Raw genomic sequence first — 126,502 nt, forward strand, 5'->3', positions numbered from 1 at the left:
TGACCGACCTAACCAAACTATGACAAAAACACTGAACAAAATCTTCTCCGATATGATGACGTTACTATACATGTACTCACTAGAGACAAAATACAGATCACATGGTTTTAATTTCATTAGAATATTCATATACATGTACTACAAAATGCTACAACAGGTGTTTGTTGTCTCGTGTTTCCTTGTTTCTATGTTTGATATTCTATTTCTGTAAAAATTCATTGGCTGGTGGTAATTTTCCTGAAGAAATCGCTTTCCGATAAATAATACACTTATTACATTCCAGGATCCGTCGCCAATTGATATAATGTCAGGGATATTCAGATCCGGAAAGTTATTAACTGGAAGTGTTTTATTTTCAAAGTTGGTTGCTGACTTTGAGTCATCTTCAAAAAAGCATTTGTTAAATAACTTATCTGGTGAAAACAATTTGCATAATATCAAAATCTCGTCCAGATCTGAATCGGTCAAAACTGAGCGCTGGTCTAATTCCGACACCTTTTGTCCGATAATATAATTGTTTGCCATTAAACATTTAAGCACACAGTTTAGATAACATAACAATCGTTTATTAAGTTGAGCTGGAAGTAAATTATATTCTTCACTCAGAATCTCTGTAAAATCTAATCTGCTCATAATCCCATGTATTTTTTGTTGGAACACATGTTCAGTATATTAGTCAATCTTTCAGTCAAGGTAATAACGACAAAGTCCCTCAAGAAATCCGTTCAAAACACTAAAATGAAACACAGGTTATGATGTTCCGTTTACAGTCCTCGAGTTTGACACAGAGTATACAAATGTCACACATATATTTAGCCTTTTGGATTACCTATATTCGATAAATTTATGTTGTGCCCTAAGGCCATAATTAATAGATCTTTATTAATTTGTTTGTTACTGATTTCTTAGTTATTGGTTAGAAAATTGATTTGTTCTAAGTTTGGAATATTTCCATAAAACGCGTGGTATCGTTAAAAGCAGAATTGTTTAATTAATTTGATAAGAATGAAATCAATGTCCTGCTTTAAATGGTCTTCTATATGAAGATATGTTGCTTTTTAAGAATTCGTATTTGAGTTTTTACACGAACAATCCTAAGATTCGAAAAAAAACGGACTATGTGTGTTTGGATAATCTAAAATATTAGTAGTCATATCTACAATTATCGATTCTATAAACACATACAATCGATCATCGAGTCAATAGTTAAAAAGTAGTTGCGCGATTTAAAATGATATTTAACGGCATGATGTCCATATCTTGTCAAACTTGTTTTCCAATGTTTCCCTTTTTTTTTCTGCCAAGGACTGGTCTACATGTTTTTTTTTTTATTGTATCCCACTTGTTTCTCATAAAGTTTACATGTGCTCCAGAACATAACTCTCGTTTCTTAAATGATTGTCTTCATAATTTCCAGTGTATTCCTTCTGTTTCTCATATTACGGTCTACATGTGTTCTTTTGTATCTTTTTTCTCTCTCAATAACTATTTACATGTGATCCAGTGTATCAATTTTGTTTCCCAAATGATTGTATACCTGTACTAATAGTGTGCCTCTTTGTTTTTTCAAATGATTTTCTACATGAGTTCCAGTTTATCCCTTTTAATTCTTAATGACTCTACACGTTTTCGGATATATTCCTTTTGTTTCTTAAATGACGCGTGTACCTATGTACCTCTTAAGTTTCTCAATTTGCTGTCTTCATAAGTCCTGTGTTTCTTTTATGTTTATCTTAAACTGTCATAATGTGTGTTCAGTCAACTTCAGTGTATTCCTTTTGATTCTATAATGACTGTCTTCATGTGTTCCAATGTATCACTTGTGTTTCGCATATAACTGTCGACATATGTTCTTTTGTCTTCCTTTTGTTTCTTAAATCTACGTGTGTTCCAGTGTATTTTGTTCTTCTCTCAAATGAGTCTTCATATGTTGTTTTGTAACCCGTTTGTTTCTCAAATGACTTTCTACATGAGTTTCGTAAAACCAAAACAAATAATGTTCAGATGCACTACCCAAATTGACGGAAATTTTAAGACTTCAAAGAAGTGTCAAAATATAGGAAATTAGAATATGGAAAAAAACACTAAACATTTCATTGATTGTCTTGTCCTAACTAAGGCAATCTCTTAATAGCAATTTTGAAACAAAAGGGTAAAAAAACCCGGTACATTATAAAATCAAAAACCAACATAAATACATACTATACAGTTGATCTTATTTCTATGGCTCTTGAAGTAAGGAAAATTGCACAACATGCGACAAGCTTTAAAATTATTCGAAAACAATTATGAAATTGTACACGTTATGATTATATAAAGTATTATCACTATAACAGTTACATATTCAAAACAAGTCGATGAATAGTCATGAATCTTCAATTGGATTGTCTGTATCATATCATTGAGCGAAGAAACAGAATACATAAACTGTGTTAACTACAATAATCAGAATGGAATGGAACGTCATCACATTGGAATTATAAAATACTACAGAAGCAGGCATTTATATCATCGTTTTTTTGCCTACTTTTAGATGTATCATTTTTACTCCTACACATGCTTATAGCCTCAGAAATTTGTCGTATTCTAGTTTTGTAAAAACTCAATGGAGCATAATAATTATCTTGGAGGAACTGATGTTTGAAACACATAATGTTATAAACAGACCTCTGGTCTACTCCAATCTGTACAAAATCTGGAATCTTTATTTCGTTAGAAAGTTCATGTTTATGGTAAAATTCATTTATCAATACTCCGCATTTTTCATCATTTTCAAAAAAGCACCTGTTCGCTAATCGGTCTGGCGATAGGGCTATTGCTAAAATAATCAGTTTGTCAATGTCCTGTGATGAAAGTTTGATATGATGTTCATAGTCTATTAAGTCTTCGATACTATCAGCATCTCTTATGTCCAACACTCTATATACACAATGTAGATAAAACATAAGACGTGCTCCAAGATGATTTGGTAGCGGCTCAAATACTCCCGAATACTCTTGATTGAAAAGCCAGGTTGGATGCTGCTGCAACCAGGAATGATTCAACATTGACATTTGCCTTTCTCCATTTGACATAACAGAACCTGCTCGCCCATTTTTGTTCATTGCGATGTATCGTATGCAATTTGTCTTTAGCTAAACAATGTCGGTATGCTTATTTCCTTTTAATTTTCTTCCGAAACTTGTTTTATCAAACTTTTGATACCGACGTTTGCTATTATTTTTTCACCACGGTAAATTTGAAGATCAATCAACTTTTAGTATTGAAAACTTTAATTCTCCATATGATTGATAATATAATACTCAATAGATATTCCAGTTTTTGAAGCAAATTTTAAGCAACATATTTAGTTGACTATAGCAATCTGCATGTGGCTCTGTAATTATTCCATACATCTACTTTCATTTTGTTTATAATTTCAATTGGAATTAATTCTTCAAGTTAACAATGAGGACAGATTATAATAATATTTATAATAGTTATATATTGTATTCAATATTTAGACAAATCTCCTAAGGGACATCTTATAATTGTTTGTTGGTGGTAATCTGTATACATTGTTAATTCAAATGTCACAGAGGGATCAATTAGCGAATATGTTTCATTAGAATTTACCGTAAAACTATGATCTTATAATGACATTAAATACAATTTTTTTTGCTCTTATATTTGAAATATATCATCCGTGATAGTGACGAGTAAGTATTCCCTAAAATTAAGTTACAGTTACGATTTTATTAATTAAGATCTTCAACTTTTTGACAACAGTATTTTTTTTTACTATTTGTCTTTTTTTTTCAGAAAAAGTTCCTCACATTGATAATAATTAAATGAGAAAGTTTGAGCAACGGAATGAGGGCCAGAAGTTCCAAACCACCATAATTTAGTACTTCCTCACCATACCATAAATAATAATCTAAATGCGCCGCACAGCAACATTGACTAGATACGCTCGAGACCACCAATAACTATGAAAGACATAAAACATTTGGGGGCCTCGGTGACCGAGTGGTCTAAGTAGTTACTACTGTAATCACTAGCCAGTAACACTGGGTTGTGAGTTCGATCCCCGCTCATGCGGGTGCACTCGACTCCAATCTTAATTGACTAGGATTGTCAGTTTTCCTATCGAAGGTCGGTGGTTTTCTCTGGGCATTCCGGCTTCCTCCACCAAAACAAACTGGCCACTACGAAATAGCCCAAATGCGGTGCTTAAAAGTGGCGTTAAAACACCAAAATCAAAAAATCAAAAATCATAAAACTTTTGCGAGATTGAAAATATAGATAACCAGAACAGGACAGCTTAAACAATTACAGTGATACTTTTTATTGATGTCTTTCCCGCGGTTTTGAATCCTGACACAGATCTGCTTTTTCTCAATCGATTTATGACATTTGAACACCGGTATACAACTGTTGCCTTTATTTACAGATGTGAATTATGATAACTAATGTCTCTTCAGGGATGCTCGAGGCCAAACTATAATTAAACAGTTTTCTATATAGTGTTTTGTCAATATGTTGTCAACTGCATAAAAATATGCAGTTTTATTCTCTATTTGTATTACCCGACTATTTTGTTTTAGTTCAGGAATTCATGCCATGCAATTCAAAATCGGTATTGATATTGACACAGATTGACTTGAACCTAGATTGTATGACAAACGTTTTGATTTGAACTTCGAATTGGTGTTTTTTTCAGGGTTTTTTTAGCAGTAAAACACCTTCTGTCCCATAGTATGGCGTTTCTCAATTTATACTTTACGATCATATTCATCTATCCGGGTTGAAAAAAAATCAGTGTGTGTTCCTTCCACAAAAACTGTACTAACGAGATCTAAAGAACTTATATCAACACAATATTATTTTTACGGTGTCCATCACGAATTTGCTGTCCGATACGATTTTTCTGCGTTTCAATTTGTTATATTTTTTGCGGGTTTAAATCTTTAGAAACCAGAATAATTGTCTCCATTGTGTCATATTTCCGAATGAAACATTTTAACTGAGTTTAGAATTTTCAAGGCGATTAGTACATGTACAACAAGAGAAGTGTTATGACCCTGTCGACGCACACGGTCTTATTTCATCTGGAGTTCATGTGATGTTCATTGCTTTTTTTGTTTCCTTGATCTGTATTTTCTTAATCTATTTATGAGATATGAAGATCAGTAATTTAATGTAGTCTTAATCTATACAAGTATACTTGTACAATTTTAGCTCCCCTTTACACTGCCTTCGTCGCTGGCAGCATGATACATGAGCGTACAGATATTAATATAATAGGTTTCCAGAAACCTTAATATCCTAATTTGTTATTTGGACACATAACAAAAGCGAATGGAAGAAAACATTATTATGTCATTTGTCTGTCTACTATATTTAGATTGTGATAGCCGAATATGACAAATGGTTTACTAAATATGTGTTTTATGATAAATGAAACTAGTTCTATTGATAAATCTATATTAATGAAATAACGTTTTTATTCATGTATTCATTTATTTTTATCGACAATATTTATTCCATCTAATGATTTGCAAAAAATCTCCTTCTGCATCCAACTATATGAACGTACACACGTTGTCCCAAAAGAATCGTATATGTTAGTGAGATTGATCTTTCCTACCAATCATTGTTGTATTTGTATTTGGATGTTGGAATTCCTTTCCCGACATATCTGTAAAATTTGTACATTCCTTGATTGCAGAATCTGGCACCTGAAATAATGATAAGCATCAATTTAATTTAATATGTATAACTTGAAACAGAATCCTCTTCCCTTTATTTGCAGTAAAAGGCACAAACCACTAGTATTCAACACCTCCAAAAAATTATCATTAAAGTAAAACACACAAAAATCTTCAAAGTTTCGCTTACCACTAGAGTTAATTTTCTAATGCATATAGAATACTAACAGTTTGATTGGCTTGCTTGCTTTGCTCGATTTATTTGTGTTAATGTTTACTCAAAAATGGCAATTATGATTGACATCTGCAAACAATTATAAGTCATCGGAGTTAAACCTGTATATATCATATTTCAAATTGATTGGCCATTATCAAACAATCAAATTAACCTTTACTAGGGTACAGGTTTAACTTCCGTCTACTTATATTGTTTGTAGATGTTATTTTTAATCACTTTTACGTTTTGTGTATGTTTTCTCAATACTCCCGAATGAAATAGTTCAAGCTACGATCGGTTTTTTGATGCATGTCAATTTTGTAAAAAGATCTGTCTTTAAGGCTACATTGAGTCAAAATGATTAAACCTACCTTCTGTATGGGGGTATATTGAGCATGATGATGTTTCATGACGGATTCATTAGAGGCTTTGTTGTAACACATCAGGAATCCAATCCTTCTCATCTTACTACGATTCGGACTGCTGTAGTGTAGTGTATTGGAATGGAGAAACAAAACATCACCTGTCAAGAAAATGAAAGATGTTTCTAAGTATTAAAGCTATTATCGAAACAAGTAAATCTGCCTCATAAATTGATCTTATCTATTATACTGACACAGGTAAAAAACCAAAACCTAAACATCTATGACTATCGTAATTTCTTTTTTTCAAATTGTCCTTTATTCAGAAGTATAAAAATAATAAAATCACAAAAATACCGAACTCATAGGAAAATCCGTTGTCAAATGGAAAAATCCAAAGCTCAACCACATCAAACAAATGGACAATAACTGACATAGTCCTAACTTGATACAGGCATTTTCTTACAGTTAAATTCTATTATATTGAAAACGATGTGTGAACAAAACAAATATACATATAAATACATTTTTCTACATTGGCTAGAGGTATAGGGGGGGTTGAGATCTGATCAACATGTTTAACCCCACCGCATTGTTTGCGCCTGTCTCAAGTCAGGAGCCTCTGGCCTTTGTTACTTTTGATAACTTTGTTAGTCTTGTATTATTTTAATTTTAGGTTTTTTGTGTACAATTTGGAAATTAGTATGGCGTTCATTATCACTGAACTAGTATATATTTGTTTAGGGGCCAGCTGAAGGACGCCTCCAGGTGCGGGAATTTATCGCTACATTGAAGACCTGTTGGTGACCTTCTGCTGTGTTTTTTTCTATGGTCGGGTTGTTGTCTCTTTGACACATTCTCCATTTTCATTCTCAATTTTATATAAATAGGTAAAGATGTCAAAAATGGGCATTGTGTTAAAAAATTATCATCTTACGCACTATAAAACAAACGAATACTGTGGAATCATTAATATTCGTTGGAGTCAAATAGTCGTGGGTTTCGTGGATACAGATTAACCACGAATTTGAATGTTCAACAAATAACATATTTTCAATAGGCTTTGTACAGAGAGATTAGCAAAACTACGAAATCAAGTATCCACGAATATGCAAGTTTTCGTCTATCCACGAAAATTGATACCCACGAAAATAAATGAATCCACAGTATGTAAACACACATTTACCATGGAACAATAACACAATGACGGGATATATAAGTACAGAGACACGTCATATGTAGCAAAGAAATGCAAAAGGCATACAGACAAAGCATATTAGCAAAAATGTAGAAAAAGAATGCAAAAAATTTCATAGAACAATAACACTCTGTCCCAGTCTACTGAAATGACACATACCAACGAATACGTTACGCGCATGAATGTTCATTCTTTCCGGACCTCATAAACAGGGCACACAAAACTGCTACAACATGGTTATTAGGAGCACGAATTAAAACCATATCACGGTTATACGGTAAGGATCAATTATTAACTGATTGACCGATATATAAATTCAATGTGTTTGTGTCTTAATGGTGTGTATGAGTCTAAACTCACTAACGCTATGCTTTTGCGGTCTAAAACCTTTCAATACCAAACATTAGCTGATCTGTAAATTTACCAGTAATGCCCTATTCATGAGGTTGAAATATACACCTTATTGCTATTTGTCTGCCATTCATTTGGACATCACAAAGGATCCCGTATTGTTTTTTTACGTCACAATGAAAAATGTATGAACCACAAAGGAAAAATGATTATTGTATGACGCTAGTTGATCAAGTGTCGCAGAGGTCTTATTTGCGATAGGGTGTATAGACCGATGCTTTCCATGTCGCGCATCCTGTTTCATCCATTTTGTGTTGCATATGATTTCCTGGATTTTGTTTTTTTAACTTGATTTTGTATCTTCTGAATTTATGAGATTTGAACAACGGTTTACTACTGTTCAATCTAGTTTTGTTAGGAGAAACAAGAGCAGAAAAATACAGGCTAATAATTGAGTAAGCCAAGTGCGCTGGAATAAAAAAGGTTAAAAGTAAGAATTGGAATGAAGAGATACTAATATCATAAAACTATCGGTTCAAATGAATTTGATTATTCTGAAGTGTAGGATTACCTTTCTCCATCTCAGCTTTGACATGAGGGCATCTCTCTTTAATAGATTCTAGACGTGACAGTTCGGCAACTTGATTTTGTCCATCATCAACGTGGTGATCTAACCGTCCACATTTATTGGATCCTGCTAAAACCTGTATCACATAAATATGGTATAGTATGAATAGTATTAGACTGATTTAATGCTATAAAGCCCTTATCACAAAGGATGAATAGTTAGTAAGTTAATTGACTAGATGTTAAAACCTGTATTCCAAAATAATGAATAGTATGTTAACTGACTGAATGGTTAAATATAAAACAAATAAAAGTATGCAATATGATTATAGTCTAAACCCTATAAAAAGACTAGTATGTAAAAACTTACTGGTTGAAAACAAAACCGACAAAAAGTTGAAGATTAAGTAAACTGTCTTGATGACATTAATACTCACAGACTCTTTTACTATGGGTGCTTTTTGTTGTGCAATTCTTGAATCACATCTTACTTACAATTTATTCAAAGTGTATAGAATAAAGGCAAAAGTAGAATACAGCTGTTCGAAATTCATAAATCGATAGAGAAAAAACAAATCCCGGTTACAAACTAAAACTGAGGAATACGCATCAATTTTAAGAGAACTACGACACAACAGAAATACAACATTAGAAGACTTTCAGATTCAACTAGTGGGTATTCGGTATTCCAGTATTTATGAATTAGGAAATTAAACAAATAAATTTTCGTTTTCCTTGCTGGCTATTTTCTTTATTTTCAGTGATTCAACTCACAAAGATATACCATAACAAACCTCCAGACATCCGTTTTCTATTGTGCTGGAATCAACTGCAACCCAAACAGTCAGCAAGTCAGGGAAAAGGTTACCGTAATGATACCAATAGCTTTAAAATATCAAATGCATTAAACATATTTATTGTTACAAATAAACAAAGCTCATTATAAATATAATGAGAATAGGTATCTCTTCAAAATGAGAAATCAAACGACCTTTCTTTAATTACAAGTAATCAATAATATTTTCTACCTACGCTTGTTCGTTGTTCTGTACATATTATACTTCAGGAAAATGTAAATGAATAGCCATATTAGATTTTGTTAAAAATGAACAGCTGATATTCCCCTTTTCGGCTAAGTTAATGCAAGTTTAAATAGACAAGATAGTTAACGAATAAAGAGATATATGTAATAATTTACTGTACTCGTAATGGATATGATATTAAGAATACAATATTCAAAAAAGACAATAATTGCGAAAATAGTCACCCGTAATCCTGATGCCAATATATAGGACCAGACACTTCAGGTTCCTTCATAATTAACTTGGCATGGTAGTGATACACTTCACCATCAAGCAACTAAACATAAGTAACAAAACAAACGATTAAATAGCGAAAAGTAGCAAAAATGCCATACATAACGGAAAATAAAAATGATACCGAAATCCGAGGAAAATTCAAATTAGAAAATTCCTTATCAAATGGCAACTTAAAAATCTCAAACGACTTGATGGAAATTATGATAAAAGTTGATATACCCTCCCCCTCCAGAAAAAGATTAATGGTTTTGATATCAAACTGTTTTAAGGAAAGACTTTAAAATGTTTTAGTCAGAATATATTGTTTATGTAATATTTTGAGTCTTGTTGTTATTGTTAAAAGGTATCATAAAAAAATAAACGTGCATATTCAAGGGGAGATTTAACAGATGTCTCATAATTTTGGGGGCGTTATCTATGATGAGTTTATTTAAATAACTAAGCACTGACCTTTTCACAACTGCTCACTATCTTCTCTGATCGAGATACAATTCCAGTGACGTCAGTACCAGGATGTCTCCAAACAACTCGTATTATCTTATTATCTTTATCTTCTAGCTACAATAATATGATGTTTCTCTGTTATCTATCATCAAAGATGACATAAAAATAAAAGATGAATAAAAAATGAAATTGAACAATAATGGATTTTGATATGTTAATGTTCACGATACATCAATCAAAGGAGTAGGTTCAGTAAGACCCCTTTTTGGCCCCAAAATATAGCAGTTTTACAAAATTGTGAAAATGTAATCTTTTAGCTATTTATTGGAAAGTAGAATGCTTCTGTTTTTGACAATACAATGCACATATATCGGGTACTAACATTATTAAGTCATGCTAAATTACTGAAATCTTCACAATTTTAGCATTTTAGTTAAATTTTAGACGGTTTCCGTATTAAATGAAAGTGGCCGCATTCGTGTTCATTCATAATATTGAAATGCAAGTTGTATTTGATGATAATACATAACATATATAAAGGTTGAGGATGAACACGGATGCGACCCCTTTCATTTTTGACAAAAAAACATCTGAAAAGTGACGATTTTTTGCCTATTTGATAGATTTTTCATATTTAAGCCTGAATTGGAGCGTTTTTAATGACTTAATCAGTTGAAATCTTTCACATAAACTAATTGAATCAATTGAAATAGACACTTAAGTGTTTAAAAAGTGTTCAAAATATTTCGTTAGATGAACCTGAAATTTGAGGCCAAAATAGGCCCTTACCGGACCCTACTCCTTTATATTGGACACCATATATATATATATATATATATATACACTCATATACTCTCAAATACATTATCTCAGCTTTTTTTTATAAGGAAACTTAAGTTCTAACTCCCATCTGGCATAATTGACGTTTGCTGTATTTGACTTTAATTTTTATGTTCTTTTTGGTTATACAGTTTCTCGTTTTCGGTTCTTCAACATCATTGGCTGTCAAAATATTCGGCTTTGAATATCCCCGATGGAAGTAAATCCGGAATATTGCTTCTGACTCATTGAATTAATAAAGTTTATTTTCATTTTTATTCAATTCAATTTTTAAAGCATTTATTACTACATTCTATAAAAAAACGCATGGCAGTGCTGATTTAATTCATGTTACTTGCATGTATGTAGATATAAGACAACAATCATTTATGTAGACATCGTACCGAGTATTTGTTCTCCATAAACTTCTCTCCGGTCACACATTTCTCTATTTTGTTAATCTCCTCTTTGTCAAGCATATTCCTATCAAAATATAGATTTGTTATTAAAATAAGGCAGGGAATTGAAATTTATCTCTCCAATGTGTATCAAAATTACTCTCGTAGTAAACATCAGACCATATATGATCATAACAAGGGTTAATCATACAGAAAGTTTACCAATAGATATAGGAAGATGTGGTGTGAGTGCCAATGAGACAACTCTCCATACAAATAACAATTTAAAAAGTAAACCATTATAGGTTAAAGTACGGCCTTCAACACGGAGCCTTGGCTCACACCGAACAACAAGCTATAAAGGGCCCCAAAATTACTAGTGTAAAACCATTCAAACGGGAAAACCAACGGTCTAATCTATATAAACAAAACGAGAAACGAGAAACACGTATATATTACATAAACAAACGACAACTACTGTACATCAGATTCCTGACTTAGGACAGGTGCAAACAATGTCTGTTTATATACCAACAGGACAAATATGGATGTGAAGTTAAATACAGAAATTTTAATATCACCAACTTCAAAAGTAGATAGCGCAACTGAACGATTAAATAAAATGGTCCCAAATTTGGAATCTGTTTTCAAAAGACTAAAGCCTATCGCCATATGCTAGAATTCAATCATAAGAAGGCGTGATTATTTATGAATTAAATCTTAAAAATTAATTTCTATATCATCTATTTCAGTAACATAAATCTCGTCAGATTAACAAAAACCACATTTCTCCCTCTTTCAAGAACAACTGACCCGGTTTTGCTTTATTTGATCTCTTGCTTTTTGAAGCAGAGAAGGGATTTATATTGATTGACATCCAATGTGTTCGTCTGTCCGTTCGTCCTTCAACCCCTTATTTATTTTGTTATGGACTTTGAAACGGGCATAGGTATCTTTATGTGACAATTCTCTGAACTCCCTCTGCCTTTTCTTATATTATCCTTGGCTCCCAGAGCAGTTATCGTCGAGGTGTTCTGATCTAAATTAACATAGAAAAAATTCAAGCTCATCGACTTTGATTTGCTGACTATCATAAAAATCAAAATCATGATCGGTATGAAAAGTCAATAATACAAAGGCAGGTAAAAAAGTGTTATCTGATTATACTAACCGTATGATAAGATACCCATTTTCATGGTAGTCATTGTACATTTGATCTGTAAGGGTAAACGGCTCGCTAAATCTGTAATCTAAAAGAAATATTCAAAAGTCCAGCAAATTAACATTGATAAAGTAAATGCCTGCGTTGAGAAATTATTATGAAGCTTACGTTCTTATCCCACATGCGAGTTGATCGTAGACACATTTTTCTATCATTTTAGAATCCTTGTGGTCATATAGCTCTTCAAATTGTTTCGGTACTTGCACATTTTTGGCTCTGAGAGTTCGTTTTGATGGTAAAAATAGATAAGCGCGTTGGATGCATCTATCTTTAAAGTGTTATATTCATTTTCAAACGTAATATAAAGTGTATACGAATGTGAATATAAATGGATTATCTGACAACAGGATAACCACTAACTTTACTGATAGTTTTCAGCTGGATTCTTCCCTGTTTATCGATGAGGTTCGGGTTGTTCATGCTCAAGTTTTCTACATTGTCTTTTTACAGAACGTCGTTTTTTACATGACGTGTTCAACTTGTCTATGGATTGTATGTGTGAATATCCCTTTGGTATGCTAGCATCCTGCACCTCATTTACAACTACGCATCGATTGCATTGCGGTGGACAATTTGTCGCATAGGAGAGCACTCCCCCATTATCATAAAATGCATGAAACTATGGAGATCTAATAGAATACTGGCGCGGACGTTGCCCAGTTTAGAAAGGTCTGAAACAAACGTGTAAAATAGCAGGTGTCATTTTTTTTCACCAGACAAGACAAATACCTCGAATAGGAAGGACACAGTCAAATTATATTACTTATGACAATAGCAACAATCATTCACCCGGCCATGTGTAGTACATCATTGTGGACTTAAATGACTTTCAACACTGTCGATTTTCTAAAAATAAAACCCAAAACTGAAAACCAGAAACCCAACTTACTAGCATTTTTAGTAAAAATAAAAGGATATTAAAACCTACTTCATGTACTATACAATATAAAATAAAATTGTATAACCCAAGTTTATGAAAGAAGGGCAACAACTGCACTCCTTTCATGTACGTTTCATTCTTATTAACTTCATACAGATAATGCATGTGTTTTTTATCTAGCAAGTGGAACTGGTCTTTTTTCTGTGTATATAAAAAACATTAAAGTTGACAAGTTCATTCCAATTTTATAGATTCATACCTGAACCAATATTCATCTTGCACTCTTCAGATACCTGTAAAAAATCGACTTTTTTAACAGTTAAATTTCAATATGATATACGAAGATGTGATATGATGGCCAACGATAAAACTTTCAATCAGTGATCAAAATAAAGTAACAGTTAGTGGCAATATGTCGAGTCTATTGCTTTAGCTCTCACTACGTAAAATATTCATTTTCTTGTAGACTTTAACATTAAGCAGTCTTAAATCAATTGTTCATCAGTTTATGTGTACTCAATCATATGTATCTAGATCTTTAGAATTATAAACAGTGGCTTGTCGAAATATCCTATTGTAATATTTATTTGTGTATTTTACTGTACTGAATGTTCTTGCATTTATTTGTACTGTAATTCTGTCCTGTAATGTTGTACTTTTAGTGTTATATTTAACATTGCCATAAAGGCACGAGGTTTGACTAGCAGCACAATTAGGCTCAACCCACCATTTTTATTAAAATGTCCTGTACCATGTCAGGAAAATAGCAGTTGTTATCTTATAGTTCGTTACTGTGTGTGTTGCATTGTCGTTTGGGTTTTATTTGTTACACTTCAGTGTTTCTGCTGTTTAGTTGTTTTCCTCTTATAGTTGATGTGTTTACCTCAGTTTTTAGTTAGTAACCCGGATTTGTTTTCTCGCAATCGATTTATGACTTTCTAACAGCGATATACTACCGTTGCCTTTATTTAGCTACTTGAAATGACAAATCAATGATACCATGAAAATACATATATTACCTTGTATGCTAAATGAATGTTGTTCTTAGACTAAAGTTTTTTTGGTAAATATCATCTAAAGTTGAACAGAGGGGAGAACAAACAAAGTGGGCTTCCAAACACTATAATTCGTTGAAAATATACAACCATTCAGGCAACAACAAAAAACAACGAGGGGAAACAAGAGAGAGAGGAATAAGATACCATATGGATATTCAAACTCATAAGTCAAAAATAAACTAACAACACCATTGTTAAAAAAGTAAAATACGAAAAGACAAACAACACTACACAGAACACAACATAAGAAAATAAAGAGTGAGCAAAAAGAATCCATCAAAAAACTCGGAGGTCTCGTGTGTTCCGGTAGGGTAAGTGAGAAACACCAAAAACTAAAACTGAAAATTAGGCACCACTTGAATCGCACAAACATCACTATATACAAGATACTGTAATTCTAACATTGACAGATATTGATTCATCAGTTACAGCTACATTCAAATGTACACGATGACAAATGAACCTTTGTTATTTCTGTAACTTGATAGTTCTACTGTCAATTAAGTACAGGTGTAAAGTAAAAGTGTGGAGTGGTTTAGCTAGCTATAAACCAGGTTTAATCAATCATTTCTACATAATAAAATGTCTTTACCAAGTCGGGAATATGACAGTTGCTTTCAATTCGTTTGGTTTGTTTGAGCTTTTGATTTAAGCCTTTGATTGGGGACATTCCGGTGGTTTTTTTTCTTCGGAGCTCGGTATTTTTGTTTATTTTACTTTTATATAGAATGAAACTATCGAAACAATAACAGTTTCGAAATGTTTTCATTCTAATGATAGAATAGTATGATACATTTTCCAGTCCCTGTACGGAGAAGGGTTGTTACAATGGTAAGTTAAAAAAATCAAAATAATCACTTTTATTTAACGATGCAAGTTGAGATAACAGTATCTGCGGTATAACTTATTCCCAGTTTAATGTCTAAGATGTGATCAAAATAACAATCAAACTGTTTCTTCTTAAAAAGCAGCTCATTATGAGGTCTGTCACATTGGAAACATGGGAGGAGTCCGATAGGAATACCGACGGTCTGTTAAACATGTTAAAGATACACCCCTAAAACAATTAACACGAAATCATTTTTATGATGTCAGTTGTTTATATCAGAATGCTAGAAAACAGAGTAAGATTTTGTCCCTCCATAAAAAAAATCCCAGATATGTGTATATGTACATTTTCCTCTCGCGTTTATAAAACACTCCAAAAAAATGCAAATTAGACTCATTTTTTATTTCTCTTAGAGATAAGAATAAAAAGTATTTGTAAACAAGGTTGAGGAGCCAATTAAAGTATCATTTTTTAATATTCTTACTGAAGGAGAAGGACTTGTTTTGATAGCGTTGGAGCATATTACTTTTGTACTATCACTGGTTAGTGAAAAATACCGCGGACATTGATACTTTATTATAATTATAACTGTACAGCTTTGCACTTATTCAGTACATATATTAGGTGAAATACATTAGACAATACTATTATATCAAAAAAAACAGAGGACTTATGAACTTGTATTTATTTTCACTGCTCATCCGATGTTTAAAGACGGACTGCTCCTACCCTTCATTGATATACATGTAAGCTACTAGTTATAAAGAGAGAATTATCTTAAACGTACTAACCTAAATTGTGGTCAACAATGTTCGTCGTTTTACTCCTCCAGATAATTATTTATCTCAAATCTATTTTTAGCATCAAATTAACATATTATACATAATTCAAATGACGCTCTATGAAATAATCTACACTGCGACAACATTACTAACATTTAGCGAAAAGGCAAATGTCGACAAATACTTTTTATTCTTATCGCCAGACGTAAATTCACAAAAATACTGAACTCTGAGGAAATTTCAAAACGGAATATGGCAAAATCAAATGATAAAGCACAGCAAAAGAATGGATAACAACTGTCATATTCCTGACTTGGTACAGGCATTTTCAAATGTATATAATATTGTGGATTGAACCTGAGTGTATATAGCGCTAAACCTCCCATGTGTATGACGGTCGCACCAAATTCCATTATACTTACAACGATGCTTGAACAAAACAGACAAAATAGGTAAAATTGTCAACATAAATAATTTAGATCACACTATATTCACGCTTTCAAACATGCCTATTATGGTTCTTTCAATTGTTTCTTAATAGAAAATGGTATCGTACGAACAGTTGTAGTAAATAAAAGCAACAGTAGTATACCGCTGTTCGAAACTCATAAATCGATAGGAAAAAAACAAATTCGTTGTTTTTATAAATAATGATACCGAATCTCCTTACTGCTTCTATGAATTTCTTTTAATGTTATTTAGGTGAGAACTTTTGAAAGAGCAATTGCGTTCACAATTTAAAACAAAACAAGTAATGTATCATGGCTATATCATTTAAAAAGCACGAAGAAGCAAATAAACAACATTCAAATTTTGATGGCATCTTTGATGCTTTTGTATGTCTATGAGACATTGAGAGCCATCTAATCTCGCACGTAAAACCCCCCATGGGCATTTTGAAATGGTGACAGGTAGGTAAGTTCATCTGACCACAATCTTTACATATCCTCCAACTAGGTATCATTCGAGTAATGTTCAATTTAATACAAAGTCATGTATGCGGTTGACGACTGAGGTTGTGTTCAGACCGTAAAAAGCGAAGGCTCAATGATATATATGGCTCCTTAAGTGTTCGTTATATTGCTTTGACTTCAATTGAGGCATTTTTTGGAATGTCTGTTTGAAATCGCTAATAGATCGCAACAATTGAGAACTTCTTTATGGTAACATCAATAATAAACGTTGATGAATGGTACATATGTGAGTAGCATTTACAGTGATTGTCGCCACACAAGAGCGGCTCTCTCAAGATGAAATACTGGGTTTAGACACTTCAGTTCGTACCCGCAAAGTCCTCAGATTATACTATTTGGTTACCTTAAGTTATCCTTCAGTGATTATGTTCTAATTTTTTTTTAAAGTTCTGAAATTTCTTCAACTGATTTCACATGATACAAATACTAACACATACGTTATTCTTAACAAACATGTAAATGAGTGGGAAATAGTAAGTCTTTTCTTTTTTGGTCCCGTTTTAAACAAACAACTTACGTCAAGTGAAACTCTCCACTTTCTGAAATCTTTTCAAAAAAGTCAATATAGCTATTACTTATTATACTTCTTTTCAATTTGTTTTCAAGTTGAATGTCGTATGTTAAGGGTTGGGTGTTTTGTTGTTTTTGTGTTGGAACATTATGTCATCTATAATTTTAATTTAGAAAATCGGGTTTTCGATTGCAGATGTCTTGTTTTTCTCTTATCTACACATAATAATCTTTTCATAAGAACAGTTTGGTACCCATTGTCGTTTCGTCAATTTGTAAATTGGAAAAAGAGGAAGTTGTTGTTTTCCAGAATCAACGTGAGTTTTTTTAACCATGCAGGCAAATGATAAACTTCAACTGAGAATCCCAAATTTCTGCCATATGTGGTACAGGATCTTCTTTATAAATACCTTTCCGCTGAACCTGTTATCGCCCCTTGTTTAATTGTATTTGAGATGCCCATACTTTGTGTTTTGTAGACCATTTTGCCAAGGTATTGAACGTCTGTCTTCTGATTGTGAGTTTGAATACTCACTTAAATTGGTGTCTTAATTCCGCCTCTTTTTCTCTACATGCATTAAAATACCATCTGGACCCGGAAGTTCATCTCTTGGTTAAATATTCGTGCAGAGGTGGTTTACATTAAGATGAAGAGACAAGAGTCGTGTTGTCCTCCAGTACTTAGTAATGTTAGTATAGTGTCTTTGATATCATCTTAAAATGTGACTGATCGAGGTAAACTTTGTTGTTAATCAACGTATGTATACGTTGAAGACACCAATCCTGGCTTTTACTCACTTGGAGAGAGAGACACCTATTGGCGGTGTTGGAGGGCAGCCTTGAAGCTCTCAACTGTATCTGCGAATACAATACGGTCTTCCAGTTGGTTCCAGTGTAGTATGCTCTTGACAAAGAAAGAGTTCTTATACGGATCGGTGTTGCTAGGAATAGTTTCAAGTGCCTTAGAATTGTTCTTCACTGAATTTGTCACTTAATTGGCACTTACAAAATTGTCAAATGTTTTAGGTTTGAATTTTCTCTAAGGTTTACTTTTAACAAGAAAATCGTCGGCATTAATAGCTGGGACCAACCCCTCAACCACTTTGTACAGAAATACCAGCCGTTGACTTGTTCTTCTCGTTTGTAGGTTGTCTAGTTCTAACTCGTCTAGCATTTTGGTGACCGACCCCTCTTCTCTAGACCTATAGTCGCCTGTTATGAATCTAGCTGCTCTGCGTTGTATTCTTTCCAATTGATTTATATCATGTTGTGTATATGGGTCCCATATTATGGCACCATATTCCATAGTTGATCGTATTAATGATATATATGCGGTCTTTTTGCAATCTTTCGGGCAGAAGCGTAGATTTCTTCTTAGAAAGCCGAGTGTCGAATTGGCTTTCTTGGCTACATTTGAGATATGCGTGGTCCATTTTAGGTCTTCAAATTGATGTTGCGTCTGGGAGGGTCGATTATGTGTAGTAACAAACACTATAAATGCTGAACACAGATGTATCATTCTCAGACTAGATCGAGTACTGCCACCCAATCTTATTTGCCGTTATCATATTGTGTTATAATTATGTTTTATGATTTTATTGATAATCCAAGCCATACTTGAAGTGTGATCAGCATCTACAAGTATCGGATTTTTTTTAAAGCGACATCTTTTATTTTGAAAGTTGGATAGTATAAAAAAAGAAGATGTGGTATGATTGCCAATGAGACAACTATCCACAAAAGACCAAAATGACACAGACATTAACAACTATAGGTCACCGTACGGCCTTCAACAATGAGCAAAGCCCATACCGCATAGTCAGCTATAAAAAGCCCCGATAAGACAATGTAAAACAATTCAAACGAGAAAACTAACGGCCTTATTTATGTAAAAAAATGAACGAAAAACAAATATGTAACACATAAACAAACGACAACCACTGAATGTAGGCTAGGTTTATTTTTAGAATTTAGGAACATTTACTTTATACTTTGTTACACAGATCTTTTGTGATTATTAATCCTTTCCCGGTATTTACCCTTATGTCGTTTTTACAGATACAAATAAAAGAAACTTACCAGCAACTGCGTTCGGTGTAACTGTAAAATGTTCTCTGGTGTACTTTACAATGAATATTGATTTGTTTACTGTTGAAATGTGTTACTTATTATCATAACGTAGGTGAAGGTCAGTACTTTCGTTTTAAAGATAACCAGCTGACTCGAAGCTATATGTATGATTCATTTGACAGTGACTTTTACTGAAAAGACGGTTAATAAAAGATTGAATTGTGTTTGAAATAATTCATCAATTTACAAGTGTTTATTGATGTTCATATTGAAGACTCATTGAATACTATAAAAGTACATGTTTGTTGTATGATCTTGTATATGTTAATATATATTAGAGGGTAGATAATGTAGGCCTAAAGGTTAGCCAAATCAATACAGAATTAAGAAATTTGAATATAAGATAATGAGGAATAGAGAAATTTGAATATTAGATAATAATAAATACAGATTTTTTTTATATAGTGATAACGTCTAGAGAATAATAGGTTGATAAAGGGGCATTAATAGCTGTCAAATAATTCATGTTAAACTATTTGACTCATATTTGATTTATAGCATACTGAAGCGTATATCTAAGTTAAATTATAGTTAATCTAAATTAAACATTTACAAAACATGGGGTCGATAATAGTGGAGCGGCGGAGAGGACAATTTTAGAAATTTAAATTACCGAAATACCTCATGGGATTTTAAAGCTCAATGGAAAGCTGAGTTGATAAATCAAACAAAATGTGCAGTCATGTTAAATTTCCTTTTAGTTTTCAAGGATTCGACATGTCACTGATTTTTCTTTAAATGAATTCCAACTATCTCAATACAAGTCTGAAGATACCTTTTAATATAATATAGTTATTATAGTGATATATTACTCAATAGGTGCAACGGTACGGTGTTGCAGAACCAATTCGAAAATTGTGACATGACCGTTTTGGTATCTATGATGAGTTTATTTTCATACCAAATGAAAGGTCGAAAAAATTATAGCAAATTAAAATAAAGTTACCAAATATTACTTCAAGCACTATTGTCATGTCATCTGTGTCATCAGCTATGTCGGCAGATTCTGCCTGGACATTGTTAATTACAACTACATAAAGTTTGACAAAAACATAAATCAGTGCAAAGAAGAGCCTGCTCCTTTCAAACACATGCTGCTTGGCATGCTTTTCCCCCTTACACGAACACATAAGATCTTGTAGAAAGTCTGATGCCATTTGTCCCTCAAAGAAAACTGGCTCTAACTTTTCATCAACGCAGTTTCCAACCAAAAGCACATAGGGAGCCATTATTTGGGTTGGCTAAATTTGTCAAAATGGAATAGGTTGTTCGGTACAATTACTAAACAATGCATGTGGCAGGACGGATCCCTTTCTGCATATCATTCAACGAATTACCCACAACATATCTTGAGTCTGGCCAATTGGATCTTTTCCAGTGTTTAAAAGTTCAAGTGCATTTTGACGTAGCGGCGGTTCGCTTCTTATTTTTGATTTTGTAAAGGGTGAGCACTGCATCAGCGAGGATACTTTTTCGTCATAGAGTAATGATCTGTCCTGTTTCCGTTCAAATCGTTGAAGTATTATTAGGCGGCTTTACTGTTGTGCCTTTAAAATACACCTATACTACACGTGCAAATAATGCTAGGTGAGAAACGATGAATTTTCAGTATTATTTTCAACAATTTTCAGATGCATTGTGCTTTACATATAGGACTATTTGGAAATGCCCTTATAGTGTATGAAGTTGAAGAATAACTCTATTTACCAATTTCTTTCACAAATTTTTTTTAGAACGGGTTTGTTATGAAATTTGTCTACCGAATCAGCAGTGGGGTATTCGATGCAAATTGGGTAACGTCAGTTAAGCCATTCTTTTACGTCATTTGTGCCACTTTTGATATTTACGACAAAAATGTTTCTAAAGCTGAATAATCGATAGACAATTTAGGACCTTAAAATTCCATGAGGTAATTAGATAATTTAAAATCGTTAACTAAGCGACTTTTTCAACAAGAATCTCGTACATACATTTAAGTCTAGACGCCATCTAATTAATCATCGAAGCAATCTCCGAAGAATGTCGACGGTCGTATAACCCGATATAAAAATAATATTGATATGAACAGATAGCGAACTCGTGCAAGTGGATTTGTCTAGGTCTGTTTGGTTTCCTATTATAGGTTTAAAATTAATGTTCACCATCGTTTTTAGCTGTATATGAATGAGTTTTGTGGATTGAAACAGCAAATCAAGTGGTTTCCCCCTGTTTCACTTTCGATGTTGACCTTTTTTCCCTTATATTAACCGAACACGCTTATTTCATACGTTACCCATCTCCAGTTATGGGATTGAAATGTAGGTCACATGAATACGTATTCAATGAGGTCGAAGTATTCACTTGCAAGTAAATATTAATTCATCTGCAGTGATGTTTCTTAGCTTATTTTAACAAAATAGAAGCAAACTGGCTTCTAAAAGCCCATTTTTATTTCACTATTTCACTTTTATTAACCGGATTTTTGTGACCAAAATGTCGGTTATTGATTTGGGGATGTACGGCGGGCAGTCGGTCGGGCGGTCGGTCGGGCGGGCGGCAACCAAATGTTGTCCGTGCATTTACTCATGAACCGTTCAACCAAAGCTTCCCAATTTTAATATGTTGTTACTGATGACAAAATGGAGGTCAAGTTCAAGAATGACGATTTTGACTTTTACCGTTCAGGAGTTATGGTTCTTGAAAGATTGAAAAATGGCGTTTCCAGTCATGTCCGTGCATTTACTCATGAACTGTTCAATCAAAGCTTTTCAAATTTTAATATGTTGTTACTAATGACAAAATAGAGGTCAAGTTCAATAATGTCGATTTTGACTTTTACCGTTCATGCAGGAGTTATGGTTCTTGAAAGATCAAAAAATGGTGTTTCCATTAATTTCATGATGTTGCATTAACTCATGAACCATTCAACCTAAGCTCTTTCAAATTTTAATATGTTGATACTGATGACAAAATGGAGGTCAAATTTGATATTGACGATTTTCACTTTCACCGTTCATCAGTTATGGTTCTTGTGATATTGCCAGGACACAAATAAATGTTAATTAATCCGGTTTGCTGTCGTTGTGACAGCCTCTTGTTCATGATTGAATAATTACATTAGATGTATGTTTCATTATAATATTTTATTCTGATTGGCTAACTGCACATCACGTGTTATTCCGTAAGCAGTTGTAATGCTGAATAATAGGATGAAAAATTTTGTCCTGCATTTTTTTTTTAGCTGTAATCTCTGTCCTGCATTTTTATTTTTCACTCTGTTCGGTCCTGTTTTTTTTTTTAGTTTATCCTGACTTTTTATTACCTAAATTGTAGTCCTGACCTTTTTTTTTTTGCAAGTGTCTCATCCTGCCTTTTTTTTTTACTCAAAACTCCTGTCCTGCCTATTTTTTCAAATTTCATGCTAGTCCCCCCCCCCCCATAAAAATCAAATGGTAGCTCCCTAATAGTGACCTTAAATTATTTGAAGAGTCTCCATCCCAATCCAGGCCCTCATATCATACAGAGAAAAGATAAACTGCGAGTATTATACATGTATTAACATGCATAATAAGCTTATCAGCACTGTTTTTGATAACTTAGGTCTACATGACATTTTCTATCACGTACATTTCTGTCTTCACATTTGACACTCCGGTCGCCATTGAATGCTTTTGTTTATGTGGTGAATGTACATATATGCAATAGGCAAATAAAAAAATGCCTAAATCGAAATCGCGATTGGAGAAAAATAACTACATGTCCAGTTTACTATGTCTCCATAAAATAAAGTTAACAATTGAAAATAAGTCGATTCTTTTAAAACTTTGTGTTTGAATTGTACCTATTCTTATGAATATTTCAAAAACATAAATATATTTTTGTATCACGATTACAACATGCAGGTGAAAATTCCAGATTAAATTACTTATTCAAAGCAGCTAGGAAGGGTTTGACAACATGTTCTTCGTTATGCAACAGTATTCCTACAACACATACATATGCAGGAGAGACACATTTAGGGTTTGGGTTCTACAAATATGATAAATGCATATTCCTTTTGTAAGTCACAATGTTGCCTAATTTCCAAAACCTAAGTTATCATCACAGAATAAATTCATATAGTATTATGAGAAGACTTCATACACTTCATTTACTTGTGTCACGGCTCATCCCTCTCGCTTATATTTATTGATTGATGGGTGCATAACGTCTAGCAGAATATTTTGCATGCATGTTCGGACGATCCCGTTTGCTCAATGTTTAGCAAATGAAATACAACTTTGATTATTGGTTCCATATTTTATAAAATTATTGACCCGCAACTATATGGAGTATATATCTTGAAGTGGGTGCAATGGTCTATTTTTTTGGTAGATTGTTACTGCTATAACTCGTTCCCTTAAAGAGGAAACAAGTTCCCTTAAAGATGCAATTACTGCAATTTTACCAACTATATAAAATAAGAGGTGACAAGATTGACAATGAGACTATCAACAGAAGTGGAATTCAAGATTTAGCGGCTAAATGTTTCAGTACGACATTCAACAATGTTATGTATCCTTGAGTGACTTTTATATATGCGCAATTATGTATATAGCAAATGAGCAAAACCCATACATTAAAGTCAGTTATGAAAGGCCACGACATTGCAAAATGTGAAACAATTAAAAATAAATGGGAAATGTGTCCACAGATGATGCCCCCGCTAGCATATAACGCTATGAAGGGACATAACTCATGAGCTGTAAAAGTGACTCTTCCAAAAACTGAATTTAAACTGAGTTTAGTGGTAAAACGCATTATATATGCATTTCACTACAAATAGTAGAGACAAAGCCAAGTTAAAGAACGGAAACGAAAAATTCAGCATTTTTTTTTTCATTTGTAAAGGGGCATAACCGTAGTAACGGTTATCACATTGCTTGAAAGCATGGAATAGTAAAGATTGCTTTAATTTATTAGTAGGAAGTAAAATTGAATATTGAATTGTATAAAGCATTGGTTGTAGTTGATTTATCTACCATTCTGGACAAAGAAAGATAACTCCAATTTTCAAAGAAGATTTAGAAATATTTTTAGAAACAAGGGTGAAAATTGCTTTAATTTATCAGTGGAAGGCAAAACTAAACATTGCATTGTATAAAGAATTGATTGTAGTTCATTCAGCTATAATCATGGACAAAGGAAGATAACACCAATTCTAAAAATTACTTTATTGATATTTTAAGCATTTTTTTCATTTGTAAAGGGCATAATTTTAGAACAGTAAAATTGACGACATCAAAATTCAAACTAGATCTGTATATTGTGATAATAAGCATTGTATATAAGTTTCATGACATTGATTTGAATTGTAAAAAAAGTCAACAAAGTTTTAATAAATAAAATAAAAATCAGAGATGAACAGCAGAAGAATTGTATAGCAAGAATCTTTAAATATCCTAAAACTATTTGTACAGTTATCAGCCACGGTATCTTTGATTGTTATAAACATGCAAGATCCAAAAGGTATCTGGTACTTTTTTTGTGTGTGTAACTAAAAAGCAAACATTTGGCCCTTCCATATGCTCTTGGTTATTCAAAGTCCACTTTCACAACAAATCTTAAAACAATCCATCTCAGTGATCCATTATTAAAGTTTACAACTGGAACTGGAGTTATTGATTGAAATGAGGCAGTTGCACAATGAACATGATCAAGATTCTATTAATAAGCTGAGTCTAAAAGTGATAATTTTATTACAAAAAAGGAATTAGATTAAGAACCTAATACACACGTCTTTATTTCTTACCATTAAATTCGAAAAAATGGTACATTCAATTACATCCCTATCCATTACAGTACCGGTACCTTTATATCAATGTAAAAGTGAGGTAAAGTGTAGTCCTCCGCGCACAGTGTGTCTTTAAAGTGTATTCAGTCACGCTAAGTTTGCCCTCTGAGCAAAAAATTACCCTGCCCTTTCCAAAAGCTGCAGAAAACTCTATACCACAACACTTACATTTGTATCCGTATATCAATATAACCTTGAAACAAGAATATTTTTGTAGTACCTTTTTCATTTTGAATACTAGAACTTTTTAGAAAATTAGAACATTTTAAGTAGATGTTCATATCCACTAGAAATCTCATCAGTTGACTTTTGTAGCATGCTAAAAAAGGATCTTTTGTTGATATCATTTGCATACTGGTCAAAACTTTAATATTTTGACCATGCTTTGGAGGAGACATTTTCGAAGAACTAATAAAAAATGACACAGAAGTTTACTTTCTAGCTCATCTAGACCCAAGCATCATGTAAGGCATTGTCATTACTTAAAACCATTAAATATTTTCTAATCTGAGAAAAAATTTCGACATTTTTAAAATGAAATATTTTACAAATAATACTGGGAAGATAAACCACAAAGTAACATGCAAAGAACCTTGCAAATAGTACATGCATGTATATATATGTTCTCAGATACCATCTCCCATACAAAAAAATCGCATCATGCAGAAAGAAACCTAATGTGTTTCTCTTCTAGCTACAAATGTATCCAAAATCAAAGATGTGGAACTTATTTTATCACGATTATTTCGAAATCAATGCAATTAGTTTCTCCTCCATGAGAGTCTTGAATCTTGATCATTAAAACTAAAAATTAAATAAAAAAAACTGCTAATATTTAGTGTTTGGCTCAGGTTGGCTGTCATTGTGCAACACAGTTTTTAATGTAGAACCCCGCGGGGGAATACACCATAGAAGTCTCTGTCAGAAAACACCGTCAAACATTCAAATATACTATCCACACTGATCTGTGTCCACACTTGTATCATAAAGAAAAGATAATTTTACTTTTACTTTAACAGACTTAACCAGGAAAACTAAAAATAGATCAGTGAAATATAGAAACGAGGTCAAGTTGAAATGAGCCTGCAAGAGAGACAAATACAACTTACAATAAATCCATACTATTAGTATTTTAAAAATTACCTATTACTTAAAGTATATGAGATACAAATCAAAAACACAAAAAATTATTATTATAACTGATGAAACAGGGGGACAGGTTGCAAGGAACCCCCAACCTTAATGGAGCTACATTTATACTAGTAGTTATTGCAAACTATTTACATATTTCACACTAAACCTCGTCCAGTTTGGGGATCCCAGGCTCCACCCTTTTTCAAATCCTGTATCCACATATGAAACGTGTTTTATCCTTAACCCAAACATCAGTGGCTCTTATCATAAAAAATCTTAGAATTAAAAAATTGGGAATGATTCGATAGCAGTGGCAGATCCAGGGGGGGGGGGGGGGGGGTTCCGGGGGTGCGCACCCCCCCTTTATTTTTGCCGATCAATGCATTTGTATCGGGACATATGTTTTGCACCCCTTTGCACCCCCCCTTTGCCCTGGGTTAGCACCCCCCCTTTCGAAAATTCCTGCATCCGCCCCTGGATAGAGACACAGATTATGCCCATGCTAGCATATAATGTTATAAAGAGACATAACTCAAAATCTGGAAAAGTGACGCTATCAAAATATGAACTTAAACTGAGTTTTGTGGTAAAAAGCATTAGATATACATTTCATAACATTAAGTTGAGACAAACTTATGTTAGAGAATGGAAATTGAAAATTCAGCATTTTTTTCCATTTGTAAAGGGGCATAACCATATAATAATAAAAATGACACCACCAAAATTCATATTGGATCTGTGTTTTCTGGTTATAAGCAGTGTGTATATGTTATATAACATTTGGTTGAAGCAAGTTACAGTTAGACAACAGAAACAAAATTCAGCAATTTTTCCATTTGTAAATGGGAATTACTCTTGAACAGTATAATTGACACCACCAAAATTGAAACTTGATCTGTGTTTTATAGAAATGAGCAGTGTTTATAAGTTTCACATCATTTGGTTGAGACAAACTAAAGTTAGAGAAGGGAAACAATATATTCAGCAATTTTTCCATTTATAGAATGGTAAAAGTGACGCCACAAAAATTCAAACTTGACCTGTGTTTTGTGGCAATAAGCATTGTGTATTAAGTTTCATAACATTTGGTAAAGGCAGACTAAGGTTAGAGAATGGAAACCAATTTTGGGATGTACAGACAGATGTATGTACATTCAGACAGACAAGGGTTAATCTTAATGCCTCCTCTGCTACAGCGGTGGCATAAATATTGGCAAGTGATACACATTTTGGCATGATATTTTGTGAAAAGAGTTATTGCTGTTTTTTGTTGTTTAAAAATTTCAACAGCAATCTATTTATGTGTTTAATACCTGCATGAATTTATCAAAGTGAAATTGCAACAGTGAAAATGTTGGGATTTTCTTGCTTTGTTGAAGACCCATATGTGGTCTCTTTTTCTGCCCTTTGATCAGGTTGTTTTCTGTTTGACACATTCCCTCTTTCCATTCTCCATTTTATTGGTCTATCAAAGTGAATACCAAGGAAAGAAATTCTAACACAGCAATCACATCCAGCTACTTGTAGATATATGATGTCTATCATATAAAGAATTTAAACTTTAAGCAAATATATAGACTTTTGGTAATATTCTGTTTTGTTACAAGATATAATATATTTTTGATTTAAAAAATAAACTCATAGCATTTCAATCATTTATTCTCTTATTATTCCACATATTGCAAGAATATATATTTGCACATAGAACATGACATTTATAATGACAGTGTTACAAGAAATCAAATGTAAAGGAAAAAATTAACATTGTTCCTTAAACAACTTATATCAAATACTGTGGATTCATTATTATTCGTTGGATACCAATTTTCGTGGGTTTCATTGGTACAGGTGAACCACAAATTCAAATGTTCAACGAATAACATATTTTCAATAGGCTTTGTATACAGAGATTGGCAAAACCATAAAATCAAATATCCACGAATATGCAAGTTTTCAGCAATCCACGAAAATAAATAAATCAACAGTTCTACAAATTCTTTTTGTAGCTTTTTAAATTCAAACTAATGAAATCAGATATTTCTATATCATATGAAATATCTAGTTTTTTCCTATTGAAAGTTTACACAATCGTCTCCCTTGTTGAAGCTGTACAGTGGCCTATAATTGTTTACATCCACTTCAATTGAACTATGGAAGATAATTGTCTCATTAACAATACTTAATTTTGATATCATCTATACAACTGAAATTAATTGCGTTTAGACAAATATTTTATCAAAATATTCACCATAAAAGAATTGCATCATTTAGAAATAAAAATTGTTCTGATCCAGCAAAAGAAAAAGACATTCCATATCAAAATTGAACAAATTAAAAAATTAAAGAATACTGTTTTAAACAGGGTAAAATAAAATATTATTACAGAAAGTGAACACACATGGCTCTTGAAGGAAAGCAATAATAAAATCAACTTTTACATAATTTTTTTTCATAAATCATCAGATATACTTAATCTGGTATCCATGTTTGCAAAACAAAAAATTTTCGTCTGAACAACGAACACATGCACATGTCAATAAAGTAATTGCCTACCCTCTAATTATGTATGAGGTATAATCTAGGATCTTTGGCAATATAAGTTTGAGGTACATTTTATAAGCCTGACTTTTAATATATATAAAAAACAAATACCCACAGAACACAAACTACAGACCAGGAGAAATAGCACATGATAATAGTAGTTGTATTGATAATATTATAGTTCACTCTATAAAGGAACTTTTATAATTACTTTTATACAATTCTAATTACCATAAGTAAGGATATATTTGATGGGTTTTTTTCAGAACTGCTGATTGAATCAAAAACATAATGTTTGTAACTTGCAATTTCTCGTTGTTCTGTATAATATTGATACATGTAATGAAAAATAGTACAGATTTCATAACATATGAGAATTTAGACAATGAATGTCTTACTGTGATGTCAAATATTTGTTAATCCAAAATTTATTCAAAAGATAAAGAAACAAAAAAAGAATATCAAAATCTGGGCAAGAAATCAGAGATTTGCATAAGAGAGATTTAAAATAAATTTCCAAAAGTAGTTTATGATCTGAATTGCTCAGCTGTGCATGCATAATGGGGAAAATCCATCTTCTCTGTGTATTGTTACTCGACTTAATTGATGAGAAAACTTGTGTTAATTTTTGTCTGGTTAAAAAAATGCATATTTGAATTTTTTAGTATCTTCATTGGTGAAGTCTTCTGTATTTTCAAAATTGACCGTTTTTAACAATTTTCTGACAAAAGAATAAAAATTGATAAGTCTGACAGTCCTATATTCATCAAGTTTTTAAATTGTTACATGCACATTGACTTGGTAAAAACATATACACAATTAGCAAAGGAGAATGACCGTAATCAATTTTTATAAGCACTTTTAAATATATGGAGATTACTGGTAACAAAATGTCTTAAGATTTGTGTGGCACAAATTAAATTAAAATGAAAAGAAATGACAGGTGTATTTATCATGTTGTACCGGTAATATAAAGAGTTGTCTACATAAATATATAAACAATGTTTGCTTGCTTCTAATGTTTTCAATTTAAATTTTAGTCTTTATAAACTTGATGATAGTAACTAGGCATACATGAACATGAAAGTTGTTCCTGTTTACAATAATACCAGAAGGTAGTCAAATTAAACAAGATCTTGTTTTATAGAGACACATGCTTGCAAATATTGAAGTACTGATGAGTGATGACTATTTTCAAGATAAAACTATACAATCTCCAGTTGTTTTGTCAATCATTTTACAATATATCAGTAACTTTGTTTAAACCTGCAGTATAACTATACACAGATGTATGTCTTTTTGTACAACATTAACAATGGAAGATTGACAAATATCAGAAATAAGAAGATACACTTAAGCAGTTCTTAAAATAATATGCACTCCTGAATCTGTAGAGATTATTTCACTCATTTCTCCGATATCTAAGCTGTATGTAGCATCTTCAAATGGTTTCTGCATTTGACCCCTACCAAACGGTCCAAGATCTCCACCTCGCTTTGCTGAACTACAATCGCTGAACTGTGAAGCTAGTTCTGCAAATTGTTTTTCACCAGAAACAATTTGTTCCCTATAGCCTAGAAGAGAAAATTACATTGAGTCATGTACATGTATGCCTAGTTACTATCATCAATCACTCTAAAGACAATCTTTATATTATCTTGTATAATTTGTGACAATGATACATTTGTATGTCAATAGCTGATATATATATATATACAAAATAATAACAAATATATATCATAAATTATACTTCATTAACATTGTATTGCTATCACTTATATTTTTTATTGAGGCCTTAGTTTATAACCAATTATGAAAATTTATTTTCAAAAGAAGTACCATCTCAGATCAATACCAAAAAAGATCTCTATTGTCAAATTAATACTATTTATCAATGGTCAAGTAGTATTGTTACATGTGCAAAGTAGGATGAAGTCTTCATAAAGAACACGAACAAAGGTCCTATTATATTTCTATGCATCAAAATAACTTAGACCCATAGGCTATTGCTAATGTCATTATGTGAGAAATGGATCTAATCACAAAATCTTAACATTGACCAATGACACTTGAAAATGAAGACAGATGAAGCAGTTAGCCTGCCAGACAGACATGAACATCTTACTATCACTTTATAAACCTATAGCATTTGGTATATTGTTTATACATCTATTGCACTTCCTGCAAAACTGCATGATGAACCCTCCAAGTCATATGTTGAATGATCAAATGACAAACTGATGTACCAAAAGATAAATGTTTTCAGTCAGGTATCAATTAGAAATTGTCTCTATGGTATTGTTTAAACAAGAATGTGTCCATAGTACATGGATCATGTGGATGCCCCACTAGCACTATCATTTTCTATGTTCAGTGGACCATGAAATTGGGGTCAAACTCTAATTTGGCATTAAAATTAGAAAGATCATATCACAGGGAACATGTGTACTAAGTTTCAAGTTGATTGTACACCTTGACCAAAAGCTTTAACCTGAAGCAGGACAGACAGACAGACCAGAAAACATATGCCCATAAAAGGGGCATAAAAACTCATGTAGTGTAACGTAAGGGTACCCAAATTGCACCTATTTAGAAAAAATAGCAACGGAAATCTTACAAGATTTCCTAGAGACTAAGCAATTTGTATTTTTTATGATTTGATACTATGCACATCTTTCAACATAGGTAAACATATTTAGATATACACAAAATGTTCACAGTATTTATCAACAGATGGCCTGTTTACTGAAAAAGCAAAATGTACGAAAACGTCACCATGCGACGTCATCAAAACGTCATCTTTTTAAAATTAGCAAATACAATATATTATAAGTATCTATTTCGTAAAATATGAAGAGTAAGCATGGACTTATATCCAATTGTTTAAAATATTTGAAGAAATTAAACAAAAGCTCGGTTATTAGACTTTTGATGATGTGAATTTAAGCATGGATGCAATTTGGGTACTCCTCATTACAGAATCATGGATAGTTTGGAGGTTGATTCAAACCCATTTTTTTATGACTCAATATGGATTCAAAATTAAATTGGGGTACCTATACAATAAGGAAGATTAGGGCTACAAAATAAACACATTATGGACATTTTTTTCTTGATCATAAAAAAACGTAGGTGAAAAAACTGTAAAAATAGGTGCAATTTGGGTACCGTCACGTTATGCATATTCAGTACAATACCTACCCATTTAACAAAGAAGCAAAAAAACGCATATATATCATTAACTACATACATGACCAATATGAGAAATTTCATGTTCATCTTCAGTAAATATTCAACTGATGTACAAAATAAAGTTCTACCTATAAACAGAATGAAAGTTTTAATACACAGACAATTTAAGTACCTTATAAGTTGAAAGATGAACAGATAGATAGATTGAAAGGTCTGACAGGGTTAGATTAATATATATCTAACTTTCTTCAAGGTGACATTAAAGCATTTGTCTAAACACTCCATATACATGTATAAGCATGATAAGATTTACCCTCAAGTATTTTTATAGCTTCTTCTTTTGACCTGGTGATGTTTTCTTCCCTCCATGATGATGGTCTTCTAGAATCTTTATGCTTTACAAGTAAGTGTGAAGCCTGAACAGTTGCACTTTGCTGTTTGGCAGGGGCTGTAGGCATGTCCCATTGACTTTCTTTTGTGTAAATATTCAAAAAGTACTCCTTATCTGAAGAAAGAATTGACAATTACACAAGACCCTGTGTGATCCAATTTAGAATCCTCTTATGCTCAATATGCTACTGAGGGATCCCTGTTTTACAACCGCTTATATAAATATCATATGTGTACAATACTTTATGAGACATGTCTTGGCATTGCATCTCTATTAGTATTACTACCCAAATCATTGAGTGATTGAAACAAAGATTGAAGACGGATTAAACTTGTATTGCCTCTTTTAAGATTATTTTACCCAAAATCAAGTATTGATTTATAATTATAGTGATTAAAATTATTATTCTAGGTTTTTGCTGTTGTTGCACACATCATGATGTTACAGCCAATACTCCCTTGAAGACTGAAACTTACAGGCAAGAGTTCCATACTGTAGTATATGAACACAGTCATGACAGTTATAGGTTACAGTTTATTGTGGGGGCTAAAAGAGGAACTTTTCCCCACTTGAAGACAATACATGTGTATATCATCCAGGGCTCACGCTACCAGGCGACTTGGGCGAAGAAGTCGCCCTGCCGACCGTCACTTCGCTTTCCCCGACCCCCAAAAGCGAAAACAAGTCGCCCTGTTCTTGACGATAGTCGCTTTCAGTCGCTTCCGTCATCGGACATTTTCAATTTTTACCAAGTTGATGAAACATCAATTTTTTACTGATAATTAAAGAAATTCAGACATAAACTATTCATTATCTTTAGAAAAGAGGTTGAAGCATTGTCTTCGCAGTGTGTATCAGGTTATTTGATAAAAATACAACTTTTTATCACTTCGTGCATTTTCGCCAGCCTAAGTTCCGTTGCTTGTTACTCGAAAACGTACATCAACCTAAATTTGACATCTGGATAAAAGGTTAATAGTTTGCTTCATTTCTTCCGTTCTCATCATTCTAAAACATATAAATCAAACATGACTGACTCTGACTGTGTCAGAGCATTCAGTGAGTCACTAAGATGGGTCTCATTTGGGTCTAAGCGTGACACAGGATTGCAGATTTTTTGTAAGCGTGACACGAAAACGGCAAATAAGTCTAGCGGGACATGGGAAAAAATGAGAATTGCTTACATACAATGTATAGTGTAAGCAGGATATGGGAATCTGACAAAACAGTAAGCAGTATACGGGATCAGAACCCCCCAATGAAACCTCCACTAAGTGACACCAGAGACAAACATGTATATACAAATGTACATGTCTCTGGTGACACTGATCATGAGGTCTTATCAAGAAAAATATTGGCATTATTGCCCTTAAACTGGACACACTTCATGACAGTCTGGCAGTTATCTGGTCGATTCGTAACTATGTTGATTTGTAACTGAGACGTTTTGTACCTGGTGTAATTAAATGTATATATGGTTATCTGTCATAGTCCAGTCGATTTGTGCAGATTTTTGACAAAATTGCTCAGATTGTGGTAAAAGCATGAAATTTGGCATAGTAGTAGTATATGTCATGGACAACATTTCAAGCTATGGACCCACTCTGAAAGTCGAAATTTGTGGACGAGGCGGCCATTTTAAAATGGCGGCCGTTAAATCTTTGTAGATTAATAAAAAAAAATCATGAAAATGATATTAGAGAAGATGTTGACATGAAACCTGGTTAATAGAACAACAGTGCCGATTTCAATTGTCTTGTTGAACAAAAGTTTTGGAAATATTTCCCATATTGAATGGCGGCCATCTTGAAAAGTCTTGATTTTTTAAGCCAAAATATGTAGTCATTTTTCGATAAAAATAAAAAAAAAAAATGCATTGTCGAAGATATACAAATGTATTTGTTTGAGCTATATAAATAGGAAAAAAAGTGAGCATACCCTCCTCCCCGAGTTATTCTTCTGTTGTGTATCGGGTATAATAGCATTAAAACGCGGACCACGAAGAGGATCATAAAATGAACTATTACTCTAAAACCAATATTCGTTCCACCGCTTGTTCAACATAGAATAACAGGAGATTTTATTTTACAAGTACAAATAAAGCAAGAAAATATGTGTATACCTGTCGTTTATAATAATTGTCTGATTACAGGATAATTCGTTATGTTGATATTGCTCATTTAAAAAAACTTTCAAAAACCTTGGTTGCAGACATAATGAATTACATATCATGCAAGTAATGTTAAAAGAACATCAATTACGCAAATGTTTTCAATTGACGTTAAAAATATCTAACAATAAATGAAATGTATATGTTTTACCAAATCACACTCTGTCTATCATATTCGATCACATTGTCATCCACGTTTACATATCGTAGTACTACTTAATACTTTTTTTACACATTTGCATTTCCTTAGGAACCGTGTTCACTTTGACTTATAACATGTATAAGTTGAGCGCTTACTGCAGGAAGTTATTATATAGTCATATGGTATATTCATCACAGATGACAAGGCCTGTCATCTGAGAACTTCATATATATTGATTTTTTTTAGGGTAGCCATCTTGAATGATGGCCATTTTGAAAACATGATTTTCCAATATATCATTATTTGCTTATCTTATTAATTCACTGTTTGCATTCATACATTTTTTACTAATCTATATTTGATATTCACAAAGAAGTCAGATAAGGCATGCACATGTTTGCATAATAAAGATATCAGTGTCAGAATTTTTGTTACTTACATGTTTGCCTAAGTAACTTTTTAAAACAGAAATTACGTATACATGATATAATTTATGACCGAAAGTTTTTGTTGGAAAAGATACAAATTGTAGATTTCGAAAACCCTGGGGCTAGATATCAGAAGAACATTATGGGCGACTAGACTGTAAGGAATGTGTGAAACGACAAGAGAGGAAATGTGAGGGTTTGCAATGCCAAGCAGATACAAATGGAACAGACATATACATTTGAGCTGGCAATCACTCTTTTGATGCAAACATATGAAGATGTTGGGTTTTGAAATGCTTTTCCTTTCGCTCAATTCAAAACAGTTGAATGAGGGCTATGGAACTGCAGAAGCACTCCAGAATCACAAGGCATAATGGCACAACTCATGTCAAACAAATGTTCAGATCTCAAAATATTTCATCAGTAAAAGGGAAAACATACTAGATAAGTTGCCAATTGAAAGAAAACAATAAGTAACCAGACAATGTAAGGTGATACTGGATCAACCAAATCAATGACTGAAGTGTATCTTTTCTGTGGTGATGTATCTGAAGATCTCCATGATACATCGACATTTTCAAATCGACAAAAATAGGGCATGACTGTGCACCTGTACTACAAGACATATTCCCCTAGCCAAAGTAAGTGCTGAAGATGTCAACTCACTAATATCCTGCTTGATGATTGATAAAACTTGACAACATAGCAAATCAGAGAGTACAAGACACAGAAAGAAAGCCAGGAATCTTTTATCATTAGAGCTATGCTTTCCAAAATAATAAAATACATTGATGGCACACGGTCTGGAAGAGGTATTGTACTAATCTCCAAGCTTGCACATCACGCTAAATTGTACAGTTAACGCCTGGAACAACTTGGAGTTTTCATGGAAGGAAGAACTGATACAACGCTGTTAACAAAATTGGAATGTAGCTGCCATAGCAAGCATACAAGCAAGATAAATTAGTTCTCTTGATTTTCAACAAAGGTATTCGTGACGCTCTAGAACAGACCTCTTTATAAAAGGGTAAAAATAAAGGCATCACCATAGCCATAGCAGGCAAATATATATATGCTTGATACTAAAATAGCTTTACAGGGACACTCAGTAAACGCTGTTGACACGAATCAGTCCAACAGACATAAGTTTCCTCAGTAAGAATGATACATGATGGCATACCATCGTGACACAGTCCAGTTATATCGTTGAGTGGCAGACAAACATACTATTTCTCAGCTATAATAGTTCAATTGTGCAACTCGTAGTCGAAAGGATACAACTGAAATTTATCAGCCATCGGATAGAGAGTAAGATGTCTCAAAGATTGTGGAACTGATTCATTTTGAAAGCCTATATTGAGTGTCCCTGTAAACCTTTTTATAGTAGTAAGCCTAACTCTTCAAACTATTCTAGTTACTTTGACTATGAAGAGGCCTTCACCATCACGACTAAAAGACATGGCCTTTTTCAGAACATCCCCAACATATTCGTTGAGAATCCAGAGAAAGACGCAACTATTCATGTGTTCTTGCATATCATCTATGGCAGCTAGTTTTCAATTTTTAGAAGTGTTGTATTGATCATTCCTTTCATAACAACTCATATTTACTAAGAACATTCACTGTACAATTTACAGATATCATCAATTTCAAATATTAAAACAATTCCAGACTGTAGCCGTCACTGTTTCTATCATTTTGGCGAGGCCCATTCCATGGATAACAGATTACTGACTTTCTTTCTGTGTCTCGAATTCCGTCTAATTGTCTAATCGTGCAGTTTTAACAAACATTTAGCATGTTATCTGCTCTTGAAATATGAATCTCCTGCACTGAGTCTGGCTAAAAGAACAATGGTTAGTAGTTCAAGTGACAGTAACGTACACTATTGTCGATCATAATTGTCGATGCTTGATGATGAATGATAGTCAGATACCTCATCAAAAAGAAAGAAAAACAAAACACCCTGCAGTTATTGTTCTTGTTGATTCATCACAATTGTGGCTGGTTATTTTACTGGGTTTTTTTCAATCCGTGACTCATCAGACTTTTTTCGTTTTTCCTGACAAAATATATTTTGATCTTAAGATTTGCCTTGAAAGGATTATTACCTTTTGCCTTGTGATTCTCCCATTACATGTCCTTCATCAACTTGGAACAGTTTTATGCTTACAACAACTGACTGATTACCAGCTCAAATGTCTATGTCTGCTCTTTTTGTATTTGCCTGGCATTGCAAATCCTTACGTGTCCTCTCTTCGCGTTACGGAATTCTTTCCAGTCTATTTTTTTTTATTATTTTTTTCAGCTCCAGTGATTGTAATAGCTACGCAGTTTTCCTTTTCAACATACAGTGGTCATAACTCATATTGTATATACACATTTTTTGAAGGTAAACATGTAACTGAGCCCTATATGCTTAACTGCAATTAAAAGAATGTACGTATTTCTTTACATACATTTATTTGTTAACCGTGTTTACATACGCATAGCTTATTTGAGCACTTGGTGAATATATCCTATATTAACAGTCATAAATAAATGATTAGCAAAACTAGTTGTAAATGCAAATAAAACTTAATATTAATACAAATTTTTTTTTAGGATAGCGAATAATGATATATTGGAAATTTACGTTTCCAAGATGGCCACCATTCAAGATGGCCACTAAATGCTTCAATAGTCCTCAGTTGATATTCTCTGTCATAAGAAATACGAAAGTTTATCAAAATTGGTAAAGAAATATATTTTTCATATTTTTTCTAATTATTTTTATTATTTTTTTGGACATGATTTCAAAATGGCCGCCCAGAGCCGCCATTTTGATTTTCTAAATTGGGTCCATAGCTAAAAATGTTAGTTATGACCTCAACTAACACTCTGCAAAGTTTGATGCTTTTACCACATTCTGAGCAATTTTTTCACAATTCGACTGGACTATCAGGGGACTTACTGAAATAAGTGATTTTTAAATCACTTATTTGAGTAGCAAATTTGAGGTTTTGTCACAAATTGGGATTGTAAAAAGATTATCAAATTTTTCATCTAATAAAAACAATATTGTAATGTTTTTAATTTAAAACTTTCTTAAATCTTTTTAATTATTGGCTAATTGGTGTTCTTTCTGTAGTTATAGGCTCCAATATCGTCAGACTAAAAACAAGAAACATGAAAGAAACCTTATGATGGAAAAAAAAAGATTAATAAAGAACTCAGCAACATAAAGATGAGTGGTGTCAAGTATTGAAGACATCACAGCACGTGGCAGACGACTAAATAGTTTGATAAAGACGGGGTACATCTAAATGATGATGGACAATTTAAATTCTTCTGTTCTATTCGCATATGTGCAAAACTGTACTTGTAAAGTGTAAAATTAGGTGCAATCAATTATTTAATAAATAAATATACATGGTACACCAATAGGTCTTTTTATTATTTTTTAAGTAACCTACGACTCATATTATTATTATATATTGATATTGGTTACAAAATGTCTCAGATACGAAACAACCTAGTAAGTTACAAATAGACTAGTTACGAAACGACCAGGTTACGAAACGACCTGCACCCGTTTATTACATACAAATCAGTTTCTGTTGGTCAGTGACAGTGTTTCACTGTATGTGGCGGAGATAGAACAAATAATTATGACGTCTTGAAAGCCTATTATAATTTTTTTAGCGTCAAAGAAAAAAATTATAACAGGCTTTCAAGTAGTCCAAATAATTATGACGTCTTGAAAGGCTATTTTAATTTTTTTCTTTTACGTCGAAGTAAGGCGTCATAGAAAAAATTATAATAGCCTTTCAAGACGTCATAATTATTTGGACTAGCTTTCAAGATGTCATAATTATTTGGACTAGGGCCGAGAGTGAGTGTTAGCCCAAATTTCGTGACTCAACGTGATTGGGATGATCGATCTTAATTTTAAATGATAGTTTGCTAGTTAAATTCTGTTATAAATTACTATTTGAGCGACTTATTTTCCTTTCCCATCCTTCTGGTACGTCTGACATCGTGCCGATTGAAAAATAAAAATGTGGAAATAGCGGCTTGATCAGGGTTAAAAAGTGTTTAAAATGGAGAGTCGAATATATAAAACAACAGCGGATAAAACTATGTGTATATTCCGTATATTGATAAAGTAAGATTATTTCATATTGACAAACATTTATACATAAGCTCTGATGAGCTTTAACCTTCATGATATAAAAACATGTTGTAAATGAAATGTATTTTGTACACTTGCATTATGCAATGACAAGTTTATCATATATGCTTTATCCCGTAAAATATACTTGAATTTGAAAAAAAATATTTATCTTAAACTGACACAATCTAATTAAAAACCGATCTCTCATCGCTCCTGTTTCTGATATGTCGCGACATATCAGAAACAGGAGCGATGAGAGATCGGTTTTTAATTAGATTGAAACTGACACTGGCAGCATAACTCTAGCATACAAAAAAAATATTACAAAATAAATGCACATATAAATCTCGACGACAGTTTAAGATTTTTTTTAAATAAGTTAGTAACTATCTTTATTTTCTTTGGTACATGTAGATAAGGATAAAGTCAATCAGTCCACACAAACTTGAAAAACATGACATTCTTGATCATTCTTATTCCATCATGCACCCGGGGTTGTATCCTTAGTACAGACTGTCAAGTATATTGTTTCCAAGAACTATAACTGCCACTTGAACCAACTACCTGATAACATCACAAATTGCACATAAGTAAAAAGAACACTGTTGCCATGGCTCTATAATTGTGTTACTGTAGTTAGTACACTAAGATGTCTTTACTCTGGTCATCACATACAATTTTAGACAACTTAAGAAAGGGAATACAAATAGAGACAGGGTTATCATATTATCAATTATTGCACTTTACGTATTGTGTTGGACCATCCGGACTGGAGTCGGTTCGCAAGATGCAAGCACACCGCACCTAACTATACAAGATGATCAGCTGGCTAGCACAAAGAAACAAAACTAAATACAATTCAAGCGGAGAAAAGATTTTAATAAATCCTGCAAACAGAGAAGCAACAGTTATAACTACCCCAGGAATGGACTGACTAGATTTCTAAAATGTAAAAAGCTCGCCGTTCATAGTAGCAAAGCGGAAATATCGGCGTATAGTATTCCGTAAAAAAGCAGCAGGCCAGCGAAATGAAAAGATTTAATTATTTAGAAAAGTAATAGAAGTATTTCGATCTCTAGTAACTGTATTTCACGGATGTTTCTGTATCTAAAAGAATACCATGAATATCTAATATGAAGCAAAATTTGTAAGTTATTCAAAATTGTGTAGACCTCAAGTGCCTCTGTTTTTTTGTATTTCTTGCTTTTATGTTATCAATCAATAATCATTTTTAATTGAGCGCCTCGTATAGAATTCACGTAAAAAGAGCTAGAGGCAGTCAAACTCATATATAGAAAATAAACTGACAACGCCATGGAGCTATAAAATAAATAAAAAAGACAAGCAGACAAATAATAGTACACAAGACACAATACACGGAAAACTAAAGACTTAAGCAACACGAACCCCACCATGATAAACTAGGGGTGATATCAAGTGGGTAAACACACCCTGCTCCCACATGTGGCACCCATCGTGTTGCTCAGGTTCATTATTACAAAACCCAGTAAATAGTCTAATTCGGTAGGTCACATTCCGTGATGAAAAGTGGGTTGTAGTTACGACATAAGGAACATATCCCAGTGGCGGATCTAGAAATTTTCATAAGGGGGGGGGGGGGGGGGGGCACTGCCTGCCTAAGAGGGGGCCTGCTCCCGTCACGCTTCAGTGATTCCCTATATAATCAACCAATTTTTTTCTCAAAAAATGGGGGCCCTGCCCCCCTTAAATCCGCCTCTGTATCCGATATCATCTGTGAAACAGTTATTCCATAACGGTTAACCAACTCGTGATGGCGTCCGTAAAATTTACGAAGGGATGATTTAACTATTTGGAACTCTTTTTAAAAAGCTCCTTTGTGAGCAGCAACCCTATATCAAGGAAATCATGATAGGAAATACAAGCTCGGTAATATCGTATCAGTTGGGACATAATATACTCAATATGCATGTGCTGCTGGAATGTTGCTACATAGAAATGGAAAGTTCACAATTGTGAAGCTGAAATCATTTCTTTTGTCGTAAAGTTTTGTTTTCAATCGACCCTCATTGTCATTTTCTAGATGTAAGTCAAGATATGAGGCAGGCTTAACTGAATCTGTTGTATCTCTTATCTCTATTTTGATGGTATAGATGCGTTCAACATAGTTACCAAATTTGGAATTATTTAGTGAGAGAACATCATCTATATAGCGGGAAGTAAAGTTAAAGAATATTGCTAACTTCTCATCTTTCTTCCTAAGAAGTTCCTGTATGGAGTCAGCCTCATAATAATAAAGAAAAAAATCGACAAGAAGAGGGGCACATGCAATTGGTTCCCATTGGATTGCCGACAGTCTGTTGAAAACACACATCCTCCAAACGTAACAAGTATATTGTCAATCAAGAAATCAAGCATCTATCTTGATTATGTCAGTTTTAGAGAATTTTGTGTTTGAATCAGAGTGATTGAGTGTTGTTGAAGATCCAATGAAGAATGAACTTAAGACATTAAACCGGAAAATAGTGGATGCTTACAATTAATTGAATAATTAACAACGCGACATAAAAAAAATAGTATATGAATAACATAGGTGCTTTGGAAATGCATGAACCCCCATTTTTATTTTATTTTTTTTAGGTATTATACTGTAACCACAGGCACTTGTCTCAGAAAAAAATCCTATATACTTTTTAACAGTTAACTGCTGTTATTGTAATATCATATGGATATGTATTGTAAACTATGAAGGATTGGTGGGGTGTGCAAAAATACAGAATAGTGAAAAATAGGCCAAAAATAATGTATGGAGAATAACTGGTAGGGTGCCCTCGGAGGGTGCCGCAGTAAAATATATAGAATAGAGAATAATGGACAAACAAAATAAAGAATAGTGAAATTTAGAAATAACATTAGAAAATAAGGATCTCCAATTATGAGGTATTATATGTATCTTCTTGAACTAAAAGATAAATAAATGCATTCGTCCCCAGGTTTCTTGTATATTTTTTTATACATTGGATATACTTTCGGAATTATGTTGATCGAAGCTGGTTCTAAATTTAGATATAATTTACAAACGTTTGAATGATTTTAAAATATTTTCGATATTTTCTTGGTTTATCCCTCAGAATGAGAAACCTCAAGAGACTAAAAATTCTCGAAGCAAAACAAATCACCAGGAAAGAATTTTGACACATTTTGATGAATTGATTCACTTTTGAAGGAAACTACTGGTGTAGGTAATATTTGTTATTTAAGAATTTTATGTTTTGTGACATATATTTATTTTGAACTTTTTATGCCAGTTAAATACGAAAAGTCGCCTGTAGGGCGTTCCTCCTCCAAAAAAACACTTGATCAACACTGGCACTGGCATACATGTGTATCAAAATTGCATATGGCACTCAGGAACAGCCTCCAATTAGAGGAGGGACGAGGGTCTATAAAAAGAAAACAAACTAAGCCATGCTTAGAACTTTAAAGATATAACTTTTGTATTGAATTCTGAGTCTGAGAGACTGTACAGATAACTTAAGTCTTAATAATTATAATATGATTATGAGGCAGGCATTATCTGTGAAAGGGGACAAAGTCTAAATGATTTTTTAATTTTTTTTATTTCACACATAATTTAACTTCAAAATCTGTTAAAAGAGAAACGGAAATACCATAACCTTTCACAGATAATACCATAACGTTTCCTATTTTGGTTCTGTTGTTAGGGATTTTTAATAGTTGTGACGTTATTTAAGTTACAAATGTATGACGTTATATTCAATGTAAACGAAAAAAACGCTATCTCATAGTCTCATGAAAAACGAACTTGAAGATGTAAGTAGATTTCTCCGCAGATGCAGGAAAATTAAAAATCTAAAAAAAAATGTGAACTACATTTTGTATTTTGAGTTCATTAGAAGAAGATTTTTTTTGCGGGAAATTAAATTTTTTATTTATTATTTTTCTACTGTAATAGGGGACTTCATCCCCTTATAATTTATGACATCTTTAAAGACTGTTTTAATTTTTTGCTGTTACGTATACGCTTAGTAGAATACTTCACTGCCTAAAAATTATTCAGCCTTTCAAGACGTCATAATTTTTTGGTGTAAGATACATATCCTGTACCATTCATGATTACCAATTTCAGCTTGTAGTCTTGTACTACTAAAAGCTTTAAGCAAACTTGTACCAGGCTTAAATTAAAATATTGTTTGTTTGCCCTTTACCGACCGACCCTATAAATTCGTTCCGCCTGAAAATCTTTTATTTGTATCTACCAGCAAGATTTTATTTTATTTTATTTTTTCGTTCCTACAAAAAATCTTATATTTGTATTTCCCGCTCAAAACTTTTTTACCGCAATCCTCGGGTTTTATCTTTATCGTATAAGGTCTAGTCCGTTTGGTATCACGTGAGCGTTTTACATGCACACTTGCAGTTAGAGTTTGAAATCATGATATGACGTACTTTAACTCTGTATCTTTATACTTGAAGAGCAGGGTTCATTTACAAAAAAGTTTGTTTAATACAAAATTATCAACGTGTGTACAAACTATTTTGAGTAAACGGACGTTGTATTCTATGTAGGGATGGCCTTTTGTGATCCGTAGATAAGGATGATTATGTTAACAATGCCTTCGACCAGCATTGCTATATTATTTATATCTGACATGACAAAAGCCTGTAAAGTGGAGAATATTTGGCAGTAAAATCGCCCAAGTTTTCCATACAGATCATTTATAAATGCGATGTAAAATACGTGACAATTGAGTTTAAGTCTTGTAGCATTTTTATTGGAAACATAGGCACACTCGGAAATTTAAACACTAGGGACCTTTTCTACTAGTAATGTATGTCTGCCCGGACATATTTTACCAGGACAAAGTTATCTCTTACAGAAAACCTTTAGATAGAGGTAAGCGTACAAGGTACGTAGTACAGAATATTAGTGCAAGTTAAAACTCTTCAAAGTTCCAGGCATATATAAATGTTGAAAATATGCGGCACAGCTCTATATTTTGATATTTGAAAACAAAATAGTAGTGCATATGAATTAACTTCACATTCTACATGATATTTTTTTTCAAAACGTAGTCCCAGAAACTTATTAGCAAAAGCAAAAATGACATTATGCAGATTTTGGAGGGGGGATAGGACCTTTATTGGGACTCCGGGATCGGGTGTTTTTAAGCACGGGATTTCGGGATGTCGTGTTTTTAAGCCCGGGATTTCGGGATCAGGACCCCCTCCTACCCTCCCTCATTTTGTATCTATAAAATAAAATATTATACCTACCTGCCTACCCATGAAAAAAAATATACCGAGCCTAGTTATTTTTTTTGGGAAAAAAATAAAATATTTTACCTACCTACCTACCCTGTTTCAAAACATAGGGTCGGAAAAGGGCAAACAAACAATATTTTAATTTAGGCCCCACTGCTACACTGTTCATCAATTACATAATTAATTCAGGCTAATTTCAATATGTTAATCTCAAAGAATACATAAAACTGTCATGACTGTAAGTATGTTTTGTAAGGACATTTCATTAAACTCTTGGTATATTATCGAACACTTTAAAAGTTGATGATGGTGCAAGCTTACATAGAACCTCTTTGCAGTGATATAAGCTGAAGTCATGATCAATTGCCATAAATGAAGTCATTGAGCATGTTGAACAATCCCCTCTTTAGTATCATTGTCAAGAAATAACAAAGGCATTATGACATTCAATAATATATGGAAAAATTCACAAATTTGAAATTAGTCGGTATATTTCTGATTTTACATTCATTTGTGCCAGTAGGTCCCAGGACACAGTTATCGTCCTTTGGTTTCCGTTGTGACTCCCTAGTGTGAACAGTGTATAACTTTGATTTTTAATTTGATACACTTTCCAATATATTTCTTGATATTTAATGCATGAAATATTAAGTAAGGGGATGAAATTACATGTTAAAAAAATTTGGGTGCTGAATCTTAATGTTAAGAAGTGATTTGGTCCAGTTCAAAAAGGTCAAATTTTATTACTTCTGAAGCTGTCAAACTGAATTTTAGACCCCCTTAACACAGAATTCTCAATATTTTGAGTTAGAGCTGGTAGAAGTTTCTATAACTTTAATATTATGTGTCCCACTAGCAGTACACTATTATAAACTGTAAAAAATCTTTTTGAGATAGAGCAGGTGCGATTTTTTTTATTTGAATTTATTGTCTAAAAGAAATGCACTACCAATTCGAAATAACTGTGTTCTCGGGCCAGTAGGACATATCTTGTTTTATCCATTATATATGCTATGGTCTCTTTTTAGTTGCAAAATTAACAGCACCACTACGCATGTTAATTGTTACAGCTTCTTTCCCAACTCAAGACATCAAGCATCTGGATAAAGTTCAAAACAATAGAATCATAAAATACACCAGATTATAAAAGGGATTCGATTGTATGCAGATATGCTAAGTCTCTTAATAAAGCATATCATTACATGTATTTGACAAATTTATATCTTTTGAACATCTAAAGCTTATTATTCGATAGATGTATATATACAAAATGTACATGTATAATACTTGGTGATTTTCTAATTCAAAGAGCATAACTAACGTGGCCTTATCAAGTCTTCTTCCTTGACTTTCTTTTGATAAATTACAAAACTGAATGCTTAAAGTTTTGACATATATATCTGTGAGTTGGAAATATTTAGCACATGCACACAGATATTGTCCATACAGGCAAACACTTTAAGAAAATTACTTAGTTGATATTTCATGCACACTTAATTCATGAAATTACTGGTAACAATTGGATAAGCAATACAACAATTATAGTCTTGCAATCAATTCACAACAGATTTTTAGAGAAAATTAACTCTTTATTACTATTAGTCATGAACATTCAAGTAAATACCACTAGGATCAATTTTTGTTTTAAGAGCACCTGTTTTTTTCTAAATTAAAAAAAAATTAAATGTGTAATGATTATTTAATTGATTAAGAAACATATATATATTAATAAATTAAATAATTCCTCTGCAAAGTGTATAAGCCTTTCCCTGAAATCAGAATTATGGTGCAGAACTAACATAAGAAACATGATCACATACACAATCCAGTCACATAAAGGTGTCAAGTATATTGACAGAAATTACTTCCATTCTAATAATATGTGTAAAAATATATAAATAAATGTCAAAAACAAAATAAACACATATTATAGTAGTAGTATAAAGTCATTGATAAATAGGTACAAAGTAATAATTAATGGTAATTAAGTACATGTGGTAGTATCTGTGGTAAGTAGGACATGACGGGAATACATGAGTTGTCTTTCCTGCATACATTTTTGTTTAGATTTGCATCCCTCTCGTTCAGTCACTCTTTTATTTAAGGAAAGACTTTCTTAAGGTAATAATATACTCTTTTTTTGTGTACTTTGTGGCAATTTGATAAATCAAGTCTTTTTCATTTGGATTTATGATTTGTTCTTATGTTTTGCTGTTACATCACTTTCCTTGGTAAGGGGGAGGATTGGGTACTAGGGAACATGTTTAACCCTGCCAAATTTGGTATGAGATTGTCCCATGTCTGGAGCCTGTAATGCAGTGTTTGCAGTTTGTTGCTGTACATGTATATTATATTTTTTTCTTCTGGTTTAAGTTTTGTACCTAAATCAGACCTTTAGATTTCTTGTTTTGATTGTTTAACATTAGTTATGACAGAGCGTTTAAAATCTTGCTAAGCAAAATAGGTTTTGCTCATTGTTGAATGCTGTACAGCACCAAGTACAGTAACCTGTACATACCCGTAGCCAGGGGGGGTTCTGGGGGTTCGGACGAACCCCCCCCCTTGAAATCAAATAAGCACTGTTAAAGTCAACGTTTTGTTCAAATTGTGACTGTTAAAGTCGAGTTCATGAGTCCAACGAACCCCCACTTGGAAATTCCTGGCTACGGGCCTGCCTGTAGTTGCATATGAAACCTTATCACAAACACATCATTATTTATTTATTTAAGAAATGTCACTATAAATATTGCTGCTAGCCTGTTTAGTCTTAAGTCTGTACGATATAGCTACTGATCATGAGCATCACCCATTTCTACCCAATTTACGTGTAGAAGATGAGAAGACAGTTTAGAAACAAGTATGGATATCTTTAATAATTATCTTAATGATATACATGTAATCAGGATTGATGTCAAGGACATTGACAAATCACCTGTGTATTACATTTACATGTACTTGTAGTCTCTAGGGCAAAAGTCATCCCTCTGATATCCCAATATTTACATACTTATGTCATAGCCAATAAAATAAGGTCTATTATTTCCTTCTTTAATTACAATTTCCTGGATGTGTATTGTTTTTTGTGTGATATTGACATGAGAATTAGGCCCATGCAGGTAAGTTTCGATTGATACATGTACTTGTTTTTGTTTAGTTTACTAATTAGAAATATTTAAATTACCGTTTTGACAAGGAGAAACTAATTTGATTTCATTCTTATTACTCCTAAAAAGTATAGTTTTATTATAAAACTAGTACTGCAACAACCACATTCATGCCTTAATAATAATTACCAGCAACACAATGAATACTACAGTTGGAGCAGGATCTGCCATTTTTTGTTTGCTTAAAGCGTGAATAGGAACATCTGAATTCGCTTTGGTGTTTTGCTCTGACTTTTTGTGTTCTCCATTTTGGACATTGAATTGTATTTTTCTTGGTCTTGAGGTTTTTGGTTGACTTGGTATTGTCATATTTTTTGCAAGTAAGGTTATAAAAATTTCATAAACAATGTTATTTTATGATAGATCTGTGGTATTTTGATGATACAATGTAAAATTATAAAACATGGTGCATTTTTTTAGTTTAATTCTTTGATGAAAGGAAGTATTTGGACATGTAAACTAAAGTACTGGTACTTGAAAACCACATGAAGTACAATAACACATACATCATATAGAATTACAAAAAAAACTAAAAAACCTGACTTTGACAAGTTATCTTTTGTAGGAGTACATATTAAAGTTGTTTACCTTCAGTTCAAGATGTATTTGTCTTAATAGATATTAATAATACCATGTTTTTGTGATATTTTTTGTACCTTATAAAAAGTACATGCAATAAATGTATAAAATCTTGTAAGATATGGCAACAAATATTTGAATCAGTATTCATAACATATTTACAACAGCATTGTATTTGATAGATGTACAATTTTGTTATTCACATTGAAAATAATATACATATTAGGATTTTACTTTCCTATTTTGTATTGATGGATTTCATTGACAGGTAGGGAAAACTGGAATTGCAACCTATATTACAAACCTTGCCCAATTAATAAAAAAGCAATTAAATTGAAAATTGTCCAAACTTATTTTTTCATGAACTTTAAAAGGTAAAAGGCTAGTGAGTGAATCAAGCATCTAGGGGCCTTTTGTTATGAAAAGATACCTGTACTATCAATTGTTTATTTTTTAGAGTTTAAATATTGCAATTTAATGGACCAAACCTGTTTGCAAGGTTTTATTTTCACTTTCATGTTCTTTTTTTAAGATCAAAGTTGGATGATGAGATATTTTCATATTTTTATCATGGGTCTATATATCATACCATATGGTAAAAATGAATTCTACAAAAATATCCTCCTTCTACTGTGCATGTTGTGAACTAGTTTAAATTTTGAAAAAGATTTTAATAATAGTGTTTACTGAATGATCACCTATTAGAAACCATGTATATAATCAGCTGTATATAATTCAGTGTTATGCCTTTATACAGATATATTTTAAACTTGACATTTTTTACACTTGGTTCTTATATAATATTTTAATGAGGCATCCTGGTATCTATTTATTAGGACACCTACAGATAAACTATAAATAAACAAAATCCCTTCGATTAAGTTATATGATAATGTTACTACATATACATGAGTGTAAATAGGAAGTGGATAGTTATGTTTTGATATTAAGGTTCTAATGGTATGAGATTTTTGCATTGTCCTTTTTATTTGATCTACCTTCTAGTTAAAAAACCAGAAAGTACAGGAAATACTAACCATGATTACTTTATATTTAATCAGTACATCTGACCTAAGTCAATGTAAGTTGACAGTATTTCAAATACATTATCTTTAAATTTAATTTATTTTCCCAGAAACGTTTGACTCCACAATGTATATATCCTAACGTCCCAATGTCATATGACATATTTTCCCCACATGACCCCTGGTCAACTGAGGCACTTCATTCATAAAAACTGAAATTGAAGAGTTTACATATTTCACCTTAACATATCAAACAACAGTCTTAGCACACATTTATTGGAAGACAGAGTTGAGCCCTTTTCCACTGACTTTTATAGTTTGTTCTTATGTTGTACTGTACATATTACGCCATTGTCCAAGGTTAGATGAAGGGTTTTGTTTCGGTAAACTAGTTTAACCTGGCCACTTTCTGTATGTGCCTGTCCCAATATTGAAACAGTGGCGGATCAATGCATTTGAATGGGAGCATATAGTTGGAACCCCCCCTTTACTCTGGGTTGGGAACCCCCCCTTTTTAAAATGGCTGGATCTGCCACTGTGAAAGATCAATAGATAAAAAATCCAATTCATGATTACTGAAAAATAGACTCAAATTTGTACAGAAAAGTGGTTTCTGCCTACTTTTAAATCAAATTCTACATTCTCATAGAAAACTTTTCTTAAATTAGTGTAACATATAATAAGGGGAAGATCCTTATTGATTAAGAAGCTATTTGATGCAGTGTAAGGCAAAGGTTTTTGTCTAAAATCACTGCAGAATGGAATCATACTTTTCTAAAATAAACATAGAATCTATGTCATTAGGTCACTAAAAGTTAGAGGTGAGCATGCTTACTGAGGTTTTATAATTTGTTTTGCAAATGTTATTTCCTTCATCTACAGTTGACTATTACAATGTATATATATGTATCAACAATATGATCAATTAAATACATTTATATGCAATCAGCCTAATAAAGCATAAGTAAATGCACAAAATAGTATTTAAATATAAATTGTATTGATGACCACACACAGTAACATATCTGTTAAGCCAATTATAATGTTTTTCTAACAAAGAGTATAAGTGGAATACACTGCAATTGAACAACGGTACTGATTTCTTTAAGTATTCTTGATTGCAAAAGTGTGACATTAAACATATATGTTAACGGCATATTATTTAACATCAAGATGTCTAGATATGTTGTTTGCACTCAAATAGGAAATATGCATCAAGTCATACTATATGGTGCAGACATCTTAGCCTTTAGCTGCTAATTGAAACATTATCTTGTATAAATTGAAGTTTATTGATATAATCACAACAATCTGCATGTCATAATTGAAACAAACAAGTGCAAATTGATTAAGAATGTACATAGAAGATAGTATTCAGGGGTAGGTTTCAACTACTGTTTTTTTTCACTTTCTTTTTTCTTTTCATTTTGTACTTCCTATATCTGTTTTACTCTCTTTTTCTCTCTCTCAGTCTCTATTCTGGTTACACAATATTATTTAGGGGCCAGCTGAGGACCACTTTGAGTGCAGGATCTTCTCGCTGTGTTAAAGAGACAGTGGTGCCTTTTGGCTATTATGTCTGCTCTTTGGTCGGGTTGCTGTCTCCTTGACATATTCCCTTTTCCATTCTCAATTTTATAAGTCCCCTACCTGTGAATTTGAAAGGGACTATAGGTTTTCACTCCATCTGTCGGTCTGTTTGTCAGTCTGGCAAATCAGTTTTTCAAACTTTTTTTCGAGCTGGAATTAAGACATTAATTTGATGTTTGGTTTACAGTTTTATCATGACCAGTTTCAGATCAAGTTTGATTTTTTTTTGCAGTCTATACTAAGACTACTACATAGAGTCATATTATATACTGAGATCATCAACATGAAGTCACTGGGTAACAATAAGTTTTGGTTATAAATTGAGGATGCTTGCCAGTTGCCGGTCTTATCATAAAACTAAGACCAGAATCATCCTTCGGATATCTAGCTTAAAAATTGTGCCCCTTGATTCTACCTGCCAACTTAAATGGCCACCACCATGACTAAAAATAGAACATAGAGGTTAGATCAGAAAGACGAAATCTACAAATTTATATGTCAAATATCCAAAATAGTTGGTAAACTCTTTATTGGAGTTCTTGCCCCTGAATATAGATTTCTACCAATTGTTTCATTTTGCTAATTATCATGAAAACTATAATAGGTAAAGTGAAACTTTGAATAACAAATGATCCAAACAAATTTTCAACATGTTTGAAATTGTCTGTCAACCATACAGAAGTGCTTGCCCCCCCCCCCCCCCCCCCCCCCCTAAATGCTGATTTTAACCATTTTACCGTTTTCATTCTAACCAATACATGTAGTAGATAAGAAAAACTTAAACAGCGAAAGTGATCAGCACAGCAAGATCTACAGTTTTGTAAACATGGAGGAAATGTTTTGTAGAATCCTTATGGGAATCTAATATTTTGTAGTGGACAAAAAAAAACTAAATCCACAAAACTGATCTGTATGAGTTATACTGCAAAAACTGTGAAAAAGCATAGATACATAAAATGGATTGCTGTTAAAATAAACTGATATAAAAATTCTACTTCTATTATTGCACATATTGACATAATTAGTGTCTTGATATCAAGATATGATATAATCACTCAGTATAATCATGATAGCTAAGCACTATGAAATCTTTGTCAATATTTATATATATTTTTAAGATACAAAATGTTTTCCCCCTGTACTTGTCATGCAATAAAAACTTTAGGTCATGCAGTGAACTTGAATTATTTTTAGGATAAATTAAAGTAATTTATATTGCATTATTGGCTATTACACGTAGAGACATTTTGTAATCTATTTGAAAAGATGAGTCAGCTTATAAAATTACATGTATTTTGTGCATGAATAAATTTGTGTGGTAGGTGTTACACATTTCTCACGATGAATCTTGTTACTTTAGAAAGTCACAGCTTACCCTTCTGGTTATAAGGGAAAATAGATATTATATGAATGACTTAATCATTTGTTAACTAACATAATGATTGTATTTAAATAACAAATTAATACCAGTAACAGTTAAAAGTAGAAGCAACTCCAACAATAATTATACTAGCATAAAACATTTAATATATAAAATGTGAAGAATAAGTCTGTTAAGTAACATAATTATTGACAATTTTTAAATTACTTATCTACTATCTAAATGTGTAAAACTCTGGACACACTGACAGATGCTACTTACAGGCTTGTATTCTATCAAAACAGATTTAGTCTGACATGATCATTTCAACTTTTCCTTTTTGGAAAAGGCTGTCAAATACAACAAAATTCTGTTTCCCTTTTGTTGGTCACTCTTTTTGTTGGTTCTGATAGTTCGGAAAGGTGGAACTTCCTTGTTCAACATCTTAGACTTCACAATTGGCAGCAAAGGATTTGTATAAAAGCAGAAATTAGAATATACATTTGAATTAGATTTCCCTTATTTCATATAAGCAGCATGAATATGCTAGATGCTTTATATCAAATCCTCAACAAAGATAATCCATAATAAATTATACTGTATAATCTGATGTATACTTAGAACATGTGGACTATTAATACAGGTTTGAAATTGTCATGGAGACAATTGTATTCATGTCAATGTAAAAAATGATAGGCATCAAATTCCAAACTAATCCTCAATTAATTATTTATCTTGACTATATATATAGACATTTTATTTCTTCATTGACATTTTGTTTTGCAGAAAGTAGCAGATTATCTTTGAGAGATTAATTGGATCCTTTTAAAGTGAAATGTTGACAGATTAAATACATATATTAGAATACATCATTTGGATATCAGAATTGACATGAGAATTTGCAGAGAGAACTAAATTAGTGTAGACTGGTGAGGTTTGTTTTATCAATAGTTTTCATCATAGCTTTCTACTTGTAGAAAAAAAGGACCATTAGGACTACCAAATTATGTGTAATTACAATTCAAACATGTAAATTCACAGCCTCATATGTACAGGATAAATATACATTAAAAAAACAAAACCAAAATAGAATATTTAATGAGATTTACATGCATGCTAATGTATTTTTATTTGTTTCTCCTAATAAAAGATCAAAGGCATTCCTGTAATGTTTTTAAGTAACTTTTTGTTTTCAATGTATATCACAGAACTTTAAATGGATATAAAGGGAAGATGTTTATAATCTTAGAATGTCTGTCTGTGTTTGTTATTCACTTGTTTTAATGTATGTGATATGTATGATATGTATCAGCATACACCTCTAAACGGAGGATGGTAATCCTTCATCATTAGATAAATCTCACTTTCAAAGGTCACACCAGAAGCTATTTTAACATGGTAGAGATTACCTGGTTAATAAAACAAAATATCACAACATTTACCTGCTTTAGGCTTAGAAAATAAATAAAATCTGATTAATATTTTGTCATTTATTGGTATTTTGTGAACTGAATCATGTTAAGACATATATCTTATATATAAAGATGTAACATAGGATAATCAAAGTCTACAGCAAGATGGTTGATTAGTATTTAAACTTTTAGGTCAATAAGGGCATGTATGATTAATTTCTATATTCTTAGAAAGTTTGAGTTTTGAAAACTGACAGTGATTATAAAAAAACATTAATGGTATTGGTAATTTAAACAAAGTTGGCTTAAATTTACATGATTTTGCAGTGTATTTTTAAGGTAACATTATTAATTATAAAGTGTTCTTTGTGTATATACATATTTATGATAGCAATTGTGTGCTGTTCTAAAGAACTAGGTTCCAAATAAAAATAAGGAGATGAAATCACTATCGAATAGGGAACAAATGACATATATATACGCAATTATAGGTCATGTGTGTCCTTCAACAATGAGAAAACCCCATAAAGTATAGACAGGAAAAATGTGAAACAAAACTAACAGCCTAATTTATTAGTTATAACAATACCGTCCAAGAAAAACAAATATGACAGACTTAACCAACAACAACCAATGAATAACAGGCAACTAACTCACAGTGTAGATACTATTCTGTACGCTATCCGGAAGTCTCGATTTTCGAAGCGAGGATTTCCAACTGGCTAACAAAACGGTTTTGTTTCGGTGCTTTTTCTCATCATTTGTTTACTCCTATATCTATAAAGTGCTTTGCACATCTCCAATGTATGTATATCATCATAAATATGAGTAACTGTAACAAAAACGTGCATTAGAATATAAAATATACGTGTGCATCACACCAACTTCATAGACAAAAGTGAAATCGATAGACAATTTTGCTCTCGCAATACAAAGCAAATAATCTTTTATTGCAAATATTTGCATCAGTTTACAGTTAAATATATACTGTTTCAATATGCTTACCGTATTTAAGTAGAATGTTCGTATTTCAAATAAAAAATATGTTTTCCTTGAGGATCCCAAAATAGATTACTGTACGATCAGTCTAAAACTGACTGTATTCTAGAAGCGATTTCAGATTTTTTGTCTGTACGACCAGTCGTGATTTTGAAGAAAAAAAACAACGGCAATTTGAAGGTATATACATGTACGTGTCTATGTGATATTATGAACTGTCCATGGAACTGTAACGTGTAATTTCTTTCTTTAGACAATACAAATATATTTCTGATGATTTTTGTAGACGGGAAAATAATTATATTTTTGTTCCGTCAGTCTTATTTAAAATCACATGCATAAAAAGCAATACATGATTCGCTTGTTGACTTTGTATTAGTGTGTCGTTGCAGTTATCTGTTTAGCTATTACATTTTTAAAGACTATTTACACCGTCTACCGTTGACCAATTGGTGATAACATACATCAAGCTTGTCTCTTTTAAAGTTACAATAAATAGATTGAGAAAGCTTTGTTTAAAAACTTTAGGTATTGAGGAAAGAATTAACGAAATAATACCCCGCCACTTCTATAGTCCATGTTTTGGAAAAAACAAACCACCAAAAAAACCTAAATTATAGGTGCACAGAGGCATCATTTAATAAAGAATATGAGGAAGTTTTATTAATATATGGTAAGTTTTTGAAAGTTGCGTATAGTAAATGGGTACCACCCAATAAGGTAGTGGAAAAGTCCTTATCATGGAAATAGAAAACTGCTTAATTTTCGAAAAATCAAAATAAGAGGTTCACAATTGAATTAAATGATTAGAAATCTGAAAAAGATTCATTAAGTTATGACTAGTGTCTGAAGGAAGTTGTGGATATAAAAAAAAGGTACGCCCAATATAAGGCTATGACAAAGTCCGTATTTTAGATATAGAAACATCAAAAATATTTTTACCAAAAATTCGAAATAGAAGGTCCATAATACATTCATTGATTAAAAATGGAGCAATTTTAGAAAATTTTTAACGTTTTGGAGTTCCCGGTTGGAAATACCTGATGGGTGCCCCATATAATGCAATGTCCGTATCTTATATAAGGAAACCCCATAAAAGATTTTTAATAAAATTCGAAATACATTCCTTTTTTTATATAAATAAGGCCGTTAATTTTCTCGTTTGAATTGTTATACATTGTCATTTCGGGGCCTTTTATAGCTGACTTTGAGATATTGGCTTTGCTCATTGTTGAAGGCCGTACGGTGACCTATATTTGTTAATGTCTGTGTCATTTTGGTCTCTTGTGGACGGTTGTCTCATTACAATCATACCGCATCTTCTTTTTTATATTATCATTTATGATACGGAATCCGAGAAAAAATAATTAATAGTTATACCAGTGACAGATTCAAGAAAAATGGGATCCGGCGGTTTGAAACCCTCTTTTAACTATCAATGCATTTGTATGGGAACATATATTTGGAATCCTCTTTTCTCCTGGATTGGACCCCCTCTCCATTTAAAAATGTTGGGAAACCCCAATGTATATTAAGTCAACTGTGGTTTATGAGGAGATGTGCTTACAAAACCGGCTTAACATGTTGTACCGGTCCAACGGACGAACGGAAATACGGACTTTATTATCACTATAAACCACCGCTTTACAAGGTGGTGTACAATTGAGTGTGAAAAAGACAGATCTTCATCCAAAACAAAGTGAAGGAACTGTGATCAATTATAGGCTACAGTACGGCCTTGAATGTTTGTAAATACATGCATTTTTATATACCAATTAAATCTGTGTGTTTGTACAATTTTAAGTATAACGGAGGACATTTCTGAAACTTATATAAACAACAAACCTTCCTCTTATTTTAGCAACATTCAAACATCCTTATACTTAATGTAGTAAGCGAGTACACCCTATCAAGCTAAAACATGTTTGATAAGTTTTCAGGATGTGAATTTATTGAAATACATTTGTGTTATTTAGAAAAATGCCATCTTCTAATATATCGTAAATAACTTGAAATCACCACTCGAATACAGTGAAATAAAGACTGATCATGATACAGTTTCAAAATATACAAGCGAGACTGATCGTACAGTGAGAAATTCAAACAAGTGTAATTTTCTTATTTCTGGCTTCAAAGATCTGGCTGAAACTTTTACCACCACTTAAAATATACCTTATGTAGTTAATTAAGTCTGGTTTTTACGTTAATTTGCACAGTAAGGGTGCAAAACGATTGTTTTAGGTTCACCGACTGATTTTCCTTAGTGATGCACTTGAAAATCTCTTGATTAAGGCAAAGATACGAATAATGAATGTGCTAAATTTAATTATAAACCATTTGTGAATATCGATGTCAGCTGAATTAATCATTAAGCAATGTACAGATGAACATCTTACCGTTTAATAAAGTATATCCAACAAATTTAAAATGTGATCCAAAAAGTTCTCGCTTCGAAAATCGCGACTTCCGGATAGCGTACAGAATAGTATCTACACTGTGAACTTGGGACAGGCATTTTAGATTGCAAACACCAATGGATTTTCCCATAGGTAACAATAGTAGCCTTTATCAAGATACAGACTTTAGAAAGTTGATTTCTAGAATAAAAGCTTGTTAGAATTAAAGAAAAATTATTCAGACTGTTTTTTTAGACCAAAAAAGGTTCCCTTGGCGTTTCTTAATGCAATTTGTACTTATCTTCGTTGCCTATCAATTCTGTGCTTAAAAATACATATATGGTCACAGCTTAGAAAATACTTCACATGCCCTTTAGGGCTATGGGAAATACATAGTTTTGTCTTTGGTATAATGCAGAGTGGACAAAGTATCGAGTACTCAAAAATATCGCACATAATGACCAATTAGGATTAGCCAAACTATTAATTCTGAATACCATGTTATCTTCATAAAATGGCTGCATTGATAAGATCTAATGGCTTATTGTAACCTTAAAGATATTTGTCACTGTTTGGACAACCTTATATATTGATATCAATTTTTATACAGATAGTCATTTGAATGTTTTATGCTGTATCTTATCATATGATATGACCTGTAAGAAACCTGTTATATATGTAAAAGTAATTTATTTAAATAACATGGTTAAGGTTGATTTATTGAGAATTAAGTTAAGCTTAATTTATTAGCTAGTTAAGGTTATATTAATTATTAAAAAAAATGACTGGATTCTTTTTCATCTGTCTTAAAATATGATATATAAAATAATTTCATTTGGTGATATTTCACATAAATATAAATCTGTGAGTCGAAACAAATCAAATTATATACTTGTATAATATAGATATATCAAAGGAAATTTTAAAGGTTATCTATGTATAATATTTGTATTTGATAATTTTAATATTATTTAGTACATTAAATTTAACATTTGATGAAGCATTGGCAATAAAAGCTATTTCGTCTTATATATTTCATGTAATCATATATAGAACTGGTTTATACTATTTCTATTACACCTTTAATTTTAAAATTTAAAATTTACATAACATACATGTGTGATATGCATCCATATGATATAATGAAGTATTTTCTTCATTCTCATTGGATCTGCACTTTTGCTGATTGACTATCAGTCACAGGGGCAAGGGGGGGGGGGGGGGGGGGGGGCATCTTACCAGTGATCAGTGTTTCAATATTGGCATAAATTAAGAAAAGGGGACTATATTGCATTCAACTTGTACATTTTACTTCTACTGTTTGTCAAACAAATATTTCTGTCACACTTTTCTCAAGTACAAGTCTACACTTACAACTTCATCTTTCATTATTTGGTGAGCTGCTTGAGAGTGGAGACTTGAAATGTGTGAGAACTCTTCTTATCTGTAAGACATCTTTTTCCTGTATTTCTATATTTAATATGTTGAATGAACCTACTGGAAAAATGGCTTCATATTTGTTAGAAGTTTGTCAGTGAGGAGTTGTTTATTGGGTATGCTTGAGCATGTCACTTTGAATAACAATTGGGGTAAGTGTGCATTTTCCTGTCAGTTATAGAAGATATGATGACAATTTAAAAAAAACCAAACCCTAATGATTTCTTTCCTTAAATGTTCATATAAACACAGGAAAGAGAGTGAAAGTATGTCTGATTTGTATCTGTAATAAACATTTGTGACTGGAAACAAGAATAAAAGGATTATTTATTTCTTTATGTAAATTAAATGTGTTGGTTTTCTTGTCTCCACTGTCATTGACATGACCTACAATGTAGGGAAGATAAACTACCTATAAATCCACAGATTTATATATTTATGTAGTATTTTACTGAAATACCAAGGTACAACCAGTTTATTGTTAGGTTACTGGGTTTTGTAAAGTTATAAATATCAGAACAGTAGAAATGTCATTGTCCATTTTGACCATTCATTAATCTGTTTGTTGTGACAATATATGAATATGTTAAAAAGTAAATTTATTCAACACAAGAAAAAATAACTCTTGAGGCCATAATTCTGCTTATATGAATACAAGATAGATTTATGTGTTTTCATTTCAGAGGGTGATGAAGTAAGAAGTTTTTAGGAGGCCAATGTCCTCAGATGACAAACAGAAAACAGAGGAGGTATCCTCTCTGCAAGCAGAGGAGTTAGAACTTTTAGCCAAGCTAGAGGAAGCAAATAGGTAAAATACCTGTCAGCTGTAGCTTTGTGTTGTTCGTCACTTCTTAAAAAGATGATAATAAAATTGAGAATGGAAATGGGGAATGTGTAAAAGAGAACAACCCGACCAAAGAGCATAAAATAGACATCAAGAAAATCCTGCACCCGGACAGTCAGGATCCTACTTCGTCAAAATTATCTCCCCATTACGCCAGTTCATTTTCACAATTGTAAAAATGGAAGCCATTGTAGCGATGACGCGCTACCAATTTTGCTCTTGGAAACCGATAAATTTATCCACATTGCACCAATACGATCCTTATATGTCAGTTATATTTTAAAAGACAAATGTATCAACTAGCTAATGAGCATCAGTTAATGATATTGTCTGCATTGATTCAACTTAAAACTATTGTCTGATCGGTTGTTAGGTGGAATTTTCGAAAAATCATAAACATTTAAAAAAAAACTAATTAAATATTTCGTGGAAGGGCAGACTAGATTTTTTTAGTGGTTGAAGACTATAAACCCTAGTTATCACACACAAAAAATTAAAATTTTTCGAAGATATGCATTTTCATCATCCAACTTGTAAGACTGTCGTCAAGTACTTTCAGTAAAAAAATAGCTATTCGAACACACCTTCCCTGTTTTTGTGACTCATTAGATAGGTATTTCACTTGACCCATATATTTCATCTTTTAGTACTGTTATTTTTTTGTGTTATAAAGTCAACCTGTAGCTTTAATATATAAAAATGATAGAATCTGAAGCGAGACGATGTATGAAATATTCTTACTTTGAACGATATCAAGACAAAATACTCAACTCAAACACGCCCTAACATAAAAAGGTGCACTCGATTTTCTCTTTTCGATACAATTGTTACCTATTTTTTGGAATTTTTTCTTCAGTCACATAATGGAAGGGCAGACACGAAAATTACTGAACTAATAGATTGATATCTTTTCCGTCCGTGGTAATTTTTTCGAAAAAATCGGAGGTTATGCATTTTTGTCATCCAACTTGAAAGATACCCATGTCGTCGACTTGATATCTAATTGTTCTGCTTAACTATGTACTAGATAAATTGAAAACTTATGCAAATGGTGTTTTTGAAATAAAACACCTCGTAATTGAGAAGAAAATTGCAGTTTTGTTTGTTTCTATTAACTTTTTAAAAATTTGTCACTATAGTAAACAATACAGTAAACATTTATCGCCTTCTCTAATAGAGAGCTTCGATTCTTTTGTTCTATTTCAACCTGATTTCCGACTGTGGAGGCGTGCTTAAGCTGGCCCCTTAACAAAATTATGTACGATTTCAGTGATTATCATGACAATAGATGTCATATTAAACTCCAAAATATATAAAAGAAACTAAAATTAAAAATCATACAAGACTAACAAAGGTCAGAGGCTCCTGACTTGGGACAGACACAAACATGGGGTGGGGTTAAACATGTTTTTGAGATCTCAACCCTCCCCCTATAGGCTATACCTCTTGTCAATGTAAAAACTAACACACAGCAATACACACATATATATCAAAGTAGGCTTGATGTCTGACATCGGACTATAAAATGCATAAGAATGATAAAAGAAATGACTGAAAATATTAGACACCACAAACAGAATACACCAACTCCTGACTCCTGGAGAAAAAAACACGTACAAAGAAAGGCAAACAATAACATACAACATAAGTCTTCAATATAAATATTTTACTACTATGCAAACAAATATCTATATTGAACCTGCTAATGGTTTATTTTACCTGACATTAAAGGAAGAGAGAACTTTTGTCTTTTCTATTTACAAAATATGTCCTTAGATTGAAATTGATTTTTGAAATCATCAGGAGAATTTATTGTTGAAAGACACTTATTTACTATATATGGTACTGCTAGTTATGGATTTTTCCTCTTGTGGATTAAATTTAATTTAAGAATTAGTTAATTACATACATACATCAGCTCATAAACATCTATTGATTTTTATATGCTATAAATTTTAGATGAAATGGATTATAAGTTGTCACATGCAGTTAAAGTATTGAAACGTAAAGCTTCATCTAAACAAGAAACCTTCAGGTTAAATAAAGACTGTCAGATCAGCTGCAGTTTATATGTATACTAAATTTGTTCTGTTTTAAGAGCAAGGCCATGAAAATCTTAATTCAGGACATTGCTTTATAATATCTTTAAAGGATGAAAGTTGCTCTATAAATAACTGATGAATGAAAACTGTAGGTGAAAATCTTTTCCCTATATATACAAGTTCAGATGAAGTTTTAAAAATTTGGTATTATTATGCATGGTAAACTTTTACTTCCAAAGTTCTCTCCTGTCTTTGTCAGTTTATAATAATAATGTCCACTCTATCTATGAATTGAATGGATGCATAGTAAAATGTTCTAAAATGATAAAATATTTAGTTATGGTTGTTTACTGAACAATCAGTGGTGATTATATATAATTATCTGTCGGGAGGATTAAGTTAAAACTATACTATAAAATATAAATCTAAATTATAGCACATAGACATTAGAAGATGTGGTATTGTGCCCATGAGACTACTCTCCATTCAAGTCACAATATGGAAAAGAACTCCTTTATAGGTCAAAATATGATGTTCAACATGGAGCCTTAGCTCACACTGAACAGCAAACTATAAAAGGCCCCAAAAATGATTAGTGCAGTCAGGATAATTTTCATAGAGACATCAAGCAATTTTAATAAATCATTCATTAAAGTTTTATGATGGAAAGTGTGTGACAGACACTAAGTATAATTGGAGTTTTAATATTATACAGATAATGTTGAGTTGTGACAATGTTAATGGTCTTTATATATGTCTTCATCTGTCCTTTATTTTACAACTTTTATATCCTCATTGAGTTGAGTAGTAATAACAAATATTACAATTTCAAAGTTCAATCTGATATACTGCTGCATTTGTTTCCTCATTACAGTTATATATAACAGTTCTCTCTAATATCTGATTTAATCTCAGTAACGATAACAAAATGTCAAATCTATGGAATGCCTGTCTCTTTATTACAATATTGAAAAAAGAAATTCTGGAATGTTACTAACATTTCTGATTAATAACTTTCATCTATACCATTTCCTTGTTTTTTAATAAAACATTATATTATTTATTTTGATCAAATTTCATTCCTTTATTGATAACCAGTATAGATGTATTGAAAGCAGGAAGTTAGCCCTTACATACAAAAAATAAGAATATTTATTATTCCAATCAAGGGCCCTTGATGGGCATCATAACATATACATAAAACAATACATCATGATTTGTAACAGAAAAACATTTTTTATAAACTAAAATGAAACATTAAAAAGTTCAGACATACATGAAGAACGCAAAGAGCACCACAAAACCTGGACCAATATAACCTCTACATACGACAAACATTTATCATTTTATTGTTTATTTCATTAAACATAGACATGGTTCACTGTTGGATACAAAGTATTGAGAAAGTTAAGAGCCTCAGGAAACATTTGCATTTGTAAAACCAGTTTACAGCTTCCCATACAATGAATAGTAGTTATTTGTTTAAAACAAAGTAAAATGACAATTTTCAGGAATTATTAGTTTAATTATTTCAAAGCTTAGTATTTTCTCATTATAATTATCTTTTCTCATTTATTATAGGAGGTTACTGTCAGATGAAAAATCTGCGTTCAATTCCACACCGTCGCCAACTTTAGGACATTCACGACAAGGCTCAGCCTCTAGTGTTGTATCATCAGTATCATCCAACAGTCAGCAACACTCAGAGGAAGATGGCACTGGTAGAGTATTATTGTTTCATTAGTATTTGCCTATTTATCAGCCATAAGTAGTGTTTTACAAATTTTAACAAAGTAGATCATACATCTATTTATAGAGCAATGTAGATATTATTTCATCAATGTGTATAAGTTATTATAATGAAATTGCAAAAAGATATATCCAATTTTCTTAATGCGATGCAAATTTAGATATACTGAAGACTGATTGGTAAATTTTCTCTACACATATCCATATCGTTGCCAGGTTAGATGAAGCGTAAATTACCTTGTAGTGTGTTGAATGTCAGTTTTATTTGAAGAATTCTAAAAAATGTTCCAGGGGTAAAACTTAATGAATTTGAAGCACCCTTGAGGGATAGTGTTAGTACTAAGTTTGTGTAATCAACTTCTCTTACACTTTTCAACCCATTCCCTTTTAAAAGACTCTCTAGAATAATTTTTATATTTAAAAATATCAATCTAAAGCAAGACTTCAGCTCAATTTCAACTGTTAAAACTATATTTTTTCAAACTAAAAATCTGGTTTAGAATACTGAGGATTCATTTATTTTTGTGGGTATAGATTTTTGTGGTTTAAGGAAAACCTACATGTTTGTGGATATTTAATTTCATGGTTTTGCTGAAATCTGCATACCAGCCTATTCAAAATTTGCTATTCATTGAACATTTAATTTTGTGGTTTACCTAATCCCACAAAATCTATGGAAATTGATATCTAATGAATAATAATGAATCCTCAGAAGTGTATTTATTCACGACTCAAAATCATTACACACATTGAATTGGTGAATTAAAAGGCACAGGGTTTGTATTCCTGTTGTTCATCTTGCCACAATGATGCATACACATAACTAACAACAAAATTAACTACTTGAAACAAAGATAAGGCAAGAAGGTTTTTCACAGCAGAAATAAGAATGTATTATAGACATGATGAAGCTATAGCTGAATATCAAATTGTAAAATTGTTAATTTGATGACTATTTTTCAGGTCAGCCATTTGGTAATCTCTGGGATATATGGGGAAAACTTGTAAATGACTGGGACAATGCTAAAAAGAAACCTGCATACCTAAAGGTAATACATCTTATGAAAGTTTCAGGTTAAAGTTTTTGGTCAAGGTAGTTTTTGATGAAGCTGATGTCTAATCAACTTGAAACTTAGTACACTTGTTGCTTATGATATGATCTTTCTAATTTTAAAGCCAAATTAAACTTTTGACCCCAATTTCACGGTCTACTGAACATAGAAAATGAAAGTGGGAGTTTAAGGTTAAAGTTTTTGGTCAAGTTAGTTTTTGATGAAGCTGAAGTCCAATCAACTTAAAACTTAGTACACTTGTTGCTTATGATATGATATTTCTATTTTTAAAGCCAAATTAGACTTTTGACCCCAATTTCACAGTCCACTTAACATAGAAAATGAAAGTGGGAGTTTCAGGTTAAAGATTTTGGTCAAGGTACGTAGCTTTTGATGAAATTGAAGTCAAATCAACTTGAAACTTAGTACACATGTTCCCTATAGTATAATCTTTCTAATTTTAATGCCAAATTAGATTTTTACCCTATTTCCCGGTCCGTGAAAGATGGAAAATTCTTGTTATTGATATTTTTAATAAATTCCATGTTTATTCTGTACTGAAATGTTCTGTGCTGCGCACAACACTTTCTATTACAAAGAAAATAGTATATTTTCAATAGAATGTACTGTGCCGCGCACAACACTATCTAACCAAAATACATTGGATGGAAAGTGTTATTAACTGCTGAAAAGATTATAATACCAAATAAACATGGAATTTATTAAAAATTTTAAACACAAGAAAATATGCAAATTCCATAATTAAAAATAATTCCAAGTTCAAATAATAGCCTGTTATATACATAATAGTGTCAGAGATACTCTCTTAAAATTGATATTTTTGGAGCAAATGTTCATCACTCTATAAATCAATCTTTCCATCTGTTAGTGTATCTGAAACAAATGCTTTTTGAGTAAAATCTTCAGTTAAATAAATTAGAAACATATGTTAATAATTCAATACATAAGGAAGGGGAAGAAGCTTATTTTAAAATATTTAGGTTAATAGGTCAAAGTTCATGGCCACTGCTACTTACATGTATAATATGTTTTTTCAAGGGGAAAGTTGGGCTCTCATGTTCTGAGTGATAACTTTAATTTCCTTAGTTGGCTAAAAATGAAACTTATCTACAGGGAAGATAAAAGGTAGACATTAACCCTGTCAATTTTATTTGTCAAATGGCAACGTAACAGCTGTTACAAATAGACCACACTGAAAATGTAGAAATGTAATGTGAAGTTTGCTGTTCCTATGTGATTCCCTGAGATCATTTGTGGTATTTAGATTTTAACAATTTGATTTTGGATGTAACGCCTCTTCTGATTGACTGATGTTTTTTTTTTATCAGCTTATAGACATAGTTTAGTCATGTGACAGTGACGTCATAAACGTTTTTTTCATGGTTTACTCTGGTTTAAAATTGAATTTACCATTAAATCATATTGAAATACAAATGTAACTGTAATATTTTTATCTGTCTATTCGAAATAACATAAAAAATGTGGTGCACACTTTAAAATAACTCATAATGTTAAGTCGTCATAGACAGAAAAAATATTACAGTCATTCCTTAAATAAAAGTTTTAAAGTAGCACATAGTAAAAAATTACAAAGCCTATTGACATACCTGTCAACTGACCCGTATTCTGCGGGTGTGACCCGAGATTTTCACAATTCTGAGGGGTCACCCGGAACACCCGCCGGGTCATTGAAATAACCCGGGAATTCCGAAAATGACCCGATTTCACCCGTATTTCTTAGCCTTCAGATTGATTTCATAAGTAATATTCCTTTGAAATACCGGCAAATTCGTAATTCTTCCATGAACAGGAAGTTCATCTAGCTATGTAAACTGTTAAATTAAGTGACCCATTAAGTGCATGGCTTCACTTGACAGCTTTGGTGTCAAACACACTGTTAATTAACACCAATTACCTTAGCTTTAGGTCGTAAATAAATTGCACTATTCGTTTACAAACTGAACTAGAGTTACTTCCCCTTATTTGTCACCATTCAAAATTATTCCTTATATTTACGTTTTATGGGTGAAAAAGATTAAATCATAAAAATATAAAATTCAAATACATATTGAAAAATAACTTTTCATTATTTTTATACCTTTATACAATTTTTTTTTAAAAAGTTGAAAATATTTTTTACATTTATACTTCCTTTAACTGTATTACTTTATTTTATCATAGTCTAATTTCCTTGCCAATTGAAAACTTTATTGTTAAAGGATACTCAAACATTTAGGAATAAAGATAAAAAAAACCATTTGAGAATTGCCTTAAATTCTAGTGTTTGATGATTGTAGTATTTATTCTCAAAAAGTAAAGCACATAAGACTGAGTTACACAAATTTATTAAAATCATTAAAAGTGCAATGAAATAATATTTAATAAGATTTAAAATGACTTAACAAAGTGAACATGCATTGATGTTTTGGTATCTTTGATATACATTATAAGAAAATGTACCATAAATACTGAAATTCAGCTCGAAAAAAGTTTGTACGCGTTATGACCTGAGATTTGATTCTTCAATGCAGGTCATGACCTGCATTTTCATCCTCACAGGTTGACAGGTATGTATTGATTTTGAGACATAAGAGTCAAAGATTCAGGTCCTCTTTACTCTGTATATATTTTTTTAATTTTCGAGGAACAATGATTTCTTTCATATTAATATTACTTGTTATGTTGTGAACCAATTGCTTAATTTTATTTCTCTGTAATACCATTACAGTTTGCACTAGTATGCTTAAATTTATTTTTTTGAAAATATCACTTATATAAATACAGTATTTTTCTTGAAGGAACTTGTGCGAAAGGGCATTCCCCACCCATTCAGAGGGTTGGCATGGCAGCTATTACTGAATGTGCACAGCTCTCCACACAAGCAGATGTATGTAGAATATATGAGAGAGTCGTCCCCTAGTGAGAGATACATTAGACGGGACATTGCCAGAACATTTCCAGACCATGAGTTCTTCAAGGAGAAAGATGGTGTGGGACAAGAAAGTTTATTTAATGTTATGAAGGTAAAAATTTCAAAAGTAGTTACCAAGTATCCAGAAATGTTTTCACACAATTTAGGTCATTTTATGATGAATGAAAAGTTGGTGCCCCATTTCAAATTGTTGATATCAAACGAGATTTGTAGCATTAATGAACTTGTATTGCTGTTTCATTGCATTTACTAAGTAAATGTCTTACCTTCAACAACAGTTTAGGGAAGGCAACAGTTTAAAATTGAAATGATTTTAATGACTCAAAATGGTATATTTCTCAGACATTGCTTATGTTTCTTTCAATTTGAGGAAATTAAAACCAGAAATTTGCGATAGTATTAAAGTATGATTAATTCAGGATTCATTTCCAGGATTCAATTAGTTTATCAAATAGACAGGAAATCATCAGCTTTTTAGCTCACCTGGCCCAAAGGGCCAAGTGAGCTTTTCTCATCACTTGATGTCCAGCGTCCGTAAACTTTTACAAAAATTGTCTCCTCTGAAACTACATGGCCAAATTTTACCAAACTTGGCAACAATCATTATTAGGGTATCTAGTTTAAAAAATGTGTCAGGCGATCTGGCCAACCAACCAAGATGGCCGCAATGGCTAAAAATAGAACATAGTGTAAAAATGTAGATTTTGGCTTATAACTCTAAAACCAAAGCATTTACAGCAAATTTGACAGAGATTAAATTGTTAACCAGGTCAAAATCTATCTGTTCTGAAATTTTCAGATGAATCAGACAACCCGTTGTTAGGTTGCTGCCCCAGAATTGGTAGTTTTAAGGAAATTTTGTCTTTTTGGTTATTATCTTGAATATTATTATAGATAGAGATAACCTGTAAACAGCAATAATGTACAGCAAAGAAAGAGCTACAAATTAGTCAGCATGAGGAGTTATTGCCCTTTATAGTCAATTTTGAACCTTTTTTTGAAAATTTTTGTAATCTTACAAAAATCTTCTCCTCTGAAACTACCAAAAACAAATTTAAATAAACTTTTCCACAGTCATCATTAGGGTATTTAGTTTAAAAAATGTGTCCGATAATCCTGCCCGCGAAACAAGATGGCCGACATGGCTAAAAATAGTACATAGGGTAAAATGCAGTTGTTGGCTCATATCTCTGAAACCACAGCATTTAGAGTAAATCAGCTGTGGATAAAATTGTTCAATAAGTCAAGATCTATCTGCCCTGAAATTTTCAGACCAATCGTTCAACTTGTTGTTGGGTTGCTGCCCCTGAATTGGTAATTTTAAGATAATTTTGCAGCTTTTGGATATTATCTTTAATATTATTATAGATTAGAGATAAACTGTAAACAGCAATAATGTACAGCAAAGTAAAAGCTACAAATAAGTCAACATGACGAAAGTGGTCTATTGACCCCTTAAGGAGTTATTCCCCTTTATAGTCAATTTTTAACAATTTTCATAAATTTTGTAAATGTTTGTAAATTTTTATGCCACAGTGACACCTAGGATAGAAGAGGGGCATTATGTTTTCTGGTCTGTGCGTTCGTTTGTTCATCCTTCTGTCTTTGTTTGTCCTTCCGTTTGTCTGTCCTTCCGTCCGTTCGTCACGCTTCAGGTTTAAGTTTTTGGTCAAGGTAGTTTTTGATGAAGTTGAAGTCCAATCAACTTGAAACTTAGTATACATGTTCCCTATGATATTTCTAATTTAAATGCCAAATTAGAGTTTTTACCCCAATTTCACGGTCCACTTAACACAGAAAATGATAGTGCGAGTGGGGAATCCGTGTACTTTGGACACATTCTTGTTACAAAATGTTTTCCAGTCACTTATGGGCCAAGTTCATTATAGATAGAGATAATTTTAAGTAGCAAGATTGTTCAGTAAAGTAAGATCTACAAACACATCACCAACACCAAAACACAATTTTGTCATGAATCCATCTGTGTTGTTTGTTTGTATTTTACGATTAAATATTTAATTTGAGATTATTTCACACATGCATACTACATTGTAAATAAAGCACATGTGTCACTCATGCCAAAATATTTTTTTCTACGTAAATTAAGGTTTAATTTTAAATCAGAATTGATGATTGTCTCTGATGAAAAGTAATCAAACAATGAAAACACTTGTCAAGGAATTTTAATTTCTTTAAAAATATTATTCTGAGCTTGTGATCAATGTCAGGTGTGACTCAAACATTGAGTCAATGAAATGACAGAAATAAGTGCTGTAAATTATCCCAATGACCCGTTTAGGACAAACAGCTTTCATCTAAGGACATGACTGGCAAATATCGCTGTTTCCAGACCCTTGGTAGTTATCAAGGGTTCTAATTTAAGAAATCTTTAAAATAGAAAGTTTTAATCAAATTTTGAAAGCTTTGAAATAAACTCAGGATTTTTAGTTTTTTTTCTGCATGGTGTGGAACAGTGTATCAATTTTAAGATTTTGGTTTATAATTAAATAGAAAAGTGTACTTTTAAAGACATTTAAATGAAAACCCTGTTTATTTTTCTAGGCATATTCCCTCCATGACAGAGAAGTAGGTTATTGTCAAGGAAGTGGATTTATTGTCGGCTTACTACTTATGCAGGTAAAAATGATATCAATGTGACCTGTTAAAGGTTTTACAATATACACGATATACACCTCAATATATTTAATGTAGATATTTATAAAAGCTCTTATAGCAAAGATATTATTTTTTGAACCAATTTCATCAGACCATATGGCAGTCATTGGTTATACCCTCTGCAAACAAAGTTTGGGTGGGTATGTGTCTGTCTGTCTACAACTATAACAATAGTATGGGTAATTAATAATGCTTGAACAAGGTGATCATACAAAATCCCTATTTAATAAGTGAAATAATTTAGGAAGATCTCCTTTTTAACACCACAGGAACTATGAAAAAAAACATATCCGAGTTGTAAACATATATTTGTTGTAATAAAAGGGAATTTATTATGGAAGCATGTAACAAGCAAAACAGTGTATGATTTATATTCATGGTGTGCAGCTTTAAACAGTCATACATCAGTTAGCCAAAACAAATGTATCATTAGAGAAACATAACTTTAGATTTTATGATTGATTACATGTACTGGATCATTAAAAGACTTATATTTTTTAGATAAAGTTTTTATCTTTAATACAAACATTGATAGGAATGTATAATTATGTTATTTAAAAAAAATGAATGATTTTTCATAGATGTTATTGGGAACTGATAATGGCCCTTTATAAATTGTTGTTCGGTGTGAGCCAAGGTTCCGTGTTGAAGACTGTACCGTGACCTATAATGGTTTACATATATAAATTGTGACTTGGATGGATAATTGTCTCATTGGCACTCATACCACATCTTCCTATATCTAAATAAATAACTATTTTTTGGAAATTTTCTATATTAGCTTTGAAATTGATTTTTTTGGCTCCTTTACAGATGCCTGAAGAAGAGGCTTTTGCAGTACTTGTTAAATTAATGCAGGACTATCGTCTCAGAGAACTGTTTAAACCTAGTATGGCAGAGTTAAGTTTGTGTATGTACAAACTAGAATGTTTAATACAGGTAAGTTTTAAGTCTGTCAGAAGTGGAAAAATAATGTCCACTGTTACTGTGTCTTATGTTACATGAAAAAGAAATTTACTGAACAATTTTTAAGTTTCAGAAAAAATTGAAATGTGAGAGTTCATAACAGTTATGTTACAAAGTATTGAAAAAGCTTAATAACTAACCACAAAACATTATTTTAATGTTTGAATTATAACAATGTTTTTCAGGACCTGCTTCCAGCCTTGTACTTACATTTTCAGTCTCAGGGTTTTTACACATCAATGTATGCATCATCATGGTTTCTTACTTTATTTGCTACAACATTGTCACTGTCTCTTGCTTGTCGTGTGATGGATCTATTTATATCAGAGGTAAGAATTTGTTATTGTCTAAACAAAAATCAAAGATATGGCAATAGATCATCATTTAATGTTCCATAATTCCATTGAAATTAAGCTTTTTTATATAATTTTGATCTCTTCAATAAAGGTACATCATTTTAATGTTCTTCCGTTTCATTTCTAGGAGATAAAGGATCACACCCATAAAATGATCTATAGAAAAACACATTTCAGACAGCAAAAATATGCTGGAGATGACACAATTAATAGATGTGTAGACGAGAAAATGTCACAACATGCAACTATAAATGTAGTCCAGATTTCTATACTGTTCTGAACTTTTCATAAACAATATGTGAGTCAGACATTCACATTGTTTGAGGCTAACTTGTATTATTCCTGTTAATTCCAGATAAATGTCACTAATGTTACTATGTGTTATTTTTTCATTTACAGGGCATGGATATTATATTTAAACTGGGAATTGCAATACTTCAATCTAGTCAAGATTATCTGATGTCATTAGATATGGAAGGGATGTTAAAGGTAAGAGTTGTCTCTCTTACACTATTGGAAAAATTATATGTCTGAAATTCACCATTGGTTAGGACAAACAAAACAATACAGTAACAAACTTATCATTGGTGTCAATATTGTAGAAAGGATAACAATTAATTGATATCATTGATGGATTATGGAGGTCCACCAATCACTTTTACTGACTTTAGTACAATGAAAACTAAAGCCAGCTGACTTCACATTATTTCCTCTTTTATCCTTAATTATTGTCTTCTGTTGTGTATCTATCTGCTGAAGCTTTAAATTAGATTTGAAAGAATCATTTTTAGTATTAAATTGTTTGTTATTTCATTGCTGCTTGTTTTTAAGTGTAAAACTTGAATACATATAAATTTTGTTATTTTACCATTAAGAGTTGTCTCCCATTATACACTAGTGTGGATTTAATTAAAAATAAGATTTACACTAATTTTAACCTGACTGGACTGGCCTACATTTTTTAGCTTATCATACAAGATGTTGAAATATGTTTCTGTTAAAACTTTATGGAACTATCTCATGATTTGAGTTTTATTTTCAGTTCTTTACAAAAGAGTTGCCTCTAAAATATGAACAAGAACCAGAGAGGTTATTTCAGCCAGCATACTATGTCAAATACAATGCTAAAAAGATGAAAAAGTAAGTAAAATTGTGTTTATTATAAAACAATAATAATACCATAATTATTATATATTTTAAGCTCACCTGGCCCGAAGGGCCAAGTGAGCTTTTCTCATCACTTGGCGTCCGTTGTCGTTAACTTTTTACATTTTGAACTTCTTCTGGAGAATCACTAAATGGAATGGATCAAACATGGCATGAATGTTCCTTATGAGGTGCTGCCCAAGGGTTGTGACTTTTTAGTCGATCCATCATCCAAGATGACCTCCAGGGGAGGACTTAGTTTAACATAGGACCCTATGGGAAATACATACAAATGTCTTCTTTTAGAGAACCACTGAATGGAATGAAACCAAACATTGCATGAATGTTCCTTATGAGGTGCTGACCAAATGTTGTTACATTGTAGCCGATCATTTATCCAAAATGGACGCCAGCGGGGGACTTAGTTTGACATAGGACCCTATAGGAAATACATACAAATGTCTTCTTTTAGCGAACCACTAAATGGAATTAAACCAAACATAGCATGAATGTTCTTTATGAGGTGCTGCCCAAGTGTTGTGACTTTGTAGTCGATCCATCATCCAAGATGACCTCCAGGGGAGGACTTAGTTTAACATAGGACCCTATAGGAAATACATACAAATGTCTTCTTTTAGCGAACCACTGAATGGAATGAAACCAAACATAGCATGAATGTTCTTTATGAGGTGCTGCCCAAGTGTTGTGACTTTGTAGTCGATCCATCATCCAAGATGACCTCCAGGGGAGGACTTAGTTTAACATAGGACACTATGGGAAATACATACAAATGTCTTCTTTTTGGCCTCAATCATTATTTAAGTATCTGTTATGATTTTTATCTTTTTTTATATGATTTCAAAAACCCAAGTAGAGTCATGTGAGTTTTTCTTTAACTCATTGTCATGGATAAGCCATTGTTTAATAAAACTGGAGGTTTTTTTGTCATGTGAATTTCTCACTTTTTATGAGTAAATAGAATAACTATATCTGGTATATGAGATCCTTGCAATGTTTTATAGGTAAATGTCAAGTTTTTATGGTAAGTAGATATAGGAAGATGTGGTATGAGTGCCAATGAGACAACTCTCCATCCAAATAACAATTTTTAAAAGTAAACCATTATAGGTCAATGTACGGCCTTCAACATGGAGCCTTGGCTTTAGAAGGTTTATTTTTCTGGTTATATAATCGGTAGGTCAACTACTAGTATACTAATTGTATGGAATAATTTTATTGTGTACATGTCTGTTTGGAGGCATGTTCATCATAATCTATTCTCTGTAAGTGTCTCTTAAATGTAACAGAATAAGTAAGAGTTTTGTTTTGTAATGCTTTTTATGTACACAATTTACTTTACAAAGGAAGAAGTATGAAATGAACCGTTTTTTTATGAATCGGAAATGCAAAAAACATTAAAATAAATTCAAATAATTCCATCATCAATATCACTGGGTTTTTTTTTGAGCAATTTTGTATGCAACTAGAGCATGTGAGACTGCATAAGAATGTTGAAAATGGCATTTGTAATTTTTAGAATTTTACAGATTATAATAAAGAAAATTAGATATTTTCCCTGTACTACTTTTGATACACTTAGTGATGTGTTCAGATTGTTATTGACAAACTACCTCCTGTAAGTTGATCTATATTGGTAGATCTAGATGTAGACAAACTACATTGACAACTTGGTCATCAATATCACAAAGAATAAATTGAAGCTTAATACAAAATACATAGAATATAAGGTTGAGATACTTGGAATAGGCATATAAATCAAAAGATAAGTTCAATCTTTAAAGGGAAGTAACTCAAACTTACCTAAATTTGTTATCATAATATCTAGGTGGTCACTAATTTGAAAAAAGTCATATCAGATAGATAACTTATTTGACCTGTATGTATCATTGTAATTTCAAGTTTGAGCAATACATGTTAACATCAGGCTTAAAATATAAGTCTGAATATTTTATCTAAATAATTGAAAACATTATCGTAACTTTGTTGATAAAGATGAAGTATATCAATACTAATATCTTGTTCCAAATGGGCAATTTTAGGATAAACAAATACACATGAACTAATAACAATTTGTCACAAACAGATTCAGATGTTGATACTCCTTCTGAGAAAATTAATGATCTTGATATTTCATCCAACAAAACTAATTTAATGATTTCAACAAAGAATTGAAAGTCATGAAGATTTATAGAAACAACTAGAGTGGGGTGCTCATTTTCGCTATATCTTTCCATGTTTTCTACAGTTTATGTTCAGGTCAATACGTTTTTGAAGTATATTGATATTTCTATATGAAGATAACTTCAAATGCAAAATATTCTTAAGCTTGAAAACGTGTTTGTTTGAAAATATTCATCTGAAAAGTTAGATTAAAGGGTGTTTGAAATTGCCTGATGTTTTGTCGATGGGGGACACATATTCGCCGTTTTTATACATCTAATGAATCCCAAATAACTGCAGCTTTAAACAATATTTTACAAATCAATTTCATTATAGATGGCAATAACAGACATTTTAAAAGTGTACAGAACTGAAATTAAGAGCAATCAGTCAAAGATTTACTAAGAAATACTTCTTTGAAATCGTGTTTTTCATTTAGGAAATTGGCCGAAAATCTTTGGCCGTTTTTCAGTCCTTTGCGGTAAGTGCCGCAATTTTGTTGTAGTTTAAAAAATAAACATATTTGTTATAAAAATCTAAGTTACCGGCATATTTCTTCCATTTCAGCCATCTTATGAAGTATTTAGAGTGGGGTGCTCCTTTTTCGCCACATCTTTCCATGTTTTCTACAGTTTATGTTCAGGCCTAAATGTTTTTGAAGTATACTGATATTTCTATATGAAGATAACTTCAAATGCAAAATATACTTAAGCTTGAAAACCGGTTTGTTTTAAGAAAATCATCTGAAAAGTTAGATTAAAGGGTGTTTGAAATTTCCGGATGTTTTGTCAATGGGGGACACATATTCGCAGTTTTTACACATCTATTTAAAACCAAATAACCGCAGCTTTAAACAATTTTTATCAAATCAGTTGCATTATAGATGAATAGCAGACATTTCAAAGGTATAAAGAATTCAAAATTAGGGCATTCAGTCAAACATTTACTTAGAAATACTTCTTTGAAATCGTGTTTTTTATTCAGGAAATTGTTCGAAAATCGTTGTCCGTTTTTCGGTCATTTTCGGTAGGAGCCGCAATCTTGTCTCAGTTTAAAAAAATATTATATTTGTTATAAAAATATAATTTACGGGTACATTTCTTCCAATTCAGCCATCCTTTGAAGTTTTTACACCTCAAAATCATTAAACGGCGAAATTGTGTCCCCGGCGAAAATGAGCACCCCACTCTACACCTCAAAATTATAAAATGGCGAAATTGTGTCCCTGGCGAATATGCGCACCCCACTCTATCAGTAATGTATAATTGAAATTTTGAAATTAATAGTGGAAAGGAACATAAAGGTAAAAAAATTTGCTTAAAAGAGGAAGTTATATCATTGACCATTGAAATCAGAGAACATTTCCTTATTATATTCTATAGGTAAAAAGTTGAAAGAAAGTACAAGTTTTTGGTTGAAGGCTATATTGTATGTTTACCACCTAGAATGCCTTATGATTATTTGTGATTTTTGGTTGCTGTATTCCCCACATATCACTTTGGTAATTTTGGTTAGCTGAATACACTGCATTCTGTAGTCAATTAATTCATATTTCACAATGATCAGGGTAGAAACGGAGGAGATAGAAAAACTATATTATATTTATTGTTGTATTTTAATGTTTTACCCCAACCAATATGTTGATTTGAACTATAGACCCTGTTATTTAATATAGGTTCCTCATGTCAAAAATGAAATTTGATAGATATACATATAGCCTTATTATATCAAAAATTATAATTTGATCCCTGATTTGACAGAGTTAATGCAGCTAAAGGTTTTTAAAGATATCTGATAACCACCCAAGTTATAGTTTCAAGTCCTGTGTTGTCTATCTTTATCAATTGTTAATATGATTAATGGGTCCTGAAAATTATCACTTAATTTAAGGGTATTTAATGCCATATATATCACCTTATTTACACATGTGACAAATGAACATTTACCTGAGTTTAATTAGCTTAAATGTTGTCTCTGAAATATTCTCCATTTTATACATTCATTTCTTGCCTTATGTCATCAGATATTTCAATTTATGGGTTTCAATAAAGTCAACTTTGACAAAATTATTGGTATATCATCTTTTATAGCCTAAATTATAATTCTATTCAGGGTAATTGTTTCATATTTCAATTTTTACCTGTGGAATGAGTGAAATTGATTTCAGGTGTGATTATATCTGAGGTGAAATTGACCTTATCCAGTGACCTATTGTAAATATATTTACATAGATAAATAGTGTAGATACAAAGTATAAAGAGGATAAGATATTATCAATTAATAATGACCAAATAATAATATACCTCTGGACATTCTATACACAAATGTTGTTGGGGAGCTTTTGTCCACTCAGATTTTGGTTGTTCAGGGCTGAGCTATTATAGCTGTTCTTCTGTGGTAAAAACTGTATTTATACGTCCATTTTTATGGAATAGTACACATTTTGTTGAAGGGCCAACTGAAATCTGCCTCCAAGTGTGTGATTTTTCTTGCTGTATTGAAGACCCATTGTGGGCCATTGGCTGTTTTCTGCTTTTGATTGGGTTGTTGTCTCTTTGACATTCCCCATTTTCATGCTCAATTTCATTCTATTGAGTGCATTCTGTTATAAAATTTGTGTGGATATATTGTGAGGATTATGAGTCTTCATTTATATTTACTAAGTCTATTTAGGGGCATAGAGAAGATAATAAACAAAAGTTCATGCACAATAACTATCACTATGATCTTTTTATGCCCCACCTACGATAGTAGAGGCGCATTATGTTTTCTGGTCTGTGCGTCCGTTCATCCGTCCGTCCGTTCGTTCGTCCGTCCGTCCGTCTGTCCCGCTTCAGGTTAAAGTTTTTGGTCAAGGTAGTTTTTGATGAAGTTGAAGTCCAATCAACTTGAAACTTAGTATACATGTGCCCTATGATATGATCTTTCTAATTTAAATGCCAAATTAGAGTTTTGAACCCAATTTTACGGTTCACTGAACATAGAAAATGATAGTGCAAATTTCAGGTTAAAGTTTTTGGTCACGGTAGTTTTTGATGAAGTAGAAGTCCAATCAACTTGAAACTTAGTATACATGTTCCCTTTGATAAGATCATTCTAATTTTAATGCCAAATAAAAGAATTTATTCCAATTTCACGGTCCACTAAACATAGAAAATGATAGTGCGAGTGGGGCATCCGTGTACTGTGGACACATTCTTGTTTAAAGATGAATCTTAGTTTAAATATCAGAATACAGAGGTTGTAATGAGTAGATCTCTCTTTTAATGCCACAGTAGCATCCATACAACTCTTGTAATCTGTTGTAATAGTGAGATTCAAATAAGGATGAAGCCTCGGAATTTTCATTGAAATGAAACTTGAAAATCATGAATCTATATTCAAGTATGGACCATTTCCCATTAGAATAGAGTAGACATGATGAATCTCTATTCTATTATCCTTGTCAGTTCACTTGATTTCAGAAATATTGGATTGTTTCATGTTCAAGATTTAGCAACTTAAAATGTTGGAATATTTTACTTAGGGTCATTTTGGCTGTAAAACTGTCAATTAAAGTTATTGAAAGTCAATATTGAATTTTATTTGACAAATTGAATGATTTCCATATTGGGTTAAAACTCTAAGGCCACATTTGACAAATACTGAATAAATTTATACTTTTAACAAAAGATAAAGAAAACATTCAACATTCCATTGTAAATGGTTTGAAGCTGTTTTGATATAAACCCGTCATTTGTTGATATTTGTCATGTTCCAGTCCTTTGAAAGTTAATTGGGTGAACATAATGGTTTTACAAATTGTCATAATAACTACATGTGCTTTTCATACTGACAGAAGTCAGGGTGACACTGTATTTGTCTTTTGGTGACAAGATGTTAATGTCTAAAGAAATATGATGTAACCTGTTTAGGTCAAAAGGTTAAAAAAATGTGAATTACAAATGTTTTACATATTTTTAGTTATACATGTATAAAGTAGCTTTACCATGGAATGACAAAACTCATGAAATTTTAATTGATCCTACAATGAATCATTGTTTCTACTTCATCAATACCCCCTCTTTTTAAACATCTAGAACAGTTGTCTTGATATGTACCTACAATTATTACTTATATTCTGAGTACTATTAGCAAGAATAAAAATATACCTAAATTCTCATCCAATAATTTTTTTTAATTGGAAGAGTTTCCCAAAACACTAAAGGGTAGTCCGTGTCATATATCTTCAAAATGTTAGCACTCAAATTTGTCAGTGTTGTAAGATATTTTAAAAATGAAATTCCATTTTCCCTTCTCATATTCAAACTCATGCCCATATATATCAATTAAGACCTTTTAATTCATTATTTGGACAGGATTTGTTTAGTAAGTGCTTAGATTTAAGTGAAATGTATGTTTAACAGAAATGTACTGAAATTGTGTGTATATACCTTGTATATTTAACATAAGCTTGCTACAACTGGCGATTGAATGTTAAATAAAGCCTTGTTTAAATAAATTTATTTAACATAGTTATCCAGTGAACTTTTAAGTTGAATACCAGCTTATCAATTCAAATAACACTGAAATAATTAGAAATTCTTAAATTAGTTGTTATCATGTAAGATATTTTTTGATATTATATTCGGACAGAACACTGTACTTGTTCTAGATAAAATAATTCCTTGCAAAATTGTGCAGGTCTTTTAGAGACTCGTATGAAATAAATTTGAATGGGAGGTTAAGTTTTGTGTAATCAGCTCTCTATAATCAGTTTTGTTGTATATTATCATATTTTCAGGCAACAGGGTCTGTAGCTTGTATTTCGGTGTTTTAGTGATATTTTTAGGCAATTTGTTTTGAAGCTTAATAAATAAATGTTAATGCCTATGAATTGATGATCAGAATTAGATTATAATCCATTGGGTTAGATGCATTAATAGTGCAAAATCTGTAAGAAGAAAGTGATTTCCGCTGATTCTTTAAATTTATGGTAAATTAATTTTTAAAGGTATAATATTGAAATTTTCACTATAATTTAGATTAAAATGTCAGTTGGGTTGACATAAAACTTTTGAAGTCACTTCTAAGGCTATTGAGATTCTTCAAGTGTGAAATCTGTTTATTAATTTAGAAAACCAATATCCTATTGTATTTCCCTTAGTGACTTTTGCCAAATCCAACCAAAAATAGAATGACATGACAAATCGCTATCATCATATAATTTCAATCCAATCTTATGAGTGGTATAGCTATTTGTAAGTTTGATAGTATACTTATTATGACCTGTACCATAATAAAAACATGTCTTAAGATAAGCCATGCTGGGACCTACTTCAATGTTATGATCTTATATTGAAAAGTTGACAAACTTATTAAATATCAGTTACATGTTTTGATCAGAGTTACAGGTATTGATACAATAATGAGGGAAGAATGTCGTCAATGATAACTGATGGTCTTTTAAACGCAACTCCAAATACTGAGATGTATCTTAAACAAGACAAACCTAATCTTAAGGATTTTAATTTATGATAACGATTAGCTTGAATAGAAGGTTGTGTCCGTTTACATGGCGGGACAACTGTCCATTGAGGTTAACTTTGATTAAATAAGATTACATTTCTATGACCCCTGATTTACACGGTGAATTGAGCAGGAACAAAAACATTTTGAACCATTTGACTATGGGTGTGACAGATGTTTAACTAGATTAATGCCTTAGAGTCAGTAAATAAAACATTTAAAACTTTAGATAAAACTTATCCTGAGTTCGTACCAAGTGTAACAAAAGTTACAAGATAATAAGGATATGTGTCATCATTGCCAACAAATCCACTACAAGAGCTCGCATTTTAGTATATGCATTTTCAAAATATTATGTTTTCCCGTCATCAAGTTAAAGAAGTATTCCTTCTTCTGGTTCTTCTTCCCTCAAGCAATATAATTGAGAATAGAAATGGGGAATGTGTCAAAGCGACAACAACCCAACCATAGAGCAGACAACAGCCGAATATACTGGTATAAGCTTGTTAGAGTTAAAACTGGTATAAGCTTGTTAGAATCAAAATGTTTTTTTATGGTTTAGCCTTGTCTGAAATTCCTTAATTCCGAAATTCCAAATTCTGTCATTCTATCATTCCGCAACAAACCATTATACAGAGTTTTTTTCTAAACGCCTTCAGATATTGGGCTGATTTTTGGTATGTGAGTTAACCATTGTGTTTTACAGATCAAGTTAAAATTTCATACCGCTCCGCTAATTTTTGCTGAAATTACGGGCTTTGGACTTTGATAAATTGTTGAAAATCACAGTTATACGGACTTTTTTTCTAAACGTCTTCAGATATTGGGCTGATTTTTGGTATGTGAGTTAACCATGATGAGTTACAGATCAAGTTTAAGTTTCAAACCACTCCACTAATTTTTGCCGAAATTACGGGCTTTGGTTTTTGATAAATTGATGAAAATAACAGTTATATAGACTTTTTTTTGTAAATGCCTTCAGATATTGGGCTGATTTTTGGTAGGTGAGTTAACCATGATGAGTTACAGATAAAATTACAGTTTTGTTCCGCTCCGCTAATTTTTGCTGAAATTATGGGCTTTGGACTTTGATAAATTGTTGAAAATCACATTTATACGGACTTTTTTTCTATACGCCTCCAGATTTTGAGCCGATTTTTGATATGTGAGACTACCATCATGTTTGTGTCCACATGTGTTATTCAAATTGCAGATTTTTAACCTTTGGGACGGGGCCATTCGTGTGGCTTTGACACATCTAGTTATCTTTTGTCACTGGCTCATGATATTTGGCAGGACAGTGTGTTGGTGTGTCATATATGATTTGACCTTGACTTTTGACCTTAAAGTAAAAATATTTCATTTTTGAGGTACTATTTTGTGTTCAGAAAAATAACTTTTTATCCTTTTATAACATAGGCTTTTGTAATTTGACACACGAGTGCAGCGTTACTCATGATGTGTCACATACCATGAAATAAAATGATATTAACTTCCATTGTCTTGATTTATCATTAAAATTATTAAAAAAAAAGCAATGTTTCTAAGTTTCATTTTAATTGTGAAAAACTGAATTGATTTAATCCACATAAATAAAAAATATATATATTTATATGTATATGCCTATGACTCATCAATGTCATTGATTTATAATTACTGTCAAATAGGTAAAAAAATCAATTATATACAGTGTTTTGTATGGCACAGGTTAGGAAATTGTAGCAAAGTAAGCATAATGTTTAATGTCCAAGAGTATTGTCTATCCCATAAAAGAAGGTGGTTGAACCCCAAATATGGCATTGATGTTTAGTTTTTAGCTCACCTGGCCTAAAAGGCCATGTGAGCTTTTCTCATCACTTGGCGTCCGTCGTCGTTAACAATTTTTCAAACATCTTCTCCTCTGAAACTACTGAATGGATTTGAATGAAACTTAGCATGATTGTTCCTTAGATTATCCTGCACAAAGTGTGTGCTTCGATTTTTGATCCGTCAAAAAACATGGCCACCGTTACTTAAAATAGAACATAGGGGTCAAATGCAGTTTTTGGCTTATATCTCAAAAACGAAAGCATTTAGAGCAAATCTGACAAGGGGTAAAAATGTTCATTAGGTCAAGATCTATCAGCCCTGAAATTTTCAGATGAATCAAACAAACCAGTGTTGGGTTGCTGCCACTTAATTGGTAATTTTAAGGAAATTTTGCAGTTTTTGGTCATTATCTTGAATATTATTATAGATAAAGATAAACTGTAAACAGCAAAAATGATCAGCAAAGTAAGATCTACAAATAAGTTAATATGACCAAAATTGTCAATTGACCCCTTAAGGGGTTATTGTCCTTTAATGACAATTTTTCACAATTTGTTCATCACATTTGCTAACTTTAAAAAATCTTTTCCTCTGAAACTACTGAATGGATTTGGATGAAACTTAGCATGATTGTTTCTTAGATTATCCTGCACAAACTGTGTGCTTCGATTTTTGATCCGTCAAAAAACATGGCCGCCGTTACTTAAAATAGAACATAGGGGTCAAATGCAGTTTTTGGCTTATATCTCAAAACGAAAGCATTTAGAGCAAATCTGACATGGGGTAAAAATGTTCATTAGGTCAAGATCTATCAGCCCTGAAATTTTCAGATGAATCAAACAAACCATTGTTGGGTTGCTGCCACTTAATTGGTAATTTTAAGGAAATTTTGCAGTTTTTGGTCATTATCTTAAATATTATTATAGATAAAGATAAACTGTAAACAGCAAAAATGATCAGAAAAGTAAGATCTACAAACAAGTTAATAATATGACCAAAATTGTCAATTGACCCCTTAAGGGGTTATTGTCCTTTAATGACCATTTTTCACAATTTGTTCATCATATTTGCTAACTTTAAAAAATCTTCTCCTCTAAAACTACTAAACCAAATTCAACCAAACTTCAACTGAATGATCAGTAGGGTGTATAAAATAAAGTTTGTGCTTTATTTTTTATTTCGTCAAAAAACATGGCCGTCATGGCTAAAAATAGAACACAGGGTAAAATGCAGTTTTTGGCTTATATCTCAAAAACTCCAGCATTTAGAGCAAATAAGACAAGAAGTTAAAGTATTTATTAGGTCAAGGTCTACCTGTCCTGAAATTTTCAGCCGAATTGGGTAACTGGTTTTTCAGGTATAATGCCCCTGAATTGATGATTTTAAAGAAATTTTGCAGTTTTTGGTTATTATCTTGAATATTATTATAGATACAGATAAACTGTTAATAGCAAAAATGTTAAGCAAAGTAAGATCTACAAATAAGTCAATTTGACCAAAATTGTCAATTGACCCCTTAAGGAGTTATTGCCCTTTAAAGACTTTTTTCACAATTTGTTCATCATGTTGACTTACTTTAAAAAATCTTCTCCTTTGAAACTGCTGTATCAATTTCAGCCTAACTTAGGCTAAATGAGTTTCAGAGTATCTAGTATAAATTTTATATTTCATTTCCTTGTATGTCAGAAACATAGCTCCTATGGCTAAAATAGAACATAGGAGAAAATGATTTTTTTTTTGCTTTTGAAGAAAATAGGACGATTCAAAGAACATTTAAATAAATTGAAAAGCCAAAATAATCATTGATGAGAGATTTAACCAAAAAAATTAAGGTGAGCGATTCAGGCTCTTGAGAGCCTCTTGTTTTCTTTCAATAGACCTCTGATAAAGTAATTAACTTTGTATATCTCAACTTGTAGCGATAATTAAGAGCTTTCCATACAATAACTTGTTCATTATTGAAGGTCATTAATATTAACATTTATGGTTTTATGAACACTTTTGTTGTTAGGTTTCTGTCTCATTGATCTTTAACCTGTATACAACTCCCTTTCTTCATATTTTTTCCAAGTATAAGCTTGTTTGTTGAATGGGCAACTCACTTTTCAATATATACATGTATATAATACTCAGTAAACTTTTGAACTGGTAATTAAGTTTACAAAAAATTTAAATACATTTATTATTGAATAAAACTATTTTAATGATTATTAAATATGCTGATATTTGATTAATAATTCCAACAAATTTAAACAAGGTCAAAGAATAGGACCTTGAAGAGTAATGTTGTGCTTAGTTTTTGATTACACAGTTTCTTTTTAAGGTAACATGGTATTATAGAGATTTGAAGTTCTCTTATCCTTCATAAAAAAACCCTGATAAAGTGAAATTTAAATGAAATGAATACTGATTGTAAAGGTTGATCATTGATATTAAGGATTTTTGTATTTGATTTAGAATTCAGAAAACTGTGTCCTTGTAAGAATAAAATGACTAAATCTTAAGGTAGCCAAATACATGTAAAGCACTGAACATATAAATATAGTTAATTTAATCCTAGTTAATGAAGGGCTGTTATCTGTTAGAGATATTGTACACAAAAGAAAAAGTTACAAAAGGTAACAGGTCCTCAGGCTGACAAACACAACAACCAACCATCATCTTTTAATTGTTATATAGGGAAAAAACACCAGGTGGAGTTCACCTGTATCATGACTATTTAAAAAAATCCTAGGTGAGATTTAAAGTTGATAGAAAGGTGTTGAAGAAATTTTTAACATATTATGTCAAAATGCACGTTGATATGTGTTTGTTTAGTTAAATTATGTGTACTTTAGGATCATTTTTTAAAAGAGATGAAAAACAACAAATGAATATATACAACATAACTTATTATGACAGGAATTTTCTTTAGTGGAGAAGAACATTTCATATAATAAATTTGTGTTGCATAAATATTTATTCATAAAATTTTGAAAAGGAAAAGGTCTTCTCAACTATTTTATGTTTGAAGAATCATACACCCGTGAAATAAACAAATAACCTGATATGTTTTATGAAGGAAAAAAATTCAGGTGTTAAAGATGGGACATATTTTGTTAGCTGTATGATATGTGAGAATTTATCATATGGAAGCAGGACACTGTTGTAACAAGTTCAACATATTTGTGGAAAGGAGATACAGGACACCTTGACTTACGACTGCAGTCAAATTTACTTCATAACTAGTGTGTTAAAATATCAGATTGAAAGATTTCAAGTTTCGTCATTTGTCAGTTTTATACTAAAAAGCAAACTTTATAGAAATGATTATTAATAGGTTGACTGGTTCTTTATGTGATTTATTCTAGCCAACAAGGAACAGCTTGCATGGAATTGAGAAAAACATTTTTTGAAGCTTATAAATTATGACAAAAACTATATATATGTAGATTTTGTGTTCAATATGTTGCTGACTTCATAAGGTCTATATTGATTGAGGTAATGTGCACAGCTTGCATATTTTACGTCAGTATCACAACATTCTTATGGAATGATGATCTTATAGATTTTTGAGGATAAGTTTTGTGACTGATCATCGTAAGTCTTGACTTTGTGTGTTTTACAATACATTACTAAACTCAAGGAATGTTACATACAATTACACTGATAAGTCATTGACTGGTCAGTATTTAATGGTCATAAATTTTAAGTCGGAGAAAGTTGATAGTATATAACTCCTGACAGGTGGATGGATGTAATATGGACAATAAAACTAAATGACCTAACATTTGTTAAAATTTTTAGGTCTCCAAGATTTTCTTAGTTTTGTTTACATCAAGAATTTGTATCTGAAGTCTGAATTGAAATGAATGATAATCTTTCGACCATGGATGTTTCTATGTGAAAAAACTCTCAAAGACACCCTAGGAATATTTTCTGTGTATATTGAGTATATTGATTTGTTATGTGCTAGATATTGACCTTTTTGCTGTGGATTTGAACCAGACTGTAACAGTGAAGTTATCTTGTAAAATATTTCAAAGGACCGTAAAATATTTTTAGCACATTTTTTTTATCTAACCAAATGTGAAATCTAACAGAAATGTGATATAAGTGGACTGTATACTATGTATAGAACTTAAATGGATTTTGACTGTTTTTGGACAATATTAAGACAATAGTTGTGACTATATTTACTTAGAAGCTCAGGTATCTTCCTGGGTGATAATGCAAGGACACTAATTCTATGGATTTTGTGGATTATGATGATTATTACTCTGGGAATACTTGTGATGGGTAAGCTATCAAGTAACAGGAATATAATGGGATAACATATGTAATATCAATCACGTAAAAATCAGCTTTTAATTTTTAATAGATTTTCAATTTAAGAATAGTATTGAGCAATTAGTTAGTCATCTATAATATAATTGTAAAACTTCAATGTAATATTATGTGTATCAGTAACTTTTAATATGGACATCTAATGTAAAATCTCTTTTACCTTTAAACTAACACCCTAAGGGAGGCATCAAAGACCATTCTTTAATGACAAAGATAAATATTTAAGGAACATAAGCTTTCAATTTTAGGTGTCTCCCTTGTTTGACAATTTTATTTTTATTATTTTTGGTATTGATAAATGCAAAACCATCTCTACTAAAGGTCAGATAACAGGTTGAATGCATAGGGATGCAAATGAATTTAATTATTAACTTGCAAGTCAATAATACACCAGATATGCCTTGTGGCTTATTTTGACAAAATTAAACCAAACTGACTGTTTATAGCGGAATTATCATATCTATATTGCTATTTTGAAATGTTTGAAACAAAAAATTGAATTTTGGTGTAATTCGTAGCAAATTTCCAATTGTTTTAAAAATCACTTCCAAATAATAGTCCATGGAAGTAATGTTTTAGTTCAAACATGATCTATTGTAACAATGATAACAGTTACCTTTCTTACATAAAATGTTGCCTGTGTGATATCAATACAGAGTATTTTGCTTCATTTGGACAAGGTGCTGCTCATTCTCTTGTTTAGTTGTCTATGTAATCTATGTCGAAGGTTTTTTTCTTTTCATGTTTTTCCTTGGGTCCATTCTCACTGAACTAGTACACAATTTTATTTAGTGGTGAGGGATTTACTCCCCACCTTGAAGACCAATTTGTGGCCTTTGGCTGTTGTCTGCATTTTGGTCAGGTTGTTGTCTCTTTGACATATTCCCCATTTCCGTCCTCAATTTTATTTTGCTGGTTCTTCATCTCACTAGTGCCTGGTGACTGCTTAGTATCGTAAATATTATGTTTTGAACAGGGGCATAGTTTGTTGGATTCCATTGCAGTAAAGCTTTTGTAAATATGGAACGTAAGGACTAAAAGCCCAACCTGTTCTTTAGACTCCTGCTGTTTAATTATCTTTTTAATATCTATTAAAAAAGATATTTACTAGAGATGTGTAGGGTTATAGCAACACATAGGCTCAATAAACACATCTATAGAAAACTTTTTAAAATTCATTAAAGTATAGTGAACCTGAAAATGTTATGCAAAGGAATTTAATCTTGTATCAGGTTATATAGTCACATATTGCATAAATTATGTAAAGTAATACAAGAATTTTATTATTTAGAATATCTTATTTGAAAAAAATATGAATTGGCAGTAGCCTGAGAGTATAATAAATAATGCATTGAAAAAGAAGTAGCTAGTTTGAATGAAGTGAATGAAAGGTTATCAATTGACATTGCGTCCATCCTGAGGATGAATTTGACTTGGATATAGGCCAAACAAAAAAGTATGTGTGTTGACTGTCACATTCTGATAAAAAATAGGGAACTAGGTAGGGATTTTTTTTTTATTTGTAATATTTGTTTACATTTAAGTCTGTAAGAGCAAAATTGTGACTTTTACAGTGCTTAATCAAAAATGGTCAAAAATAATTTAGGGTAGAGGATAAAAATTAGAATAGGGAGGGTACAGTAAACATACATACTTTTTTGTTTGGCCATACACTAGAGCAGTACAAATATCTGATCTGTCAACCTTGTATCTGTAGTTGATATGAGGTGTTTTGGTAAATGATGTGGTTTGAAGATTTATGTTTCATGGCCTGAGGTTATTCATTTGTTACAGAATACACTATTCTTTTTATGGTCTCCACCCAATTTTTCTGAGATTTAAATTGTTTATTTATGTACATATATAAGCAAATATGTCATTGAACAGTATTTTGAGTACATATTTTCTTGACTCAACATGATAATAAATTTTGTTTTAATTTGAAAATGAAACAAAGAATCTTATAAGGAAAAGAATATGAACAAAGATCCCATTTTGAAATGTCGAAGGAGTCAATCCCAAACTTATATATTATGACTATTTCAAAGGTACAGATTTTGGTTGACTGATGGTTTGTCTTGCAAAGTTACTGATCAAAAAGTTTCAGAAGCTTCCATTCACATTCTAACAAATATCTTTCAAGTGGTCAAATGAAATTGATTATTATCTTGAGCAATTATTAAATTTTTGTCATTTAAAATTCATTATTGCTCAAAGTAAACATCAATTTTGGTAAAATGCTCTTAGTTATGTTATAATACCAAGATTAAGAATTGAAATTGATGAACTTATGTATTTTGAATCAGTGATGATACAGAACCTGTATTGGTGGATGTAGGGAGCCCTAATGAAAATAAGGTGGGGACCATCAGTAAAACAATGTACAATAAAAACAAAATCTGAACATGAATGCTCAGTGTTAAAGGATGAATTGGACCTTACCCTTCTCTCTAGATCTGCCTATGTGTTTACTGGGCAGATAAATAAAGTAAGAAATAGGGAGATGTCAATTAGTTCACAACCTAACAATTAAAAAAAAATATGAAAAATCATAAAGTCCTACTTCTGATGTACTAAAATTAAAAAGCAATCTAGAACTGTAAGTTTAAGGTCATTGAATTAAATCCTAACTATTCTGTTAAAGTAGTTACAAGATAAGAATACATTATATTTAACACTAATGGATGTTTATTGATGTCAGACATATATTCAGTTTGCAAAGAGATTGTTGGAAATGTGTAAAAGCAAGATTTCCTAATCTCTTATTACTATAAGTCAGTACAACAAATCATAACTATACCATTTAATTTGACAAACAGTTTAAGGTAATTGTTTACTTATTTCCATTGTAGAATAGAGAAAGAGTATACAGCATTGAAGAGTAAAGAAAATGAGGACCAGATAGAGTTGAGGGTGAGACAGGATAAGATCAATGAAGATATACAATAAGATACAGCACATCGCATAAATGTTTTATTCTTCTTATAAATTATTATGTCCCTCACCCCCAGTTTTTGGTGGGGTTTGGGTTGCTTAGACTTTGATTTTCTGTGTTGTGTTTTGTGTACTATTATTTGTCTGTTAGTCTTTTGCTTTTTTAGTGTCGGCGTTGTCAGTTTTTTTTTAATACATGAGTTTGAATGTCCCTCTAGTATCTTTAAACTTGGGCTGATCTACATTTCTTCTTTTATATTACAACTAGTCAATAAGAAACTATGATTATGTGATGCAATTCATTTCCCCATGCTTTTGACTTGAGAATTAAAATCATCCTCAATGTTACGCCTAAGGGTATCATGCATGTTTTTCTATCGAACCATATTATTTGCCTTTGATAAAATACCTTCTACATATCCTATTTTATTTTTACAAAAAAAATCAATTTGCGAAAAAAGGGCATATCATGCCTTCTTGTGCAGCTTCTTTTTACATATGAATAAAAGGAAATTTTGGGTATGCATCAATGAGACCCTATTACACACACAGAAATAAATATATAAAATTCATACATGTGAATATATGGTCTTGGTAATAGACAATTCCCTTCAGCCTTTAATCATTGTGAATAAACTAAATTTAAACAGAAACCATCAAAGATCTTCCATCAACTCAAAAGGTAACCAAACATTCCCGATTTCCATTCTCAATTTTATTCATATAAAACTACAAATATTATCACAAATGAGTTTCATGGTAAACACAGAAACATATGTCAGCACAACTACTTAAACTTGTTTATGGGAACTCAAGCCTCCAAATTTGAGTCTCCACTATTGGGAACTAGAAGATGCATAGAAGAACTACCAATAAAAATGTTTAGAATCTTTAAAATACTGGTATGATAGTCAACCAAAAACAAAGGTTGAAGCAAAAAAACAATAAAATTTTAATGAGTAATACTGACCAAATAATACTGCTATCCAACTCTAAATATCATCTGCTATACTTTTGGAGTATATTTCATACAGTAACATGTGAAACGGGGCAAGATGATTTAGAACAAAGATGGAGATATAGAAAATTCATAGCAGATAAAATAAGAGAAACATTTCCATCTTCTTGTAAACTGTGAATTATTATAAACTTATTATAAATGCTAATATCCAAAAACTTTTTTTAGCCCAAATGAAAGATTTTGAGGACAATTTCTAAACTTGCTAGCTTTATACATAATATCACCTTTATAGCTAAGTTCTTTGAAATGAAAGATTAATGAATAATTCTATTTGTAGAGATTAAGGACAGAAAACAGATTACTCCGACAGAGGATAGATAATCTAGAAAAGGTCAGTCATCACAAACAGAATGTATTTGAAGATTTAAAACTTTCTTTTTCAAAAATATAGATTTTCTAAAATTAAGTTGGTTTTCACTGTTTTTATCCTATCTTTCATTTGGAAAATTAGTAAAATCACAAAAATATTTAGCTCTTAGAGAATCAAAACAGAAGTTCCATAATCAAATGGCAAAATCAAAAGCTCAAACACATCAAACAAATGGATAACAACTGTCATATGCCTGACTTGGTACAGGCATTTTCGCATATAGAAAATAGTTGATTAAACCGGGTTTTAAAGCTAGCTAAACCTCTCACTTGTATGACAGTTGCAATAAGTTCCTTCATATTGACAACAATTTGTGAACATTTCAAACAGACATAATAGGTAAAAAAGTTTTTTTTTTAAAATAAGTGTACAGGGAAATGATTGTAAGTTAATTGATGGTATTTCAGCTGTAAAAGAATTGACGAAGTTTACACACTTTAAAATAATCTTTGTTGACATTTTATTTCTAGGAGTCAGCATCTTTAGCAGACAGATTGATACAGTATCAATTGACAAGAGCTCAAGAGGCAGAGGAAACATATGCTCTCAAAAATGTCCTCTCTACAATCAAAAAGGAGTTAGCTGAGTCACAGAAGAAACTATCTGTAGCAAATAGTCTTATAGGAGATATAAAACAAAGGGTTAGTCTAAAATTTTGTGTAAATATAATTTTTATACCCCACTTATGCGCAGTATGTATTTCATTCCTTGCATTTTTTAAGTATATCATGTAGTTTATTATGAAAATAGAGTCAAATACTTATTGACTGTAAACTGCATTATATTATATATTATATTAAAAGTACTTTTTTTTGTACTTAATTTTTAAAAGATTATTCAAAAGAGGGGAGAATGATACCATAGCGAAAGTCAAACTCATAGATCTAAAATAAACTGACAAGGCCATGGCTAAAAAAGAAAACTGAGACAAACAGACAAATTATAGTCCACAAGACACAACATAGAAAATTAAAGACTGAGCAACACAAACCTTACCAAAACTGGAGGTTGATAGCAGGTGCTCTAGAAGGGTATGCAGGTCCTGCTCTACATGTGGCACCCTTAAATGCAATTTTGTTGTATCTTCATGCAATTAATTACTTGATATAATAACAAGAAAGTCTTTATGATTCTATTATAAGTCAAGCTATGGTTATTTTCAGACATCTAGTATAAATTCAGCCTATGATTCTGTTATTAGTAAAGTGATTGTTAATTTTAGACATCTAGTACACATTTTAAGTGAATCTATTGTTGATTTCAGACATCTAGTATAAATTCAGCCTCAGCATTAGATGATGATGAAGCACAAACTGTGATACAAAATCTACAAGAAGAATTAATAGTGATACGACTTAAAGATGCAGATACAGATTCTCTTGTAAAAGAACTGAGGTCAAAGATCAAGGAGCTTGAAGATGTGAGTACACAAAATACACAACAACATTTAGAAAATTATTTAAAAATAAATGGTATTTTTTTCATATTCTACAAAATAAATGCAGCATTAGTATACTGCTGTTCAAAAGTCGTAAATCGATTGAGAGAAAACAAATCCTGGTTATAAACCAAAACCGAGTGAAACACATCACCTATAAGAGGTAAACAACAGAAAACTGAAGTACAACAAAAAACCAACAACAATGCATCATACATAGAAATGATCTATAAGATAAAAAAAATTGTTACCCTTTATAAAAAATATAACAATACATGTATCTTTCCACAAATAATAATTATTTTCTTTTTCACATCGTCATCTTTTTTTCATTTCAGACAAATGTCCAGTTACAGAGAGCCCCTAGTAATGACATACAGAACTTACAAGAGGAGTTAATAGCGGTCAAGCTACGAGAGGCTGAGGCCAATCTGGGACTTAAAGAAATGAGACAGACTGTACATGAACTGGAGAGTATGTGGGAGGTTAGTTCTACAGATAGTACTGTACATTCATTGGATAAGTTAAATTGCTTGATTGATTGTTGGTTTCCTTAACGTCAAGTGTCAAGTGGCAAATATTTCATGCATTTTCAGGACAATGGATAAGTTACAGATACTTTGTTTAGCATTTTCAATATTAAAATGAATTGTTAATTGATCAATATTGGTTTTAAGAATTGTATCACAGTTTTCAAATATGTAATAAATAAAAGACTTTAAACTTCTTTATATTGAAAACCTATGTGACAAATTGATAATTGAAATGGGGGAGACTGGAGTTTTCCACTTTTTTTTTATATATTTTTTGGTAATTACTGACAGAAATTTCTGATCATGACAGGAAAAAGTTTTCATACCTCTAAAAAATACTTTTGAGACACCTTTGATTGACCTTTAAATTCTGTAGTACCAGATGTTAGTACATTGTGTTAGATATAAACCTTAAATAATAAAACATTCTCAATCATATGTATTTTCTTCTTATATTATAGGGATATTGGCAGATTATCATATATCATATTTTTTAAATACAATTAACATCTGTCGTTAAATCATCTGAAAAAAAGTAGATTTTTAACTAACTGATTGCTTAGTTTAAGCAGCTGTCTAATTACTGGTATTTAACATATTAAAATAGCATGTCTGATACTAATCAGGTATAATATTGATGTCATATTTAATATTAAGTGCATTTTATTTCAGAGTTTTAAACATAAGTCGACAGCAGACTCGCCCACATCTTCTCCGAAAGACAAAAATCACAACAAGGAAGTAAAACAGCTACAAGAAGATGTAATGACAATTAAAGTGCGGGAGGCTTATTGTATGTCTGACTTAAAGGACACAAAACAAAAGTACATGGAGCTAGAGACGCAGAATCATATATGTACAAACCAAATTCGTAGAATGGACGAGGAAAATAAACTCTTGAAGGCAAAATATGAAGAAGGTCTGGAGAGAGAGAAGAAATTAGATGGTCATATAAAGGAACATATCAGAAAGATTGATGATATGCAATCTCAGGTTTGTCCAATAGAATCACTTGATTTGAGGGGGTTAAAAATAGACTGGGAAATTCCAACTACAACTGACACCCTTTTATTTGGTTTCTTGAAAAACAAAACAAGATATGAACTTGTTGATTAATAGGCTGTAAGGCCTTTATAAGAAGAAAGATTTTTTTGTAACTTAGATGAAATAAAAACAATTTTATTGCAATAAATTTATCCAAAAGTATTTTTCATAATTTTCATGAATGTTTATATAGCAAGGAAAATTAGATTGATTCTAACATTTTAGACGCAAACTTCAATATTAGCCACTGTTTTGTGCCTTCACTACCTGTTCTTGACAAAACATATATTTTATTCATCAAATTTTTAAATCAAAGATATTTTGATGTTTGATTTTATAAAGTCTAGTTAAATTTTAGGGGTATAGCATAGAGGTAAATATGGATTAGAGGAACACAGACATATTTTCAGTGTTACATGACCCTTTTTCATGAGTTATACACCAATCATACTTGTATTGCACAGCTGACTTGAATGAAAGGAACACTTCGTCTTTAATGAATTTGACTTAGATTCTTTTTGTCTCCGTATGGGAGAATTGGATTTTCTGATTTCCTGCGCTTTTTGTATCTGTATGGGAAAATTGGATTTTCTGATTTTCTGCACTTATTGTCTCCGTATGGGAAAATTGGATTTTCTGATTTCCTGCACTTTTTGTCTAAGTTTCGGAAAATTGGAATTTATGATTTCTTGCACTTTTTGTCTCAGTATGGGAAAATGGGTATTTCTGATTTCATGCACTTTTTTCTCTGTTAGGGAAAATTGGTATTTCTGATTTCCTGCAATTCTTGTCTTAGTATGGGAAAATTAAAATTTTTGATTTCCTGCACTATTTGTCTGAGATGGGAAGATTGGAATTTCTGATTTCCTGCACTTCAAAATATGTTATTGTATATATGGTTGTAATTACAGAACAGTTTTTGAGGAGGTTTAAAATATTTGATTCATAAACAGTTGTTCAATAAGTTTTATGAACCACAATTCTTTAAATATGTAATATAGCATGTTTTAATTGCTACATAAATATATGCATTAATATTTCTTAGTACCACAGGAAGTTAAAGTTAAGGCTATCTCATCAATATCATATGCCTTTTGCTGGTTTCATTTGATATTTGGTTGTTGAATAAGAACATAAATAAGGTCAAACGAGGAAAGAAAGTAAATTTATTCAATAAAATATTGGAGATAGAATAATGTCAACATGTTTTTGCAAAATGTTTTTGCAAAACTCACTACATGAATTGCATTTTAATTTTGTACAGGATTGTTACAAACTATCATGTTAAAAAATAGGTTGTTTTTCTTATCTAAGGATCCAAGGGAGATAATCAGAATAAAATTTGCCTTTTTTTTTATAGAGGAGAGAAGAAACGATGATGCTGAAGATTAAAGAGGCAGAAAATACTCATGTGATAGCAGAACTAAAACAACGAATAGCTGAATTAGAAATTCAGGTAAGATACTCATTCTATTACAAACCAAGACAAACAATAGATGAAGTAGAAACACAGTTAAATACCCACCTTAAAGCAAAATCTTATTAGCAAATAGCAGAATTTGAATACTTCCTTTATTTATAGTCGAACTTAAAAGTCAGTTAAAATACAACACTTTTAGTAGTAATTTCATATTACTGGTAGTATAGTTTATGAAGTGTAGTGTACACATATATCATTGGTATGTTTTAGAGGTTGATATTTTGAAAAGGCAAAAGTCTATTGTTGGGGACTGTATGATGCCCTCTAGATGTCTTTGGTTGTTTTTGTCTTTAAGTTACTGTCCCATTGATATAATGTCCACATCTCTTTTATTCATACATGAAAATATTGTGATTAAAAGATATAAGTATTCTTGTTTTATCAAGGACTTTAATCTTTATCCTATGTACATCGTTCATCTTTTTTTATATATATAAGTCAAAGGTCTGTTTGCCTCCACATATTTTTCTATTAAATACTTTCCCTCTTTTCTTTCGGTCTGTAGAAAGAGGAGATATGGACAGCTGACCAGTTGGAGAATAAAAGTGGACATCAGGATCTTGAAAATCGTATATTTGACCTTCAGGATGAGGTGTGTGCTGCATGTGGTACTAGTGCACACTGACCCTAGCGTGTGGGTGTCTATTTCTCACCTTAATACTGCCAGTACTGTTTTGTTAATGAAGCAAATAATTTTACATTGCAGCAAATAATTACATTGTGCCAAAAAACGTACAATGTGTCAAATAATTTACAATGTAACAAATAATTTACATTGTGTCAAATAATTTACAATGTGTCAAATAATGTACATTGTGTCAAATTAATTACATTGTTTTCATTTTAAGAAAAAAATCTGTTTGATAGTTTACTGTGGATTCATTATTATTTTTTCATGGGTTTCATGGGTACAGGTGAACCACAAATTCAAATCTTCAATGAATAACATATTTCCAATAGGCTTTGTATACAGAGATTGGCAAAACCATGAAATCAAATATCCACAAATATGCAAGTTTTCAGCAATCCACGAAAATTGATACCCACGAAAATAAACGAATCCACAATATACTAGTATGCAGATAAAGATGTTGATTGAATAAAAAGACACATAAAAATAGTTTTTAAGTCAAATTTTATTAAAATATCATACACATGGAAATACTTGAATACACATTTTTAGTTTTCAGTGAATTTTTCCTTGAATTATTGAATACAAATTAAAGTGAATAGATCAACATTAACAAAGCAGTACTACATAGTGTACTTAACATTTTATTTTTGTTGTCTCTTCAAACCATTGTTGCTTTATCTAACTACAGTTTTAATGAATTTTACCTATTTTAGGGTGTTATCAGTTCTTAGAAATTCAAGATGAAATAAGAAGTTTTCTTTACTTTACATAGTGTAAAATCGGGAAGATGTTTGTGAAGTTTTCTGTATTTTAGTATTTTAAAGAAAATTAGAGGCATGATTGAATTTTGTTCTTGAATTAGACCATGTTTTTGTTTTGTCTTTATCCTATGTGTTTTTCAGTGTTTTTTTATTGAATCAGCTTTGCATGGTTTGTTTTATGTTATCCAACACTGCTTTTAATTTAGATGAGAAGCACTCATTTTCATTCAAAAAAGATAGTTATCCTTCATTTTCCTGCTTCTATTCACTCATCCTTATTTCTACTTTGTGTTATGATGCAGTTTGATAATCTTTGTAAGTTTTTCAAATAGAAATGTTATTTCGTTCAAAATTCTCTAATGTTTCTTAGTAATCAACAAAAATATAACATGTACAAGTTATAATGATATCACCTTAATATATTCAGACTATTTATATAAAGAGTTTACTGTATATCATTTTAATTATTTATATTTCATTATAATAAAGTAGTATTTAATATGATTAATAATTATACAAATTTAACACAAATATTTGTTACTCAGATTATTAGTCTCTATAATTTTGATTTGAGTTTCCTGATATACATAGTTTTCTCAGTGTTATGATGAAACAAAGTTTTTAATTCATCAAGCTCTTGCTTGCTTTATTAGCAAAACACCAATGATAACTTTTAAGGGAGGAACTTGTTATTTCATATGCAGTTCACATAAACTTCATAAAGATATTATTCATGAAATTTGTCACGGCCTTACTTGTTGCAACCAGAAACTGTATTTTTATACATTAACTAATTGTTTCAATCATCCCCAAGTTTCTGGTTGGTGTATTAGATTTGCATCGAAGGAAATGACCTATTATTTGTAGACGTCTTTTATTGATCCAAGAATGTTTATTATAATTTAAATTAGCATGAAGTTATTTTATTGAGCACTGCATAATGTTTAGCAAATATATTAGTTCAGATTGAAATAATGTTAAAGATTATTTTGGTATACTCCTTTCTTTTATTGTACATGTATGTATTATTAAAAAATTGCATTTTTCTATTTCCTATATTCAACTATGAAGTGTGTTGTATATTTTCTGATGAAACTGGATTATTCTATATAATAGTTTAACTGATTACTTTTATTTTAACAGGTTCTACAATTGAAGTTTTTCCAGAATTCACCAAAGTCCACTTCTTACAACGGTCTAGAAGTGAGTGATAGCGAGTCAGAAGAAGATTTTGAAGAGTTAGAAAATCCTGAGAGTTTAAATAAAACCTTATCAGACATTATAGAGGGGAAGAACAAAGCCTGTGATTTATCTTTAAATACTCATCATCTTGGTGCTGAATCAGAACTAACAAATGGACAGTCTTTAACTTCTGGTTTTAAAGAGTGCTTAACAAGGGAGACAAGTCTTCAGAATTCAAGTTCTCCAATAGTTTTAGTAACTCAGGATTCAGAAGTGTGTTCAAATGAGGAAGAAACTCAGTGCAATGGAAATTTATCTGAAGACCATTCAGATTTAAGTGCCAATTCTTTTTCTGTAAATAAACAGGATGTTTGTAGAGAAATTGAAAATACTTTGGAAAATCCCTCCACAAACAGTACAAAAGATTCAAGTTTACTAGATGAAATTTCATCAAGTTTACAAACCATTTCATTTCAGAACCAGGAGACAGATGAAAATACAAATTAACATGAAAACCTGCCTAAAACATATCTTATTATAATTACTTTTTTATAACACATTGAGTATAAACCACATTGAATAAACACATATTTTCCACCAATCAGAATCTTTCTATTATGTAAATTATCATATGAAACATGAATATACAAACTCTTACTTGTAAAGAAAATTCAACAAAAATTGAAATGAAAAGATAATTGAATTAAATAAAAAGAAATAATTTGATATCATATAAAGAAGAAATGTATGAAATAAAGGATAACAGGGGAAATCATGTTTCATCCATTATTTTCATTCTATCTTAAATGTTCATACTTTGTAGTATAAACATTACTGATTTTAAATATGTCTTATCAAGTTGTCAAATGATAATTCATATTAATATTAAATTAGTTATTTAAATTTATGTTGAAAATATTACAGTATACGAAGCAAGACTCAAAATATTCTGTCAGAAATCCAAGTTTGAGTGATTATTTTCCAAAAATAAACTATTGAAAATATTTCATCTGTCTTGATAAACAAAAAACTAAATTTGGATATTGAAAATACAGGAAAAGTACTTTTTGTTGTGTAACAAAATATTCTATCAAATTTTAAAATGACAGCCTTCTTGGTAATTAATTGGCTGAATAATTTTTTCTATGTCAAATAAATATATATATCTTTTTAGAGAAAATTCAATCATGTTATAAGGGCAAGGAATTTGACCACCACACATGAAATTCATCATTTCTGTTTGGAATGTCAGCAGACTTAAGTTTGTGCAATACTATTCATTGTTTCAATGAAACTCACCAGAATTTTTGTCTTTAAGGAGGCTCCCGGGTATAAAAATTTCAGCGAAAAATTAAGCATTTGTTTTTTCATTACCATTTTTTTTTCTATTACACTATTAGTTATTACTTTATTATACAGTACAAAAATCAACCAAAAAATCGATTCTGTTTAGCCCCAGGTGACTTTTAAAATATCATTATCATTGAAAAAGCTCAAAATTATCTCCCTTTGGTGAAAAAAATGCCATTTTTTGGCATTAAATCAAAATATATTTTTTCTAACTCATCAGTGACCTATATTTTTTATTATTGTTTTCAAATAAGCTGTACATAAACTAAATAATTGTAAAATTTGAGCTATTTCTGTAATTTAGTTCTTTTTTTATTTTGGCATTACCTCAATTTCTCCTATTAGTTCAACAGAAAAAAAGTACCATTACAAAAATGTAAGCTTCTTTCAAAGGCAGATTGTGAGCGTAAATGATCGGTGACCCCATTTTTTTATTTTATTTTTCTATAAGGTTTAAGATAAAGTTAATTTATAGAAAAATCCTATATTAAATAAAAAAAATTGATTTAGACCCGCGAGCCCCCTTAAATAAAGTTTTCACTTATACAGGAGGCTGACACCACAGTGATATAAATCTCTGAATAGAGACAGCATACTTTAGTTTATATTTGTGTCAACTTCGAGAGGCAAGCTGATGTGTACCCATTCTTCATTTTTTTGTGCATGATATTTTCAAATTTAATTTCATATTAATCCCTTGAAATTTTTGTTATCATCTATATCATTAGAAGACTTATATATGACCTTTTAAGATCGTCTTTCAGAGTTGCTTATTTGTAATGAAAAAGAAAGAATGCACTGTAACTATTAGTTGACTTTACTTGATCTATAAACAGTCTCAAATACTTTTCCTTGTCTAGTCATCATATATATCCTAATAAAATGAAAGTATCTGGATGAAGGAACGAAATGGTTGTTAATTTATATTTAAGCCACATTGTAGTAAAGATATAAATGGCAGCCAATGTCACAACTTAAAGTACTTTTTGGCAAAGTATCATTTTCTGTTTACACTCACATACTTCTTGAAGAGCTGTAAGTTACCGCCACTTAACCATAACAAGGGCATGTATAAGAAAAAAAAGGAAGTCCTACATAGATTATCCTTTCAGCACTATAAATGTTTACTAATCAACATTATCATCATTTTATTTTTCATTCAATTATTATAATTTGTAACATCTAAATGCAGAAATAAACATATCTGAATCCTAACAGCTTTATCATCCTTATGCAATTATCATTTTATAATGAACATAAATATGGTAAAATGTGGCACCTTTGATCATGGGAAATCTTTTTCCTTATGTTAATTTGTTCAATTGTCAATTTTATTGTTAAATTCATTATTGTGCCAAATGTTAAAGGTTTGTTATCATTAAAAGGTACAATATATTTATTATATGTTTTGTAGTGGTTATTTTTTTAAATTCTAAGAGGTTTACTTATGTAAATGTTGAACAAGATTCAGAAACATCTCTCCATTTAAATACAAATTATGTATTTAATTTTGTATCACAGAACTATTTTTATATTTCTGTCGGACTATCAGAATTGGCTGCATTAAATGAGACAAAAAATGTTTGACAGGCTATGTCATCTACAGTAAATTAATAAATGATTAGAATATTCCAATTTCCTGTAATGAAGAATAAGTTTAAAACATCTCTAATTATATATATTTATAACTTTTCATAAAACTATCTGTTCACAATGAAGACATCAGAGAGGTATTTTTTTTATATTTTAATTTGAACAATGTTCTTCCATTCATTAACTTGACACAGCTCCACTTTAGCTACAAATCTCTGTGTGAAATATATCCTTAAACTAAAAAGATTTCTGAGATTTAATTACTATTCATTACAAAGTGAATTATATATGAATTCTTTGATATGATTTTTTTTGGCAATTATTTTGCAATTTTTATATATCTTCATACTTTGATTTATTTGTGTCTATAAATTCCATGGTGAATTTTATATTTGGTTACTTAGTTGATCATTTGATTCATTCTATTGATACCAAGATGTCATTTGATGTGTATCCAATTAAAATATACCCCATTTCCTTTTATATTTATAAATAACCCCATTATTCAAATTAAAAAAATGTCTTTCTTATATTGTTAGTTTTTACTCTTCTGATAAATATTTTCCTTATTTTCTCTTCTCTGTTCTATGTGTGAATTCTTTTCTTTTAATGGAAATAATATCACAAAATGATTTTCAGACTGTTAAAAATATACTAAACAGTAAATGTAATATGTCTCAAAGTATTCAAATAACACATACAAATAAATCATTCCACATTTTTTTCATTATCTCAGAACATAAAAAGTTCAAGTTTTTGAATTATTTTATTTTTCAAATTTTATTAAAATTCAGCAAGAACATGTACCATATTTGAACATAGATACTAGTTATTAAATATTTGTAAAACTGAAATTAAAAATAAGACTTGTTATACGTTGCTGAAGTAAAACTAGCTTTTCCCCAAATTAAAGAGCCAACAAATGGCATGCTACCTCCTGCTTGTTTCCCTTTAGTAACACACTATCGTACTTGTATGTAAAAGCCTATTAGTTGACATCATCTGTCTTGTCTTATTGTTATGTTGCTGTCATGTCAAAGTTTATATGTGTTTGTGTTAAATGTTATTTACAATGATTAAAAATATTTTCAATATTTTAACAAGTCTCTTCTTTCAGTGTCATGAAGGGGGCAAGCGAATAGTTATCAAATGTACCAGGTTTATAATTTAATATGCCAGGCAAGTGTTTCATCTACACAAGACTCATCAGTGACACTCAGATCAAAATAGTTAGAAAGCCAAACAAGTACAAAGTTGAAGAGAATTGATGACCAAAATTCCTGAAAAATGTGCCAAATACGGCTAAGGTTATCTATGCCTGGGATAAGACTGATCATCTTCAGAATAATTTGTCCTGTTTAGGTACATTTCTAGGTGCATTAAACTAAATATACTTGGGTTGCTAGTTTTCCAAGTGAATGCTGATGGTTGTCTCGCAGTTCTCTGACTTCTTCCACCAAAAAAATAACTGGCTAAATGGATGTCACCTAGAGTTCTAAATCAATCCATATGTATCGTTTGTTAGCTCCGCTGGTCCTATTTATGTTTGTTATAATCATCACTGTGGTCTGTTCCTGTCTGATATCATCTGTTTGCTCAACTGGCCCTATGCCTGTTGATTATAATCATCACTTTTGTCTTGTCTGGTCTGTTTTAATTTGTTAGCTCAGTTGGCCCTATTAATGTTGGTTATAATCATCACTTGGGTCTGTTCCTGTCTGCTATCATCTGTTAGCTCCACTGACCCTATGCCTGTTGGTTACAATCATCACTTTTGTATTTTCTGGCCTGTTTTAATTTGTTAGCTCCGCTGACCCTATGAATGTTGGTTACAATCATCACTTGGGTCTTCTCTTACTTGCTATCATCTGTTAGCTCCGCTGGTCCTATAAATGTTGGTTGAAATCATCATTTGTGTCTGTTCTTGCCTGTTTTTATTTGTAAGCCCCGCTGGCCCTATGAAAGTTTGTTATGGTCATTATTTGGGTCTGTTCTTGCCTGTTTTAATTTTAGCTCCGCTGGCCCAATGAAAGTTGGTTATGATCATTATTTGGGTCTGTTCTTGCCTGCTATTATCTGTTAGCTCTACTGGCCGTATGAATGTTGGATATAATCATCACTTAGGACTGTTATTGTCTGCTATCAACTGTTAGCTCCGATGTCCCTATTAATGTTGGTTATAATCATCATTTGGGTCTTTTCTTGCCTACTATCATCTGTTAGCCCCGCTGTTCCTATGCATGTAGTTTATAATCATTATTTGGGTCTGTTTTTGCCTGCTATCATCTGTTAGCTCTGCTGTCCCTATGAATGTTGGTTATAATCATCACTTGGTTCTGTTATTGCCTGATATCATCTGTTAGCCACGCTGTTCCTCACTTGGGTCTGTTTTTGCCTTCTATAATCTGTTAGCCCCGCTGTCCCTATGCATGTAGTTTATAAACATTATTTGGGTCTGTTTTTGCCTGCTATCATCTGTTAGCTCCGCTGTCCCTATGAATGTTGGTTATAATCATCACTTGGGTCTGTTTTTGCCTTCTATCATCTGTTGGCCCCGCTGTCCCTATGCATGTAGTTTATAATCATTATTTGGGTCTGTTTTTGTCTGCTATCAACTGTTAGCCCCGCTGTTCCTATGAATGTTGGTTATAATCATCACTTGGGTCTGTTTTGCCTGCTATCATCTTTTAGCTCCGATGATACTATGAATGTTTGTTATACTCATCACTTGGGTCTGTTCTTGTCTGGCTTCATCTGTTGGCCCCGCTGTCCCTATGCATGTAGTTTATAAACATTATTTGGGTCTGTTTTTGCCTGCTATCATCTGTTAGCCCCGCTGTTCCTATGAATGTTGGTTATAATCATCACTTGGGTCTGTTTTTGCCTGCTATCAACTGTTAGCTCCGAATGCCCTATGAATGTTTGTTATACTCATCACTTGGTTCTGTTCTTGTCTGGCTTCATCTGTTAGCTCCACTGGCCCTATGAATGTTTGTTATACTCATCACTTGGTTCTGTTCTTGTCTGGCTTCATCTGTTGGCCCCGCTGTCCCTATGCATGTTGTTTATAATCATTATTTGGGTCTGTTTTTGCCATTCACCATATTTAATCAAATAGACGAAATGATATTTCGGATATGTTTTATAAAGTTTGCATATTTTTATACGACCGCAAAAATTGAAAATTTTTTGGTCGTATATTGGTATCACGTTGGCGTCGTCGTAGTCGTCGGCGGCGTCCAAAGACTTGGTTTTCGCACTGTAACTTTAGTATAAGTGAATAGAAATCTTTGAAATTTAAACACAAGGTTTATGACCATGGGATTGATTTTGGTCCTAACAGTTTGGGGATTAAGGACCAAAAAGGGCACAAATAAGCATTTTCTTGGTTTTCGCACTATAACTTTAGTTTAAGTAAATAGAAATCTATGAAACTTTGACACAAGGTTAATGACCACTAAAGGAAGGTTGGGTTTGATTTTGGGAGTTTTGGTCCCAACAGTTTAGGAAGTAGGGGCCAAACAAAGGGCCCAAATAAGCATTATTCTTGGTTTTCGCACAATAACTTAAGTATAAGTAAATAGAAATCAATGAAATTTAAACACAAGGTTTATGAACACAAAAGTGTGGATGCTGTCAATAGAAGAGGAATATGATGTGTCCTTCTGAATATCAATATATAACGTTTCCCAAACCCAACTATCCATTGAACAGTTATACAATTTTTCTGTCAAAATTTGTACTGTTCACCTATTTGATTGTTTATTTTTGCAGAAAATGTATAAATGGTTTTACAGAATTAGAAGCTAGAAAGAGTCAGTATTGGTTTAATGAAAATTTCAAAAGAGCATCCACTTTATTTGAACTTGGGAGTTGAGGTCCCAACAGTTTAGGAATTAGGGCCAAAAAGAGCCCAAATAAGCATTTTTCTTGGTTTTCGCACCATAACTTTAGTATAAGTAAATAGAAATCTATGAAATTTTAACACAAGGTTTATGACCATAAAAGGAAGGTTGAAATTGATTTTGGGAGTTTTGGTCCACACAGTTTAGGAATAAGGGGCCCAAAGGGTCTAAAATTAAACTTTGTTTGAATTCATCAAAAATTGAATAATTGGGTTCTTTGATATGCCGAATCTAACTGTGTATGTAGATTCTTAATTTTTGGTCCCTTTTCAAATTGGTCTACATTAAGGTCCAAAGGGTCCAAAATTAAACTAAGTTTGATTTTAACAAAAATTGAATTCTTGGGGTTCTTTGATATGCTGAATCTAAACATGTACTTAGATTTTTGATTATGGGTCCAGTTTTCAAGTTGATCCAAATTGGGGTCCAAAATTAAACTTTGCTTGATTTCAACAAATATTGAATTCTTAGGGTTTTTTGATATGCTGAATCTAAACATGTACTTAGGTTTTTTATTATGGGCCCAGTTTTCAAGTTGGTCCAAAGGGTCCAAAATTAAACTAAGTTTGATTTCAACAAAAATTGAATCCTTGGGGTTCTTTGATATGCTGAATGTAAACATGTACTTATAATTTTTATTATGGGCCCACTTTTCAAGTTGATCCAAATCGTGGTCCAAAATTAAACTTGGTTTCATATCAACAAAAATTGAATCCTTGGGGTTCTTTGATATGCTGAATCTAAACCTGTATTTAGACTTTTGATTATAGACCCGGTTTTCAAGTTGGTCCAAATTGCGGTCCAAAATTAAACTTTGTTTGATTTCAACAAAAATTGTATATATGGGGTTCTTTGATATATGCTTAATCTAACCATGTACAGTGTACAGTATATATAGATTTTTTATGTTTGGGCCCGGTTATCAGATTGGTCCACATTGAGGTCTAAAGGGTCCAAAATTGAACTTTTTTTGATTTCATCAAAAATTGAATTCTTAGGGTTCTTTGATATGCTGAATCTAACCATGTATTTAGATTTTGGATATTGGACCATAATAGGTAATGTCCAATTTAAAATTTAAAGTTTTTAAGTTTAAATTTTTGGACCACATTCATTATGTGTCAGAAACCTGTGTTGTGTCAACTATTTAATCACAATCCAAATTCAGAGCTGTATCAAGCTTGAATGTTGTGTCCATACTTGTCCCAATGTTCAGGGTTCGAACTCTGCGGTCGTATAAAGCTGCGCCCAACGGAGCATCTGATTGTTAACTATCTTGCTGAACTTCTTTGTACATAATCAGATTTGTGTATCTTTTTGGAGATGTGGATCCCATAGTGTGCTCTACACTTAACTGTTGGTCTTACAAAGGAGGTGTATGCTTTTAATGTTGTATTGTTTTACCACTGTCAGTCCGTCCCATGATTGGTAAGTAGTTATTCAAGATGACTTTTCCTACAGTTTAAAGGCTATCAAGTTTTAATCTGTTTGTTGACTGTTTGTACATATATTGCAGGTGTGCATATGGTCAGGGTTTTTAATTTACTGATATTTGCAAATTTATAAGAAAAAGTGAATTATTTTAACGGAAACCTCGTTACACAACAAAGATGCAGAATGGTATCCATAGAACCTTGTTTCTCGTCTGTGCTTTTATTATTTAATGTGACAGTCAGAAAAAAATTAAGCTCTTTTCTGTTCAACAGAAAAATGAGGAAAAATACACATAAAAAATAATCCCCTTTATCAGTAAAATAACAGAAAAAAGGAAAACCAATTTTCATAATTTTGCTCTTGTGATCCGGATACTGTCTTATGGGCTTCTGAAAAAGTTGAATACTGAGTTGAGTTTGGAATTAAAATTAGGTATAAAGGGGAAGCATTTGAAGATAGGGTCATCAAATTTCTTGTCCATGAACATTTCTGAACAGATTTTATAAATTAAAGGTATAACATCTGAAATTGTATGTCTTTTTAAGCAATGGTATAAAAGTCATGAGTTCTGTTATCAAAACATTATGATAGTTTGACATGAATTACAAGAACGGAAAAAATATTCCAAAGAAATAGATAGAATTCATCATTGAAGGACAAACAACCCCGTTGTCTGAAGATAAAGTAATGGAAGACAATTCAAAATATTGGTGCATATATCTTTATGAACTCAACAAAAGGAGCCTAACTAAACCGGAGAAACTTTGATGCTCATCCGTGGGTTACACTAATGACAGGACGATTGCGCGGATTGTGACAGGATAATGTCCGTAGGAGATATAAATGATCAGCACTTTTTTGTTATTTGGTAGATTTTTATGCCCCACCTACGATAGCAGAGGGGCATTATGTTTGAACATTTTCCTGGTCTGTGCATCCGTTCGTTCATTCATCCGTCCGTCTGTTCGTTCATCCGTCCGTCCGTTTCTCTGTCTGTCCCGCTTCAGGTTAAAGTTTTTGGTCAAGGTAGTTTTTGATGAAGCTGAAGTCTGATCAACTTGAAACTTAGTACACATGTTCCTTATGATATATTTTTTCGAATTTTAATGCCAAATTAGATTTTTAACCAAGTGTCAAGGTCCATTGATCATGGAAAAGGATAGTGCGAGTGGGGCATCCGTGTACTTTGGACACATTCTTGTTTTAACATTTAAAGACATTTGATGTACCTAACTATATTTTATATGAAAATCTAAAAAAAAAACAAAGAGTTAGAAAAAATAATTTTGACGGTAAAAAATATGACCGGACGGATTTCACTGATTTTAATATATCAAAATGATCGAAAAAAATGCTAATATCTCTTTTTTTTAACAAAATTTTATAAAGAAATTATGCAATCTGCGAGATAAATAAATATATTATGAATGCGTGCAGACAACCCTACGCCCAGACTTTTTAGTTTGGTCACAGTTGCAAAGACGATAGTAGGCACAGAGTTGATGACAACATGTACACAGAGAGAGGTTGTTTCAAGTAGAAGTAGACTACAGAGGTTTTCATGCACAGTCAGTATGGATGATGCTACAGGCAATGGTAATAGTTAGATATGGCATCGCCAAGATGATCTGAGCTGGAAGCCGAGTGCTGATGAGTAGAGGATAAGCCACCTCTACTGACCCGAAAACCGGAGGATGTAATGGTACAGGGCTAAAACATCTGGTGAAGATTGGAACCATCTGAAGACCTCAAAGCACCAGCAGAGAGCGACAGAGATTCGGAGATGAGGGAAAATGAGCAGTCAAGAGAATATGACAGAAAAGCAGAAATGCACCATCTGTAAGTAATAATTATTATATCAAAATATAAACTTAATAGGAAAACATAATGTCTTTTCTATCAAAAAGAGTTGACCGGAAAGATTTCACATTCGCCAATATACGCTTTAAATATATCGAACTAATCGACAAAAGGCGGTAATATATATATTTTTTTTACAATATCTGTCCATGAAATTAAGGAATCTGTGAGCTTTTTAGATACATTAGACGTAAATATAGACTATATAGTTGAAAAGAATGTTTTTCTACAAAAAAAATTGACCGGACGGATTTCACATTCGCAGATATTCGCTATAAATATATTTAACTTATCGATAACAAGTATTTATGTCTCTTTTATCTAACAAAATTTGTCCACGAAGTTAAATAATCTGCCAGATAAATAAATATATTATACGAAAATATAAATTTTTCAGTAAAAAAAAAATGTTCTCCAGGAAACAAGTTGACCGGACGGATTTTACCAACGCCACGAAAAATATTGACATGATCGACAGATATCGCAGATTGCATAAAAAAATAGTGTCAAACAAAACATATATTAACAAATATTTTTCAACAACAAAATGGACATTTCTCAAAGTGGCTAAATCAGAGCATCAAAATGAGGCAAATCGACCAATACAAGCAGACGTGGTACTCTTCAGTACAAGACTCACCAAAATGCATTAACTATAGACTGTTTAAAAAAACATTGGAGTTTGAGAACTACTTGAATATTCTTGAAGATAAACATTTGTTTACACTATGTAAATTCAGAGCAGGTAACCATGCGTTACCGATAGAAAAGGGAAGATGGCAAAACATTGCCCGAAATGAAAGAACATGTTCGTTGTGTAGTTCTGGTGAGATAGGCGACGAATTTCATTATTTGTTTTGCTGTTCGCATTTGAAGAACGAAAGACAATTATTTCTACAAATTAAGTTTTCAAATAATCCAAATATAATTTCATTTTCTCATTATTTAATAGTAAAAAACAATCTGTCTTATGAAAACTGTGTTTATTTATTAAGTGTATTAATAAAAAAGTTTGTCCCTCCATGTAAATGTAATCTCATAAGCATCTTACCGATCATTTTTCCATCTTATATCATTAATTCTACATGTTACTAAACATGTATGTCATCATAATTACGGTATTTGTTTACCTTAACTATTGTGTCTGTATTTATATTGTATGTTTCTCTGTAAACTTGTATCTAGTTTTTAGAGAATAAAGTATCTATCTATCTATCTAACATGTTTTGTCGAATTCTTAATAGACTGCTAAATATAGCTCAAATTGCAATTTTTAGCAATTTCACCGAATTTCGAGTATTTATTTCTAACAATATCAGGTTATCAGGCAATTCTTAAGCAAACCAAACGTCAGTGTCTAAGTACTTCTTTACATTGTCTTTCAGATACATATTATTTATTTAAGTCGTCATTTCGATGACAAATTTTGCAAACTTTGCTCAACGTCGTTGAACTTCGGAATTTTAAAACAGCCCTATTTAAGTAATGATTCAAAATGAACATTTTTCAAATCAGTGTTGTAGAGTTATACTGGGAATAAATGAGTTCAAATTAAGAAATTGAAAATGAAATTATTTTCTGGCTTGTGTTATTGCGCACCAAATAGTGCAACAAGATGTAATTCCTTTGATGTAAAACATATCCAGATATAATGATTACCCCATCAATACACACGTAACACCATAAGGTAAAATGTCCACAGGACATGGCAGTTAGTTCAGATCTAGTGTTATATTTGGCCTTTGGTAAATGTAGGATGTCGTGTCCAAATAGGTGAGAAATTAACACTTTTATATATTATATTTATATTTTGATTTCTTAATGAATTTCTTATTTTATTTGGTAAAAAAATAAATATTGAAGTTTCTCAAAAAGTAATTTGATTTTGATATTTTACAGAACTGCTCGACAGCATATTACAATATTGCTGACTAAGGATAACTACACAATCAAACTTCTTTTAATAATGTCGGTGTCTGTGTATCAACTTAATGTCGCATTTAGATTTGTAACAAAACATCAAAAATCAATATTATTTTTAATTTCTCTGCTTTTTATTAAAAATAAAATAAATGGCTTCTATAAGAACTGATGAAAATCGCTGCTTTTAAATGAATTCTACAATCTTACTTTTTATCTCCACATATACCAAACCTATATATGATCCCATATCAAACACCTCCAACCCTTTTCCGACATTAAATGTATTCCAATATTAAAACACTTTTTTTACTAAATTGGTTATGTTTTTATCCTGCATACATCTTATTTTTGAATATCAATATTTCTTACATTGCTCTAAATGTCAGCGTTGCTTTGGAATCTGGGTAATATATTATTTGTTTTCATCTCAAGAAAACTCTAAATACAACATATTAGCACATCAGTTATTGCAATTTTCCAGAAAAACAGAATTCGAATTTTCTTAAGAGTTGTACATGTCAATTTGGTCAGTTTCGATGGTGCTATATGTAAATCGTCAACTATGTATGTTGTAAACAACAAATGATTGGGAGCGTACAAAAGTAATGTTTTTCTGGCAGGGTTCTCGTATTAAACTAGTATTTCATTGACAGCTTTAAGTTTTCGGAATTGCGCCAGGTTCTCAATTAACATAGGTATAGTCTGTCAAATATCATCTGACCTTTACATAAAAGCCAGGAGATTTTCATGACTGCTTATGAAACATCTATTTACCAAATAAACATAAGGATGTGAATATCTACACGTATTTTATGTTCTCCAACATTTAGCCATACCCATACAAAAGCTATCACTGGAGTAACAAAATCCGGAATAATTCATGAAAACTAACAATCTTACCAAAAAAAAAAAACACGACAGACAGCAACCAACAACTACTTCTGTTACAGGGTTTGGTTTTATTATTGCCATGGTATTTTACTTTTTATTTGACTTGTGATTTTTATTATCCCTTTAGTATTTACTGTCTCATATTTTGAAAAGAACCTGACTCTTAAAGTCAGTACATAGCTTAAAATCAAATAACAAAAAGACAAGGTATTCAAAATATCAAACTAATATCACCCAACATAAACTGAAACATAGTTCCAAACCAAGTTTCAACGAATCAATAAACAATGTAAAATTTCAAGTAAAAGGGGCACTAGCTGTCAAATTCATGTTCACGGATTTGACTCATATTCTCATATTCGACTTATAACATACTAAAATGAAGAGATAAAAAAGGTCTAAACTAAACAATTCACGATGCATTAACTCGAAAGTATTTATCAGCATATATCGTATGCCCTTAAGGGAGAAAACGAGTTCATGATCCCCTCTTTTTTAAAAAGCCATTTGATTTAATGAAAACGTCAATAGTGCAAGTTTTTGAAATTTGATAAATATACAGCAAACAATTTTGTTTTTTTTCTACTTTCGTGAACATTTAATTAACATGAGTTATTCGGAAGAACAAATTGCACAAACTTAAAGGAGATTTATGTAATTTAAAAACAGAATTTACAAATAACTTAAAACAAAACAGCTTGGGTTTATTTTAAAACAAAAAAGTTATGTATTTCTATCGGAACGAAATATACGTCCTAAAATCTGAATTTTGAGCAAATATATCAAATTTCGACTTCATTTTACTCAAAAAGTAGCAAATAAAGGTATATTTTTTATGACATATTTGATTAAATCAGGCAAAAATTTCCAATATGCAAATTTTCAGCAAAATTTCAATATAGGATCAAAACTGTATCGTATGCCCTTAAGGTTTCACCATTTGCCCAGTATCTTATAACTTATATGTAATAATACATCTTGTTAGTCGTTAATTGATCGTTCATTTGTAGACCTAGGTTTAAATGATTATGTCAGATTCTCTGCTACTATGAATTGTATGTCTATAACACATGGTGTATAGAATCTTAAAAAGGTGTGCATATGAATGAAAATAACTGCATGCAACCCAACTAAAAAACAAAAAAGCGATCTTAAGGGCAAAATACAATAATCAAAAACAGACCAGTACTATACAAGCTATGTAGCAAGGTCAATATTGCCCCGAGTTTTGAAAAATATATCTATAGCACCAGTTGGATTAACTAAACGAACATAAAAGGAGATTCAATAAAATAAAAAGTACAGGGACCACCCGCACACAAAACAATGAAGAAAAACCACAAAACACAACCAAACACTTAAATAAACATCAGACAATCATGTGTATATGGTATATAATCCCCCCCCCCCAAAAAAAAAAAATAAACCAAACAAACAAAAAACAAAACAAACAAACAGAAACACACACATGGAAAATCATCTTCGAGGAACGAAAATGATTGGACGGTTGGAAAGAAAACAAGTTTTTTTGTTGATCATAAATTTTAACTTAAAGTTTTCCATGAGAAATTCTAATGAACACAATTTAAACAGCATATCTGTAAACGTTTGATATCAAATTTCTATTTTTTCAGCCTAATTTAAATTATCTATACTATTCTGATGAAACTACGTCAATATTGATTAACTTTGTTATATATTGGGTATTTATGCAAATGTATTATATTTTCAATAGGAAGACAGTGTGCCATCTGATACTATGGACAATAACACTAGCTTTTGCTAGTTATGGGTGGTCAGTTGATGCCTATGTGATGAAAGACCAGAATTTCCACGAACAGTATGTGTCACACCCGGAAGCACGCCTAAGTAACCCTAATCACCAGTATCCAAAAATTCTTGGTGACGTTAATCAAAATTCTCATCAATCAGATTTCGACCAACAACAAAATATTTTACTTCAACAACTTCATTCAATGAAAAATCAACTACCAAATTCAGCTATGACTACTGAACAAATGCAACAAATCCAACAGCAATTTCCTCAGTTTACTAATCAAGTACAAACCATGTCTCTAAATGGATACCATCAACAACCTGAGCAGTACTTGAACCAAAGACAGCAACCCAACCAACAAGGCAGGATAGAATATCAATACTATCGTGACAACTACAAGCCTGATCCACCTAAATATGAAAAAATTCTCAAGACAGTCAAACAGGTTGGATGTGAGTACTAATTTAACAAGTCTTTTATTTTGCTGATTGTTTTTTGTTACAGTTAATTGAAACGTGTCCATGGTACCAAAAGATTGAATAATTATAGACAATAATATTTTACAATATAAACCTACATTTAGATAGGTACTCGATATTTTTTTTTTAAATAATTTAAAAGGTTCTATAATGATGGTCTCAGAGGCTTGCTTAGTTGGTCATTACAACACATGTCTATTTTGTGTGATATTTTTAATACTCGAATGAAATTTTATATAATAGTTGTCTTATTTACTTACTTTTACAGTTTATTTATATCAGTTCTGGCCACTGCTTACAGGATGGGGAATCATATAGGCTAATACATTAGTATGTGGAACTGATAAAGGTAAGATTCATCGGACACAAACATTGGAAATCTTGAACACTATCAAACAATGAAATAACAAGAACACACAGTGTGAAATATCACAATAAGAATAGAATATAAGATAACACCATGTAAAAACTTTCCTCTCATCATTTTACCATAAATGAAGATCTTTATTTACATCTTTCTAGAGTATTTTTTTCAGGTTTTATCTTATGATAGACTTTGAAAGACTAAGCACTTGTTACTTGTTACTTAAACGCTATAGTCGAAGAAAAGTATAAATTTTGATCTCAGTCAAGATCAGTCAAGTTAATAATCTACCAACCAGTAAACTTCATAGGTATTGGATCATCAAAATTGACAATACTACACAAACAGGAAAAAATATATGAGTCTAAAAAGATTGTGTAACAATGCCGATAAATAGATGGAAAACAAAACACTAAGAAGTGTTGAATATCATCGCAGTTGGGGAATATTCGTATAGTGCAGTTGTCGTCATGGACAAATCTAACTATGTCCAAGAGGCCATTCGCCAATTAGATGATGACCGGTTTTACAAAAAAACTTAATTCGGACCCCACCCTCCAATTCAGTGAGGAAGTAACAGAATGTTTAAAGGAAATGTGTGACAATAACATTATTGATATAGATACTCTCAAATATTTAAAACCTGAAGATTCTAAACCTTGGCAATTCTACCTGCTCCCTAAAATTCATAAACCTGGTAACCCAGGAAGACCAATCGTCTCAGCTAATGGTCATCCCACCGAAAAATATCCGAATTCGTTGATTACTATCTTCGACCTCATGTAGAAAACTTGCCTGTTATTTCTTATACTTACACCAAGTCTATTGCATCCAAGATTTTCAACCACAAGAGAGTTTTAGAGGCCTTTAACCTCAAAGATACGAAATCCAAGCCTCCGGATTGCTCATGTGCATCGTCACAATACAATTATAGTCCAGCTGGTCATGTTATTACTGGTGACCTTGGCATCGTTACCAATGAACAACTTAGAGAGTTGTTAGCCAAGAGACCATAATATAGAATTCCCCAGCCCATCAACTGGAAAAAGAATTTTAAGTTACTGATGGATGAAGTTGAGGACTATGCAAGAAAATGGGTAAAGCTCGAACCAGACGAACCAGAACTGGACACTTTGCCTGAATGGATCAAATCTATTCGATCATGCATTCAGAGGCGCATACAAAAACTACATGTAATATGAGTACAAGAGTTACTAACCCTTTTAAGAATCCGGATGTTGTGGATGCTTTATCCTCTTTGCATGAAATATATGTCGTTGTTCCAGCAGATAAAGCCTCCAATAATATTGTCTTCATATGTAAAAAAAAAAATTATTTGCAATGTCTCACAACAGAGCTTGGAATAAATAAAACTTCTGGTAACCCTACATATTCTTTAACATTATTTACCAAGGACGAAATTTTACAAAATCATAAATCTGTCCTTCTTTATTTTGGTATCAACATCAAAGAAAACGAAGAAAATTTACCTTCCTTATACTGGATACCTAAATTACACAAAACTCCAAATAAAGAACGATACATAGCTGGTTCTTCAAAATGTTCGACTAAACATCTTTCTAATGTACTGACTACTATTCTTTCTACAGTTAAAGATGGGCTTCAAAAATATTGTGATGAGATATATTCTACCAGTAGTGTTAACCAGATGTGGATTCTCAAAAATTCGAAAGATCTACTGCTTAATCTTCGATCACAATCTGCAATTTTGCAGCAACATAAAGACTTGATTTTTCTACGCTATACACTAACTAATATTCCCCATGCTCAGTTGAAAGATCGACTTCACCATCTCATAAAACAGAGCTTTTTCTATAAAAATGGTAATCGTAGATTCAAATTTCTGGTTTTGGGTTACACTAATTCATATTTTGTCAAGAATCACACTGAATCTTCCAGAAAATATACTGAAGATGATATTATCAAAATGCTGGACTTTTTGATCGACAATATATTTGTTGAGTTTGGAGGATTTATATTCCAACAGACAGTTGGTATTCCAATGGGTACTAATTGTGCACCCCTACTATAAAAAAGAAGATGTGGTATGATTGCCAATGAGACAACTATCCACAAAAGACCAAAATGACACAGACAGTAACAACTATAGGTCACCGTACGGCTTTCAACTAACCGATTTGTTTTTTGTACTCGTATGAAGCAGAATTCATTCAGAACCTTCTAAAAGACAAAAAGAAAAAGCACCTTGCGAAATTCTTTAATTTTACTTTCCGATATATTGATGATGTTCTATCATTGAATAACCCATATTTAAGCCTATACTTACATCCCATATATCCCAGCGAACTTGAAATTAAGGATACTACTGATACTAGAAGAACTGTTTCATACCTTGATCTTTTCCTCAATATTGACGCAGATGGACGACTTCACACGAAAATCTATGATAAATGGGACGATTTCAACTTCCCAATTATCAATTTCCCATTTCTCAGCAGTAACATACCCTCTGCCCCTTCGTATGGTGTTTACATATCACAATTGATACGTTATTCTCGTGCATGTTCACACTATACGGACTTCATATACAGAAGTGTGCTCCTTACACAGAAACTGCTTCAACAAAGTTATGAGGAGGACAGATTAAAATTGACACTCCGTAAATTTTATGGACAACATCACGCATTAGTTGATCCATATGATGTGTCGTTGACCAAACTAGCTAAGGACAACATGGTAGATTGTGGTTTGTCATTACGTCGTCTAATCTTTTAATTACCGAACGTGACTTATTCCCGATTGTTACTGTTTTGCTGAGTGTGAATTCGCATTACTATAAGACGTGTTACGGTACTTATCTATCCCAAATTCATGTACTTAGTTTGATGTTATATTTGTAATTTCCATCGGATTTTGTCAAATTGGTTGACGTCTTTTCTATTAAATTCATGTGTTATGGTAAAGAAAATTAATCACCGCCTTCATTTATTAGTTTTGATTTTGTTCAACGTAATCTTTACGATTTTTATGTTTGAAGTTAGATTCAAAACAAACCGGACATATATATATATTATATAGTTAATTGCTATTAACTAGTATTGCAATGTGCATTGTGTTTAAATGTAATATCAGTATTTAGTTCTATTATAATCTTAAATCAATCTTATTTCTACCTTATTTTTTAGATATAATTTTTCAAATATGACGTCATTTTTGTGCTGTTTCAGAAATTCAAATGTCTGCATGACGTAATATTGTGCCTTTTCACCACTTATTGTGCCTTTTCACCACTTCGTATGTGACGTCATTGTTATGACTTTTTGCGTCCAGGCCTGGACTGAGTCGGGTGTGTCTATTTTCTGTGTTGGTCTTCAATGTATTATGTATTCGGGTTTTGTTTTCTATAATTAGTTTTAAAAGACGTCAGTTTTATCATGTAAATCTTTTATATTCATTTGATAAAATTTACTGTTTGCAATAGCATAAATTGTTCTATATAATAAGGATGTTCGTATCACAAGCAGAAAACCCTAGCCGTATTTGGCACAACCTTTTTCAACTTTTGATTCTCAGAGCTGTACAACTTTGTATCCTTTTTTTGACTTTCGAACTTTTCTATCTGGGCGTCACTGGTAAGTCTTGTTTGGATAAGGCGCGTTTTTGACGTAATGAATTTTAAACCTGATGCCTTTTGTTATCTATTATTCATGTGTTTTCTTTGCCTAATACGTTCTACTATTTATTTGTATTGTAGTCCTGTATTATTATGTTGTAATTTTAATGTTATGTTTAACAATGCCATCAAAGTGCGAGGTTTGGCATGCCACAAAACCAGGTTTGTTTGTTTTCTCCTATATTTGAGTGTGAATTCACATTACTATAAGACGTGTCACGGTACTTTTCTATCCCAAATTCATGTATTTGGTTTTGACGTTATATTGGTTATTCTCATCGGATTTTGTCTAATGCTTAGTCCGTTGCTGTGTGTGTTACATTTTAATGTTGTGTCGTTGTTCTCCTCTAATATTTAATGCGTTTCCCTCAGTTTTAGTTTGTTACCCCGATTTTGTTTTTTGTCCATAGATTTATGAGTTTTGAACAGCAGTATACTACTGTTGCCTTTATTTATAAAAGATTCTACAGATTACCTACTTAAAATGCAGGATCTAAACCCTCTACCTGCCAATACTACTCTTGTCACAATGGATGTCACCTCCCTCTATACGAATATTTCCCATGCGGATGGAATTGAAGCATGTAGAGAAGTTTGGGACTCTCGATCTCTTAAAATTCCCACCTACTGAATGCTTAGTAGAAATGCTTACTATGGTCTTGAAATAGAACAACTTCACATTCCAAGGAGAACACTATTTACAGACATATGGCACTGCTATGGGTACAAAAATGGCTCCATCTTATGCCAATATATTCATGGGTAAAGTTGAAAAGCAACTGCTGGAGTGCTCCACCGCTTTCCTGGTATCGATTCATTGATGACGTTGACATGAAATGGGACAAGGGAGACCAAGAATTACAAACTACCATCAAATTCACCCATGAAATATATAATTCCACCATAAACTTCCTTGATACATCTAGCACCCTCTCTGTAGGTATAATAAACACAGATATATATACTCTAAACCTACAGATACTCATCAATAATTGTCGCCTGAAAGTTGCCATCCTCCACACTTCACGAAGAGCATTCCATACAGCCAAGCTCTCAGAATAAGGCGAATCTGCTCCTCTGAAGACACTGCAACACAACGTCTGGGCAGCTCAAAGGACATTTGAAAAGAAGGGGATATAAACACAAAAAACATCAAAAATAGTTTTCGAAAAGCGGAATCCATCCCCAGAAGCAGTCTGCTAACTTACAACAGAAAAGTAAAAGAATCCCATTTGTGCTCACTTACCATCCATGCCTGAGAAATAGTTTCAAGACCATTAGTGATCATTGGACAGCAATCGAGAAACATTCTAAGTTATCCAAAATCTTTCCTGAGCTTCCCATGATTGCCTTCAAACAACCTAACAGCCTGAGAAATATACTTGTCCGTGCTGACCTTTCCAAACCTAACCATACTGTAGGTAATTGCCAGCCTTGTGGGGATAAGCGCTGCAAATGTTGCAGGATCTGCTTACCCTTCAGGAGCACCTGAGATCACCCCTAGTTTTTTGGTGGGGTTCGTGTTGTTTATTCTTTAATTTTCTATGTTGTGTCATGTGTGCTGTTGTTTGTTTGTCTTTTTCATTTTTAGCCATGGCGTTGTCAGTTTGTTTTAGATTTAGGAGTTTGACTTCCCTTTTGGTATCTTTCGTCCCTCTTTTGCAACCAATTGCAGCATTCATCAACATTTCACAGTAAGACCACAGAAAAGACATACAAGATCTTCTGCAATGTCAACTGCAAAAGTTCAAAAGTGATTTACGTTCTTGAGTGTCCTATATGGGGTCTCCAATATGTTGATAAATCTATGCAGCCATTTCACAAACGCCTTAATGGCCACAGGAGTGACCTCACAAAAAAACCCCGTATATTCCTGTCAGCCAACACTTCAGGTTACCAGATCACAATCACAATAAAAAAAACTGGGTGTCCTCCATCCAGATGGAATCAATAGAAAGAAATAATTAAATTTACAGTCTAATGTTTATATTATGATATTCAGAATTTTGGATTAAAATCAATCGACTGAAACTTACCTGTATTATTACTTATTTTTACACCTTATACATTACGTATCAGTATTGTTAAGACTATTGACACTGAGGAAGGCCATTTGTGGAGCCGAAATATTTGCAATTATTATATAATTTATATCATCTGTTCAGTTTTTCCATCTTTGTGCGATGATATTCAACACTTTTTAGTGTTTTGTTTTCCATCTATTTATCGGTATTGTTACATAATCTTACGAGTTGTATATACATAATGTACACAGCCATGTATCACCATCATTGCTGGTGATCCGATGGATAAATCTGACCCAACAATGTTAAATCTGTAAATTTGCTTTCGCAAATTTTTTGTTCTTCCCTCGCCGGGATTCGAACCCATGCTACTGAGATATCGTGACACCAAATCGCCTGCACTGTAGCCGTCCCGCTAGACCACACGACCACCTTGGCTTTATAGAAATGAAGCTTTCGGTGGCCGGGTGTTACCTTTCCACGTCAGTTTTAATCTAGCGTCGTACTACAGTACATGATATATAAGGCATGGAAATGTTATTCTTACAGATCAGCTAAATTATCTATAGTAAAGGATCCTATGTACATGGATGACCGAGTTCCAGACAGCATTCCCAAATGATTTGCGATTAAAAGATCCGTGTGCATTAAGTAGTTTAGTCATAGAATTCAGTTTGCGCTCGAAAGTATCTTTTAAGAAATGATTGATATGGTAAGCAAAAGTCAATGAGCGGGTAAAAAAACTCCCAAATATTTATATTCATTAGTCTCGTCCAAATGCTCATTTCCTAGGTACCATTTCTTAGGCTTATCTAAGCGTTTACCTACTATCAACATTTTGGATTTGTTTGGGTTAAACTTTAAATTCCACTTAGATGCAAATTTGGCTGTTATATCCAGCAGACACTGTAGTTCCTTCTCGGACTTCCCGATAAGGACTACATCATCAGCAAACATTAAACAGTTCAAAATTTGTGAGGGAAGCTCCACGCCCAAATTACTGGTTTCAAGCATCTCTGCAGGTTCATTCATTCAAACAGAAAAAACTTTATAACAATTGAAGTAAGAAGAATGCCTCTATAATTATCAATATCGAAAACGGATCCTGAATTATGTAATGGTTGGATGATGCATTTTTGCCAATCATCAGGTACAGTTTCGAGGTCAGAAATTATTGTGGAAAGATCAACAAGTGAATCCACTACCGCATCCCCGCCATATTTTAAGAACTCATTAGGAATCTCGTCGATGCCACTAGCTTTACGCGACTTCAGGTTCCTTACAAGTAGAGCAATTTTTGGTCTACCAATATTTACTGAAATATTTGAGTCAGGATAAACTTCGTCGTTATCAATACTCGAGAGAAAGTCATTAACCTCATCTTGCATATTACAATTAATTGGGATATCCTTACCAAAAGAATTAAGTGGCTGCTTAAAACAGCACTGATGTCTGCAAGCACTCTTTCGTAAATAGTTCGGACTTATTTTTGGGGTTCATAATTTGTTGAGGGGCAATTCTATTATTTTCATCTTTTAAAATATCCCAAAACCCTCTAACCTTACGTATAAATTTGACATTATGTCAATTATCTAACTGTCTATGATCCTTCTTTGCTAAATGTACATTTACTCGCGCTTTATGTTTTAGTGCCGTCAAATCATTTTTATCCATGCAGAGTACAGATAAGTGTGCAACCTTAAAGGGGCACTAGCTACGAGATATGTAAAACATTTTAGTGTGCAATAGCTCACAATATACCTTTTCTGAAAATCGTGTCATAGTTCTATACATTCTGTATACAATTCTGTCTATACTGGATCCACTATCTTGAGTATTTTGTACAATAGGAACATTTTCCCCATTTCTTCCCATTTGTTTTAAAATTGTTTCGGCATTTCTTTTTTTTTTTAGTAATCAATTAAAGTGATCACTTATTCAATTTCTATCAACAACTAGAATCCAGAAAGATTGGTTAATTTTTGTATTGAAGTTTTTTTAACATTGAATCATACCTTTGATGATATCATATGCTAATTATATTTATGTTTCCTTTTCAGGTACCTGTTGATTTGTTCGGTTTTCTACAATTATCTCAGAGACAATAATAATATACAGAAAATATCGAACAACTGTAACATCCAGTGAAAATGAATGTCGCATACTTCAATTATGTTAAACAAAATGCCAAATCTTTAAGATAATTGAAATAACACCATAATATACAAATTTCCTAACGCTATGTTCTTTTTTGATTTAGTGCACATGGTGGTTTTATGGGGAAAAACCTACCTTGATTCAAGTTACTAATGCAGAATTTTGTATTTCATTTACAAAAATATGAATTTTTCGAAATACTAAGGATTTTCTTATCCCAGAAATAGATTTCCTCGGTGTTCATCAACTTTGTATTTCTTTGGCATTATAACTATTTAGATCTGAACGTCACTGGTGAGTCTTATGTAGACGAAAGGCGCGTCTGGCATATTGAATTATAAGCCTGGTAACTTTGGTAACTAATAACACCCCACGGTCGATTTCATTACTGCTGGACTTTTCGGCCCCGAGGGTATCAGCCCAGTAGTCAGCACTTCGGTGTTGACATGAATATCAATTATATGGTATTTTTTTTTTTTATAAATTTCCTGTTTACGAAAGTATGATTTTTTTGAAATACTAAGGATTTTCTTATCCCAGACATTTATATTACCTTAGCCGTATGTGGCACAACTTTTTGGAATTTTGGGTCATCAACACTCTTTAACTTTGTACTTCTTTGGCTTTAAAACTATTTTGATTTGAGCGTCACTGATGAGTCTTATGTAAACTATAAGCCTGGTACTTTTGATAACTATTTTAACTGTAGTGCTGCATGTGTGCATGTACTTTTAATAATAGTTATATAGTACCTTTTATATTTGACATTGCAACTTGTGATATTGATCTATATATAATAATATATTGTTTTTTGTTATTAGATTATTAAAAATTGTTTTTTTTTATTCTTTTCTTTAAAATGTATCAGACAAACATCAAGAAATCTTACTGGTGTTTACCACAATAAAAAGAGTACAATATTCAAAAACATATTTAAAAAAAGAAGGGTTATGACAGCATATTCTGCCATCAACCCCCCCCCCCCAAAAAAAAAAAAAAAAAAAAAACGAAGAAGAAGTATGCCACTATTCATTGAGACAAATCAGCACACGAAAAAATGCCGCGAATGAATTTGACCCTTAACAATGGTCACAAAATCCCCTTGGCCATTTTCAAAAGTTGGCAGGTATGATTTAAGAATATCCAAAAACGTGAACGTAAAAGAAGGCATCAGAATTAAACAAATGTTTAAATCTAACATATCCATTAAGAAGAAACAAATCAAGGGGAATAAATGAGGGATTCGCACAAACTCAAAAATGAGCGAGACCGTATGCGTCGATATGGTAAACATCTACTGCAAACAGTGCACCAACTGCCATTCACACTCAATTGGGCCATAGACACATCGTATTGGCCAACCAATTGGTAACGTCAAAATATTTAATCGTAGTAATAATTTAAACCGATAATTTGTCCTAGAATCTGATTGTTTTCACATCTCTGTTAATGAAGTCCGTGAAGTAAACTTGCATGCGCATCTAGATTTGTTATTTATCACTGAAATGTGGGTTGATTCAAACGCAATCATAGTTTAAACGTTGTTTTCAATTTAGACTTTTTTTCGTTTTAGCTTGTATTACCTATATTTGCCTTCGGGTTAATAAAATCCGTTCATCATATTTCGATGCTTTCATAATTCGAAAATCTATCCTAAAAATATGGTCTTCCAAATACTGTTTCGATTCCTAACATCACTGATGAGACATTTATTGTCGAAATCCGGATATGTTGTCAAATTTTTGCACCTCATGTTTGCGGTATACCATCTTTTCCGTAAGTTTATTGTTTTCTGTTTGGTAATGAATGAATTATAAGATTAATTTTGTTACTTACATCTGGAGGTCCATTTATTTGGCAATCGCCAATGAAAGTCAGCATGCAGGGTTTAAGAATATCAGTTGTTGAACCTGCTAGTCAAATGCGTTTTTGTTGAAATATACATTTCCCCCTTTTTGGTCTTTTATAAAATGTTGTTTGTACTGCATTTAGACCCCTCTATTAAAAGATTTATTTAGTATGTACACGTAAACAAAATGCATTTTTCATCCAACACAATCATAGGTTTACACGTTGTTTTCAATTTAGACATATTTATATTTTGTGTTTGGGCTTGTATTATCATTGCCTTCGGGTTTATATGATTCGTTCATCCTATTTCGACTTTTCAACATTCAAGAGTCTTTCCTGAATTGAAGTAAATCATATGGCCTTCCAAACACCGTTTTGATTCCTAACATTACTGAAGAGACATCAATTGTAAAAAATCCGGATATAGTATATTGATTTTTGCACCTCATGTTTGCGATGGACCATCTTTTCTGCAAGATAATTGTTTTCTGTCTGGTATTAGGTTAATTGTTAACATTCTTTTTGTTACATCTGGTGATCCGAGTATTTGGTAATCACCAATGGCAGTCAGCAGGTTTTTTTTTAGAACATCTGTTTTTTTTGTTGAAATATACATTTTTATTTTTTTTTTAACTTTTTTGGTCTTTTGGAAAATGTTGTTTGTAATGTATTGAGACCACTCTACTTAGAGATTTGTTTTGCCTGCACATGTATAAAAGTGGAGGTGTTTATCCAGTTCTATCCTTGGTTTGGACCTTATTTAAAAATTTTATTTGGTTTATATATTCATATTTGGACCTGATTTTTATCAAATTTACCAATTGATATCACGTTATTAAATGTTGAACTTTCAAATAGTTGTGCCTCGAAAATCACCACAGAGACATGATTGTTAGTCGAAATGTATATTTGGTGTAGAGTCTAGCATAGTTTGATGCTATTATAACCAATGGTGTAATTATATGCTGATGAACCGTTTGTCCCAGTACTTGCAGTAGCTCAGTGCCTTTTTCTAATGAAATCGAAGTAATAAAATTTAGTAAAGATTTGAAATTTAGGATTTCTCGCTCCACCATAGCCATGATTTTTGGCTCTGGCTTCAATCCTGGTATCTATGATGAGTTTATTTACAACCACTGGGTCGATGCAACTGCTGGTGTAGTTTTTATTCCCCGATGGTATCAGACAAGCTCAGTAGTCAGCACTTTTGTGTTGACATGAATTGTCATTGATATGTTTTTAATTATAAATTTACTGTTAACAAAACTTCGAACTTTTTAAATACTAATTTCTACCTCAGAAAAAGATTACATTAGTTGTATTTGGCAAAACTTTTAGGAAATTGTGGTCCTCAATGCTCTTCAACGTCGTACTTTATTTGGCCTTTTAGCTTTTTTTTATTCGTGTATAACTGATGAGAATTTTTAATACGAAACTCGCGTCTGGAATAATAGAAAATATGATGAGTTTTTCCTTGTTCCTGTGAAACTATCTTCTCGAGAAGAGTGGTGGATCAGATATAGATATAGATTAATAATATCTGTTAATTCTATAAATTATATTACATAAATTTCATGATAAAGGAATTATGTATTGACAGTTTACTTGAAAACACATTTCCCTTAGGCACTTACCAACGAGAAATATCATGAAGAAGCATGGGTCTATTCTATTGTAGATAGATGTTTTTGTGTTCTGTTAAATTGTTCCTTTTAAGATTGTTACATGATGATGACTGTTGTACCCATATTTTGACTATTTTATTTATTATGTCTGTTTAGTTCACGAATCATTGTAAATATAACGGAATTTGATGAGACTGACAACAAAGTGAGAGGTTTAACGCTATAAAACCAGGTTTAATCCACCATTTTCTACATTTGAAAATGCCTGTACCAAGTCAGGAATATGACAGTTCTTGTCCATTCGTTTTTGATGTGTTTTGTCATTTCCATGTTACCTTTAGAACTTCAATCAACGATAATAACATTAGCGACCTAATAAATAACGTTATACTGCCGTGTTTCTAACTGCTGTACGAAACCTCTTTCCTAATCATAAACGTCTATATACTTTTTTTATCACCTATCGATACCCGGCTTCAGAGTTCCTATAAAATTATCTACTCAAGGGGAGGTGTGATTCAGGTGTAAATACAAACAAATTTACAAAGATATGTTTGAGAACCTACAATTTTACCTAGTCTATTTCCTCTTACAATAGCATAGCTCAGTTAATTTCTCTTCCATGTACACTTCTATTCCTCTTCTAAACATAAAGATATATTGCAAAACCATGCTAAACTTTGAATTATAATAAAATGAATTACCAACATAGAATTAGACACTTTTTTAGTAAGTGATCTATCAGACTTTACAAAAAGCAATCATGATTCAAACAAACAAGATAATCTGAATCTGAAATCATCAAGATAGTAGATTTGGTTTATATTAACAACATTTTTATAAAGATGTTTTTCTTCACTGAACAATTCAATATGATAATCTTGCTTCTGGATTGTTAATTTTTGTTTTTTGGTTGGTGATATTGCGTTTTGGCTAATTATTGCGTCAGGGATTTTGTTACCATGAATTACATATTATTTTTACTAAATTTTTCCAGAGAAACAAAGAATTGGTTTTGAAGTTATGTTGCGCTTCAGAATTGTGATTAAAAACAAAATATCACATTCTAATTTTAAGTTGATTTTGTTTAAAAAGCACAACAATTACATACTATTCATGTTCACCTATTGATCCTCTGAAAAAACTCATATTTATGGAATATCAGTTTGACATCGTTGCAAGATCATTGAATATATTATTATGTCACCCGATCGACAATGTCGGGTGACATATTGCTTTTCCTCTGTTTCTTTACTATTATTATCATTGTTCTTCCAACTATTTTGTCCGCCACCTTTTTTGGAGACAATGGAACCAATCTTAATGATAGTTAACTATAATGAGGAACACAAAATTTCGGGTTGCAGTAGGGTCTAAGACCATAAAAAATGGCTGCCCGTTTCCATGGAAACGGAACAATTGTGAAAAATTCCAGTTTTTGGTTTTTGTGAATAATTTGGAAATGCTTAAACTCAGAATCATTATATTTAAATACAATGAAGGTGCCACCCATATACTGGTTTTGAATCATTGGAACTACTATTTTGCCATGGAAACTACACCAAAATTTCAAAAATATGAAAATGCTCCAATTTTTTTGAAAATTTAGCATAACGATGAGCAACTTTGGTAGATGTGGAATTTGGCGTTGGAATTTCCAAAATGT

General features: G+C 31.9%; 3 protein-coding genes across 22 annotated transcripts; 1 reads left to right on the plus strand and 2 right to left on the minus strand.

Annotated features, from left to right (window-relative positions):
- Nucleotides 1–5,468: 5,468 nt before the first annotated feature.
- Nucleotides 5,469–19,820, minus strand: LOC139512962 (L-proline trans-4-hydroxylase-like). Of its 2 annotated transcripts, none has more exons than XM_071300963.1 (10): nucleotides 19,700–19,820; nucleotides 13,727–13,760; nucleotides 12,537–12,615; nucleotides 11,372–11,450; nucleotides 10,155–10,262; nucleotides 9,653–9,744; nucleotides 9,180–9,270; nucleotides 8,390–8,522; nucleotides 6,279–6,430; nucleotides 5,469–5,720 (listed from the first exon to the last, which is right to left on the minus strand). In XM_071300963.1, exons 2-10 carry the CDS (start codon nucleotides 13,740–13,742, stop codon nucleotides 5,607–5,609), a joined length of 864 nt encoding a protein of 287 aa, XP_071157064.1. In that variant the 5' UTR covers nucleotides 13,743–13,760; nucleotides 19,700–19,820; the 3' UTR covers nucleotides 5,469–5,606. The 2 variants fall into 2 exon arrangements, with proteins under 2 accessions (XP_071157064.1, XP_071157065.1); XM_071300964.1 differs by lacking the exon at nucleotides 19,700–19,820 and adding an exon at nucleotides 16,146–16,194.
- An 8,519-nt stretch (nucleotides 19,821–28,339) lies between these two features.
- Nucleotides 28,340–39,684, minus strand: LOC139512988 (putative peptidyl-prolyl cis-trans isomerase dodo). The gene is made up of 3 exons (XM_071301027.1): nucleotides 39,531–39,684; nucleotides 32,743–32,934; nucleotides 28,340–30,811 (listed from the first exon to the last, which is right to left on the minus strand). The coding sequence occupies exons 1-3, from the start codon at nucleotides 39,577–39,579 to the stop codon at nucleotides 30,591–30,593; spliced, it is 462 nt and encodes a 153-aa protein (XP_071157128.1). The 5' UTR covers nucleotides 39,580–39,684; the 3' UTR covers nucleotides 28,340–30,590.
- Nucleotides 39,685–42,797: 3,113 nt separating this feature from the next.
- Nucleotides 42,798–101,991, plus strand: LOC139512971 (ecotropic viral integration site 5 ortholog-like). 19 transcript variants are annotated; one of them, XM_071300985.1, is made up of 21 exons: nucleotides 42,822–42,937; nucleotides 53,486–53,628; nucleotides 59,627–59,751; nucleotides 61,747–61,822; nucleotides 63,411–63,550; nucleotides 64,542–64,627; nucleotides 67,450–67,674; nucleotides 70,146–70,220; nucleotides 71,073–71,198; nucleotides 71,411–71,554; nucleotides 71,981–72,070; nucleotides 72,624–72,721; nucleotides 89,404–89,464; nucleotides 90,784–90,837; nucleotides 91,347–91,517; nucleotides 92,141–92,296; nucleotides 92,653–92,799; nucleotides 93,520–93,840; nucleotides 95,252–95,347; nucleotides 95,877–95,963; nucleotides 97,910–101,991. In XM_071300985.1, the coding sequence occupies exons 4-21, from the start codon at nucleotides 61,752–61,754 to the stop codon at nucleotides 98,453–98,455; spliced, it is 2,694 nt and encodes an 897-aa protein (XP_071157086.1). In that variant the 5' UTR covers nucleotides 42,822–42,937; nucleotides 53,486–53,628; nucleotides 59,627–59,751; nucleotides 61,747–61,751; the 3' UTR covers nucleotides 98,456–101,991. The 19 variants fall into 19 exon arrangements, with proteins under 19 accessions (XP_071157078.1, XP_071157086.1, XP_071157099.1 ...); XM_071300987.1 differs by having other exon boundaries at nucleotides 42,840–42,933; nucleotides 53,486–53,633; XM_071300989.1 differs by lacking the exon at nucleotides 42,822–42,937 and adding an exon at nucleotides 48,002–48,097 and having other exon boundaries at nucleotides 53,486–53,633.
- The last annotated feature ends 24,511 nt before the right edge of the window (nucleotides 101,992–126,502 follow it).

Source organism: Mytilus edulis, chromosome 2 (assembly GCF_963676685.1).
Source record: "Mytilus edulis chromosome 2, xbMytEdul2.2, whole genome shotgun sequence".
Classification (NCBI taxonomy): Eukaryota; Metazoa; Mollusca; class Bivalvia; order Mytilida; family Mytilidae; genus Mytilus; species Mytilus edulis.

What these genes read in the sequence shown, in the direction of transcription:
- LOC139512962 (XM_071300963.1), bottom strand. An exon ending in TATTGGCATCAGGATTACGG is followed by an intron (nt 9,271 to 9,652) that starts GTGACTATTTTC and finishes GATATTTTAAAG; the next exon opens with CTATTGGTATCATTACGGTA. An exon ending in AATATACCCCCATACAGAAG is followed by an intron (nt 5,721 to 6,278) that starts GTAGGTTTAATC and finishes TCATTATTTCAG; the next exon opens with GTGCCAGATTCTGCAATCAA.
- LOC139512988 (XM_071301027.1), bottom strand. Translation starts at nt 39,579, where the DNA reads ATGTCAGACGTACCAGAAGGATGGGAAAGGAAAATAAGTCGCTCAAAT. An exon ending in GAAAATAAGTCGCTCAAATA is followed by an intron (nt 32,935 to 39,530) that starts GTAATTTATAAC and finishes TTCTTTCTTCAG; the next exon opens with ATAAGGAGTACTTTTTGAAT. An exon ending in AGCTATAAAAATACTTGAGG is followed by an intron (nt 30,812 to 32,742) that starts GTAAATCTTATC and finishes TTTCTCTTCTAG; the next exon opens with GCTATAGGGAACAAATTGTT.
- LOC139512971 (XM_071300977.1), top strand. Translation starts at nt 59,660, where the DNA reads ATGTCCTCAGATGACAAACAGAAAACAGAGGAGGTATCCTCTCTGCAA. An exon ending in GTTTATTTAATGTTATGAAG is followed by an intron (nt 67,675 to 70,145) that starts GTAAAAATTTCA and finishes TTATTTTTCTAG; the next exon opens with GCATATTCCCTCCATGACAG. An exon ending in AGGACCAGATAGAGTTGAGG is followed by an intron (nt 89,465 to 90,783) that starts GTGAGACAGGAT and finishes TTCTATTTGTAG; the next exon opens with AGATTAAGGACAGAAAACAG.